Below are 138,322 nucleotides of genomic sequence, written 5' to 3' on the forward strand. Positions count from 1 at the left end.
ACTCCTGGGCGCAGAATCCACGATGTCGCCGCTGGCTCTCTGGGGGTTTAGGGAAACACAGGCATGATCTGGTCCTCTCTCCTGGCTGGTGGGGGACTGGCCACCCCGCCCCCAAGGGAAACCCCTGGGCTCCTCCAACTTGGAAGGGAAAGGCAGACCAGGGGATTATGAGGTGACCCGAGGGGGCCAGGGACGCCCAGCTGCGGGCAGGTTCGGGGCCTTGGGGGACACTGTCGCTTTAGACCTTTCTGGACTCTGGAAGTGCTTTGTCCTGAGCAGGCGTGGACTTACACTCAGGAAAACAAGTTTCAGGAAACCAAGTGCCGAAGTCCCAGTGCTCTGGGGCACGGCCTGTCCCCACCCCCTGCCCTCGCCTCCCGGTCTGTCTGTCTGTCTGTCTCTGCCCTGACCTCTTGCCTCCTCCCCTCCTGAAGACCCACCTCCAGGAGCTCAGGGTCAAGGGTGACAGTGTGTTTCCCAGAAGCTCCGGGGCACGATTGAGGGGGAGTCTGACCCCAGACCCGAGCGGGACCCCTGTGGAGTTACAGAGAACAGTGGCCAGAAGGGATGGCCCCTGAGCCACCACTGGGCTGGAGGACTGGGGCACAAGGGGGGCCCCCCATCAACCCGAAACTCAGCAGGCGGCTCCCTCTCTGGCCAGCAAGAGCGAGGGTTTGGGGCGCTCCTTCTGGCAGAGGATGGGGCTGACACCTTGCTGTGCCTCCATCATGGGCTCGGGAGCGTCTGTCCCTGACGCCCCAGCTGCTGGACCCTGTGCCTCTGTGACCATCAGCCCAAGGCAGAGGCCTGAGGCCAGCGCTGGGGACTGTCCCCCGCCGAGGCCCTGGGCCCACGAATGCTCTGTTCCAAAGAGAGGCCCAGGCCACGGCGGTGTGTGTCAGGAGGGCCTGGGCCAGGCAACAGGGCCCATGTTTGTCCATGGGAGGCCGATGGCCGTGCTCTCTCCCGGCTTCCCTCACGTGTTCACCTGTGCCCCTGAGGGTCCTGCCCCTGCCCACCTAGAGGCCAGCCTGGTGAGAGATTCAGAGCAGCAGCACCAAGCCCAGCTCTACAGGCGGAGGGTGGGGGTTCCCGCTGAGGGTCTGCGTGCACGCGTGTGCACACACACAAACACCACCCCTCTCCTAGGCAGGTGCTCCCAGGCCACGGAGGGCACGCAGGGCAGCTCAGCTCCTGCCGTGTGGAAGCCGGTGCCTGGTCAGTGCCCGTCCAAGTTGGGGGACAACAGGGTCCCCATGGGGGAGTGTCCACAACTCTGTTCACAGAACTTTGTGACTGTGGGGAGCAACAGAGGTGGGGGCCAAGTCTGAACCAGGAGGGTCTCCAGGTCCCCACCTGTGTCCTGGGTTCCCTGGGGGTGTGTGGTCTGTCCGGCCCCTGGGCTGTCCCCTGGGCTCCCGTGGTATGTGTGCCACAGGTGTGTGTGTCTCTGTGTGGCGGTCTTCGGTCCCCGCTCAGCTGTCCCCTGGGTGTGTGGGGCCCAGGGAGAGCTGTCCCCTCCCCCATCCTCAGGACTCCTTGGGGGGGTCTCCCCAGGATGGGGGTCTGGGACTCAGTGCTCAGGGGCACCAGCGGGGAAGGGAGGGACCGGGAAGAGATGTGCATTTTCCGGGCCTGACGCAAGCAGAGTAGCATGTTGGAAGATAAGGCTGGCCAGGGCTGGCCTGGTCCCAAGTCCCAGGAGGCAGCCCCCAGGCCCCGTGGCCCCACCACCCGCCTGCTGGGCCCAGGCTCAGCGCTCTGCTCCTAGCAGGTCTTTGTGCCCCAGTCTCACAGGCGCGGGGGTGGACGGGTTCCTTGGCACGGCTCAGCCCGGAACCACATGTGACTGCCGCTGCTCTGTGAGCCCCAAGGTCGCGGCCTCCCATAAATGGGGCAGACCAGCCGGCGGAGGCAGAGCTCCAGCGGCAGCAGACGGGCTCTCCTCCATGCTCCCAGGCTCCGCGTCGGCGCCGACTGCCGGGGACCCGCGGCCTCCCTGCTCCGCGCTGGACCTCCGCGGCCTCTGCTCACAGGGACCCTCGCCGGGACCCGGACCGTGGAAGCCGCTCGCTGTTCCTTTTTCCTATGCATATACTTCTTTGCGGGTCTGGCCTGAAGAGGTGTAGGCATGGGAAAATGGGGCAACGGGGTCCTCCTCACCACGCAGCCGCTCCCAAGCCCGTGCTCCCGGGGCCCCGCGTCCCTCCGCAGGCCCACCGGCGGGAGCACAGGATTTTGTGTGTCTGCGAGGGGCCACCGTGGCTGATCTTTGCCCCCAGGGCCCGGCGTGCCCCCAGAGAGTCCCAGAAGCTGCACGAGCAGGACGGGGGGCGGGAACCCCACGACGGTGGCTTCCGTGGGCTGGAGGCTGGGGCGGGCGGAGGGCTACTCGCAGAGCCTACCGTGGGGTCCGGGTCATGGCGGTTTCTGCTCCTTGTAATGGTGAGTGGGAGTTCATTTTCTGGTCAGAAATGTCAATAAAGCTAATTTCACGTGAACTCAGGTGTGATCGTGTTTGAGCACCAGAGCTCAAATGGCAGCTTCCCAGTCTGGCCTCCTCTCACTGCCAGTGCGTGTGGGGGGTGGTCGCACAGGAACCATCTCGGTCTCGGAGGAACTTAGTAGGAAATGTCTGGACATGGACGTGAGGGGCTGACCTGGCCCTGGGCAGGTGCGGGCAGGAGCGGCAGCAGGGCCCCGGCACCTCGGGGGGCGTCCCCAGGGTGCCTGGGAGCAGAGGGTGGGCTGGGTGGGCCAGGAATCGGCCACAGCCCCTGCGGGTCAGGGTGGGGGCCCCTCGACCCAGGAGCCTGCGGTCTTAACTTCCCAGTGTAGAGAATTGGACCGAAGCCCTCGGGAACCGAGCGCTTCCACAACCATCGTGGGCCTTTGTCGGCTGATCAGCCCAGCAAAGGGAGCACTTACAGGCCCCCTTTATCAGCTGGCCTGTCCCCTAGTCTCATTCGATCGTTCCTCCCTCCAAGCCCACAGCCTCTGGGAGGAGGGGAAGGGATAGGCTGGGTGGGCAGCAGGGTGGGGCAGTCCCCGGAGCCCCTCCTGGTGCTTTGTCCTGTGGGGCTGCGGGGAGGGCTCCCGGCGCCACCCTTCAGAGTGCCACAAGAGAGCAGGTAGCCCAGCAGCGCTCAGTGTGGCTGTGGTGGACAGGGCCTGGCTCCAGGGTACTGGGAGGGCCATCCCCTCAGCACAGCTGTGGCTTTCCCCGGGGTTCTGGGCTGACTGTGGCTCACAGGCCTCACACCAGCACTGCGGGGGCGGGGGGTGGTCCCCGTCGACCGACCACTTGGAACTGGGTGGGCTGCTGCCTTATCACCTGCAGAGAGCTGCCTGGGCTGGCAGTGAGGGCCCTACGGGGCTGGGCCGCTGCCGGGGAGGTCAGCCTCTCACAGCTGTGGCTACTGAGCAATGACGGGGTCCCAGGGACAGCCCTCCTTCTTGCCCTGGGTGCCCACAGAGTAGAACGTGTGCAGAGGATAAGAGGTGTGCGTTTTCACCATTGGGGGAGTGCAGGGTCCCTGCGGACACCCCAGAGCGGGGTGGGGGGCAGCAGACAGCCTCTGCGAGCAGGGTGGTGGGGTGGGGGTCACTGCCTGGGGCCCGCCATGTCCCACCTGGGCATGCCTCTAGTCCAGCCAGCGCCCCAGCGGCCCCGCCGGCCACTTGCCGTGGTTTTAGAGGAGTGCTGGAGAACACAGGCTCCACGTCCATGGGCTGCCACCCGGCCCACGGTGCCACCGGCCCACGGTGAGACCCTGCGGGGAATCCTGCTGCTTTCCTGCAGTTCAGCCAGAGGTCGCCACCGCTGCCTCGGCTCCCTGCCCTCCCCCACAAGTGACTTCCGAGGAGCCCCAGCTGGGGTCCATGGTGAAGTTCCTATTTTCTGTAAACTGGAATTTAGGTTTCTGGTGAGACCATTTTCACATGTGCTTCCCTCTGTGCTGAGCCAGAGGGTGAAGCCAGCTCTCCTGTGCTGGTCACAGCTGAGGGGGACCCGGTGCCCCCCAGTGGTCTGAGCAGCGTGGGGAGGGGCTTAGGAAGCTTGGTCCCACCTGTCAGTCCCACCCCCGAGCTTGAAGGTGACTGCTGGCCGTGAAGGCCACTTGGGTTATAGAGAAGACCAGGCGAAGGGGCGTCCACTGCCCAGAAGCGGTTGATGTTCCAGACATATGATGCCCCAATGCAGGGTGAGTGGGTCCTGGGAGCAGAGGAGACAGCACAGATGCCCCGGTCACACCGGACAGAGGACACGGGAAATGCAAGACACTGTGACTCTCAGCTTCCCTTGGAAACACTGGGCAACGTGGAAGTAGAAGGTAACTAGATGCTTGAATTTTTTTTTTTTTAAAGATTTTATTTATTTATTCGACAGACAGAGATCACAAGCAGGCAGAGAAGCAGGCAGAGAGAGAGGAGGAAGCAGGCTCCCTGCGGAGCAGAGACCCCGATGTGGGGCTCGATCCCAGGACCCTGGGATCATGACCCGAGCTGAAGGCAGAGGCTTTAACCCACTGAGCCACCCAGGCGCCCCGATGCTTGAGTTTTTAGGGGTGTAGAAAGAAAGAATACATTAAGGGGTTTTTGAACCAAAGATGAAAACACACAAAGCTCAACAGTGTGTGTTGAAGCAAACCCTGACTCCCCAAGAAATCCTCAGGAAAGGGCCTGACAGGACGGCACAGGAACCGCCAAGTGATGGAGTAGCGGCCGTCCCCACGAGAGGGCTGAGGCTGTGGCCTCCAACGGGACCGTGGCTTTGCTGCCCCTGGACAGGTCTGTTCGGACGCCCAGACTCCTGCTGCTGGAACTGAGCGGAGAAGCTCTCAGCATCCCGTGGCAGCCTTCTTCCTGGCAGGCACCCAGGAGCCCAGGCCAGCCCGGCCAGAGGGACTGGTGAGAGGCTGAGCCCTCGAGCCAGATCATACACAGGTTTGGATGCCGGCTCCCCCCGTTTTTCTGGCCAACAGGAAAAGCAGAAGGGCCATGAGAGGCACCCAGCGTTGTGGCCAGCTTGCACGGGCTCTGAAGACACAGCAGAGGTCGCCAACCCCACTGGCTTCTGCTGCGGCAGTGGGCAGGCAGGCATTCTGCATTCCTCCCTGGTTCCAGCTTTGGGGTCACTGGTAACATGGAACTCAAACCCTAAGTTGATTAAAAACAAACACTTCACTTCCTCTGATCCCTCACGGTGTCTGCTCAAAGCTTGTAAGTGTACAACACAAGAAAGTCTCCATCTCAATGTTTTTTTAAGATTTTATTTTTAAGCTCTACGCCCAAGGCAGGGCTTGAACTCACAACCCCGAGATCAAGAGTTGCATGTTCCACCCAGCCAGGAACCCCTGAATCTTTATTTTTTCCAACATTTTATAATGAATAAATTACCATTCAATCATGCGCTATAAGCCCAACACTCATCAAGTCCACTTCCGGCTTTTGATTTTGTTCACTGACCATCATGTCATTCTTAAACTAAGCCTGGAGTAGTTTTCAGTGGATGTCTTCAACTGTAACCCTCCGGAACCCTCCAGGTCCCGCCTGTGGATGGGCACACAGCTCACACCCGGTGTCGCTGTGATGGAAACAAACGGTGAATGGCTCTCCAGGGAGATGCCGGGCGTCGCTTTGCACGCACCTGCTCCGGGTGGGACAGCTCCCGCTCCAGCCCAGGCCTCTGGCTTATCACACTTCCTCAAAAGGCATCCTCGGTCTGGGGCAGGGCACACTGGTCCCAGGGTCCCCTGGAAAGGGCTGGACCCAGCGTGTGCGCCTGGCCCCCAGGGTCCGGGAGGCAGAACATCAGCGGCTGTGTGCTGCCTGCGGCCCACGCCAAGGCCAGGGAGGCTTGTTCCACTTGGCAGGGATCCCAAATGGAGCCAGGGGGCTGCGTCAGAGCCGGAGGCCCCAGCGGGGATGCCCAAGGGCACAGAAGCCGCAAGCCACTGCCTAGGGCAGAGGGGGGTGGGCAGAGCGGCACCGGCGGACAGAGCGCTCCCGGGAGGGGGCCGCTTAACCGGGAGTCCTGCAGCTGGCGCTTGTGTTTCATTCGGCGATTCTGAAACCAGGTTTTTATCTGCGGGAAAAACGCGATCAGAGCAGGGGCGACTGCCCCGCATCTCCCGGACGCCCGCCCAGCCCGGCCGGCCCCTCACCTGGACCTCCGAGAGCCGCATGTCGCGGGCCAGCCTCCGGCGCTCCGCGGGGCCCAGGTACCGGCGGCGCTGGAAGGCGCTCTCCAGGGTGCTGACCTGCTCCGCGGTGAAGGCCGTGCGCACGCGGGGAGCCCGCAGGGCGTCGGCCTCCCTGCCCCACCCTGGGGAGGAACGGAAGGGCATTGAGTCCCCACAGGAGCACAGGGCCTCCCGCTCAGGCGGCTTTCTCTGCTCTGCCGTCCCACCGTGACCGGGCACCGCTGCGGATGAAGGCGGCAGCCCTCCCCTCCCCTGCCCTGCCCGCTTGAGCGTGGGGTGGAGTCTGGGGACACCAACACTCAACAGCGCAGCTCTGGTGCAGCCCGTCAGCCTCCGCCAGTGCACGCGGATCCCCCGTCCTTCCAGGGAGCAGTTTCCTTGGCCTGCACACAAGGAACCCAGGTCCCAGGGGCAGCCCTGAGGGCACAGGGCCTTCATCCCCACGCCCCCAGGCTCCCTGCCGCCAACTGAATCTGTGACTAATTTCTTTTTTCTGATTTTACATTTATTTATTTATTTTAGGGGCGGGGGCAGAGGCAGAATCTCAAGCCGACTCCTCGTGGGGCCTGAGGTCAGGACCCGACACAGACCCTGTCCCCCAGCACCCCATGTCCGATTTCTAAGTCAGGAGGTGGGGGACGGCACCGTGTGTAAGTTGCGCTACCGCTCTTTCTTCAAAGCACGACTAACCAAGATGCCAATAGGCTTTTTGTGGGGGAAGCAGATCTTACAAAACTAATTCTAACACTTAGCTGGAGTGTGCAGGAGGACACGTGGCGCTCTGCCTGGGGGGCGGGGGTAGGGGTAACTCGTCAGCATGAAGGATTTGGACGCAGGGATGACTGGCTGGGTTTTTTTTGAGAGGGGGGCATACTAGTTGCAAAGGATAAACTTAAAATTTTACTTCATGAAAGTATAAAATTCTTCCATAAGATTAAAGCTCTTCAAAAATGAAAACTTAGAGGCACCTGGGTGGGTCAGTCGTTAAGTGTCTGCCTTCGGCTCAGGTCCCGATTGCAGGGTCCTGGGCTCGAGCCCCACATCAGGCTACCTGCTCAGTGGGGAGCCTACGTTTCCCTCTCTCACTCCTCCTGCTTGTGTTCCCTCTTTTGTTATGTGTGTCTATCTCAAATAAATGAATAAATAATCTTAAAAAAAAAGATAGTATCAACCCCACTTTAACTACATAGGACTTTAAAGCTAAAACCAATGATTACACCACAAAGACAGACAGACTGAGAAATCCTCATCAGCGAAGTACAAGGCTAAGACAGTGCTCAGGACGCCACCAGCAGGGGCGCCTGGGGGGCTCAGTGGGTTGAGCCTCTGCTTTCGGCTCAGGTCATGATGCCAGGGTCCTGGGATCCAGCCCCGCATCGAGCCCCGCATCGAGCTCTCTGCTCGGCCGGGAGCCTGCTTCCTCCTCTCTCTCTCTGCCTACATCTCTGTCAAATAAATAAACTCTAAAAAAAAAGAAGTCACCAGGAAGGACCTCGGAGCCAAGGCACAGAAGGTATTGGGAATTCACGAACACAGGCATGCAGGGCGGCCCCAGACCCGTAGGGGTCCAGGTCCACTGTGAATAGGCAGAAATCTGGATGCCGTGCCAAGGTGCCCAGCTCTGAGGGAAGAGCCACAACGACCCCTCTGAACAGGACGGGTTTCACAAGCTTTAAGACACGCGTGTCCCAGGCCCTGTGGCTCCTGCAGAAATGGGCCCCAAGGACGTACTGCAGAACGGGAGCCAGCCGCAAGGGTGAATGTCAGGGCCCCAGCTCCCGGTGGGGAGCTGCCGCAAGGATGCGGTGCCCCCCCCACCCCCCCCCCCCCCGCCAGAGCCGGGAGAGGTGGGCGGGGAAGAGGAGCCCCCAAGGGACTTGAGGAGGGAAAGAGTCCACTGTGGCTTGTGCTTCCCAGAGCAAGTTGTCTGCCTGCCAGAGCGGTCAGCTGGAACCTCCCACCCCAGCCGTTGTAAGAATGTCCCCCCTCCAAAGGCCTCCCCCTGAACCCTCCCTGGCTCCCGCCCCAGTCTGGGAAGGCAGCAAGCTCCCCGCCCACCCCCCACCTACCAGCCGTGGGCGTCCCCAGCGAAGACACTTCTGAGGGCTTCTCCTCCGTGCCCCCAGTCTGAGGGAGCTCCCTGCCGCTGGATACCCTGACTGGAGCAGAGAGGCTCCTCCAAGAGACCTCAGCAGGCCCGGAGGTGTGTGACGGCCCCACACGGCTGCTCTGGGAAAGCCAGTCCACGGAGCCAAACCTGGATGGCTGGGGGCCCCTGGGCAGGGCAGCGGAGGGCGACATGGCGGTGGGCCGGCCGCAGCGTCCCCAGGACAGGCGACGGGGGTTGGGCCCAGGGTCCTCAGCAGGCTCAGCAGAGCCGAGCGGCGTCTGTAAGCTCAGGAGGAGGGAGCCCGCGAGGCCGGCAGCCGTAGATGGCTTAAGTCCTCCCCCCACTCCCAGATAAGTCGCACCTAATTGCCTTCAATTCAGAGGCACAAAGGAGGCCATTCACACCTCCCCCGGCTCCAAGATGTCTGGAGAGGGGCGGGGCTGTGGCCACCGGGTAGGCAAGCTGTGGACGTTGAGGACTGGTCACATCCTTCCAACTCCCCCCAGCCCCCACCTGGGCCGGCCCCCTCCCAGCTGAGCACCCACACTGCACGCTTGTCCTCTACGGGATGCGGAGCCACCTCGTCTCCCACCCCGTGGGGGTCTGCAGTGCCAAAGACGACAGGTGTGCACACCTGCTTCAAGTCGGGGGAATCTGCATTAATGTTTCTAGGACCGGGCGGGCAGGGGTCCCAGGACAGACGTCGGGCAGGGTCGGAGGGCAGGCATTTCTGGATGAGGACTCCAACCAGACAGGGAGTCCCTGCTGGCTCCAACTGGCCACTCCCTCCCAGATTATACCTCGTGGCCCCCCACAACCCTAGTCCCCGCCCTCGACTTCACTCTGGTGCCCAGAGCTGGATTCCAGGGACCGGAAGAGGGGTGTCTGCCCGCTGGGAGTACGGACTCTTCCGTGCTGCTCCAGGACCCCAGCAGAAGGACTGAGGAACCACTGTCCTCCCCCTCCCAAAGGCTGCCCCCACTGCGGTCAGCACAGGCCCAGAGCCGCCAGGCGACGCTGGAGCCCCAAGCCCAAGGGGTACAGCGTCCTCACTCACGAGTCGGGCTCCAGGGAAGGGTGCCGAGTCCCTTTGGGGTCAGGCGCCCCTCCCACGTCCTCAGGGGGCCACCACCTCTTTCTTCAGGACGCGACCCCAAGGATCAGCAAGAGCGGCTTCCGGGGCGAGTGCCACCCCCCACCCCAGCGGGTGTGGTCGCCCCAGCCCACCCCCGACTCCTGGGGGCGCCGGCGCCAGCCTGGGCGGGACCGCCGGCCTCTGCGCCCGCCCTGCCCTGCGGGATCAAAGGCCCCTCGGGCCCGGCCGGGATTAACACCCCCAACCCCGCCTTCCGAGCCTCTCAGGCCGGGCAGGGGGTGAAGTCGGAGTCCGGCGGGCGCGGCGGGATGGAGCGGGCGCTGACCCCGGCCCGCGAAAGGTCAGAGGAGGGACCGCGACGCGTCTGCGCCAGCCCGTGGGTCGTCCCCGCGGGTGCCCGCAGCGTGTGCCGGCGTGACCCGCGCAGGGGGCGTGGGGGCCGCGCCAGCCGGGCGACGGTCAGTCACCCTCCCAGGCCGCCCGGGCCGCCCGAGAACCTCCGCGGGCACGAGTGCGTCGCGCGCTCACAGTCGCGGGGGAGACGCCGGGGGCCAGCGCAGCCGCCCTGGCGCGCGCGGTTTCCTCCCTTCCCATCCCGCAGCCTGCGGGGGTCCTCCGCCGGGGCGCCCTCCCGCCCACACCCCCCAGCCGACCCCCACCGCGGCCGCCAGCACCGCCCTGGGCTCAGGGCCCCCTCCCCTCGCCCGGGGGGTGGGGCTCGTGTCCGCCGGGGTCTCCCCTCCCCGCTGCCGTCTGGGTCGCCCCCGCCGCGCCCCGCCGGCCGCTTCCGCATTCGAGCCCCGCGTCCGCCGCCTTCCGCGGTGTCGGGATCTCCCGCGGGGTGGCCTCGGCTCCGGCCGCTGACCTCCCCCGATTCCCGCACCTGCTTGCCGCGGAGAGGGGGCGCCCCCGGCGGAGTCTCTCCCAGGCCCTGGCAGCCCCGCCCCCGACTCACGCCTAAGCCCCCGTTTCCGCGACGGGACCGCGACGGGACCTTCCCGGGCCCCACCCGTCCGCCCGCGCTCCAGGGCGGGTGTCCGGCCGCCCGGACGCCTCCGCCCCGCCCCGCCCCGCGCGCCTCCAGGGCCCACCCGGACGCTCGCCCGAGGGCCGTACGCCCCGCCCAGGACCCCTTCTCCGCGCCCACCCCGGTCCACGGCCGCCCCGCCGCTGCCCTTCTGGCCCCGTGCGGCCGCCCCAAACTCCGGGAGGAATGGAAGCCGCAGCCCCGCGGCCCGCCCCCACCGCCCCCACCGCCCCCACCGCCCGCCGCACGGCGACCTCCGATCGCCCACCGGGAGGCTCCTCCCCTTCCTTCTCCGCCCCTCCCCCTCTCTTTGCCCCGTAGCCTTCGCCCCGGAGCCCCCAGCTCTTCAGACTCCCCCTCGGCCCTCCCACGCCCCTCCCCGGGCTCCCCCCCCGCCACCCCCGCTGCCCCCGCCGGAGCCCCCCACGTCCTGTTTGGGCTCCTGGTGGAGAGAACCTCGGTGTGCGTTTGGAACGGGGTGGACAGGACCCCGCCCCGGCTGGGTGGGGGTCAGATTTCCGGGCTGCCGGTGTGACGAGGCAGAAGCACCCCCACCCCCTCCCTCGCGCCGCAGCGGCAGGGCCAAGGGACACAGGACCCTCCGGCAGGCCTGGGGAGAGAACCCAAACCAGGCGGGGTGAATCAGGTCTCCTCGGAACGGCGGGGAGTGCGACGTGCCGCTGATCCTTCTGGGACCTGACAGTTTTGGGGAGGCCAGAAGGGCCTTTGAAAGAGTGGCTCAGAACCAAGGGCTTGGGAAGTAAGGGAAGGAACGCGGGGCCACTGGCTGTCGCTGGAGGTGAGAGTCACACTCGCTCTCTGGGCAGAACCGCTTCCCTCCGGCCAACAGCTTCCCAGCTCCTGGTGATGGAGAGGGGGGCTGCCTCCGTGAACGAGGCCGGGCAGGCCCACCAGGACAGAGCCAGGGACTCCGTGGGGCCGGCGTCTGCCCCAGGCCAGGAGGAGGAAGAACAAACAATGTTAGGATTTCTCAGAATGATCACAAGTGACTGTTCTGGGAGAGAGCAGCTGTGAAAGCGCCCTGCTGGGCACCACGGAAAACAAAGCGAGGGGCTGGGAAGACCTCGGGAGGGTTAGAGCCCACTCGGCCCTGAATCCCAAACCTCGGGAGGGTTAGAGCCCACTCGGCCCTGAATCCCAAACCGCCTGCGTGGGAGATCTGACCAGTGCCCGGGAGCTTGGCTCTAACAGAGCACCAGAGGCTGGAGATTAAACAGACACTTCTTTCTCCCAAGTCTGGAGGCTGGAGGTCCCAGAACAGGGTTCCAGTGGGGGCCACCTCCTGGCCAGCAGCTGGTCACTTCTTTGCTGTCTTGTCTCTCTTTAGAAAGCACTAATCCCAGTGAGGAAGCTCCACCCTCAAGGCCCAAGCCGGTCCCAAAGGCCCCACCTCCTAACACCCTCAAAAGGGGGGTTAGGATCTCAGCATAGGAGTTTGGGAGACACAAACCTCCAGTCCTCATACGGAGCAGTATGGGTCCTCAGGGGCAGAGCTGGGGTGGGAGGTCAAGTGGGAACCAATCATGTGGTCAGAGGGGCCGGCCTCCAGGGGACACCACAGGAGGGAGAAATCAGGACACCTTGAAATTGGAAAAGAGGGGGTAATCAGGCCGACCACCGGCCTCTGGCAAAACTGAAGGAATATAGAGGAGGCAGTCCTACCTCCTTATAAATCATATGAAAGATAAATTTACCAAAATTTTAGGGATGTGTTCTTTGCAAAAACGATAGGTCAAGAACAAGAGGGGCACCTGGGAGGCTCGGTGGGTTAAGCCGCTGCCTTTGGCTCAGGTCATGATCTGGGGCTCCTGGGATCGATTACCGCATCAGGGTCTCTACTCAGCGGGGAGCCTGCTTCCCGCCCCCCCACCTGTCAAATAAATAATGATCTCTGTCAAATAAATAAATAAAATCTTTTAAAAAAACTATTAAAAAAAAAAGAACACGAAGCCGTTGGCTTTGACTAGAAATGCAGATTTCAGAGCCTGCCCTGCCTCAGGGCGGAGTCGGAAAGCGGCCGTGGTTTGAGTGTTGCAAACACTGAAATGTTTATCCGTAGAGCAGTACGCAGATGATGTAATTAGAGGAAGAAACATGGAAGAGGCGGTAATTTGGACAGATAAACAACGACGACTGAGAAGACGGCAGTTTCAAACGCGAAATCACAAAAGAAGTTTACTTTTGTTAGGGTTTTAGGCTCAGCTGGGCACCGGAGAGAGCACAGGGGCCAGAGCTCACTCCAGACAGCAGGTGCGGACACATGGGGGAGTAAAACAGTGGCCCCCAAATCGATAGGGTTCTTTGCCTATTTGGAGAAAATACATTTAACATTGAGGTCTTCTCGTATAACTGCACTGATCACCATAAAAAGGTTGCCTCACAAGGGCCTGGACAGTACTGGTCCTTGATGGATCGGCACGACGTGAAAACACGCACACTTCACTCCCGAAGGGAAAGGTGCCGGGCTGGGTGGCCAGGCCCCACAGCAGGGAGGAGAAGACCCTTGGCCACAGAGCTTCCTAGGCTGAGCTGGGGAGGGACGCAGGTGACGTGGACACTTCCTGGCCCTCATTGCAGCAGTGAACAGAGCGTGCCCGAGGGTGAGCTCCACGCGAGCTGGGCAGGGGGACAGCAGGGCACGGGGTTGCACCCCACCTGCAGCGCACAGTCAGGCAAATGGGTTTTTCTTGGTGACCCCAAGCATCTTAAACTCAGTGACTTCCAGATTTCCTAGTTACGAAACAGCCTTTCTCCAAGGCAGAGGGTCCCTGGCGACTGGAGTGAGGCCCCCACTTCCTGGCATTGTCCCTAGCCCCGGGGGTGGGGGGCATATTTGCTCCAGCCTGTGGCTCTGACCTTTTAGGAGTGGGGGCTGTGTGTGTGTGTAGGTCTGCAAGTGGCAATCACGCCACAGCAGCTTGGAGACTCAGGGACCACAGTGTGGACTTCATCATGAAGTAGAGGCAAGTGTGTCTCAAGTGAAGTGACATCGAGTCACTTCTGTGGTTTTGGTATCAGAGCCCCCCAGGACCTGTCATCAGTGCACAGCTTCTGGGGTTGGGGAGACCACTCCTGCTCCCATTTGTGGATCCTCGTAGGCCAAGGGTCGAATTGGGGTCTCTCCCTCTCCATCTCCAGAAAAGGCCTTGGAGGAGATGCCCCACCACCCACCCCAGAGGCCCAGAGACTGCGGGAAGCTTAGAACACAGGGCCAGCAAGAACATCCAGGCCTCATTTAGCTTTGGGGCCCGAGTCTCTGAATGCGCCCCTACTGTATTGTGATGCCGGCTGGGTGCCCCGGGCTACTTCCTTATCTCCCTGGGGGTGGGAGCACCTCCGGGCCCACCCAGTTGTCCTTTCCGACTGGTAGAGGGTGGGGCCACAATTACTATTTGGAAAATGCTCCTGGGGCGGTTTGGGTCAAGTCCTCTCTGACGCCCTGGGACCTGGTCCTTGACCAAAGTCGAAAGTTTCAGAGCCCCCATCCGGGCTGTCCCCGGCCCACCCACAGCAATCACTGCCCTGGGGACAAAAGGTGCCTTCTGGTGTGCTTCATTAGCTCTCCTGTTTGTCACTTCTGAGGAGTCATTTCCCAGACCAAGCTCAGCAGCGAGGCTCAGGCCTGCCTGGGGCAGAGGTGGGACTCTGGGTACACCCCAAATGCAGCCCAGATCAGGCTGGGGCAGCACAGTGCAGGGGACCCCTGACCGCCCCCCCCCCCGCACCCGACCTCCCCCTCCTCCTGCTCGGCAGGACTCCCAGGGAAGGCCGAGAATGCTCGCCCACCAAGAGGGGTTCTACGAAGTCCTGGGAGACTGGGAAAGCCAGTGTGTTACAAGGACCCCAACGTTGGGTTCTAGTGACCCTTGTAAACTAGCCTCCTAGGGGAGATCCCAGCCAGCACCCCAGTACACCCCAGCACCTGGGCAGCCCTGGCCGCCCAGGCTGTACCAGCAGGGCCCATTCCCACCCAGCACAAGGCCTGCACATGCTCGCAGAATTAAATTAGAAATAAACAATCTTTTTATTGAACATACCTAGATTTGGAGTAGGGGAGGGTCACAGGATGGGGTCAGGGCAGCGGGGACGCGGTGCTACAGAAGGGATGGGTGCAGGCCAGGCCTCACTCTCGGGGGTCGGCCAGGACCCCTCGCTCGGCCGCGGCGCTGCCTAAGATGAAGCCCACGGCCAGGGACACGGTCTGGTCGAAGGAGCCGCGCAGCTGCTCCACGTGCTGGTTCAGGGTCAGCAGCTGGTCGCGCAGGGGGCCCAGGATGGCCACGATGTCGCCCAGGTGCCCCAGGGTCTGCAGAAGGGCGGCGTTCAGCGACGGGGGCGCGGACTGCGGGGGCGCGTGGTCCTCCGGGCGGCTGGGCGGCGAGTCTGGGTCCTCCCGGGCGGGGTCCAGGACCGGCGGCGGCGGGGATCCCGGAACGCGGAAAGGCGCGCGGTCCTCGCGCCGGCCCGGCGCGGGGCCGGCCGCGGAGAGCGCCGTCGGGGAGCCGGGAGCTCGAGGGGCGTCCGCAGACTTGGGCGGGGTCGGGCTGAACCTGAGCGTCCAGGCCCGGTCCGCGTCGGGGCCGCGGGTGGCCGGCGGCGGCGGGACGTCTGGAACGCGGCGGGACCGTCGGGCCGGGGTCTGGAGGCGCGCCCGCCGCCGCCCTCACGCCCCGGGGCCCCCGACCCCCACTCCTCCCCTCCCCCCCTCCCCCCACCGGCCGGCTCGCCAGGCAACCCCCCCCCCCCGCCCCCGGCCCTCTCCGCTCCCGGGGCCCCGCCCCGCTTACCTGGCTCGGCGGGCGAGAGGGGCACGGCGGGGGCCGGGCGGCGTCCGCGCGGGGGGCGCCCGGGCCCCGGGGAGCGGCGGCGGCCGCCGCGTCGGTGTCCGTTGTCGCCCAGCAGCCCCATGAGCTCGCGGATCTGCGCGTCGAAGGGCCCGGGCGGCTGGCCCTGCGCGTCGCGGAGCTTGTCCTTGAGGAACTTGTAGCGGCGGCGGCACTGCGCGGGCGTGCGCCGCACCTGCTGGCGGGCCAGCGCGGCCGACACGCGGCGGTAGGTGGGCAGCGCCTGGCGGCGGTCCAGCAGCAGCGCGCGCCACACGGCCGGCTGCAGCAGCGTGCCCAGCAGCAGCTCCGTCTCGCGGGCGCTCCAGGGCGTGCGCTGCGCCGAGCCCGGGGACACGGGCGACCCGGGGAGGCCGGGGGACCCGGGGGACGCGGACGCCGCCAGCGCGCCGGGTGAGGCGGGCCGCCCCGGCGGGGTTCCCGGCGCGTCCCCGGCCGGCCGCGGCTCGGGGTCCGGGCTGGCTGGCGATGCCGGCGCGGGGGGCGCGGGCGGGGGCGGTCGCCGCGGCCGGAGCAACATCCCGGGGCCGGCGGAGCTCGCGGGGTCGCGGCGGCGGCCGGAGAGAAGCCGCCCACACGCGCTCCGAGGGGGCGAGCTCGCTGGAGAGGGAGCGGGAGCCGGAGCCGGCGCGGGTCTACGCCGCCCGCCCCCGCGCGCCCCGCCCCGCCCCGCCCCGCCCCCCCTGCCCGCCGACTTCAACTTGGGCCGGCCGGGGCCCGGACGGGGGACAACCTGCTAAACCTCGGGGCGGCCCTTTTCAACCTCTGGCACCGAGGTGCAAAGGGATACGGCCGCTGGCCTCAGGCGCGCAAGGGTCGATTCGTTTTTACGCATGTGCCGTGCCCTTTCACCGCCCCGAGAGCGAGCCGGGGAACATTCTAGCTCCAGGAGGCGCCCCCGCGCCCCTCCCTTTTGCCTTAGGTGCGTCCGGGCCTGTGGTTCGCGGGGGCGGTGGTGTGCGGGCCCCGCCCCCACGTGCGGTGGTGCCCAAGTGTGCGCGGGAGGTGTGGTCGCCGCTGCGTGCCGCCCGCTGAGGGTCGTCCCGGCGGACTTAGGACCAGTGTTCAGGCCGGGGGTCCTCGCTCCCACACGCGCTTCAGAGGAAACTCGGCTTTATTCTGAAAGAACAGTTACGGCTCACGTCGTGACTCGCAGAAAGTTGAGCCTTGCCCCCTGCGATTAGGGTTAGGGTGGTGCCCAGCATCCTGGTTCTGTTCAACGTCGTTCTAGAAGTCTTGCCAGAACAATAAAACAAGAAAAAGGAGTAAGGGTTATAAAGGTCGGAAAGGAAGACGTGAAAGCATCATTATTTGCAGGTGATATGATTGTAAACACGGAAAATACAAAATAATCTGCAAGCACGTTATTAGAATTAATGAATGAATTTAGCAAGGTCATTGAATACAGCAATAAACAAAACTCAGTTGCATTTTGTATACTAGGTCTAGCAGTCTTAGTCTGGGACAATTTTGGATTGACAGGTGGCAGAGGAGACGCTGGCGACCCTGTGCGTCCCTTCCCATGAGCGTCCCCTGGGACCATGGCACCTTTGTCAAGCTGAGAAGCTTGTGGGCACGGCACCATCGGCTGAGCCGCGGACTGCATTTGGGTTTTTCCAGGGTTCCCCAGGTTTTGCACAGACATGTCCTTCCTGCCCCGGACCCCGTCTTGGGTACTGCTCTGCGTTTGGTCGTCCTGCCTCCTTTGTCCCCTCCGGACCCTGGCAGCAGCTCACGCTTCTTCCGCGTTCTTGGCACTTCCAGGACACTGTTAGGTGCTTTGCGGGTGTCCCTCTGGTTGGGCTTGTCCGGTGCCCTCTCATGGTTAGCCTGCGGTCATGGGCTTTCGGGAAGAAGACCTAGGAGTCCAAGCAGTGCCCGTCTCTCCACGTCCCCCTCCTGCCCTGCGGCTGGGGCCAGTCACCAGGGGCGCCCCCCCCAGGGTCACCAGGCTGCACTTCGGGGGGACACGTACATGGGTTGTTCGGGAATCTCCGTAATTCTTCCTGTTCAGGGGACTCGTGGGTGTTGCGTTCCCGGGGGCGGTCCCGTGCCGTCGAGTGTGCGGCTCTGGCGGTGGCCCAGCTCTTTTCCCCTTTCCCTCTTGTTTTGTGCCATTTTTTTTTTAAGATTTAATTTATCTTAAAAATTTTAAATTTTAAAAATTTAAAAATTTAAATTGAATTAAATTAAAATTTAAATTTAAATTAAAAAATTATTAAAAATTTTAAAATTTTAAAGATTTATTTATTTTTAATTTAATTTATTTATTTGACAGAGAGAGAGAGACAGCGAGAGAGGGAGAAGCAGGCTTCCCACCGCTGAGCAGGGAGCCCGATGCAGGGCTCGAGCCCAAGACAGATGCTTAATGACTGAGCCACCCAGGCGCCCCTGTCCTTGTCCTTTTGACATGCCCTACCCCCCGCCCCTGGCACATCTTTGCTTTGTGGCACTACCAGATTCTTCCATTCATCGTGGACTTTTTCCACTCCAGCCCCAGAATCAGCCGTTCCGTCATTTCTCCAAAAATCTCTGGTTCCTTTTTTTTGGAAAATGGGATCTGCAACCCAAGATCCGGATACAGGGTGTGCCTGATGCTTCTGGGGTGTCACTGCTTCCAGGCCACTGGTTCTCGGGGGGAATAGTTTCCCCCCAGGGTCTATTTGGGCAGGTGCGGAGACGTTAGTTGACACGACTTGGGGGTGCTGCTGGCATCTGGGGGTACAGACCAGAGGTGCTCCTTCTCTGACAGCAGGAGGCCGGCAGCCTCATCTATGATGTACTTATTTATTGATGAGCCCTTGTGTGTAGGCAAGGGAGCTTTGGGATTGCTCATCCGGACTCTAGCGAGAAGTCAGTCCACCGGCTGGAGCGTGGTCCTGTGTGGTCTTTGGCCGCACCCTTTCCCTTCAAACTGCTGTTTCCCACGGTGACATAGGTCAGCCCCCCAAAGGGTTGGCAGGTGGGTAAAGAGAGGGGGCAGCCCCTGGCACCGTGTGCCCCCGAGAACCCCCACTCCTGTAGAGCGGGCTTCAAACAGCAGTAGCCGCCGTAGGAAGCGACCCCAAACCGCCCGCCTGCAGGGGCACCCTGGTGGGCGGGCCCGCGGACGGGGTACCCTTACACAGACCAGAATCCCGTCCGGGAGCAGAGAGCCCATGCACCCCACAGCACACAGCGGACAACTGAGGGTTAGCACAGAGTAAGCCGGGCGCTGGGCGGTCCTGCAGCTGGTTCTGTGGCGGGAGCTGGGAGCCCAGTGCAGGCGCGCTGCCGGGCCGTCCCTCCTGACCGAGTGCCATTTCCCCGGGCCAGGGCCTGGGGCTCCACAGGCTTTCTCTAGAAGGCGGCTCTTGGGCCGGCTGGCCACGCATCTCTCTCCACCTCCACTCGGCCCACTAGGGCTACCTCGGGCTCGCACAGCGTGGCCGTCTTGGGGGTGGTCAGAAGTCGCGCATAGTGGCGGCTGCCCCCAGAGCATCGGTGCACTGAGCCGGCCTCCATCTGGAGTAGGAGGGACGACATGGTGGTGGGACCTGGGACGCATGCCTCGTTGGGGTCCTAAGGGGCCACGAGCTGTCAGTTCACCTAAAGGAAAACCCATTGATTTGATTAGACCAGTGAAGTGGAGGGAGACCCTGGCCTTCCTCACGTCTCAGGAAGGAAGAGACACCAGGGTTCAGTGACCTGAAAGTGGGTGAGGACTGAAACCACCCCCCTGCCCACAACGGGGACACCAGAACCACCTAACGGAGGCCGCTACTGTGCAAGTGATTTTACTCTTCTGGGACTGCCCTGCCACACGGAGGACTTCACCACTCATTACAGGGACATCCCCAGATGATTCTGCCACAGAACACATCGACAATTTAAGTCCCCAAATTCTTTGAACCCCTGGCCTCCCAGCCCTCCTTTTGCCCCCCAGTCCCAAGCTTGTCTATCCGGACGCTTCACAGTGCAAGCCTCGAGCGAACAGCCCTGCCTTGCCCTGGGGAGGGAGGGGGCAGGCTGTCCTGCCCTTAGGCTCTGGGTGAGGTTGGTGGTCTGCTGCAGCGTGGGGCCTGCCACGTGGGAACTGGCTGGGGCTGGGCAGAGTCTGTGGCGGAGTAGCTCTGGGACCGTGTGCCGTGAGGCCTTAGTGGCTCAGCTGTTCTGGGTGGTTTGCAGGTAGCAATTCCCGCAGCCGTAGAACGAGCCCGTTTGCTCACAGGCCTGGGGGCTCCGGGGTTTGGTTGTGGTGGGCCCTGAATCCAGTGAATAAGCAGATCTGGCCCTTGTCCGTGCCACCCAAGGACACGGCTGTGGCTGGGACTTCTCGTCCCCTTGCGCCTTTGTGAGCACCCCTGGAGTTGTCTTTGGCCACGAAGGAGCCCACCCTGACCCCAAAAGCAAGGCTCACTTTGGAGACAGACAACATAAGGCCCACGGAAGCCATCGGTAGAAATGATTTTATTTAGAAATCTGTGCCGGTGACATTCGGGCGACATGCAGACGGTCGTGCTTAAGCTGAAAGCCCAGTCACTTCCCCGTGAAGCAATCGTTAGGATTGGAATGTTTGTTTGCGCCAGACGCTGACTCAGTTTCAGGCTCGGTGACACTACCTGTGTTCAGGTCTGCGTCTGAGAACGTAGGTGTTGTTCAGTAAGACCCCAAACGTCGCACGCAGGCCAAACCCCGCGTCTGCCCGGCTGGAGCATGGGGTCCCTCCTCTGTTCTGGACGATCTCCGGGAGATCCGGACGATCTCCGGGAGACGGCTGGAGGTGCCAGACTCGGTGTCCGAGCACAAGGAGCAGAAACACCACCAGCTGCTTGTTCCGGAGAATCCCTGACTCCGAAACGAGAGAACCACCTGGGGTCTCCCAGCGGTTTGCAAAGTGAGAGCATTGGTGCCCGGGGGGCTGCCCAGGGGCTGAGCCTCCGGGCACGATGGATGCGACCGCACCGTCCTCCGCACCGTCCGCCACACCGTCCTGGCCCTGGTGCCTCCAGCCAAGGGCGCCTTTCACCTGCTGAGCAGACAGACGCCCAGCGCCGGCTGCTGGGGAACGGAGCCCTGGGGGAAGAGCCTGGTACCGTCCAAGCGGCAAACGTCCTTGCTGCCGCCGAGCCAACAAAGCGGGGTGAAGGTGAGCAGAGCCTGGGCGCGGGGCATGCGTGGCTGCTGCGGCAGATGGCGTGGGCCCCAGGCCTGAGCCCCCAGGCCACCGCATGGGACTAGGGGGTGCTCACTGGGCCCCTGAGGCCCGAGTCTGTGTCCTGTGTGCTTGGCTAGGAAGCAGAGCCTGGCAGGCCTTACCTGGAGCTGTTCTAAGTGGCGGGGGTTGGCAAGGCTGGAGGGTGCGCGGGGCCACGGGCACTGGGGGGCTGCCGGTGTGGAGCTGGGACAGGCTCGCCAGCAGCCAGAGGCTGGGTCAGGACGAGACCCCATCAGGCCTGCTGGGACAGGGCCTGCAAAACTCAGGTACCGCCATGCAGGCTGGAATGGGGACGAGCTGAGCTGGGCGCCTAGAGGGGTCTGGAAGGAGGGGTCAGGGGAAGTGGGGTGTGTGGAGGGGAAGTCTGGGGTATGCAGAAAGGTATGAGAGAGGGTGGGAGGAGTTTGGGAGGGTCGAGTGGAAGGGAGGGGGAGGTTGGAGTGTTGGGGGTAGGTCTGGGCATGGGAATAGCAATGTGGACCCAGGTTGGCACTTGGGTCACTGAGAAGCCTCAGGGCCCACCGGAAGGTTTTGGAAACCCCTGGGACCCGTGGTTGGCATGGGGGTCAGAGGTCATTTTGGTCCTTGGTTGCTGAGCAGACGTAAGCCAGACTCGTGAAAACAGTGCTCTGAGTCAGGGTGGGTGGGTGGCTGTGGAGTTTTGGGGGGCAGGATCCCTGGAGGGTCGGGTGAGAGCGGGTTTATAGTTCAGAAGTGTGAATGGGTATGTGGCTCCTGGGGAGTTCACTTATTCTATTTCTGTTTAATTTTTAAATAGAGTTTTACACTAGCAGAAACACCCGACCTGCACCGGAGCCCGTCCTCTCCGGCTCAGCCGGGCCCTTGAGCCTCCGCCTCCCGGCGCCCCCCGGGCACGCACCCTGCCACCCAGGCTCCTGTGCCGCGCTGTCAGGCCCCCTCGTCTGCGGCGGCAGGAGCTGCGCTGCCGGGGCCTTCTGGGCCTGGGACAGCAAGCAGGTGCCTCTTTTCTACCCAGGTCGGTCCTCGCTTTGGAATCCACACCAGACCCGCGGTCCCCGTTATTGAAACGTGGCCTTCATTCTCCGTAACTTGTCCTGGATTTTCCGGGAGTGCTTTTCGTTCGTGCTCTGGTGGGAGGAGGCCCTGTTGTCCGCGGCTAAAATGGAAATGTCAGCCCCACTGAAGCGTGCGATTCTTTGCTTGAGGTAGGACTGCAGCTTGGGGTCGGGCGCGAACGTGTAGGGGTGCTCCTGGAGCGCGTGCACCTGGCTCACCACCTTGGCTATGTTTCTGTGTAGGGAGAAGAAGTGAGCCGTCAGCCTGCACGAGCCTGTGCCGGCCATTCCCAGCGTGTCCCAGGAGTATCCGACCCCTGCCTCTTCCAGTACAAACTCTGGGCTGAGTTTTCTGTATTTACTCCCAAGGCCCAACCTCATTTCAGTACTCAGGCCTGTCCGCCCACCTGCACCCCCGGCCACCCTCTGCTCACCCTTGTGCCCGTCGCTCCAGGCGGCTGCTCTTCAGTCCATAAACATGCACTGAAAAGCTGTGCCGGGCCTGGTTGGTGCTAAGGGTTCTGACGTGAGCACACCCCAGTGTCAGGCCCTGGGCTCCGACGGAGGAGAGGAGCCAGACAGACGCAGGTCAGTTAGGATGTGCTTAGGGGTCCCTGGGGATGTGTTTCTCCCCAGCTCCGTCTCAGGGACATCAAGAGCCACCATCACCCAAGTATTTACACCCTGGGCATCGGCCAAGGCTGTGAGCTGGGGCTCGCTTGCCCGGAGAGCTGGAAGGGGAACTGTGACCAGCACACCCTTGGGCGTCATCCAAGAAAACGGGGATCACGAAGCAGAAGTCGGTGATTCTGCCCGGGGGAGGCCGTGGACTGTGCAGACAGATATTCTCATCCTGACTGTGGATAAAGAGACAGCACCTCCCGTATGAAGGACGGCACTTTGGTCATTGAAAGGCAACCATGCGGGGCGCCTGGGTGGCTCAGTCAGCGATGCGTCCGACTCTCCGTTTCAGCTCAGGTCATGATCTCCATCCAGGTCCTGAGGTCGAGCCCGCATGGGGCCCTGCGCTGGGCACGGAGCCCGCGTGGGATTCTCTCTCTCTTTCTGCCCCTCCCCGCCAGCCATCTCTCTCTCCCTCAGATAGACAAAGACAGACATGAATACACATCCAGACCTGAAACAGAGTGAGGAGCCGGCAGCAGGCCTTTGCCTTTGCTCCTTCTGGGTCACGGCTTTCCCTCCGATTGTTAGTTTCCATTTCGCTAACATGGACTAGTGTGCGCCGTGTTGTCCCCCAGAAGACTGAGTTGGTGGCCAGAAGGAGGTTGGAACCTCTGGGCTCCAGGTCCCCTGGGATGTGCCTCCTGAGGTCTGCCCTGACCCTAAGGGGTGTGCAGCTGGACCGTGGCCTGGCCGGCCTCACCTGTCTGCACGCGTGGGTGGCGCAGCGGAAGAACAGGGGTGTCCAAGGCTGGGGGGGTGCGGGCCTCTGGAGAGAGGCTGGCCCAGGCCCGTGAGCTATGGGGGGGCATCTCCACGGAGGCCCGGGACCCCCAGGAGAGGAGGGCTGGAGGCAGCTTGTGGTTTCTGAGGCAGAGATGAGCATGACCCTCGGCCTGGGTCGCCATGGCGGTGTTCACAAGCAGCCCCCAGTCTGCACCTCCCAGGTGTCCTGGGCACCACCGGGCCAGGCAGAGGACCGGCCGTGGGTACTGTGCAGAGGCGCGAAGGCCCTGTGGGGCTGCTGGGAGCCCCTCACCTGAGTTTGCTCCACCGGTGGGCGCCGTTGGTCATGGTGAAGCCCCCCGTCTCCAGCTGCTGGACGTGCATGGCCAGGAGGCGGGCCGAGGGCAGCGTGGGCTGTGCCCGGAAGCGCCGCCCTTCCATCAGACACAGGCTGTCGCTCTTCAGGAAGACCTGGGGGCCCAGCCAGGGGCGTGGGCAGGGGGAGACGGGGGAGAGGTCAGTCTGGGGCGCTCAGCTCAGGCAACCCTGGTTGGCACTGGGGTTGCCCCTGCAGGGAGGCTCCACAGCCCTGATGTCCATCCTATCCACACTGTACCTCGGACGATGGCGTCCGGGTCGGAAGTCGATGTCTGACGCTGGCAGATACCAAGGGAACGTGGACGCCCACGAGAGAGCCACACACTTCCCGCCATCAGAAATGGCAAACTTGTTTCCTAACTTACTCTCTCTGGGCTCCAGAAAATAGCCGGGTGACCCAGCTGCCCCAAGGAGGCCGTGACCCAGGCTGCCCGACTTTAGGGACCTGTTTCTGGTGTCAACTGAGGACACACACGGCCCTCCCGCCCTGCAGAGAGCCGTGTTTGGGGCGGTGGTCGGCTCCCAGGGCCTCCTCTGGGGAAAGGCCAAGCCTTCCAGCGTCTCCTTGCTCGTGATCTCGGGAGGCGGCCTCTGCACTTTGAGAGAAGCAAGGAGGCCAGCGGGTCAGCTAAGCTCGGTCTGGTCCTCTGGGCATCTGTACCTGGCGCCCTGGCCCTGCGGTCTCTGCCCCTCGGGGAGACGGGCAAGACCAGGCCAACTCGGGAGGGGGGTGGCGTGGGGCCACGAAGCAGGCTCTGCCTGGTGACCCCCCAGAGATGTGCAGAGAACGTCCGTAGGGGAGCCCCCCGGGGACGCAGGCCGCCAGAAGCACGCACGCGGTGCCCGTACCTCCACGGCTTTCAGCTCTTCCATGACCTCCGCTATCTTCGCGGGTAGAATTCTCCAGGCCTGAAATAAAAGCGCGGGTGAGCCCCCCACGGCCACCCCAGTGCCCACGTGCCTGCCTGCAGCCCGTGGCTCTGCGGGGTGACTTACAGGGGACTGCCTCACGGCCAGGTGCTCCAGGCCTCCCAGGATCTGCATGGCCGTCGCAAAGTTCCTCTGCTCGTAGCAAGACTTCGCGATCAGCAAAAACTTGGACAGCAAATTCACCTGCAGCTGGAACCAGAGGACACACTCAGGGTCCTCCCGCAGGACACAAGCGGGTAGACAGCCCGGGGACCCCGCAGAGTGACCCGGCACCCGGGGCAGCGAGGGGCGCCCCGTGGGGGAGGCAGGCCAGTGAGAGGGGTTGCCGGGAGGCGCAGGAGGACAGGCATGACTCGAAAACACAAAACAGGAAAGCATAAAGACGTGAAAAGAAGTCACCCTCACTGCTCGAGGGCACAGTCACTCCCAAGACAACCCTCTGCTCTAGCAGACGGATGGATGCGGGGGAGGGGCACAGCTTCGGCATCAGGAGGGCGCATCTAGTGCGGGTGCATCTAGGGGCCCATGGGAGGCGAGCCGGCAGCTCCTTCTCACTTTCTGCCTGGGGGGATCCACCCCTCGTGGGGTTCCAGAGCCGGACGGGGGTGGGCGTGGGGTGGCTTCGTTTCTGCCGGTCCCCCCGCTGCCCGCTCCTCTGTGCTTAGCCAGTCAGCAGATCTGGCGGGAACACCCCATGGGGTTCTCATTCCTAATGGGGCGCACCCTTTCAGAGCTGCCTCGCGAACTGCCACCAGGGCCGGGACCACCCTTCAGGTGGGGACATTGTCTGTGGGTCCCAACCACACGCCTCTTCCCCTTCCCCGGGCCCGACCTTGCCTGTGTGGTCGCACAGATGGCCCCTCGCTCCCCATGGTGGCCTCCCAGCTGACCGGCTTACCAGGCTCTTAAAGGATCTTGAACGACATTTACTGGCTTATACTTTTTAAGTTGACATCCCAATTTTTTCTTCATACATTTAAATAGAGGCAAAATGTACTTTCTAGCACTTTCAGAGAAAACTGTTCCATCACATCTTTTTTTTTAAAATGTGGTAAAAATGCACAATATAAAATCTACTCTTGAACCATTTTTCATACAGCTCCGTAGTGTTAGCTACACGCCCTGCTCGTGCCACAGCTTACACCTCTCGCCTTTGTAAATCTGCGATGGCGACCGTGGGAGCCCTGCTCCCCTTCCCTCGCCCCCCAGCCCCGGCCCCAGCCTTCCACTTTCCGGGGTGTGATTTCGGCGACCCCAGGGGCCTCCTAGGCTGGAGCCACGCGGCGTGTGTCTTTCCGTGACTGGCCGCCCCGCGTCCCGCCCCCAGGCTCATGCACGCTCTAGCCTGTGCCAGGACGTCACTCCTCGTGGAGGCGCGGCACGAGTCCACAGGACAGACAGACGCGTCTTGTTCACCCATTTGCCCGTGGACGGACATCTTTGGCCGCCGTGTTCCAGCACGTGTAAGACTGTCTGGTGAGACTGAAACCCACCGTTCTTCATCCACAGAAAGAGCCCGCGGACGCTTCTTTAGGGCGACAGGCTTCAGGGCTCTCCGTCTTCACCTCGTCGCTCCGCACCGCGCCGCCTGCACGGACCGCACGGTGGCCACCAGGGACGTCTGAGGACGGCCCCGTCGCAGTCTCTGGCTCAAAATTTGAATTTTAGCTCTTTTCTTGACCATAGTTCACAAATACAAAAGTCCGTCTTCTGGATTGTTCCGACGTCACAGGAAGCAGCGCACAGCACGGGAGACGGCGGGCCGGGAGACAGCGGGTGGGGAGGCTGCGGGCCGGGGGACGGCGGGCCGGGGCGCCGGTGGGCCGGGGGGCGGTGGGCGGGGGGACGGCGGGCCGGGGGGCGGCGGGCCGGTCTGTGGAAGGGCCGCCGGGACGCCCTCCTGTCGGCGCGCGCCGCTTGTCTGTCGTTCTGTCCTTGCTTACAGGGATGCGGGAAGCCTTTCACGACAGCGGACGGAGTTCTGCCCCCACGACCCCTCGAGTCCTTCCTGCCCTTCTAAGCTGGGCGCGCACAACCAGGTGTGCATCCGTCGACGGCCGCGTGTGTCCGCGCTCTGTGCTGCCCCGCTGGGCAGGGCGCCTGCAGGCTCGGGACACAGAGCCCAGCTTCTCCCTTGGGCTGGGAGGGGACCCGTCCTCCCTCTTTCCGGGGGCTCCGGCAGAGGAGGACCCCTGGGAAGCGGAGGTCCGGAAGGGACCGTAGACGGCCCCGTCTGCAGACCCGATTTCGGGAAACCACGTCCTGACGCTGCTCGGGACACTGCTAAGTCGTTAAGCTGTCCCCGCATCCTGGCACAAACGAGGATGGGTCAGTCTGCGGCCGACGAACCCCTAAAGCTTGGAAACTCCCCCGGAGGGAAGGCAGAAGCGCTGCGTGTACTAATGGGCCGCGCGTCTGGGGTGAGCGGACACACGGGGGACGTTAGAAAAAGCAAAACCAGCCGCAGAGGCCGGTGACGCCGGAACAGACTCACCTGCGCTTTGCTGTCCGATGAGGAGGTGGCGGCCTCCGAGGGCGGGGGGGCAGCCGGGGCGGAACAGCGGCACCCCCACCCCTCAGTGTCCCCCGGACGCTCTGCCCAGGGCCAGCGCTGGTGGGGATCGTGCTTGAGGGGACCCGGTACTGGGGCCGGGGTCCACCGTGTGGCAGCTGCTGCCCTCGGAGTGGTGGGGCCCCCCGTGGGAAGGGGCCTCTGTTTCACAGGAGGAGCCCCAGCGGTCCCGGCCGTCCCTCCCCGTGTGCCACTTCACTGGGCAGGACTCCAGGGACTCGCCGTCCGCCGCCGGCCTCAGGTGGCAGGAAGCTGGAGGCCTTGGCGACAGGGTGTCGGCGGGCGGGAGGCGCACGCACACTGGGGACCGGGGCCCTCTGTCCTCTCGGCCCTCCTGAGCGGCGGGAGCCTGGAGGGAGGTGCCGGCTCCGAGGCAGGGGACTGTCCCCCTTGGCCTGCGCAGGACCCGGCCTGAAGCGGGTGAGTGGCCGAGGCGGAGACACCCTCCGTCCGGGCCAAGGCCCCAAGGCCCTAGAAGAGGCCCCGGAGCAGCAAACGCTCGCCCCGACTGGCTGACCTGAGTCTCACAGGCCGAGAACACACCCCGTGCCGCCTGCAGGGGACTCCGCAGTGACCGAGCCGGTCCCCACCCTCGGAGAGTCCGGGTTCGTGGGACGCCTGGGAGTCACGATTCCCAGCCCTGGGACCTGGCTCGGGCGGGAGCGTGGACGGAGCCCCCGAGGGCCACGCTCTGACTGAAGCCCGAGTGTGAGCGTGAGCGTGGGAGGGTCTGTGTGAGCAGGAGGGTATGAGTGTGTCAGGGAGTGTGTGACGGAGCGTGTGTCAGGGAACCTGTAAGGAGATCTACGTGGTAACAGGGACTATTTAGGAGGATCTCTGTGCAGAGATGATGAACATGAAAGCAACAGTGTGTGTGTGCGAGAGGGAGCCTGTGTGTGAGTGTGAGTGTGTGTGTGAGGGAGTGTGAGGGAGTGTGTGTGAGGGGGTTGACAGTATGTATGTGTGAACGTGAGAGGGTATGTGTGAGGGGGAATGTGTGTGTGCGAGAGGGGGTCCTTGTGAGAGGGAGTATGTGTGAGTGTGAGCGAGGGAATGTGTGAGGAGGGTGTAGGTGTGGGTGTGTGAGGGAGTAGGTGTGTGAGGAGGAGTGTGAGGGTGTGTGTGGGGGATGGAACGTGTGTGAGCGTGAGGGGTATGTGTGTGAGGGAGTGTGTGAGTGTCAGAAGGAGTGTGAAGGAGTGTGTGTGAGGAGGAACGTGTGTGAGCGTGAGGGGTATGTGTGTGAGGGAGTGTGTGAGTGTCAGAAGGAGTGTGAAGGAGTGTGTGTGAGGAGGAACGTGTGTGAGAAGAGGGCATGTGTGTCAGCTGTACTCGGTCAGGAAGTGTGTGTGAGGGAGTGTGAGTGTGAGGGGTGCGTGTGTGAAGGGTGTATCTGTGGAAGACCGTGGGTGCATCAGAGAGTACACACGTGTGAGACTCTGCGTGTGCACACACATATGTGTGCAAGTCCCACGGAGGAGAGGCTGGTCACGGCGACCAGAGCCAGTGTGCATTTGCGAGAGTGAAGAGTCACGTGAGACCGGGGTGTGGCCGGCGGTGGTGTCACCGTCCCCGTGCGGACGGCGTCTGGTGTCACCACGGACGGAAGCTGAGACACCACGGTCCCCCTCGGCGGGGTCGGGTCTGTGGACTCCCTGCGCTTGGAGAACGTGCGACTGGGTTCCACGGGGGGCACCGTGTGCCCGTGAGCTCTGCCCCAACGCTCCTCTGAGGGGGCAGCTGCCGAGGCACCCACCTTGGAGGTGTGGCTGGTCACGATCTCCGCCGCCACCCAGGTGCTGACGTCATCCGCGCTCCGCAGGAGCTGCAGCAGGTACTTGTCCTGGACGTAACTGGGCACAAACAAGCTGCCCGCTTTGGCCGACGGAGACTCGGAGCAGCCGGCTCTGGAAGAGACCCGGGTGCCCGTCACGGCGAGCAGGACACGTGGGGGTGGCCCTGCCCGGCCCTGGGGCTGCAGGGGGTCTCGGGATCCACGCGGGGCCAGCAGGACGGGCGCTGGGAAGAGGGGAGGGCCCGGCTCCGAGGCCGTTCACGACGCCGGTGTCTCCCTTCGGTCACGAGTGTCCACGAGACACTCAGATGAAGCCCCCGAGACCCTACCACCAGCCAGCTGTCCCAGGACTCTGGGGTGACGCCCCACAGGGGCACACTCACTTGGGGATGGCCACACTTTTGTCCATGACGCCCAGGGCCCGTGAGTTCAGGAAGTGGACGGGATGGCACTTTTGAAACAATTCCTGTCGGAGACAAGGACACAGACGCTCAGTCCTTTCCCAGGCCTCGCGGGCCAGGCGGCGTCTCCGGGGGATTCTCTCTCTGCCCGGCTGTGGTGACCCCAGTTAGGATCACGGGGGTCACCATCACTACTGTCTCCTGCCAAGTGACACAGGGCCCAGGATGGCGGGGGGTTGGAGGGGGTGTCACAGGGTGGGGGGCCTGGGGGCGGGGCTCAGGGTGGAGGGAGCTGAGGAGCCAGGACGGAGGAGGCCCGCAGGGCGCCCTCTAGTGCCCGCAAGATGGGAGTGTAGGGACGGCGGGGCAGGTGGCAGGGGAGTGGTCTGTCTGCCGCCACAGCCCTTCCCCGGCGCCCTCCCCACAGCCCCTGCCTGTGCATCTGGCCCCATTCCCTGCCCTCCACACGTCCCTCCTGCAGACACCTCTCTAGCACCAGAGCATCCCTCCCCGCGACGCCCCCGCAGGTGAGCTGCGCACAGGCCCTCACCCTCCGCCCGGGGGCACCGTCCCCCTCCCCTGGGGCCGGCCGGTGGCCCCCATCACCTGTTGCAGCAATGTGAGCTGGCTAAAGAGCTGGTGGGTGCTGTACTCGGTCAGGAAGTAGGGCCCCTTCTCGTTGGCCTTGGCATAGGGGCCGTAGAAGTCCTCGAAGAAGCAGGGCTTGGGCAGGGCGGACGCGATGGTGTACGGGCGCTCCTTGTGCGGCAGGGCCAGCCCGTTGCCCCGGGACAGCCTCCAGGGGAAGCTCTGCAGGGCAAGGGCAGGCTGTGCTGAAGGGCCGCTGGCACAGCCAGTCCTGCCTGTGGGGACCCTCTGGGGGTGGGGCGCTGGAGGGGAGCAGGCTGGCTCCGGGTCCGGGTCCGGGTCCGGGTCCGGGTCCCGGTCCGGGTCCGGGACCCTTCAGGCCGCCTCGGGTAGAGCCACAGAGCAAACCCCTCCCTCTGGGGCCATGCGGGCTTAAGGACACCTGTCCCGGCCACTTCAGCAGGTCCCCCAGGGACAGAGGCACTGAGATTTGGGGCCGTCCCCCCACATCACGGACAGATCCCCACAGACCCGGCCCCCACCCCAGGCTGTTTCCTGACAATGGTTTCTTCCACCCAGACCTCTGGCCCGAGGGTCAGGAACGTTAGGTCATCTGAGCACCCGGCCTTGCGCGGAGCGAGGAGGGGAGGGCAGTGCCAACCTCGTGGGGCCAGTGCCCAGGACTGGCAACTTGGGGAGCATGTGAGTATGTGTAGACGGGGGAGCCTGTGCGTGTTCACACGAGTGCGTGGGCGTGTGCGTGCGCTCTCCGTGTTCTCTGAGCACAGGCTGAGCACGGGGAGCTGCCCTGCCTGGGAAAGGCCCCCACCTTCCGGGAGACGCCGTCTTCTGAGAGCCTCTTACAGAGGGCATTGAGAGGTCTGGCGTTGTCCTCGGCCTCCTTGGGGTCCTCCAGGTCGGTGCCACGTGAGGAGTCCTCGGCCCGCCGGTCGGTGCCCACCTCCAGGAGGCCCAGCAGGTGCTCGGCGGAGCCGTCCAGGGGCAGGATCTGGGTAGGAGCACAAGGCGGTCACTTGCCCCCCAGACGGGGCGGTGGCTCTCTGCACCCGAGTGTGGCCCGTGGCGGTGCAGGGGCTGCTCGGGTGCTCTGCCCCTGGTCACCTTGGAGGAGATGAAGTCCTCCAGCCTGCCCAGGAGCCCGGAGTTCCGCGTGAAGTCCACCGCGTAGCAGTCCTCCAGCCAGGCCTGCAGGAGGCAGAAGCTCCGCTTGTAGATCTTGGTGAAGGTCGAGGCGGGGTCCTGGTGGGCCCTGCAGGCAGAGGGGAGGGGGCCTGAGCCACGCGGGGGCCGCCGGCTGGCCGTGGCAGGTCTGTCTGCTGCACTGGGCAGATGGCTGGCTGCCGTCACCCCGCCGAGCACAGGGGCGTGAGTGGGGTCTGAGCGGGGTCTGGGCGTGGCTCTGTCTTCCAGGGCTAGTTCTGCACAACCCTCCCGTCTCAGAGGACAGGAGAGGCAGGAGCTGCACAGCTGGGCCACAGGCTCGGTCACTGGGCAGGAACCTGCTGCTTTCCTCCGCCCTTGCCTGGTGCCCAGTCCTGGAGCACCCGTCACCTCCTGCAGCCAGGGCCTGAGACGCCCGGGGTCTGGGAGGCAGCGTGCGGACACTCGAGCAAGAGGTGGGGGGGGAGCTGGGCTCCACAGGCTGAGGTCTCTCCTGTGAGTCCCTGCCCCCAGGGAGGGAGTGCACGGGGAGTCTGGCACTGCCAAGTCCCTCTAGCCTCTCCTCTGATCCCAGGATCCCAGCCCCCGGCTGAGGGCTGGCAGGGCCCTCCTCCCCCTTGGCTGCCCCCCTCCAGCGGACCGGCGTGGCACTCCCCCCCCCCCCCACCGGCCATCTTGCTGCCTGCCCCGCCCCCACCCTCAGCCCTCCCCAGTCCTCACGGCCTCCACGAGAGCGAGGCCTCTCTCCGGCCACGTTCCCCTCCTGCCGCTGCTGCCTCCCTTCCCTCAGGGCCCCGTGTCCCCAATCCGCGTTCTTCCTTCTGCCCCCATCCTCGTCAGGGTCACTGGGGACCCCGTCGCCCTTCATGGTCACTAACGGGGCGCCACGGGGTCCGCCCTGGGGCTGCGTTGCCCCTTGCGGGGGCCCGGGGCCCGCGGCCGTACCCGGACAGGGTGCTGTTGATGCGGTCCAGAAGGAAGTGCAGGAAGTCCTGGGGTGTGCAGAAGTAGCGGAAAGTGTAGAGGAACTGCTGCACGTAGCCCTCCAGGAAGGCGTCGCTGCGGTGGAGAGGAGGCCGTCAGGTCACAGGCCCGGCCGCGGCGCGTCCTCCAGCCCTGCCGGCCCGGGACCAGGACCCCGGCTCGCGGGTTCTCCCCGCGCACGCGAGCGGCCAGTCCTCCCACCAGACCTTCCCTGTGCCGCAGGAAAGTGGGGGAGGCCCGGCTCCCTGCAGCCTTTGTTAGCGGTTCTGGGGCGAATGTGTGAGAGAGCGCGCGCGTGTGAATGTGCGTGAGCGTGAAGGCGTGTGCGTTGTGTGTGTGAGCGTGTGTACACATGTGCCCATGCTGGGAGGGTGGTGGGCAACAGAACCCTCCGGGGAAGTAAAAGGCGCACGTGGGGTGCCGGTAACAGCGGGGACCCCCAACCACTTCCGGCCGGAGGACCTCCTTCACCCTTGATTGTGGAGGCTCCCTCACTACCTGCTTCTAGAACCTACTCAGAAATCTCCGGTGCGCGTGCGGCGACCCCAGCCCCACACTGGAACGCACTGCATTGGACATGAGAGCAGCAATCCGTGCCCCGAAGTTCGCAGCTTCTTCAGGGCAAAACCAGGTCGTTGAGGGGATGAGGGTCCTTACCCTTCACCGAGTGTCCCCCACCCACAGGGGTGCCCCAGAGAGCCCGAGGTCAGGGGACACCATGCAGGTCAGTGACTGAGTTCCAGAAACAAGGAAGGTGTGTGGGTGCTGGCAAGGCTACCTCCCCAGCCGCTGGAAGTTGTGCTGCAGAGTGGAGACCTGGTGTCCAAAGAATGAGGGGGGCCAGCCACCTGGTCACCCTGGGGCTTCTGTGGGCTGGGGGTGCTGTGGCCGGGGTCAGGCCCAGCCCGTGACGATAAACCACAGCCTTCGCGAGTGAAGACCCTCCCGTCGTTGGAGGTCCTGTGCACACACACACACAGCACACCACACAAGAGGCCTCAACACACACTCCCGTGCATGTACGCACACACCCGTGCACACACACACACCTCACTCACACCCCCTACACCCATGCAATACACACACATCCTACTCACACCCCCACATGCGCACAACACCCATGCACATATACATACATCCCACACCCTACTCACAACCCCCTACATGCACACAAATACTTCACTCACACCCCCCACTCACACACCTAACACACATGCATACAGCCCACTGACACCCGCACATGCATACACACCCATGTACACACGTACACATGCATATACCCCCCACATACATAGCACACACATGTGCACCCCCCACATCACACATGCACACAACACACCCATGCACATATGCGCCCCATGTGCACACACACACACCCCCACGCACATACACACCCCCACTCACACTCACATACACACACACACACTGCTCATACACACGCAGACACATGCACACCCGTCTCCTGTAATCACACAGCCAGCCCTCAGTGTGCAGGTGTGTCGTATACCCATCTTGCAAAGGGTCTACCTGGGCCATCGGCCGGTGGAAGGCTCCCAGCACAGCCAGGTGCAGCCCACCTCGGGAGTTCCGGCTGCATGGGAAGAGACTGCTGTCCTGAGAGGATTGGAAGGCCCCTGCTTTCAGGGACTTCCCTTGTTCCCTGATAGCCCCCAGTGTCCCCTGCTGACACCTGACCATCAGTTCTGGGTCTCCAGAGCCTCCAGCACAAAGAAGGCCTTGGGGGCTCCCAAGTGTGTCATGGGTCTCCCAAAGGCAAGACTGGGTGAGGCCTCCCACCACCGCCTGGGAAGGTAGTCTGTACCCGCCCCTGAGCCGCCAGGCCCCAGGCCTGGGAGTGGGCCAGGCCGTTGGGTCAAGGGAATCTGCCAGGAGGTCCTGTGCTTGTGTACCAGGTGGATAGGAGGGGCCAAGGGTGGAGGGGTCTGGGGTGTCCTGGGGGTGCCTGTGACCCTGGGTATGAGGGGGCTGGTCCTCCCTGCTGCAGGGTGAGTACGTACACCTTGCACATCAGTTCAGGTGTCTGATGACCACACGTGCTCATGCCTAGAGACAGTGGCTGCAAAAATAATTCAACACGCGTGCTGAGACCAAGCTCCCTAGTGGGCCCTGGGGAGCCGGACGGTTAATTGTGGGGTGTTTTGACCTAGCACGGTGGCTGCGACCCAGGCATGTCTCTGAGGCTCCTGTGTGGGTTTCATTTTAGAAGCCTCCTGGGAGGTTAATTGTGCGTGGCTGCGTTCCCCAGCACTCCTCCTAGCACCTGCTTGGGCGCACCTGCAACTCCAGGTGCGGGTCTGGCCAAGAGCCTGGTGAGGGAGGCAAAGGGCCGCTGACACGAGCAGCTGAAGTCGTGACGCAAATACTTGTTAAATCAAAGAAAGTACGAACCCCACTCAGATGAGGGACTTTCCTCACCTCGTTCACCTGTTGGGGGCCTGTTTCTTTTTTCCTGCCTCCCTTTTGCTTTCAAAAGGCATGAAGGGGTCCAGGGGATCTCAGAGGCCCACCCCCCTGCTTGGGGCACAGGCAGCCGCACCTGGAGTAGAGGTACGCCATGAGCCCCAGGGGCGTGCCGGCCTGTAGGACGCGGGCCTTCCTCTGCCTGCCGCCTCTCGGGTGCTTGCTGACGTTGTAGAAGATGAGGGACGAGGACTCGTCTAGGGGGCTGAAGTCCAGCGTGTCGCAGTGGGCCGCCGAGATGTTCACGATCACGGGCAGGGCGCAGGGCTCCAGGCCCCACCGCTCGGCATACATGACCTGCGTGTCGTGGGGGGAAGCGAGCTGCCTTCATCCGGTTGGCCTGTGCCACCAGGTGCTGGCAGGACCGGGTGCCGGGTGCCTGCTACTGACCCGGGGTGGGGGGCAGGGATTCGGGCAGACTTGCCTGCAGATACTTCTTGACCAGTCCCAGGAACTGCACTTTGCACTTCATTTCTTCCAGCTGCCCTCTCAGTTTGGACAACATGGTCTTCACCTCGGAGCCTGGAGGTGGGCAGAGTTGCCACAAAGCAGGCCCCAGGCCCTTGCCCCCAGCGCCCGCCCCCGGGAGCGCCTCTGCCCAGCCGCGGCTACCTTTACTGCGCTTCTCCTTCTGCAGCAGCTTCTGGTAGAACTTCAGGGTCTTCCGGTAGTTCCTCTTCTCTATCAGCAGCTGCTGCTCCAGCTCCTGGCCGGGAGAGAGCCCGTGATGCCCCGGCGCACCGCGCTTTCCCGGCGCGCTCGCAGAAGCCGGCCTCCCCTCGGGGCCCGCACAGAGCCAGAGCCTGGGACACGTCCCACGCGGGGACACCAGGGTTCCTAGGGACCTCACAGGGACACGGTCATCCAGCCACAGAAGGCGCATCTGTGTGCGCCCCGGGAGACGTGAATTCTGATGAGGGGACCAGCCAACGTGAAGGGAAACCGCGCCGAAGTGCGGGGGGAGCGCTCAGCCGCGCCGCTGGGGAGGAGCACAGACCCAGCAGGGACCCTGCAGGTGGACCTGCGGCTCTACCGCGGCGCCACCAGGAAGGTTTCCTCCTGCCCCGGCAACGGCCCAGCCAATGAGAGACGCTCACGGGCCAGCCAATGAGACACGCCCATGGCCAGCCAATGAGAAGCTACTACTCTCGCAGCCCCTAGTTTACTCCAATGGACTTTTAGTTTACAACAGGCGCCCCCACGTCCTCCTATAAAAGCGCCTCCTCGCCGCCCGTCCCGGCAGTGGGTTGGCGCCGGTTGGCCTGCGGGGGCGCGAGCCGTGCGCTGCGCCGAGTCAGCGGTTTTCTGGCGCAGTGACCGTTTTGTTAGGAAAGGTCAGCAGACCCGGGGCGCGAAGATAATACCCAAGCAGATCCCGTTGGGCTACGTGAAACCGTGCGGGCGGAGGCCCGTCGGGCAGCTGGTGGCCTGTCGCGGCTTCCCGGCTGTCCGCCGCGGCAGGAAAGCCGGGGCCCCCGCACGAGGAGGGGGCTGGGGTGCCCGGGGCGGAGGGGCCGCGGCTCAGGCCCCGCCCCGCCGAGGGGCTGCCCTTCGGCGGGGTGTCCAGGACCGCTTCTGGCTGGTTGGGGGGCGGAGGCTGGTCCCCCCGACCGGCCGAGGGCCCCAGCTGCCCCGCGAGGCCCCTGCAGGACCCCCAAGGGGCCGCCGCATCCCTGCACCCGGGCCCCCGCGGGTGGGGACCTCATCTGAGGCCCGGCTGTCCAGCGCGCGTGGTCGAGCCCGAGGGACGCCTGCACGGAGCCCCTGCCCCAGACTCTGGCTGCCTACCACCCCTGTTCTCTCCGGGCCCCTCGGCTGTGCTGCACGGGGACAGCGGCCAGGACGCGTGGCCACTGCTGCCCGCGGGCAGTTCAGAGAGCTGGTGCGAGCGGGGCGTCGTCGTGTCACGGTGTGCCGGGGCGCCCAGAAGCAGGGGTCCCAGCCCCTCCTGGAGAATGTGCATCTCCCAGGAGGGTCCACGAGTTTGCCTGGCGGGAGCAGTTTCTGTCTTCCCGTGAGGACGGTCTGGATTCTTCTGTCACCCAGAGGGACACAAGAAGCCTTGCTGGCAGGGCAGGCTCAGGGCAGCAGCTGTTAGAAATGACCAGAATCCAGACACGGTTCCTCCCTTCAAGGAAGGAGGGGACAGATGTAGCCTGACTCACTGCCCCCACCCTGCGGGGCCCAGGGCTGAGGATGGGTGTGATTCTGGAGCGGAGAGGGTGCTGGAAGCCTGGCACGTCCCTGGGAGGGGGCCTTGAGCTGCCTCGGGTCTCCAGCTGTGGGTGTGAGGTTGCCTTTACCTGCGGGAGGAGGGCAGGGGTGTAGGGTGGACACAGTGAGGGGGACCTGACCAGGGCCAGGAACCAGAGGAAGGGGCAGAGGCCCAGGGATCTCTCAGACTCCCACCAAAATATCTTCCTGTTAACCGGGTTCACAGTGGCCCCAGGGCCCTGAAACGGCCACACTGACAGGAGCCTTAATCTGAAAGCCAAATACGCAGCGGTCTTCGTTTGGACACGTCTAAGCAGCTCAAACCCAAACGAGCTTCCCCATTCTCCTCTGACGACAACAAGGGACTTGGCTTTGTCAGGAGCATTTATTTCTGTACAATGTTGTGAAATTAAAAATGCAGGTGGTGTTTTTATCTAAATATTTGAATCCCCTCTATCTGGTGGTTTTACTGAAAAGGTGGTTCACGTGGCTGTCTTCTTCCCGGTGCTGCTATTCTGACAGCGAGGTAGCCAACGGCCACACCAGGTGGTAGGAAGCGCCAGGCCCCGGGCAGCTGTGGGGCAGGGGCTGTGTCTGCTGCCGGGGGACGTGGTGCAGACTGAATACAGATTCACCTCCTCTTCCACGTCTCAGTGGTTAACTCAGGTCCCCCAAGGCCTCCGGGTCCTTCTCCAGCTGGGCCACGTGCAAGCTGCAGGGGGCGGGTCACACCCTGGCTCCAGGGAAACAGAAGGCTGACTCGGACCACAGCGAGATCCCCGCATGAGGCGCTTGCCTGGGGAGGAAGCCGGCCGAGCGGCGCTCACGCTGCCCCAGAGCTGCTGAGGCGTCTTTCGGCTGGACTCGGCGCGAAGAGCCTGTGGGTCTGACGTCACACAGCCTGGCTCCAAACCTGCCTCCCCCAATTGTCGGCCCAAGGGCCCAGTCGCTGGTCGCCAGCGTGGGGGATAGAATGAGCGCCCGTGGTGCGTGGGGCAGAATTGTGTGCGCAGGACCCGCGTGCACCTCTGATGTGGGGGCCGTGGGCACGTGTGGCGGCTCTAGTATTAAAAGAACATGGAAGTGTCAACTCCTGTCTCGTGGGCCACACCTGTGTGCTCAGCACACACGGCTGCTGGCTACCTGGTGGGTGGCACAGATCTAGAACGTGTCATCCCTGAGGACAGTCCTGTGAGACGGCACAAACCCTGGCAGCAGCACCCGCATGTGGCCCCCACAGCTGTGCTCTAGACGGACTCCTCTCTGTCCCCGGAGGTCTGGTTCGAGCAAGGCCCAGGGTCTCTGCCGTCCCACCCTTGCCTGACTCTCTGTGATCCTGGCTGGCTTGCTTGCTTTTTTTTAATTTTTAATTTTTTTTTAAAGATTTTATCCATTTATTTCACAGAGAGAGAGAGAGAGAGATCACAAGCAGGCAGAGAGAGAGGGGGAAGCAGGCCCCCCGCTGAGCAGAGAGCCCGATGCGGGGCTCGATCCCAGGACCCTGAGACCATGACCTGAGCGGAGGGCAGAGGCTTAACCCACTGAGCCACCCAGGCGCCCCCTTTCTTTTTTTTTAAATAAAGTTCTCGTTTATTTATTTGAGAGAGCACAGAGAGAGAGAGGGAGAAGCAGACTCTCCACTGAACAGAGAGTTGGACACGGGGTTCCATCCCAGGACGTTGAGGTCATGACCAAAGGCAGCCGCTTAACTGACGGAGCCACTGGGTGTCTCTGCCCCAGGCTTTTCTGAAGACACCATGACCCTGGCTGACCTCCCCCAGAGTCTGAAGAGGCGAAGGGCGGCCCTGAGCCCTCTGTCCCCAGGCTCTCCCTCTGTGCAGCTCAGGACCGCCACAGCGAGGGCCCTCCTGCAGCGACCCTGCATAAGGCTCTGACCGGCCCCCTCGCCCCCTCGCACGAGGTCCGGGTGCCAGAGCGGGCCAATGGGAGGCACCTGCTTCCCGCTGGAACAGGGCTCACAGACTCCAGGACCGTTCTGACTGATTTTAAAACTAAATCTATGTGAACTGAACTCCACACAAGAGGGGATGATGGAGAAGACACACTCGAGTGGGCCATCACCACGGCCATTCCTCGCAGGAGCCCAGCAAACCCGACCCCAGTGGACACGGACTGGCGAGGTCTAAGGAAAATGCTCAGGGTCATTTGCGTTGAGGTGTTTCCCCAGGGCCTCACCCAACAAAGGACTTTCCCCGTAGAATTATGAGGAGTCAGTGTCAGTGCTCTGAGGACAGCCACACACAGCAGCTCTCAACCGTCCCAGGCCTGAGAGCTGCCAGCCCTGGGGACAAAGAGAACCAGGGATGGAGGAAGCTGGAGAGCCGGAACTTGTAGACAGAGAGAAAAGAGGGATGAACCGAGATCAGCACCATTCACCTAACTCCTGAGAGCACAGGGGCGGCGCCTATGGTGTGGGCGCGGGGAGACGCGGGCACCCAGCGGGCCGCGCGGCCGGGGCTCGTCGGCGCACGTCCCCGGGGACATTCACTACGCCCTCCAGCGGCCCTGCCCTCCCCAGCACCTGGGCCTGCTTCGCACTCGCTCGGTTTGGGGAGTGAAGGTGAGAGTGGGTCCGAGGGTGGTTTGCACCTTTCGAGTTACCCGAGGCTCATGATTTGAAGCAGATGCAGTGGGTTCTCAAAGCGAAACGCGAAACTGGCCGGCCCCACCCAGCCCACCCACAACGCAGACGAGGACGCGGGGCACTCACCTGTCTGCATTCTGGTTCCAGGAGAGACGCCTTCCCCAGGTGGGCAGGAACAAACAGGAAAACGAGGTCACCCCAGGTCACTCCATAGTGTCCCTCGGACTGCCTCCCTCCTCCCGACCGTGCCCCGCCGGTGCCACCTGCAGAGGGACTGTGGACTGTGGGACCAAGCCAGTTTCCGAGGTGGGAGGCCCAGGGCGCCTCGTCCCAACCACAAGGCCACGGTCCGGATCAGAGCAGGTGCCGGCCACCAGCACACTCCTGGCCGGAGCTGGTCTCTGAGCCCACCGTCAAGAACAATCTGAGTGTGGTGCAGGGGTGACTGGTGTCACTAGTCGTGCGACTCCCTGCAAAGGGCCGCCACCCTGAGGAGAGCACGGGACGGCACAGAGGGCCCCGTTAGCCTACGCTGGGCTCTCGCACGCACGAGAACCACCCTCTGTGGCACTGAACACGAGGGGCTGGAGACAGGGCTGTCTGTCCATGGCCGCCCACCCTAAAGATGTGGCTGTAGTCAGCAGGCGTGACCTGTGATGTCGGAGGATGACCTATGACATTGGGGGACACACCTGGACCCTTAGCACCCCCCCCCAACAACTGTTGGGTTTAAGCTGCTGGGGAAAGCGGTGTGGACACAGTGAGCTGCCCTGGGAAGGGCACCCCCTGGCCTCCCTGTCCCCAGGTCAGTGGGGCTCTGGGTCCAGCTGAGGTCAGAGTGGCAAGCTGGTGGCAGGCCGTGTGCAGGGATTGAGGGCAAAGGACACTGCGCGGGGACCCTGCCTCGGCTGTTCTCCGTTCGCTCACATTCAACTAGGACGACATCCGCCAGCATCGGGTCAGGCTCCCGTGGCCTCTGATCATCTCTCCCCCTTTTTTTGTTCTTAACTACTTTTAAAAAAAGAGTTATTTATTTATTTGAGAGAGAGAGAACACGTGCGCATGGTGGGGAGAAGCGGAGGGAGAGAGAGTCCCAAGCAGACTCGCTGCTGAGTGCGGAGCCCGTCGCGGGGCTCGACCTCACGACCCTGAGACGTGATCCCCGCTGGGACCAAGAGTCAGACGCTGCACCGACGGCGCCGCCTACATGCCCCGCTCTCAACTGGTTCTTAAGTTTTTATTTGGAAAAATTCTTTCGTGACAAGATATATACAACATAAAATTTCTGATCGTCACATTTCTCATCGTGCCGCTGAGCGGCATGAAGTCCGTTCACCCTGTTGGACACCGGCCCGCCCTCCACGTCCGTCTTACACAGCGGAGGCTCTGTCCCACGAAGGCCCCATCCCCGCCCCCGCGCGGTCTCTGTGAACGTGGCCACCCCGGGGACCTCACGAGGTTGGCAGCACACAGTGCTGGTCCCTCCGTGTCTGGCTGTCACTCAGCAGGCCTCGGGGCTCCTCCTCGCAGTGGCGGGTGCCAGCCTGTCCCGCGGCGTGCGCGCTCCCCACCTCCGTCTCCAGCCGGCTGTCTGCGGAGGGGCGTCGGGCTGCTCCCACCTCGGGGCGGCCGTGGGCACGGCGCAGGCAGCTCCCGGAGGCTCTCCTCCGGCTCTTCGGGGCGGACGCGCAGAGCCGGACTTGCCGGCTTACGTGGTGCGTCCACGCTTAATTTTGGGAGGAAACTCCAGAGTGGCTGCACCGTTTCCCATCCCCACCAGCCGTGCACAGGGCTCCAGTGTCTCCGCGACTCGCCAACACGGTCTTTTCTTTCTTTTTCAAATTTTGGTGGGAGCGTCCTACTGGGTGCGACGTGGTGTCTCGCTGTGGTTTAATTTTCCACAGTGACCAGTGACGTGGGACTACTTTCGGCTCCTTGTGTAAGTCCTCTGGGGAGACGTCTATGCGGGTCCCTCAGCCCTTGCTCAGCGGAGGCCCCACGTTGCTGCCGCCGTGTTCCCTAAACATTCTGGACATCCCGCCTTTCTCAGAGGCGTTGGTGGGCGTTTCCTGCCGCTCTGCGGCGCGCCCTGCCCCTCTGCGGGCGGCATTCTTTGATGCACCGCGTTTTGATCGAGCGCAGTTTCTCTATGTTCACTTCTGTTGCCTGTGCTTTTGGTATCGTATCCGAGAAATCATTTCCACGTCCAGTGCTGTGAAGCTTCTCCCCTGCTTTCTTCTATGAACTTCATGATTTAGCTCTAACGTTCGGGTCTCTGACGGCGCGGTTAACTTCTGCAAGTGGCGTGCGTACGGGCCCGACGTTACCCTTTCGCAGGTCACACCGTTTTCCCAGCGCCGTGTGTCGCGAAGGCTGTCCTCTGCCCGCTGGCTGGTCTGGCGGGTGGTCAAAACCCATCTCACGCGGGCTTGTTTCTGGCCTCTCCAATCTGTCCTGCTGGTCCGTCCGTCCGTCCTCGTGCCGGACCACACTGCCACCCTCCGTTGACGACAGCAGCTCTGCGCAAGTTCGGAATCAGAAGAGTGAGTCGTCACTTCTGTTCTTCTCCATGATCGTTTGGCTCTTTGAGCTCCCTCGAGATTCTGTGTGAATTGTAGGTGGGATTTTCTATTTCCTGAACAACCGTCATCGAGCCGTTGCTCCTTTCAGCTCAGCGATCTGTATCGGTGTGGACGTGTGGGTGAGGCACACTCTGAGGTAGAAGCCGGTTCGGTGTTGCTTCTCCAACTGCTCCAGCTTGGGCTGCTGGGGGCCCCTCCGCGGGTTCCTCTGACCTCCAACATGCCCCGTCATGGGTTCCTGATCATTTCCTCACTCGCAGGCACGGGATGGGCCCGGCTCCTCGTCCCAGGTCTTGCCCCAGTCCCGGGGCCCGTGATCTCTCCCAGGAGCCCTGGTCCCTTTGACTGGAGGACGGGCCTGGAGCCAGAGGCCGTCAGCATCTGCAGGCCCTCAGCCAGCACAGCCAGGAAACGCACGGTGCGTACTCAGTGACTCTCCTCCTCGGAAGCCACGGCACGGCACTCACTGTCCACGGGCCCCTCTCACAGTGACGGCTGGTCCCACGAGGGGCGGTTGATGCGGCTTTCTGCCTCTGGCGGTCCGTTCGTTTCCCGCCGTCGCAGGTGGAAAGCCTGTGCTGCTGGGACAGGAACCTCCAGCAGCCCCGGGCAAGCGTCACTGGGTGCAAATCCGTGTCACAGGGAAGGAGGTGGGGGTGAGGTCCGCAGGCCCCTGAGGGCAGGCGAGGTGATGGCCGGGGGCCGGGAGCCCCGGACTCTGTCGCACGGAACTGCCGTGTGGTCGGACTCTGTGCTCCCTGCCCTGATGCCCTACATGGGGGCCACGCTCCGTGCCAGGTCCCCCAGGGAGGCCCCCACCAGGCCCCAAAGTCCGGCACCCGCGATGGCTCCTGCGGGGGACCACAGCACAAGGCCTGGAGAAGCAGGATGAGGCCATAGGGCTTGGCCCCACCGTCATGTGTGCAGGCCGGGGACGGGGCCCTGCTCTCTGTCCTGTGTGCAACTGAGATGAAGCGCGACGTTTAGGCAGTAGCGGGAGGTGAGCAAGGGGGAGCCCCGGGGAAGGTCCAGATGGGGCAGGTCAGGGCCAGGGAGACGTGGTGTTCCTGCGTCTTCTCTTGGAGGCTTGGAGGCCGGAAGAAGTGCATTGCACAGGCCAAGCAGAGGCCCCGGGAGCAGAACGCGTGAGCCGAGGGGGTCCTTCCCGCCTGTTATCCTGGAAGGTCAGGCCTTGTGCGACAAGGCCCAGGTGGGAGCTCCTGGTCACAGGGGAAGGCTGCAGCCCAGGTCCCGGGTCCACGGGCTCTAGGTCACTTGGGAGTGGGGCCTGCAGCCCTGGTCGGAGCCACTGGGTATGGGGGGCAGGTGCCCAGTGGCAGGCGCGGTGACCAGAGGCCCAGAGCTCTGTGGGCGACCCTCACCTGCCTGGCCTGGCCAACCTCAAATTTGTGGGCTCCTCTCACCCTGCTGACCAGGGAGCCATGCAGACTGCCCTGGCTGGGATGGTACAGGAGGGATGCTGCCCCCCCAGAGAAGCCCAGTCCAGACGGACTCCGGGTCCAGCCTGAACGGACAGCCATGGGCAAGGCTCCGACGGTGTCTTCTTGTCTCAGTGCTGCCGCCTGGGACGAGGGGCTCGGCCTGCCTGCCCCCTCCAGAGACATGGCCCGCGGCCAGCTGTGACGGCCAGCACAAGGTGACCTCCTCCAACTGTCACGGCCGCCCATGTGCCCAGCTAAGAGAGAGAAAGGCCACGTCCCACCCCTGATGTGGAGGACATACACAGATGAGCACAACTTTGCCCCGGGAAGACGCACAGGGAGAGCACCCAGACGAGCGGCGGGGTCACGGGGCAGGGCGGCCACAGCAACCCCTTCCCTGGCAGCACCAGTAGCGGGCAGCAGCCCGGGACTCACCAGGCTCTGGGCGTCCGCGTCGGGGGCCCCGCCTGCTTTCTGCCTCGCCAGCTCCTTCACGTAGCCGTAGACGTCGGCGCCGAAGCAGTCTTCCTCGTAGAAGGCGCTGCACCAGCCGGGCCTGCAGCTCTGGAGCTCGGCCGGGCCCGGGTGCGCAGCCAGGCCCCCCTCCTTGGGCCTGGCCAGCCGGGCCACTGCCTCGGGGCTCGGGCCGCCACCCTGCTGCCCGTGCTCTCCGGCCTCCGGCTGCTGTTCCCGCTCGCCTTTGACTGACTTCTGAGGCCGGAATCCCACCTCAAAGTTACCCCGTGAGAGCTCGTCCGCGTCCACATCGGACAGCGACGGGGACGGGCAGGGAGCTCGGCTGACACGCGCCGTGGCCAGTTTCTCCTTCCCTGCGCAGGAGAGGAGGGCTCCACTCGAAACTGGCTCGTGTGGCAGAGTCTGTCCCTCATCGTTTACAGAGAGGCCGCTCGTGCTGGGTCGGGGACAGGAGGCCCCTCGAGGCGGCCGGGTGCCCCTCCATTGCTCTAGGGGCCCACAGGGTCCTGCGGATTCAGGGCGGTGGTCCTGCTTCCCAGGAGGGTCCCTCAGATCCCCTCCCGAACACAGGTCATCCCGTGGGGCCAGAGTCTGGAGAGGACACCCCAGGGCTGGTGCACTGCTTGTGCGGAGGTGAACACGGACAAGGCTGGACCAAGGGGCAGAGGGGCCGAGGGGCTCACTGGGCGCAGTCCCTTTGCTCTCAAACTTCCTGGGTGCGCACGCAGTAGAAAGGGTGGGGCAAGGGGACCTGACCTCCCCACCCGCTCCAAGGGCTGGCATATGTGTGATCGTAGTCATGCAACCTGATTCCTAAAGCCTTGTCCCATTCGGACTGGATTTCGTGACATTATAAAGACCTTTGTTACCTTGGAGCCCTGCGCTAACATTCCAGGAAATAAACCTCAGGGCCTTCCAATGGGCCATGTTTCTAGGAAAGATGTGAAGCTCTCCCTATCGCAAGCTGTCGGCCAGTGATTCCGGGGAGAAGTGCCCTCCCAGCCCCCAGTCCACTGGGCTCCCGCTTGCCGCCCACCTGCTGGCCTGGGAGAACCCGCTTCCTAGCACAGAGCCTCCAGGGAGGACAAGCTCTGCTCTGGGGCCTCGGAAGGGGCACTGGGGGCCCCAGGGCCAGAGGGGAGCCTCTCCTGAAAGAGGGGAGTTCTTGCCCCCAAGCCCATGTCTCTTACCCACTCCGTGCAGCGATGGCCTCTTGCTGGACAGCGAGCAGCCACTCGGAGTGCCGGCTGCGCTGCCCTCAGGCTCTGCCCCAGCTTCCTCTGAAGCGCTGTCATCAGAAGGAAGGACGCTGCAGACACCCCGTGGCCCCCGCCCCCTCCCCACAGCACAGCGGCCTCCCTGCTCAGCCTTCCGGCAGGAAGCTTTAGGCAGATGAGGAGAACCCTGCGGAGGCTGAGGTGGGGCCCCGCCCATGGCCCCGTGCCAGCACCCCGGACGCGCACCGTCGGACAGAGGCGTCCCCCGCCCCATGCAAACTTCCTGAGGACGACGCGACCCCAGGCCATAGGGCGGCACAGGGCCCCTCTTCCCGCAGCGGTTAAGGGGGCCTAATAATGGGCACAGGGCTTTCTGGACATTCGTTTCGGGGGTCCTCGGATGGCCCTTCTCCCCGCCCCAAGAGCAAAGTGCGGGGGGGCACTCATCTGTTGACCTGTTCGCCCAGGCGGGGAGTGCGGCAAGGTGCCCCTCCATCAACCACGGCAAATGCTAAGGGACCCCTGTCCTACCTGCCTGGTGGGGCCCCCGGAGGCAGACGGGGCTGAGGGTATGCCTGGAGCTCAGGGACGGGGTGTCACGGCACTGGGGTCCAGGCATGGTCCCAGCCCTCGGGGCCACCTCCACCCACATGGCTGTCCACAGTCCACGGCAGAGGAGCATGGGGCACAGTCTGTGAAGGGGCTGGTCCTCCAGCGGCCATCACCCCCTTTCTACCATTAGGAGGGGAGCTGTCACGCAGCGCCCACCTGGATGAGGGGGTGGGGGCAGATGCTGTTTCCTGTGGGGCCTCCTGCCCTCTGGGCTCCCGGTCACTTGACCTCCTCAAGCTGGTACCTGAGCAGGGATGTGCTTCCCGCCCCGTGAGCCCACAGTCCTCTCCTCCTGCCCGAAGGAGCCCGGTTCCCAGAGGGAAAGCTGGGGGTTAGGATGGGCTTCAGGACAAGCGAGAGGGACCCGCGTGGCCAGCCAGCCAGGGGAGCTGGACTTTAGGGGACAGGAGGACGTGGGGAACGCAGCGGTGGGCCAGAGGGGGCAGAACCAGGGCCGTCCCGCCTGGCAGGGGACCGCAGGGTGGGGGAAGCCTGGGGCCTGAGGAGGGGGACTCACTTCTCGGAGGGGGACGTCCTCCCGTTCACCACTCTGAAAAGACTCTGCAGCAACTTCTCCCCCCAGTAGAGGTCACAGAACTTCTCCGATATGGCCCCGCAGAAGGTGGCGTAGGTGAGGTCTTTCAAGGCGTAAATGTACTCACCTGGTTTGCAAAACGGCAGCGGTGTGGGGAGCATCCCCTCTGGGTTCCCTGCTCGCCACAGCCGCGGGTGGGGGAGACGCCCGGGCGCGGGGACCGGGCTCTGAGACCCTCTTCCTGCCCGAGGCTCTGCTGCTAGACCCACTCCCGGGCGCGGCCAAGACCCCGACCTCTTCATGCAGACGGACGAGTGGGGCCCAGTTCCCCTGCACACTGGCCCTCCCCCAGGGCACTGTGTCCCCCCACGGCCGCTCCCTGGTCCTGGGGCTTGTCTGGGGAACCCCGTGGGGCCTCTGCCATGATACCCATGATCAGTGCTTCCAGTCCGTTGTCCAAGTAGCCGTCGAAGGCAAACTCCTCCTGGATGAGGCGTGTGGCCTCCTGCAGCGACGGGCAGGCTGTCCTCTTCGGGAGGGGCGAGGCGTCCACACTGCACACACCGAGCTTGCGGTCTGCTGGCAGGGGCCGCTCGGGGTGACTGTCTGTGGCCTGGTCATCCTGCTCTGGGACAGAGGTGCCTTTGGGGCTGTCTGGACTTGCCTGGGCCAGGGAGGAGTCCCATGGAGATGATGACGGACCCTCAGGCTCCTGGCCTGGGCCCTTAGCGGCCTTGCTCCTGGGTGGCTTGGCTGGGTGACTCGGGTCACGGCGGGTCACGCTGGACCCTGGGCATCCGGGTGGGACTGGTCGGTCTGGCCCTTCCTCCGTGGGGAGCGCCTGTGCCTTCAGGAGTGGGACAGCAGCAGAAGACTCAGGCATCACTGGCGACGCCGCCTCCGGGCCAGGGGCTGGGATGCAGGGGATCCCCTGGGCCTTGTCTCTTGGCACGGACTCTCTGAGAGGTTCTGCGGCTGCTCCCTGCCGTCCGGCACCAGGTGCCCGCTGGTCAGGCACCTTGCAGCTGGCAGCTCCAGGGGCCTCGGGAGCCTGCCGGCCTTCGCCCTCCCTGTCCCTGAGAGGACAGAGAGAAGGAGAGGGCACTCAGGGGAGGCCCGGGGACCCCACCAGCCCCAGGGTCGGGGTGCTCACCTGGCGTCCGGTGCATCTGGGGCCGGCACGATGGGCCTGAAGTGTGTGGCCGCGGCGGTGAAGGCGGCCGGCAGCGGTGTGGCCCCTTCAGTGCCGGGGGGCTGCGTGGGCACGGGGCCCGGCACGGCCACCAGCCCGGGGTCACGGCTGACCCCAACAAAGCCTGGGGATAAACCCTGCGTGAGGGCGGGCCGTGCAGATGCCCTAAAGCTGTGGTGGCTCCTCCCCACCCCCTGGGGACCTCCAGGGTCAAGGGTAGAAGGAGCCGGGGGAGGGGCCGGGTGGTGGAGGGTGGGAGCAACAAGACCACCACAGATGGGACACGGGGGCCTCCTGCTGCCGCAGGCTGGGGTCAGCACGCAGGCAGGACAGGAAGGGGTCAGCAGGGTGTGTGCGTGGACATGGGGAAGAGCGGAGGGGTGCTCGGCCACACGGCCTGCTCTGGGGGCTGGCGGCACGGGAGCGTGACCGGGCCGTGGACACAAGATGTGAGCGAATAGCGTGACTGCCGTGATGTCCTGGGCGCCTTGCCCTGGGGCCCGGTGGTGCCTGCCTGTGGGTGTCCCCTCAGGGCTGGGGGTCAGCTGCAGGGGCGGCCGTGGCATCGGGGGCAGGAGAGGTTGGGCCCTGGTGACCCACCTGAGCTGGGCCCAGAGGCGGGTGCTGTGCTGGGGCTCAGTCCGACCACCGAGAGAGCATTCTGGAGGCCGATGGCCTCTTCCTCCTGGCCAACCTGAGGCAGAAGGCCACGGATGGTCCCCGTCAAGGTGACACCAGGGGCCCGCAGGTGCAGACTAGACGCTGGGTGCTCTCTCTGTCCCTTCAGTGGGGCCCACAGCCCACACCGACTGCCTCTGCTGGGCTCTGGGGATACCGTTTCCCAGTTCAACAAGGTTTCGGTAGGTGTCTAGGGCCCGGGAGGACTTCGGCACCGACGGGGACCCCTGGGCTTCTCGGGATAGCCTGTCTGCCCTCCAAGGGCCCCGCCCGGTCAGCGCTCAGGAGGCTGCAGGCACATCGGCCAAGCGTGCCGGCCACCCGAGGGTCGTCCTGCAGGACACGCCCCCCGCCCCCCACGGCCGCAGAGAGGGCAGGGCGTGGGGCTGCCCCAGGAGCTGCTCTGAGAGCGAAGGAGAAGCTACCTCCTCGACTCACCCCACAGGGACAGCAAACAGCAAAGGCAAGGACCCTCATCTCCCCGGGGCCCCGGCGCAGGCTGAGGGGTCTTCACCTGCTCTGGAAGTCCCCGTCCGGCCTGGCAGGCGGACGCCCTCAGGTGGGCTAAAATCCTTCTGCTGTCCATGCCTCGCTGACGGAGGTGGGCGCCGCATATCTGTAGGAGCGACGAGCCCGTGAACGGGCGCTCGGAGACGCCGCAGGCCTGGCCCCACGTCCCTCCAAGCGCGGAGGGGCCGTCAGAGAGCACACGGTGGCCTGTGGGCTTCCTGGAGGGGGACCCCACGGGGGCCCCCTCGGGGAGAGCCGAGCAGGCCCAGCCTCGGGCAGCCTGGGGTGAAATCCAGCAGCCCCGTGTGGAAGGAATAAAGCCCCGACAGAAATGGCCACAGCCCGTCCTGCACCGCTGCCCTGCTGACAGCCATCCGCAGAGAGGGTGGGGGTGAGGGGCAGGCTCCGGGGAGGGGCTACCCCAGTGCTGGACACGAGGGGCACGAGGGCACGTGACCTTTTGCAGCCGGCCCCTCTAAGAGCTCTGAGGAAGGGAGACGTTAAGACCCACAGCAGAATGAGGGTCGAACGAGTCAGCTCCCACATGCGCAGACAAGACGGCAACCCCCGCCCCTTGCAACCCCAAAAACAGGCAAGAGAAAAAATCTATAGACGATTATGGTTAGCTGCATTTGGACCCAGACAAGCCCAAGTCCTCTGTGACCTTGACGACAGGGCAGTGGGGTCGCCCGCAGGGCGACTGTGGGTGTGGCCCCAGAGCCTGTGCTGGGGCGGAAGAGGGTTTGAGGCCCACCCTCAGTGGCCCTGGGCCCTGGACGGCTCTGGGGTGAGGGCTGGACACTCCTGGCGGGAGAGCTGACCCCTGCGAACTGAGCCTCTGCCAGCTCAGACTTTCTGTTATTTGGGGACAGAATGTCACTGATGAGAAATCTGTCTTTTTCATTTGGGTTATGGATGGTCCTGAACGTGAAGGTAAAGATTCTTTCCTTAAGCCACCATTTAAGCACCCCCGCCCCACACCTATATCACTTCCTAACCGCTGGCGAGAGCCACAGAAAACTCTCGGCAGAGGACGACCCCATCCAGGCTCTGCACGGAGGCCTAGCACGGCTTGGGGGGCCCAGAGCCCCCGGGGTTCCTGTCTGGAAGAGCTGTTTGCTCCGGCCAATGCTGGGCAGAGGCTGCAACCTGCCCCTAAAGGTCCCGACCGACTCTTCCCCAGTCCTAGGGGCGTCTGTGTCCCTCACAACCCAGGACCTGAACCCGATGCTCAGAACCTCGATCCTCAGGAGGGCTGGGCCCGGCTCCCAGTGTCTGGGGACGGCGGACACGGCTGCTTCCGCCCCCAGCCCCTCGTCCTCCCTGAACACGCCCGGCCGCCTCCGTGCAGATCGGGAGTGGAGTGAAGCTCCTTCCCCTGCCGTCCGTCCAGCTGACTGTCCATCCATCCGCCCGTCCATCTGAGTGAACTGTCTCAGCACTGTAGCTGACGGCTGCTGTGTTTCTCCATGACACGAGACCTCCTCCTCCCTTGGCCGGGCAGGCCAGAGAGGCCCAGAGTGTCGGGGCAGGGAAGGCCGCAAGGGGCTTCTCCCTCCAGGGGGTGGCCTTTCCGAGGCCTCTTGGTCACGGAAACACTCACGGGACCCCCTGTACTTGTCCAGCTTTTGGCAGATGGGGGCCGTCTTGGGAGGGTCAGGGAAGGGGAGGCTGAGAGGACCCTCAGGGGAGATGAGGGAAGTTGGATTGCTGGGGGGACTCTGCTCCCTGCTGGCAGGGCAGAGGGACACGGCTCCGGCTGGTCCCAGGACACCCCCTGCCCACTCCGGCCGGGCGAGCACACTGGAGGCAACCGGCTGGTCTGGGAGGGGCATGCCAGGGTCACGAGCAGCAGACACTGTCTACCACCTGTCCACAAATGAAACCCGTGGCCCGCCCTGTCCAATGCCCACTTTTCCTGGAAACAGGATCCTGGCTGCTCGGTCATTGCCCGGGCCCTGGACGGTGAGTGGGGGTCCCAGCTACAGTGTGCTTACCTTGATGGCCTCAGCCATGTGTGGCCGCTCCTGGGCACTGCGCTTGGCCATGTCCAAGAGGAAGGTCTTCAGCCTGCGTGGCAGGGCCAGCTTGTGGTTTCGGGGGACGCTGAACTTGGCCGCCGTCCACAGGACCGCAGCCACACCATACACGGAGGCCTGGGTGGAGAAAAGCCCAGCCCTGCTCAGCAGCACCTCCTTATCCTGGGCGCCCCCAGGGGTGCCCCGGGCATGAGCGGGACAGCCGCCCCTGGGAGATCCCCCCTGTGCACCTCCTTGGAGCTTGGAGGCCCTGGCAAGACCCGGAGTCAGATCCCGCAGGGGCCTGGCCTGGGGACCTGCATGTTTACCAGACACCCGCAGGTCTTCACACTGACACGTGAGGCCTCGATGGGGACCTGCCCACTCTCACGATCCTCAGGCAGGTGGAGGTCGCAGCTCGCGGGTCTGAGGCCAGGGGTCCCCCGAACCTGTGGGGTGCTGCTCAGCGGTAGACCGCAGGCCCTGAACAAGACCAGCCGCCTCTACGCCTCCCGGTCGTCCTCCACGTCCCCGGGGAAGGACGGGCACACGGCTCCAGAGTAAGGAAAGGTGTCTCCCTCCGGGGAGGGCCCAGCGATCGTCCCTGACGTGCTCCCGGATTGTTTGCAGCTCTTGGATCCGAAATCTGCCTGCGACAGACAAGGGGCCGCCACACGCCGCTGGTCGGTGTTCTCACTTAACCGCACGGCCAGATGAAGGCGCAACGTGGACGGCCCGGTGCGCGGGGAGGCGGGAGGCTCGGCTCCGCGGACACAACACACCTGCGCGCTCCGTCACACCGTGAACACTTCCTCTGTCACTTCGTCGGGTCGGCACAGTGGACAAAACTGCAAGCCGGTGCTGGTGGCCTCGCACACCCGTCTCTGCGGCCGGACGCTCCGCAGGACGACGCCGAGCCGCCGCGGTGGTGCGGGGGCCCCGGGTGGGGAGCCTCCCACGGCCAGGAGGTCCCCGCGCAGGAAAGTCACACACGAGGAAATTATTAGCTGTAGATGTTTACTGACCTTCTAAGAACACTTAACCCTTTATTTTGAGGTCATTATAGATTCACGTACAGTTGTAAGAAATGAGACAGAGACCCCGTGTGTCCTGGACCCAGTTCCCCACAAAGGTAACGTCCTGCCAAACTGCAGGGCAGCAGCCCCGCCCGGATGACGGGCTGACACCACCACGGTCCAGAGCATTCCATCGTCAGGAGGGGTCCGGTGCCCCAACACGTGTTCTCAGTCTCTGGCAACCACGGACCTGTTTTCCGTTTCTAGGGTTGTGCCATTTCACGTGAATGGAATTATACAGTCTGTGACCTTTGGGGTTGGCGTTTTGCTGTCAGCATGACCCTATGGAGACGCACCCAGGTCACTGCCCGGTCAACGCTCCCTTCCTTTACTGCTCAGCGGCGCTCCACGGTGCGAACGGACCCTCGCATGCTCAACCACTCACGCATCTGGGCTGTGTCCCATTTGGGGCTGTTCTGAACACGGTTCCCCTGGGACGGGCGACTGGGGCACGGTTTCCCCGGGACGGATGCCTGGGGATGTGGCTCCCGGGCTTTAAGGCAGGTTCGCGTTGACTTTCTGACGGTACCGCCAGAAGAGCCGCGTCCTTTCCCGCGCTCGGCAGCGGTGCCCGGGGCTCCTGTTCCGCATCCTCGCTGGCCTCCGGCGTGGGCCGCTTTCGTGGGCGCGGAGTGCTGTCTCCTTGTTTTCGTGGGCGATTCCCGAGTGCCCTGTGCTGTCGGGCAGCTTTCATATGCTCGTTGGCCATATGACGGCGTTGGCGAGGGGCTCTACAGGCCTTTTGCCCACTTTTTAACTGGATTGGTTTTAAATTAATTCGGTGGGACGCCTGGGTGCCTCAGTGGGTTGAGCCTCTGACTTCGGCTCAGGTCATGATCTCAGGGTCCTGGGATCGAGCCCCGCATCGGGCTCTCTGCTCGGCGGGGAGCCTGCCTCCCCCCCTCTCTCTGCCTGCTGCTCTGCCTGCTTGTGATCTCTGTCAAATAAATAAAATCTTAAAAAAAATTAATTTGTTTTTTTTATTGCTGACTTTTAAGAGATCTTTGTATGTTTGGGATATAGATGCTTTATCAGATGTGTGTTTTCCTAATATTTCCTGCCAGTCCGCAGCCAGTCTTTTCACTCTTAAAGTTTGAGGCTGTCATGGAGGCGTACATCAACTTTCTCTTTCACAGAACGTGTTTTTGTGTTGTGCCCAGAAGTTACTGCCAGATCCCTCCCAGGGGCTCCTCTATTGACATAAACACAATTTGTCTTCTCCAGCCTACTGACACGTCGTTCTAGACTAATGCCTTCCCGCTGCTGGGTCAGTCCTCCACACGTGGGATAAGCCCCACGTGGTCAGTTTTTGATTTTGATGATGTTCATCTTGCCACTTTTCCTTTTGTGGAAAAATTTATGGGCACTGCTTGTAGTGTCACATCCAAGATCTCTTTGCCTGGCCTTTTATCTCTGAGATTTTGTTTGATTTCTTTGATCAGGATTTTGTCGTTCTCAGCACGTTCAGTCCGGTGCGTGCTTGGTTAGATCTGAATGTAAGTACTTCCTTTTTTTTTTTTTTTAAATATTTTATTAATTTATTTGACAGAGAGAGAGATCACAAGCAGGCAGAAAGGCAGGCAGAGAGAGGGGGAGGAAGCAGGCTCCCTGCTGAGCAGAGAGCCCGATGCGGGGCTCGATCCCAGGACCCTGGGATCATGACCTGAGCCGAAGGCAGACGCCCAACCCACTGAACCAACCAGGCGCCCCAGTACTTCCTTTTTTTGAGTCATGGTACACTTACATTAAGTTTACTTTTTAAAAAAATTTTTAAAAAGATTTTATTTATTTATCTGACAGACAGAGATCACAAGTAAGCAGAGAGGCAGGCAGAGAGAGAGGAGGAAGCAGGCTCCCTGCTGAGCAGAGAGCCCAACTCGGGGCTCGATCCCAGGACCCTGAGATCAAGACCTGAGCCGAAGGCAGAGCCTTTAACCCACTGAGCCACCCAGGCGCCCCTTAAGTTTACATTTTATATTTTAATTAAGTTCAAATTAATATTTATTAAAATTTTTTCTTCTTCTGCTAAGACAACAGAAGAGACGATCTATCGTACACGTCACACTCGGCCACAGCTGAGAACAGACTTAGTCCCGAAAGTCACAGGTCCAGGGCAAAGGACCAAAAGGGACTGTTATGGTATGAACGAGGCTTGTCTCTCAAAAGTGGTCGTTGAGATCGGACGGCGAGAGAGGTTTTAGAGATCCTGAAACGGATTCTAGAAGGTAGGTGTGCTGTCCAAAAGTCTGCACCAGCGTCCCCGGCCTCCGGCTTTCCTAGTGTCTGCTCCTGCGGCTTCGCCGGAGCGTAAGCGGGTGCTTTACGTGGACCTCTGCCTCGTCGTCTTCCTTTTCTGCTCAGCCTGTGCCTTTGCTCCTTCCAAGACGGTGCCAATGCTGAGAGCGAGCGCACTGTATTTTTTTTTGGGGGGGGGACTGTATTTTAAATTTGGTGTCTGTATGTTCATTGCTAACATGCAGAAATATAATGGATTTTTGAATGTTTATTGTTTACCCTGTGACCTTCAGAGCTCACTTCTTAACCCCATGGGCTTCCTTGGAATTTTCTACAAAGACAGTCATGTCATGTGCAAATGGTGTTATTTCTTCTTGGTCTTTATGCTGTGTTTGCATCACCTTAGTGGCTAGAACTTCAGCACTATGCTGAGTAGAAGTAGGATAGTGCACGTCCCTGCACTGTTCCTAGTCTTGGGGGAAAGCATTTAGTCTTTGCCCATTTGGTATGAGGTTAGCTATAGGGTGTGTGCGTGTGTGTGTGTAGGTACTCTTTATCAAGGTGAGCAAGTTTCTTCTGTTTGTATTTTTCTGAAAAAGTTTTTTTATTATGAATGGGTGTTGAATTGTGCCAAAGGGTTTTTCTGTATCAATTAGTGTGATTATGGGTTTTTTTTTATCTGGTTAATATGTTGGACTGATTGATTTTCAAATACTAAACCAGCCTCATATCCCTAGAATAACTTCCACTGTGTCATGGTGCATAGTTTTTACATATTGTTGAATTCTATTTGCATATTTTGGTAAGGACTTTTGTGTTGATATTCGTGAGGGATGTTGGTGTATATCAGCCTCTATCTATCCGTATACACTGACAGGAAATATACTGGCTTAATAAAGCAGACAGGGAAGGGTCTCTGTCTTCTGGAAAAGATGGTGTCCAAGTGATCTTAATTTTTCTTTAAACGTTGAGTGGAATTCTCCAGTGAAAATCTGGACCAAGAGATTTACTTGTGTGGAGTTTTAAAATGACAAACTCCGTTTCCTCAACCGTTGAGGGCTGTTCAAAGATCTGTTTCGTACTGGGTGAGTTGTGGTAGTTTATGTTTCCTGAGGACTTGGTCCGTGCTCCCCGGTTGTCAGGTGTGCGCGTGCGGCTGCCCGTGGCCTCCGCGGTGCTTCTGGTGTCTGAGCGGATTGCAGGGCCCCGGTCACTCCTGATCACGGTCGTTTCTGTCTTTTTCTCCCTCTTCCTCTTCTTTTCCTTCTTTTTTTTTTGCTTTGTCCGTTTTGCTGGAAGTTTTAGACTTTTATTGGTCTTTTCTCTGTCGTTCCCCGTTTTTGCTGACTCCCGCTCTCGACTTCATTACTTCCGTCCGTCTGCCTTGGGTCCGTCGCTCTTCTCGTAGGTCCCCGAGGTGGCGGCTTAGATTACGGACTTGAACGTTTACCTCTTTTCTCCCGCACATGCATTTAGCGCTACGAGCTTCCCTCTCAGCCCCGCTGGGGCTGTGTCCCACAGTGTCGATGCATCTGTTGATTGTCCTTTTTTCATCCGGTTTGAGGTCTCCCTGGTTCTCGGTATGGCAAGTGGCTTTTTTGAAACCTGGACATTTCCAAGCCGTGACCTTTACCTGGCTCTCTCCGACAGCACTGTCGGAAAGCGGGCACCATCTCATTACTGCCAGGTGCTGGCAGAGTTCAGGGTCCGCACACCCGGGGCGAGGGCTCCTCCTCGCGGCCGTACGGGGGTGGGAGACCAGATCTCATTGGGCCTCCGGTGATGCGCCTCTGGCTGGTAGGGGGAGGAGGGCGTCCTTTCTGCTCCTTCCCTCCCTCCTTTCCCAGCATGGGGCAGGGCTGGCCTTGTCCCCGCTGGCTGATGGTCAGAGTCCCAGCTCTCCACAAGGCCTCCTCCGACAACACCTGGCTGGGAGGGGCGTTGGCTTCTGCCAGGGGTGGGGGGCGTGACCCCATGGTGACCACATGGTCTCCACTGGCTCCGCGGGCAGGGGGCCCATTATAGGCTGGTGGGGACCCTCAGCCTTCTCCGGCACCACCGGGTTGGGATCTTTGCTGGCGTGCATGGGACCGCCCCTTCCCTTGCCATGGCCTCCGGCTTGAGAGTGTGGCTTCTGTCCCCACGCATGAGGCAGAGAGAGGGAGCAGGGCCCTCACCACTGTGCCTCCCTCGGGCCCGAGGCCCCGGCCGGGCTGCCTTTTGCTCTCTACGCTTCAGACTTCTCATTCTCGTGTCAGGGATGTGGGGTTTCTAGACGCACATCGGGCGAGGAGGGAAGTGGGGTTCCACCTCCGTTTCAGATATAATTTACCTAATTTTTAGTTTGTACAATTTGATTTTTTATTTTATTACTATTTTTTAAAGTAAGCTCTATGCCCAATGTGGGGCTTGAACTCATGACCCTGAGATCAAGAGTGGCACGCTGTACTGACTGAGGTAGCTGGGTGCCCCCAAGTTTGCACCGTTTAATTTTGGATAATGGCTCTATGTAGCAAGTGCCTCGTAAACACGGCTGACCGTTCAGCCCTCGGCTCTCTCAAGCCGGCACACCCGGCCCCGAACTGTCCATGCCCAAGTCCCGCCCATCTGGGGGTGACACCCCCAGAGCCATGCCCCTGTCACCGCTGGGGAGGCACTGGCTAGGTGGAGGCCACCCCGGCCAGGAGAGCCAGGCTCCGGATGTGACTGGTGCACCGCGGGAGGGCCCTGTCTCTCCCGTGCCCCGTGCTGGGCCCGCGCCCCACCCCCGGCTCTGGGCAGAAGGGGGTACCGCGGGGGGTCGGGGAGCAGGGAGGGACGGGGGGCGCCCGCTTGCCTTCTCAGTCACCAGTTCTTGTTCTGCAACTTCGGGAGCCAGAAAGAACGTGTCGTAAGCGCCTAAGAGAGAAAAGCCCCGGTTCTGAGTTCTCTTTCCAGCCTTGGGTGTCCGCGGTGGAGCACAGCTCCCGAGGGCGGCCCCGTGTACGCACCGTTGGCGGGGGGTGGGCTGAAGAGCACGGCCCCGTCCTCGGCCACCAGCACGGAGTCCAGGCACAGGTAGGCTGCAAGAGAAGGTGAGGGTCAGGGTGGCTGGGCTCACGTGGGAACGTTGCTCTCCCAGGAACCCCGCAGAGGCAGGCTGGTCGTGGGGCAGCCCTCCCCTCCGCGCCACCCCCCACCCCAGGGAGCACTGCCCGGGGGCCGCGGCTGGTCGTGGGGCAGCCCTCCCCTCCGCGCCACCCCCCCACCCCAGGGAGCACTGCCCGGGGGCCGCGGCTGGTCGTGGGGCAGCCCTCCCCTCCACGCCACCCCCCCACCCCAGGGAGCACTGCCCGGGGGCCCCGGCTGGTCCACTCCTGCTTCTCAGAGGCCCCAGCACACTGCCAGGTGGACGGGGCACTGGGGTCCTCTGCAGCACCCCTCCTGCCCACCAGAGCTGCCTCAGGGCCGCTCCTTGCACATCAAGCCAGACATGGAAAGGAGAGGAAGGAAGAGGAAGGAGCATGGAGGGTCACAGCCCAGCCCCGAGTGCTGCCCCTCTGAGGGGTCCCAGAGGAGGCTGCGCCCCAAAGGGCCTGTGGGTCATGGGACTGGGGGGCGGCCAGACGGCAGCATCTCTCCTCATTGTCCCTCCCCACGATGTGTTCCTATCAAGGGCCGTGGGCCTGTCACACTGTCCAGCAAGCTGCAGACCAGGGTAGTGTCTGAAATCCCCTCCTCCCCGGGCCACTTCTGCCTCCTTGGGGACGATGTCGCCCTGTTGAGGGGATGTGGGCCATCCATACAGCTCCCACTCTACCGCAGGGTCGTTGGCCTCAAGGCCCACCTTCCATGCACCTGCCCCCTGCGGCCCCCAGACTCTTTTGGTTCTAAGACCAGAGCCAACACCTCCAGGACCCTGTGGGCTCACAGCCACCTGGCCCCAGGCTGTCCCTGGGGCCCACATGTGCCTGACAGAGGCCATGGGATGCCCTGGGATGCACGGGTGGGAGGGCAGGCTGAGCATGGGCCCGCAGGACAAACCAGCACCTGGGTGCTCACGGTGAGCACGCAGAGCAGTGAGACACGCATGCGACAGAGCCCAGAGCTCGCACTCCTTGAAGGGCCGGCCCAGCTGGCACAGGAGCTGCTGCAGGGAGACGACCTGGGGAGGGAGAAGTCGCATCCTAGCAAGAATGGTCCTGGTCCGTTGGCAAAGTGGCAGGGCGGGGACCACTTTGAATAAGGGTGGGGTGTGCCTCCCACATGGCCCACTCCCGGCCCTCTGGGGAGCGACGTCCCCACGTGGACATGACAGGGGCTGGGAACCCAGTGTGCCTGGCCGGAAGGTGTGGACCCTCAGGAATTGAACAGAGAATCACCAGATGATCACGTGATCCCACCTGTGGGTGCGCACCCCCAAGGGCCAGGAGCAGGGACTCCAACAGGTGTCTGCACCCCTGTGTTCACAGCAGCGTGGTTCAAGGCAGCCACAGGGGGCAGGGACCCGAGCGCCCAGCACAGATGAGGGGATGAAGGAGGAGTATCCCGCAGCCTTGAGAGGAGGGACGGGCTGGCCCCTGCTCCTGCGTGCAGGGGCCCCCGAGGCCTGATGCCGAGTGAGAGAGCCAGCACCGAAGGACCAGGAGCGAGTGCCGCCACCGTCGTGAGGTGCTAGGAGCCGTCGCGGTCTCGGAGACAGAGGGTGGATGGGGGGACGGGGACAGAGCTTCGTCCGGGAGGGTGAGAGAGGGCTGGGGGTGGAGGCTGGGGCTGGCTGCGGGACTCCGGGACTGGTCGCCACTGAGCCGTGCGCTTGGTGGTGGAGACGGGCCGTCCTCCATGACGCGTACTCTCCCCCACCCTCCCCACCACACACAGATTTCCCGGGAGTCCGAGGAGCGCACTCGGCTGGCAAGAGGTCCTCCCCTCGGAGGCTGCGGGAAGAGCGAGGCCCCAGCCACCACCCCTGGGACACACAAGCCTGGTGGTTTAGGGAGGGTCCCCGAGGCAGCATCTGCACCCTTGACCCCCTCATGCCCGGGGTGCGGCTGCCTTGCTTTTTCTAGCTTGTTGCCACATATTTGCAAGTGTGGCTGGCGGCCCACGTTCCGGCCCTCCCCACGCCACATGTGGAGGCTGTGGCCGCTGGCTTCGAGACCAGGTCGAGCTCCGCCGTGGAGACCTGGGGCCTGACGCCCAGCAGGCTGTGCCTGGGGTGGGGGCGAGGTCTGGGTGGGCCCTGGGCCCATCAGGCCTCTGGGGCAGGGGAACCTGGTGGCTAAGTAGTTGGGCTCCCGGTCAGCTCTGCCCCTCAGCGGCTGCCCACCCTCCAACAGCGTTTGCGGCCGCTCCGTGCCTCGGTTCAGCCGTCTGAAAAGTGGGCTGCTGTTGTCCCAGGCCACGAAGCTGTTGGTCACGGGAAGGCGAGCCCAGTCCGGGATGTGGTGGGGGTTTCCCTGCCTCAGCGGCTGGGGCTGTCTACACACAACCAGGGTGGGTCCAGAAGGCCAGTGGAGACCACGTGGGCTACAGTGTGGACACGTGTGTGCAGGGGGATCTCCAGGATAGACATTTGTTTCAAACCAACTCGAGCGTTGGGGTGCCCGGGTGGCACAGTCGGTCAGGCGTCCGGCGGCTGATTTTGGCTCGGGTCGTGATGTCCGGGTCCTGGGGTGGAGCCCCGCATCGGGCTCAGCAGGGAGCAGGTATCCCGCCCGGCGTGGGGCCCAGTGCAGAGACTGAACCCATGACCCTGAGATCAAGACCTGAGCTCAGATCAAGAGTAGGGTGCTCAACCAACCGGGCCATTCAGGAGCCCGCTCCTGACTTTGAGATACTTAGGAGAAAAAGGCGCTGCCGCTGCTGGCTACTGGGCTGGGGAACAGAGCAGCAGAGGTAAGCTTGCCGACTTGGGGTTGCCGGGCCTCCTCCTGGGAAGGCAGCTCCCTGCACACTCCTTTGGCAAGAACATTAACCCCGAAGCAGGGGTGTATCTCCTTTGGTGAATGCGTGGGGTGTGGGGCTGCTCTCACGGACGCCCCACCTCCAGGAAGGCCGCAGGAGAGGCCTGGCCTGGGACAACAGCAGGCTGTACCCAGGGCTTCCCTCAGAAACAGACAGCTTGCTTGAAACTGGTAAATCATGGAGCAGGAGTGTCGGCTGAGACTCCCCCGCCGCCCCGTGCAGAAGACACCAGCACCGCATGTGAGCCCACGGACCGAGCGCGTGCACGCGTGCGGGCCCCCTCCCGGCACGTGGCGGGAACCGCTATCACCCACCTGCTCTGCCGTGGCGCTAGCCAGTTCCCCAGCTCGGCCCGGGGACCCCTCCTCAGCCCTGCACATCCTGGGCTCTCGGCCTGCATCTCCAGGGTCCTCGGAACGGGGTGGGACGCGTTGCTCCATGGGGCTCCAGCCCAGCACCCCAGACGCCCCATCCCCACTTCGGCTGGCGTCTCCGGGTCCCCCCTGCTGGAGCTCGGACTCCTGCCCCGGCCACAGTCTGGAATTGGGCTCTGACTTGTGGCTGGAAAGGCCATTTTTCCCATCTAGAGAGGCCTTGCTGAGGTCTGGAGGGAAGACTTGGGATGTGGGTGGCTGGTTCTTGGCGGGGGTCAGCGTCAGGCAGAGGGTGCTGGGCTCGGGGCCATCGGGCGGGAGCTTGGGGAACGTCTGCACCTTCCGCAGGCAGCTCCTCTCCGTGTCGCCCGGGGGGGCCTGGGAGTCCAGGAGGAGACTGGCCAGCTGCTCTCCGTTTCTCACGGGGGCTGACAGCAGGGGCTTGGAGGGCTGGGCAGCAGGCTGCTTTGGGCTGCCCTGGGCTTCTTGGGCAGGGCGCTGGGGCGCGCTCCCCGGGCCCGCGGCTTGGCCGCCCGACTGCCTCCTGGGCCCCACGCTTCCCGCGGCCGGCTTCCCGCTCCAGGCGCTCTCGGTCACATCTGGGCAAAAGCAAGGTGATTGCCGCAGGGGAGGTGGCCGGGGACCCGAGCCCAGGGTGGGCATCCCCGGTGACCCCACCTGGTACCAGAGGGACGTAGGCGCCTCCCCTGCTCTCCTGGGCCCCCCACTGCTCCCCGCAGCACTGGCCCAGAACCGCCTTCATCTGCCTCCTTCATCACATGACCCGGCTGATTCCAACTATGGAGGCTCCAGGGGCCCCTGGGCCCCCTGTGCAGCCTGCACGCCCCCCCCCCCAGGGTCTTCCTAAGGTCGTCCAAGCAGCTTGTCCAAAGAGCCTTTGCTTTCTAGCACGATCACAAGAATGATGTCCCCGAAGGAGGACACGGGGCCGGGATGCAGCTGCTACCGTCCGTGGGTGCAGCTCGGGACACACGGCCCCTCCTTGGGGCCTGCAGCCTCTCCCGGGGGACTGCTCTCTGCTGCCCGGAGGGGAGGTGAGCCTCAGGCCACGGGGGCCTGCGGCCACCAGAGGCTCCGTGTGGCCGCCCCGAGGGCCCTCCAGGCTCCTTGCTGCAGGCATGGCACAGACGCTGACATTTGTTCAAAACGTGACCCGAGACCATGCCCGAGCCCCGTGGGGGGCGGGAACCCCCAGAGGCCTCAGCAGCAGCTTCTCCCACGGACAAGTAACGGGTCCGTCGGACACCGTGTGGCGCTGGCCAGTGGGAAGGAACGGCACGGTGTCGCCGGGCCCTCATCCCGACCTGCTCTCAGACCCTCACGGAGAGGTGTAGGGCCGCTCACTTCTCAGCACGACCTGCGCCCCACCCCCAGGGGCCCAGGTGTCTGCAAAGTGTGTGCAAAGTGACTGAGAGTGAGGGTGAAGGCGTCCGTCTGTGAGCATGGCTACAACATGGGTATGCATGGGAGAGTGTTGTGCTTGTGCACGTGTGCGTGTGGACAAGTGTGCACGTGCACCAGTAGGTGTGAATGACTTTGCACTTTCATGTATGCTTCTGGGATGTGAGCAAGTTAAGTGTGAACACGTGTGCCCGTGGGGCACGTGCGCATGAGTGTGGGTGTTTACATGGTGAGCGTGATAACATGCACATGTGTGCATGTGCTAAGGTTTGTGCATGTGCATGTGTGTGTGTGTGTGTGACTGTGTGTGCAAGCACACGTGTGTGCACGTGCTTACCTTGAAATGCTCCGAAGGACTCGATGGAGAGCACTCTCCTTCCAATGGCCGAGAGGCTCCGGCACAGGCGGCAGGAGGACGTGAAGAGCATCTTCTCCTCGCACAGCGCGATGATGCCCTGCACACATGTGCAGGAAGCTCAGCGCGGGGAGCCCTGTCCTCTGGGAGCCCACCCCCTCCATGTCTGTTTTCTGGCACAGAAAAGCTATGTGTCCTGCGATTATGGAAAACCAGGCCATTCTTCTAAGCCACGCTCTTCACAGTAACAACGTATAATAAAAGGTCAGGTTATCTTTAAGCAAAATGCAATGCCACCAGGTCCCAGGTGAAGAAGAGCCCGTGGACCAAGGGGAGAGGTGTGGGGGCAGGAGGGGCCCGTGCGTGTGTGTCCCCGGGGCCCCGGGGCCAGAGGGAGGGTCTCGAGTCTTCGCCTTGAGGGTGATTTTGTACCTCGAGGTCGGGCCGGTCCCTGGGGTCTTCTGCCTGCATCCGGCTCAGCAACGCCTCCAGATCTTGGCTCAGCCTGGGCTCCAGCTCGGGCTCAGTCACGTACTCCAGGGCCGCCTTCAGCGTGGCCCCCAGAGAGTAGATGTGAGCCTGCGGCCCCAGAAAGCTGGTCAGTGCTCCGGAGCATGGCTCGTCCCCACACGGTCTCTGCTCCACTGGCCAGGAACATGTGTTTTGGGGGACTCCTGCTCCTGACAGCCCATGTAGCACAGCCAAGGCAGTGCCTCCCCCATCATGGTGACTGTGCCGACACGAAGGCAGGGGCCCTGTGCCCGTGGGTGTGGGGTCTGTGCAGGCCTTGCGGCACTGACAGTGGACACCCCCCCGGGCTCCCGGCTCACCCCAGCCTCAACCCAGGGTGCGCAGATACAGGACCCCCACCTGTGACGGCGGCTGCGTCTCCAAAGGGCAGTCTTCTCTTTCTAAATCTGTGTTTCTCTGGTTATGAATGAGACTGAGCATCTGTTCTTTGCTATTCACGGTTCTAACTTTTCCTCCTTATGCCCACTCATGGGCCTCGCACTCCACCAGGCTGTTTCCTGTTTGGGGCGCACCCCTGGCACACCAGGATCTGCCTGCCGGTCTGGGTGCCACACATATGTTCCTTCCATTTGTCACTTAGCTTTTGACGTAGTTCATCCATCTTTTGACATTCAAAAATTCTCACGTTTAATTTGTGAAATCAGACCTTTTTTTCTTTAGCTGTTCTTAGGAGGAACTTCCCTACCCCAGGTTGATAAAAACAGCTTTCTTTTGTTTCCTCCCATAGTTTTTATAATTTTTATACATCCAGCTCTAATCCATTTGAAATCTGTCAGTGCTGGCATGTGGTCAGGATCTGGGTTTGTCTCCCTTGTAGTGGAGAGCAGCCCCGGCAGTATTTAGAGGACATTCTGCCCTCCGCCACTGCTGGTCCTGGTGGCTCCCCCGGGACCCCAGGGCCCAGCGGGCCTCCCCTCCTCTGATGCTGGTCCAGGTGTCTGTCCTGTCCAGACTGTGCTGTTTTAATTATAGTAGCGTCACAGTGTATTTTCATATCCTGAGGACAAGCTGTCCCTCTTTTTCCCTTAGAAAGTTGGATTATTTTCACATTTGTCAGGTTTTAAAGCACAAATATAAATTCTCCCATTCCCATTCACAAAATAAACCAAAAATGGTTGTGATTTTATCGTAATTGCATCGATAATGCAGAATTTGGGAAGGATCAACTTCTTACGGAATAAAACACTTAGGATGTCACCAAGATTGTCAACAGGATGTCTTCAGAGCTTAACCTTCAACAGCAGTTCAACCTCTAATCACAGCCAAGAGCCCCTGTGTGGGGTCTGTGTGAGCCAGTGCCTCATGCTGAGGGACCCGGCGGGAATGTTGCCCACCTATGTGTCAGATAATAGGAAAACAGATAGACTTTGGTCCTGGCCGTGGACCCTACTGCTGGACCAGCCAGGAAAAAAGAAAGGACTCAAATTAATAGGATCAGAAGTGAAAGAGGAGACATTACAGGTAATACCACAGAAATACACAGAATCTTAAGACTAATGGGGACAACTGCATACCAACAAATTGGATAACCTAGGAAAAAATGGATAAATCCCTAGAAACATACAACCTATCAAGACTGAATCATTAAGAAATAGAAAATCTGAACAGACCATGAATACTAAGGAATGGAATCAGTAATCAAAGACCTCTCAACAAAGAAAAGCCGGGACTGGATGGTTTCTCTAGTGAATTCTACCAAACATTTAAAGAATTAATACCAATCCTTCTTGAGTCCTTCCAGAAAATTGAAGAGGAGGGAACACTCACAAACTCATTTTATGAGGCCAGCATTATCCTGATGCCAAAGTCAGGTAAGGAACCAAAGGAAAACTATAGAGCAATATCCCTGATGAACAGAGATGTAAAAGTGCTCAAGAAGACATTAGCAAACGGAATTGAACACCACATCAGAAGGGTCGTACACCGTGGTCACGTGGGTTTTATCCCTGGGTTGCAAGGGTGATCCAATTGACCTGCAAATCAGTTGGCATGATGACTGCATTAGTAGAATGAAGGACAAAAATCGTATGATCATCTCAATAGATGCAAAAAAAACATTTGACAAAACTCAGCATCTTTCATGATAAAAACTCTCAAGAGATTACGTATAGAAGAAACAGAACAAAATCTCAACACAACAAAGGCCACATGGGACAAGCCTCCAGCCAACATCACAGTGAGTGGTGACTGGGTGAGAGCTTTTCTCTAAGATCAGAACGAGACAAGGGTGCCTGTTGTTCCCTCTCCTATCAGCACAGCACTGGAAGTCCCAGCCAGCGCAATCAAGCAAGAAAAAGAAATAAAAGACGCCCACATCAGAAGGGAAGAAGTAGAATTGTCTCTATTTGCAGACCACGTGGTCTTACATACGGAGAACCCTAGAGACTCGGCCACAGCTTTCCTGGAACAGAACCACAAATTCAGTAAAGTTGCAGGACATAAGGACAACATGAAGAAGTCAGCTCTCTTTCCGTACACTAACAATGAAATACAGGAAAAATAAGTAAAGAAAACAATCCCATTTATAATAGTATCAAAAACAAAAAAAAATTAGGAATAAATTTAACCAAGGAAGTGAAAGTTTTGTACACGGACAAGTTTTAGACTCTGGTGAAAGAAATGAAAGAAGACACAGACACATGAGAAGATACGCCGTGCTCACGGGCTGGGAGGTTTAGTGTCATTACAACGTCCGTACCTCCCGAAGTCATCTCTGGATTGAATGCAATCCCTATCAAAGTCTTTTTTTCACAGAAAAAAGCATTTTTCACAGAAATAGAACAATCCTAAAATTCATATGGAACCACAAAAGACCCCTAAACAGCCAAAGCAGTCCTGAGAAAGAAGAACAAAGCCGGAGGCACCACATGTCCTGATGTCAAACTACTCCAAAGCTACTGCAACGCAAGCAGACCATACTGGAATAAAAACAGACACGTAGATCAAAGGCACAGAATGGAGAGCCCGGAAATAAACTCCTGTCTATACAACCAACCAGTATTTGACAAGGGAGCCAATAATAGTCAATGAGGAAAGGACAGTCTCTTCAACAAATGGTGTTGGGAAAACAGGACAATCACCTGCAGGAGAACGGACCTGGACTGTCTCATGCCACTTACAAAATTAACTCAGAATGGATGAAGGATGTTACGTAAGACCCCAAGCCATAACACTCTGGAACAAAACACAGGGAAAAGCCCTAAGACATTGGTCTTGGCAATGACTTTTTGGACGTGACACCAAGAGCAGAAGCAACAAAAGAAAAACAAGTAAGTGGGAACGACATCGCACGGCAGAGGAGACAGTCAGTGCGATGAAAGGGCAGCCTATAGAACGGGAGAACGTGTTTGCAAACCATCTGTCTCATAGGGAGTTAATACCCAAAATTTAGAAGGGACTCCTACAACTCAAGAGCGGAGAAATAATCTGATTAAAAAATGGGCAGAGGAACTGAAGAGACACTTTTCGAAAGAAGACGTCCAGATGGCCAAGCAGACACAAGAAAAGATGCTCGGCGTCACTCATCATCAGGGAAATACAGACCCAAAGCACAAGGGGACGTCCCCTCACATCTGTGTCTATGGCTGTTACCAAAAAGACAAGCGATAATATGGGAGGATGAGATAATGGCGAGGATGTGGAGAAAGGGGAGCCCCTGTGCACGGCTGGAAGGGATGCGACCTGGTGCCGCCACCGTGGAAAACAGCACAGAGGCTCTCAGACATTCCGGACGGAACCACCATACTCTCTGGTAATTCCACTGCTGGGTACGTATCCAAAGGAAGTAAAATCAGGGTCTCAGAGACGTGTGTGCTCCCATGTTCGCTGCGGCTTATGTACAAAAGCCGAGACATGGAAACAGCCCGTGTCTGTCTTTGGATGTAGCGGTAAAGCAGTGCCGTCCAAGGGCGTCTGGGGGCTCCGTCGTTAAGCCTCTGCCTTCGGCTCAGGTCATGCTCCTGGGTCCCGGGATCGAGCCCCGCATCGGGCTCCCTGCTCCGCGGGGAGCCTGCTTCTCCCCCTGCCTGCTGCGTCCCCTGCTTGTGCGCTCTCTCTAATAAATAAAATCTTTAAAGGAAAAAAAATGAAATGCGGTCGGGAGATGCCAGGGAATCCGATTCGGCCGTGAGAAAGGAACCCTTTGAGGGCATTACGCTGCATGAAACGAGTCTGACGGAGAAAGACAAACACCGTCTGATCCTACTTCTGTGCGGAATCTAAAAACGCCGAACGCACAGACACAGGGGAGGGCCTGTTGCCAAGGGCTGGGGCTGGCGGAGACGGGGAGGTGCTGGAGAAAGGACCCGGAGCTGCGGCTGTGAGGCGAGTGAGCTCCTGGCATCGGACGCGTGGCTCAGCGACGGCGCAACAAGTACTTTGAGGCTGTTCAGAGAGGAGACCCCAAGTGTTCTCACAACCAAAAGAAATGGTGACTGCACGACGGAGGTGCTAACTAACCCGCTAGAAGGGGGAAGTTTGCAAACCGCGAGCATATCCCATCATTAGTCTGTGCACAAACTCACACCACGTTAGAGGTCAGTTACGTCTCCGGAGAGCTAGGGTGACGCTCAGGGGCAGGGACGGGTCTGTCCCCTCGTCTTGCATCTTGGTTTCTCGTCTTTGGAAAAGTGGTGCCCTTCACATTCCCAGCCCACCTGCTGTACTCACTCCAGACTTTCTACAGCTGTTGCTAATATAAACGAAACACTTTCCGTTTCATCTCCAACCGGTAATTACCAACACAGAGAGAAGCTACTTGTTTTTCGGGATGTGTGTTGTTCTCAGCTGGCCTCTCAAGTCTCTTATTCTGTGATTTTCCTGCGGAATCTCTTAGATTTCAGGCCCACAGACTTGTCATCCACAGACAGGGCAATCCTGCCCCATGACATCCCACGCCTGTCCCTGTGATGTCCCACTGCTTGCCCACGGTCCCTGGGCCACTACCCCACCTCTCACAGGAGACACTGAACTCCCAGCCCCGGTCCCCATGTGGAGGGCAGCCTGCCCGCCCTTCTCACACACTGACCTTGCCGATCACACCCCAGGTCCCCTGCCTGGGCCCCCACACAGCCAGTGTTCCGGGGCCTCCCGAGGGCGCCGAACTGAAGTCAAGCCGCGGCACGGACTTGGGGCGGATGCCCTGTCTTAGGGACCCTGCTGGTGGCTGATGCGTGGGGTGGAAGGAAAGGTGAACCCTATGAGCCACCACCAGTAGGGCTCCAGCCAGGGCTGAGCGCCGCGAGCCCGCACTGAGCACCACCCCCACCCCATCTCAGCCTTGAGAATAAAACCCGGCTCTGCTCCCGCAAGGTCAGGGTATCTGCGTCTGCACTCTACCACTTCTATTCCCCTCCAGGAACAACGGGACCCATCTGTCCAATCCCCGGACTCTCTAGTCCATCTGTCCATCTGTCCACTCATACATGCATCCACCCACCCAGCCACACATCCATGCACCCGCCCCCCCCACCCATCTACACATCCATCCACCCACCCACCCATCATTCCATATCTTTTGAGTTTGACAACAAGCCAACAAATGTACTTCCCACTCTTTGTTGGATGATACTGTTCTTGATGTGCTGCCAATATAGGCAACTTTGCCACTCAAGGCCTTTGCACATTCCCTCCTGTCTGTCTTGGGAAGTCCTTCCTGGTCTGGATCTGGTGAACCCTAGGTTCCAACCTGAACATCACTTTCTCAGAACGGCCTCCAGGGACTTTTGAGCCGGACGAGGACCCTGCCACTTGAAAGACCCCATTCTCCTCTCTCAGGACCCAGCCCACTGCCCACATCGAGTTCGTCCCCTGTGAAGACCATGACCCCCACGGGGCAGGAGCCCACCTGCTATGTTCCCTGTGAGGCCCGACACACACGTCTGTGGACAAGGGACAGTCATGGTGGGTGGGGGGTGTCGATGTTGTCCTGGAGCCCAAGCATGCTCATGGTGACAAGGTGCAGAGAAGAGTCTGTGAGGGTCAGGGGCTTGCCTGGGGCAGGCTTGAATGCTGGCCACGGCCATAGTTTCAGCTTTCGGGAACGAGCCCATCTCTGAGGCATCCTGGGCAAGGGTTGGGATGTGCAGGGACGGTCCCAGGAGGGCCGGGTTCCACGCATCTGGGGATCTGGGGAGCCTGAGACGTCGTCCCAGCAGTGGGTGGGGCTGTGGGGCGGGGCCACGAGGGGGAATTCTGTGTGAGGAATTCAGGAAAATTGCTCTCTATCTTTGCCTCTCGGTGGGAAGGACAGTGGGCAAGGGTGTGGGCTCCGTCTTGACACGGCCAGCAGGCACGGCCCGGCAGGCCGCACTCCTGCCACGGTCCAGAGGCCCAGAGGCCAGGGTCAGAGGTCTCCTAGTCAAGCAGCAGGGGCTGACGCTGTTAGGGTGCCTCCAAGAAGACACATCTGCCACCGTGGTCCTCGTGGGCAGGGCGTCGTGGCCCCAGGCTGCAGGCAGGATGGGCACCCGAGCAGACAGGATAAGTCCATGGGACACGTCCTGGGTCTCCAGGAGGCAGCGCTTGGGGGGGCCTCACGGCCCCAGGAACAGACACTAGAATGAAGCTAATCCAAGAGCAGAACAGAGACCCTGGGATCATGGGCCCAAGGGGGGACACATGCAGACACTGGGCCCAAGGCGTCAGTGCACACCAGCAGGCCCTCTGCACATGTCAGGTAAGGAGAACTTGCTGGCTCCGTGGGTGGAAACCAGAGGAAATCACCCACTGGGAAATAAGGCAACTCACAGTGGGACAACTGCAGAGACGTGATGCATTTAAGGCTTGGGAGCCGCCTCTGGGGGCTGCGGACAGACAGGCATGTGGACCCCGTGGCCCGCCTGCCCGGCCCCGCGCCCCGCAGGGAGCCCGCGTGCTCTCTTTCTCCGTCGATGCCGGGTCGGGGCTGCTCAGACTGGGAGAGCTCGTCGAGCTGCGCGCTTGGGACGTGTGTGTCTCTGTGTGCACAGTATATCTCCACGGCAAGTCAGGAAAAACTCAGCCCCTTCTTCAAGAAATCCCAGGGGAGTAAAATAAACACTGGGAAGTGGAGGCTGGTACCAGTGCTGCCCGGCACAGCGGGCAGGACCCAGCAAGACCCGTGTTCCGAGGGAGACTCACGGTCTTGGAGAGAAACATTCGCGCGGAAAGGAAGCCGGGCCGGAGGCGGCGGAGCCGAGTGTCTGACTCGTGTCAGAGGGGGGAGACTTGCCGAACTCAAAACAAGGAAAAGAGAGTGAAACATGACAGCAGAAGCCAGTGGAAAAAGAGAACAAAGACGTCCGGAGAGATCGTGGGGCACGAGGTGGGGTCTTTGAAAAACTAAGCAAGGGAACGCCCCCCGGCGAGCCTGACAAGGGCAAGGAGGGAGAATTTAGGTCCCACAGACAGCGCGGCGACAAGGGACACGGCAACCAGGCGGCAACAACTGAAAACACAAGGAGAAATGGGCCAACTTCAGAAACACACAGTTTAGCAGGAAGCTCTCAATGAGAAATAGAAAACGTCAATCCCGTCACTCCAAGTTGAGCTCTCACAAAAGCCTTCCCTCCGAGGACCCAGGTGTCCTGATGAGTAAGGGTGACGGGACCTCGGGGACGGGGCGCCCCGCAGTCGCACGAGCTCGCGTGGGCAGAGGAGGGGACGCTCGGGGCGCTCGCACGGCCTGGGACGGTCCTGCCCCGACGTGGCCAGACGCGGCCCGAGACGCCGCAGTGAGCGCCTGCGGATGGGATGTGCCCATGCGCCGAGGATGAGACTCCCGCCACTTCAGGCTTTTCTAAGCAGGAAGGAGGGAATTAAAGTTAGAAAACAAGTATGCGGGGAAGCTGGGGGGGCTCAGGTCATGACCTCAGGGTCCTGGGATCGAGGCCCTCCCTGCTCAGTGGGGAGCCTGCTTCTCCCTCTCTCTGTGTTGCCCCCCCCCCGCCTGTGCTCTCTCTCTCTCTCTCTGACAAATAAATAAATTAAAAAAAAGAAAATAAGTATGTAAATATTAATGGTCATTTAGGGTCATCTTAATGGTCATTTCAAAGGACGCAGAAGCACTTTCATAACGCCGGAAGAAAACTGGCACAGAAGGGCCTCGCGCCGCCAACACCACCCTGGCTGGGGGTGGGGTGCGGGGAGACGCTGCTTTCAGAGCCCCGGGCCCCCCAACGGGAGGCGCGCCCCCCACACCGCACTGCTGGCCGCGGCGCGGCTCCCGGGGCAGACAGCGGGACGGGGAGTGGAAACGGGGCGCAAACCCTTCGCGCGGGCTGGTGAGCTGATCCGCGAGAGAGAAAGACTGAAGAATCTGTAAGTTACGGGAAACAGTGAACGGATGCAGCGCGACGGCCAGACCGAGGGTTCAGCTATCAGGACTGTGCTCCGTAGACCCGCAGCAAACCAGAGATGACCACCGGTTAGCATGTAAGCAGAAATTACCAAGTTCCTGAGACTCAACGCATGAAAGGCATCCCAGACTCCTACTCGGGGCCACTGGGGCGCTGAAGAGCGAGGAGGTGAAGGGGTTTATGCAGAGACCCCTCCTCCCCAAAGGGACGGGGAGTGCGCGTCCTTCCGGCAAATGCCAATAGAGCTTTTCGCGGAATTGGATAACTCATTCTAACATTTCTGTGCAAGAATAAAGACCAAGAGGGGCGCCTGGGGGGCTCTGTGGGTTGAGCCTCTGCCTTCGGCTCAGGTCATGATCTCAGGGTCCTGGGATCGAGCCCCGCATCGGGCTCTCTGCTCAGCGGGGAGCCTGCTTCCTCCTCTCTCTCTGCCTGCCTCTCTGCCTGCTTGTGATCTCTGTCTGTCAGATAAATAAATAAAATCTTTTTTAAAAAAAGAATAAAGACCAAGGATAGTGAGAATATTTCTGAGGAAGGGCAGGGGCGGGTGTCCCCCCAGGGAGGTGCTCGGTCTGGGCCTGGGCTGGACGGGCCCTTGCTGCTGCCGGGCGCATCGCGCGTGTGCCCACGGCCAGCACCTGTGGGAATGGGCACCCGCACAGGAAGGGAGGACCCGGGTCCATTACCTCACACTTCTGAGAAAATCATAGTCAAGCAGTTCAGCTGTGAAGAGCCAAATTTTAAAATTCCTAGTAGAAAATATCAGTAAACCTCCATTAGACCTCAGGTTTCAGAAAGTCTCTTAACGTACAAAAGTACTAACAAGGAAAACATGAATAAATTTGACTCCATTGAACTGGAGAGCCCTCGTCCCTCATAGAAGGCCTTCGAGCAGCCCTCCTGGCCGTGTGGTCCCCGCGGCGGATGACCCTCACCACGCCAGAGAGACGCTCCGTCTCCTTCCAGCCCAGCGCGCACCGGACCTCCCAGAGGCCGCCCCAGGGACACCGCCTTGGGGACCTCGCCGCGGGTGGAGGGACCGTGAAAACCCAGCTGGATTCCACGGAGCCCAGCATTAAAGGATGGGCAGATGTCTGAAACAGCCCTACTCTTCTCACTGTGTTTTGGGGAAAAATACTGGTATTGTTCATAGAAACCGGTCCCGTAGGCCAACATGCAACGGCCGAAACCGGTCCCGTAGGCCAACATGCAACGGCCGACTATTGTTTTTAAGTGAGCTCCCACGTCTGTGTTTCGCAGGGTCTGTCTCGGTTCTAACCTCCGACACAGGCAGGCGTAACGTGCACCAAGAGAAGCTCTCGGCCACCCGGTCATTTCCGGGAGGCGAAGGGTCACGCTGGCTGCGTCCCGGACAGCGTGAAGGCACGCTGCGGACGGGACATTCACCCTCCGCGGGCACAGACACAGGAGGAGAACACCACGACAGGGAAGACGGGGAGCAGGGGGTCCGCGGCACCTGCCGGCGGGAGAGCACGCGGGGGCAGCCTGCGTCCGAGACCGTGGAACAGCGCCTGCCCCGCTGCGAGGCCGTCCCGTGGCCGTCCCGTGGCGGGTCCACACCCGGGAGGGGCTCTTGCCCAGATCTACCAAGGGTGTGCAGAGCGGCACTAATGCCCCACAAGCCGTGGGCTGCACGTGACCCTCTGCTGGGTTCAGACGTGTCGTCCAGAAGCACGGGAGGGAAAGTTCCAGAAGATAACACGTAGCGACACTCTTCTTAGAAGGTGGGAACCAGCACACACCCAGCAACGCTGCTGTTAGGACCAGCCCCGCGGCACGGAGGTGGGCGGCTCGGGGGCGGGCGGCTCGGGGGTGGGCGGCTCGGGGGGCCCTTCCTTATTCCCGGAGTTCGCTTCTGTGCTGGCTCTGGGCTTGGACACGCGGGTGGACTAAGGGAGTCTGTGCACGGACCAGGGCTGGGAACCGCCACAAGCCACGGCCCCAGGCTCTGGTTCTGGCCCCGGAAGCCAGGACATCTGAGAGGCCCCACCAGGGACCCAGGGCCCTGGGGTCCTGCCCGCCCCCCGAGCACGGACCAGGGCCTTTCAGGGCCGGGGCTGTGCCTGCTTATTACAAAGTAACACTGAGCCCAGGAGGAGCCAACCCTAAAATTTAACCTGATGTCACCAAGCTAATGGGTCTTCTGAGTTTGTGACGACGCGTTCGCAACCTCCGTCCCTCTCAGACTGCAGGCTCCGTGGCGAGGTCCGCTCTGGGCGCCCCCTGCCACGCTCCCCGGCCTGCACACAGGGTGCCCGGGGGTGGCGACCTCGGCCCAGAGCCAGGCGGACGGTCGGGAATGATCCCCCACGGGCCGCGTGTCCCGCCGGGCGCCGCCACCCACCCCCCGGCTCGTTCCTCGGGGAAGCCGCGATGCCCCGGCGGCCGCCACTGGTAACGCCAGGCCCTTTCAACACGTTACACGTAGTCAAGTCCGCACTCGGGAAACACACTCAACCACGGTAACGACGAGCACGCGCCCAAACGCCAAGCTGCCGCCGGGGACCCTGACTCTGACGAAGGGGGGTGCTCCGAAGGCGGCCCCCCCCGCCCCCAGCCCGCGCCCTGCACAGAGGTGTCCCCGCCACAGCGGCCTTCCCCGTGCTCGCCGCGCACCGGCAGCCCGCCTGGGGGCCCAGCCGCTGCCACCCACCTCAAAGGTGTTCCCGGTCACATCGAACTCCGGGGGAACAAAGGCACCCTCGGGGTCATCTGGGGAAGGAAAAGAGAAGGCTCGGGTCGCACACGGACGGGGCCCACGCGAAGAGGAAGCCCGCCCGCCCCGGGTCAGGAGCCGTGGCCTCCTGCTCACCAGGGGCCCCGTCCTGCCCCCCACCTCCTTCTGTCCCAGCGTCCGGGGGGCTGCATCGAGCGTCAGAGGAAACAGTGCAACGGGGAGACCGCACGCGTCACCGGAAGCCCAGGGAAGCCGTCCAAAGGGGAAGGAGCTGGGTTTTTCCCGGCTCCCAGAAAGGGGGCTGAAGGCACAGTTTGGGGAAAGTCGGGCCGTCTGCTCCGGCCCTCTCTGGAGCAGGGCAGGGGCTGTGGGAGTCCTGGCGGCTGGGCAGCCGGTGGGAGCCTCCTGCAGGGGCCCCCGTGCCCTCTGCTTCATGCCCCACATCCATTCACTGCGGGCCAGCGGGCCAGGGTCTCCAGGGCATGTGGGCCCCTTGCAGGTCCCCTGCAGGAGCCGGGTGACACAGCCTGTGGGGACCTCCCACCTCCTTCTCCCTCAGCGAGTTCTTGGGGCTGGAGACACGACCAGGGTGGCCGCTGCAATCAGGGACCCGGGTCGGGACCCTGTGTCCACGGTCTCCCTGCAGGCACCTTCTGGCACCCCTGCACCGCCCCAGGCTCACCACTGAGCTGCTCCATGAAGCACACGTTCCCGCTCGTGTTGAACGCCAGAGTGTCAGGTGTGATGCACAGGGTCTGGAAGATGGCCGTGTGGGCGACGCTCCTCATGGACAGGCTGCACTCCAGGCACATGGCCCACGCCTCCTGCTCGCTGAGGCCGCGGTCCCGCAGCGAGAGGATGTCGGCCAGGGACACGTTCTCCTGCCAAGACAGGCTGCGGCTGAGGCGGGTCTGGGGACAGGCCCGGGCGCAGCAGGCCCTCCTCCCCGGAAGGGCCTGGCACCACGGCGTCCGCACTGATTCTCAGGAAGCAACGACGCGTGGCGGAATTTCACTTCACATCAGAAACAGGACTGCGGGCAAAGGCTTTAGAAAGAAACCACCCAGGGAGTCACCCTCCGCACTGTCCCCTGGATGCCAGAAGCCACAGAGCATTTGGCAGAATGACTGGTGTGCTCCTGGGAAAGATGTTTACTCCGGGGGCCGGGACCTAGCTCCTGGTCCCAGAAATCACGGCCTCCCCTCAGCCCCCGTATCCAGCTGGGCCCTGCACCCTGACCCCACCGGCTCCCACATGGGGCTCAGTGGGCATGTGGGGGCCTTCGCTTCTTTGGGTTGTATGCTGATGGGCAGGGCAGTCACCGGGGGAGACACGGAAGCACATTCGTGCAGGGAAAGCTCACAGCACAGCCAACGTGGGGTGAGTGTTCGACAGAACCCGGGACACACAGTAACACGCGGACGGGATGGCGGAGCAGCGGCCCCAACATTAGCTCGGGCAGGGCACACAGGGGACCCAACGTCACTGTGGCCCCTCCCCCAGGGCCAGACCCCAGGCCTCCCTGTGACCAAGGGGAGCAGTGACTGCGTCACCAACACGCGCAAGTGCACCTGAAACCCACACACTGGTCACGCGTGCACACACCTCCCCTGGCAGGCACGCGCATCGGCACTCACCATGCAGACACACACACACACACACACAGCTCTCCCACGGTCACAGAAGCATAAACTCACACATGTGCACACACGTGCAAGTTCCTGCAGCCTCTGTGGTCGTGCCACACAGCCTCATGCACACGCAGACACAAGCACACGCTCACAGCCGTATGTACATAAATGCAGAGCTGTGCACGCCCAGATGCCCACACACTGACTCACACACACTCCCACGTATGCTCACACATGTGCACCCACACCCTCACACATACATGTGCCCCGAGTATGTGCACACACATTCTCACATGAGACACCTCGGATCTCCAGGCCCTGAGCCGGCCGGCGGTTGATGCCCCAGTCGCCTCGCTGTGCCCACGTGTCTCTGCTCCACGGGCCCTGGGGGGGGGGCCAGAGCCTGGAGGGCGCATGCAGGTGGGGTCAGGAGAGGTAGGGGGAGCAGGGGCGATGGTGCCGAAGACCGAGCTCCCTCCTGTCTGCAGCCTCCGCCGCCCCACCCCTCCCAGCACACAGGACTGTTCTCCGAGGGCGGCCTAGCTACCTGGTCGGGAAAAGTCTAGCTCAAGCCATCGACTCTCTCCCCCCTGCATTGCGAGCAGGGATCCCCCCAGCCACGGGCAAGGGGACAGGGAGCGGCAGCAAGGAAGGAACCAAATCAGAGGGCGACTCTCGCGGCATCTCGGCTGAGCCTCTGGCTTCAGCGGGGTGGGGGGATGGGAGGGGGCCCATGTGACTTGGCACGGGCCACCGCCTGCTTCCTCCTCAGAGCTCACCACGGCCCCCACGTCAGTCCCCAGGCCCGTCCAGCTCTTTCTGCGGGGTACACGGAGGAGGGAAGGACAGCCCGTTGGGAGCTGCTTCAGAAGGGGCCACAGGGTTCACGCGGGTCCGAGAGCAGAGAGCCGCTAGCCGGCTTCCAGGGCGCGCGCCCCGGTGAGGAAGGTCGTCCGAGTTTGAAAAGAAGAATGGGAGCGTCAAGCAGGCTGGGGGGTGGAGGCGGCTAGCAAACCCGAAAATCTCGATTTCCCCATTTCCTTGCTGTGTTCCCGAGGATCACGGATGAAAGGCCTTCCCTTCCCTTTCCTTTTTTTTTTTTTTAAAGATGTTGTTTATATTGACATATTGATATGTCAATTATATTGACATATAATTGATATATCAATTATATTAATATATTGTTTATATTTGACAAAGAGAGAGAGAGACAGCGAGAGAGGGAGCACAAACAGGGGAGAGGTAGGGGGGAAGCAGGCTCCCCGACGGGCAGGGAGCCCGATGCGGGGCTCGATCCCAGGACCCCGGGATCACGACCTGAGCCGAAGGCAGACGCCTACCGACGGAGCCACCCAGGCGCCCCAAAAGGTCTTTCTGATTTGGCTCAATCTAGGGGTCACTGTGCACCACCTGGGGACTCCCCAGGATACAGGAGAGCCCCCTGGTGCCTGTGGGGCCTCATTAAGGAGGTGTCTGGGGAGTGTGTACATATGCACACACTTGTGCATGCAACACACCCATGTGCACACCCATGACCACGCACAGGCACACAGAGCACACCTGCACACAAATGCGGCCCCACACGCACACACATGCACACGTGCTCACGTACGCGGCCCCACACGCACAGGCATGCACTAACAAAAAACCCAAAGGCCCCGTGGTTTGTGCTATTTAGGAAAAGCGAGCGAGCCCACACCGTGCGCCCGAGCCCATCCCCACGGCAGGGCCTTGTTCACACCCGCTGGTCTGCCTGCACCGGCTGCACGCGCCAGCCCCCACAGCTGTTGAGGCACTGCCCAGAGAAGGGAGCCCAGGTCAGGGGTGCCCACGGGGCATCTCATGGTCTGTGGCATGACCTCCTGTTCAAGGTCCCCCCCCCCAATCCAGCTGAAGGATGCCCCTGTGAGGGGGCGCCTCTTCCTTCCCAAAAGATCTGTAGCCCCCAGCGCCTGCTCATGGTTGGGGCATCTGGACAGGTGGATGGTCTGATGGGTCCCGAGTCACTGCTTCCGGTTCATGGCCGAAGCCCCCACTCATGGACAAGATGCTCTCGGCCCCTCCAGAACCCAGCTGTGACGGGAAGGCACAATTCAGCTGACATATGGTTCCGGGACAGAGCTGAGATCTGCCACTGGCTTTCCTGGCACACCAAGGTTGGGGGGGTCTCACCACGTGCTGGGGGACCCTGAGACACGGACTCCCTGGTCACCCGTCCTCTGGGACCTGACACCCCTCCGTCAGCTCACCCAGAATTACCCTTCCTTGCCTGAGTCCATGGCTCTAGGAGGATGGGCGGGATGAAACTCGGCCAGCGGGCTGGCAGGAGCAAGGACGAGGGACCGGGAAGCCTGTGTGGTCTTCTCAGGGTCCCCGGCTCATCTCCACCAGAACCCCAGGGAAGGCCCCTCACCCCTGGCCACCCTGACAGACGAGAGCCATGGGGGCATCCTGCACACCTGTGCCCATCTCCGGACCCAGAGGCTCTGAGCCATGCTGCCAGGTGGGCCCCTCATGCCCCGGGACACAGACCCTAGTGACACTCCAGGGTCTGGGGCAGGATGGACAAGAGCGTCACTGCTTGTGGTAGACATTTCAGAAGCAGGCGACGTGCTGTGAGCAGTAAAGCTGGTCGCAGCGCCCACTGATGCCTGTCCGCAGCCTCACCTGTGGGGCACCCACACGCCCAGCGCCCATGAAGGCCCGTGGCAGGCCTCAGGCACCACTTCCCACACTGCAGCTGTCCCCTGCCACTGCCAGCACAGCCTGACCTTGTCCCTGCTGGGCAGCCTCTGGTGGCTGTACATCCTGGGTGCAGACCAAGCCTTCTGGGCGGGCCCCTGGGTCCTGGAACCCCACCCCTCCCTGTTCCCCAGGAACGCACCACCTGGGTGGGATGTGGGGTAGGCCTGAGGGTGGGGGTCGCCCAAGCCGCAGTCCTTGTGGGACAGGAAGACAGTTGTCCTTCCCTAGAGGTCCTGCAGGCACAAGCTCCACCCCGCCCAGGCCGGGAGGAGAGGCGCCCCTCATCAGCCGGTCCCTGGGTCTCAGAGGCGAGGGCCAGCTTCCCGCCTGAGGACCCTTGTCTGCTCATGGCAGAGTGTGCCCCCCCCCCAAGAGAGTCTGGGCCTCGAAGACACCCCACTGCCCCTTGTCAGAGAGGGCATGTGAGCCAGGGTGCCCCACAGGGACCCGCGGGGACCCACAGGGACCCCTGGACAGCTCTTGCGGATCCCACGTGTACTCTTAGACGTTCACGTTTTTAACCTCGCAGCCCCCTAACAGGGACTGCCCCACGAGACACGGATCACTGCCGAGGGCCGCTGCTGACACTCTCCAGTGTCCTGCCGGGATGCCGGCCGCTTCCTCCAAGGGGCGGCCCCCCAGGCCCGGGGAGCTCCGCAGAGTGTCCTGCTGGGGGCCTTCCACTGGCCCCAAAGTGCCCCTTCCACCCCCCAAACTTCGCCCACCACGACGCCCTCCTTGGCCTCCCAGTCGTCTGCTGCCCTGTGCTGTCTGGGCAGGGGCCTCACGCGGACCGAGCGGGGCTCCGCGGGAGTATCTGTTTCCTCACGGGGCACCCCTGAGCCGTGGGTCCACCCACCTCCAAATCCCTGGGCCCAGCCCGGCGTCCAGCCCATAGATGCCGGGGAGGTGCTCACCGAACTTCCGAGGGACGAGAATACTCCTTAGACCTCCGGGCAGTCTAGGGAGCAGGAGACACGCTCCTTTCCGGGCCCAAACTGGTGCGCCGTCTTCATTCCCAAGCCCGCTCCTGTCCCTGTCCCCTGCAGGCCCCTGGAAGGGGCACCACCGGCCTCCAGGTGGCCTGGCACCCCACCCCCCACTCTTCCTGATCCCCGTCCCTGTCCCTCGCTGGTGCCAGTGCAGCCACACGGCCCGCAGGAAGCCAGAGAGTGGGCTGGGCGACACCCTCCAGGACCTCGGGCCCATTCGCCACGTGCTCCGGGGGTGTCCAGCGCAGAGAATTCTCCAGGGCTCGCACCGAGTGAAGCTGCCGGGACGCAGGGAGCGGCCACCCTCCACGTCACCACCAGACGCCAAGTGGCTTCCCAGAGAGGCTGCTTCACGCACACTCACTCTGGCAAGGGGGCGTCCGCAGCGCGCCAGTCCCTGCCGACGCGGCCACTGCCCGGTGTTTGTCCTCGCCGACCGGCCTTGTGCAGAGACGCCCTCCGCCAGCGGCTTCTGCATTCCTTGATGATAATGGAGTTGAACATTTTTCATATATTTACTGGCCACTCGGCTTTTCTCCAGGGTTACAACCAGCGAAACATTCCAAGGGGCTCCTGGGCAGGGGTGGGGGTGGGCATAGGGTCCCGTGTCTTGGCCTTGCTGTGCGGTCTGCCGTGATCAGCTGTGGAACTGTGAATTCCTCTGTGTCCTGGGTCTGACACCGGCCGTCCCTCCGTGGGGAGCTGCCCCGCGTCTTCTCCGGCCTGGCTCTCTCAGGGCTTGCACCAGCGTGGCCCCCCAGGTGCCGATGCAGCCGGGCTCCCCCTCCCCTTACACAGGAGCTTTCCAGAGGCAGCCCGGCTCTACAGGGCTGAGGCAGCACGGTCTTGCGTCTCTGGTGGAGATGTAAAACCTCCAGCACCAGCTGAGCTCAGTGTGTGCAAAGTCCGAACCAGGTGTGTTCGCAGGTACAGGACATCGGTCAGGCTCCAAGGCTCGAGCCTCGACGGGCTTCCTGGTTTATGGGATCACGCCCAAAGACAGTGCCTCTGTCTCCCAGAAAAGGTGCGAGGCGTTCGAAGGGCCCCGCTGAGCTTTCCCGGTGGACGCAACTAACGAAGTGGCTTCCCACTTCACCCGGAGGCCCCGGTCACAGGACGGGGGAACCCTCAGCCCTATACACTGTGCACAGCTAGGGGGCTGCTGCGACCCAGAGGGGCACGAGGGAACCCCAGCCCAGAGAAGGCACCAGGGCACACAGGAGCGCCGACCATGGGCGGGGATCCGGCTTTGGGTCTGGGTCCTGGCTCTGCTGTTCTGTTCACTGGGCACGGGCCGCTGACTCTGCACGGGGCACACAGGTGGCCCTCAGAGGGGGTTGGCTGACCCAGCACGGGTCCGCAGGAAGAACTGCGTTCTACACCTGCTTCGGATGGTGACTTCGGAGGTGAGTCTTCTAACAGATACGCTGAGATGTGTTCTCTGGGGGAGACTCCGACGGCCGTGGGCTGGGTGCGCCCTTTCATTTTCCATCAAAGCCATAGAGATGCCCAAAGCTCTATTCACGCTCTTGCTTCCCCCCTCTGCAGACTGTCACCAAATCCAGGCCACCATGGCGGGTGTGGGGGGGAGCAGGCAGCAGCAGCCCTCAGGTTCAGCCGCAGAGGCCCTCGGCTGGCCGGCCACCGGCGCCCTGGGGCACACTCTGCTACCCAGGACAGCGCTACCCACGGTGTGAACTCCGTCCTTACAGCCGGCGGTCCTCCGGGGGGGGGGCAGAGGTGGAAGACCGTGGAGGCTGCAGCTGTGGCCCCTCTGAGCCCCTCACGCACGCCAGGAGGCTGGAGGCCGTGTCTAAGCCTTGGCACCAGCCTTGCCCGGCCCTGGAGGGTCTTCACCAGCACCACCTGGCTACAGCCCCTCGCACGAGGGCTGCATGATGCCGGCATCCCTCAGCCGTGAGCGCAGAAGCCTGGAGACCAGGCCACTCGCCTGCTGGAAGCTTGCAAGGCTCTCCACCCAGACCTCACAGCCTTGGGTCTTCCCGGGGGCGGGGGCGTCCTCTGGGGGCCCGCGATCCCATGGAGGGACCCGAGCCACAGCCTGTGGGGAGCGCTAGGGAAGCCAGAGTCGCAGGCAAATGGGTTCTGTGGGCACCTGTCCAGTGAATGACCAGAGGCTCCATGTGAGGGAGGCGGCTGGTCTCTCTGAGCTTGAGGAGGGGGACGCCTCAGGACTCGGGATCCGGAGTGGAGGCCCCTGCTGTCCACTGTGTGCAAGAAGCAGCCCTCTGTGCTGGGGGGCTTCCTGGACCCCCACCCCAGCTCCCGAACCTGAGGGCGGGGGTGGGCTCTGCTGGCTGGTGCCTCCCACTGACCTCCCAGGGCGCTGGCAAGGAGGAAGACAGCACCCACGTCCCCGCTTCACGATGCCCAAAACCACACTCATCCGGCGGACGTTCACAGTCAGGAGCCCCCCAGCCCCCCAGCCCCCAAGGCACCAACTTCAGTGACCGCCCACCCGCCGCTGTCCCAGGGGGCGCTCCGGGGGGCCTGTCCTCTCGGAGCGAGAATGTTCAAGGCGGGTGGGGGGCTGCTGAGAGGGGCGGCCAAGACGGGGGGGCCGGGGTAGGGGCCTGCGGGGGGGGCGCCCTCCCCCGGACTCTGCCTCGAAGGCGGGGGAAGCGGGTCCCTCCGCGGGCGCCGGGGCTCACCTCGTCCTCGGGCAGAGTGGGGAGCGGCTCGAAGTCGTAGCCCGCCAGGTCCTTGCCATCCTCCTCGTACAGCTCGGCCGCGTCCATGGCCTGCAGCCCGCGGGCGCGCCGGCGGCGCCTCGGACACACCCGCGCGGGGGGCCTCGGCCTGCGGCGGGGCCCAGGCTGCGGCTGCGGCTCGGGCTCGGGCTCGGCTCCGGCTGCGGCCGCGGCTCGGGCTCGGGCTCGGGCTCGGCCCGGCTGCGGCTCCGCTGGGCTCGGGCTCGGGCCCGGTCCGGCTACGCGCGCCCCGCCGCCATGGCAACGCGCCCGCCCCCCGCGGCCCCGCCCCCGGAGAGCCGCCCGCGCGCCTGCCGCAGTGTCACCCGAGCGGGGCGCCCGGCGCCCGGGAGGCCGGGGGTCCCCGCGCTCGCCAGGCCGGGCTCACTTCGGCGGGCGCCGCGGCGCGACTGGGGCCGCGCGCTGCCGGGGACGCGGTCGCTTCTGCGGGCGGCGCGGGGGCGGCGGCCTGTGCGCGGCGGGAGCGGCTCGGGGCGGGGCCCCTCGGGTGTCCTGAGCGACGCCCCCGCCCCCTGCCGCTGGGTGAGCGCCCAGCTGGGCCCCCGGAGGCCGAGGGCCGCGGCGCACGGCGGGGGGCACTGCCGGGGCGGGGGGGGGGCGCTCTGGGTGGGCCGTGGACGCTCCGCGGGGGCGCTCCCGTCCCTCCCCCGCCGCCCCGGGGCGGGGCTGCCGCAGTCCTCGCGGGGGGGGGGCGGCGGTTGGCGGCTGCAGAGGCGCGCGGGGGGGGGCGGCGGGGGGGGCGGCGGAGCGGGGAGCCTGCGGGCGGGCGGAGACCCGGCCGGGCCGTCTGAGCCGCGGGGGTCTGGCCCGCCTCCCCCCTGGAGCGAGGGTTCATGGGACGTAGGGAGCAACAGTTAGGGTTTCGTTCTGACCTTGCCAGGCAGCCTTGGGGCAAAGGAGACCCAAACACCAGAGGACACCTGCCCGCAATGCGGTGGGCCTGCTGCGGCCTGATGAACCCCTTCGTTGCCCCGTTCATGGTCCAGTGGCTGGACTTGGTTCAGCACCGGTGTGAGCCTTGCCCCAGGCTGGGCCCATGGTTGTCTGAACATCCAGGGTCTCTCCCAACCCTGGCAAAGGCAGCACCCCCTACCCGCCCTTCCACAGGAAGTGGACATGGTCCTTTTCCCCCTCCCGGCAGAGCTCTGGGTCAGCGGAGGCTACTGGCCAGGCTATCAGTTTCCACACGTGGCCGGCCCTACCCTTGCTTCGCCAGGTACACAGCAGGTGATCCGTAAATGCTCCTTGTGTGAACGAGCCAGGGCTTGTGGCGAGGCGTGCAAAGTCCAAGCGCTCACTGGGACATTAATTCCCAATATTCTGTGCTTGGGTCCGGTCACTGGGACCCTGGGCCCTGGCATGTGACGCCCAAGCGTGTGGGGACACTCAAGTCACTGGAGAAACGGGCCTCGAGCTGGTGGCCGGGCAGTCAGCCTCATCCTGTGCGAAATGCCGGTCGGCGAGCCCGCCCAAGCCAACTAGGCAGAAGCTGGGTGCGGCTTCCCCCCTCTGGGCGTGCGGGGACGCTCAGAGCAGCAGCAGCTTGGGTGGGTGGAGGCAGCAGGAGCTGCAGAAAAGCCCCCACAGCTGTGATGGGGGCCAGCTGCCCGGGCTGCCTGTCTCTCGGTCTCTGTGGGCACACACAGGGCCTCAGAAGGAGGCAGAGGGAGGCAGGAGGGCCCTGGGGTGCACCCCCGCCCTCAGACCCCGTCCACAGGGCTGGGGGAGCAGGCTGGTGGGGCCCGGGTGTGGCCGGTGTTCTCTCACCGCCCAGCCCACGTGCTCCTTGTTGGGCGCAAAAACTGACCTGCAGGGACCTCATGGAGGTGATGTGGGCTTTGTCCCCTGGCTCTCCGGTCACTGTGCACCTGGTTGCAGGCTCAGGGTCTAGGGGTGGGGCTTAGGCACTGCAGGGGAGGGGCAAAGATAACCCATTTCTGAGGAGGGGTCGCATTGCCGGTGTTCTGGGTCTAACGACACATCGTCTACTTGAGGAAAAGATGCATCCAATTTGGGCAAAACGCAGAACAAACAGGCGGTTGGTGTGGGCGTTTCCCATCTCCTGGGTCGGGCAGACCGTCGCTCCACAGAGAGGGACCAGGAGTATGGGTGTGGGCCGGGGGGGAGGGCAAGGGGGAGCCCACGGGGCCCGCACCGCACGCAGGTCCTTACCCTCTGTTTTCCCCAGAAAGTTTGTGCTCCTTGGTCTGCCTGGTTCTGTGGCGTGACGGCGTCTCCCCCTGCAGCTTGGCGGGTCCGAGGGCTTGAGCGCTCACTTGTTTTCGTGGCAAGCTCTGGTCCAGGAGAGGATCTGGTGTTCGCCCTGTGTTCTGGGGCCTCCGACAGAGTAGGGGCTTCGTTACCGTGGCTGGGTGAGGCAGGACTCTGAGCACCAGCGCAGGTCTCGATTAGGCAGTCCCGGTCTTCCCAGAGCCGATGAGCCGCGCACGAGAGAGGACAGCCAAGCGGCCCCTTGGTGTCCATTCAAAGTTCACTCCCAACCCAGTTTCCAGCAGCGCCAAGGATCCTCACGAGCAGACCCCGGAGTGGCCTCTGAGCGCTGGCCTCCGTGCCTGCCCGTCCCAGCACGCCAGTGTGTCTGGCGCAGGCCGTGCCTGCTCCCTGTCTTCCCGAGGACCGTCCCGTGATGTCGAGTCCCGCCCCGCAGTCTGAGGCCGTGACGTGGTGGTGCCGCAGTCTGCTCGGTGGTCCTCCCTGACCCATCCGAGCGCGTGCTGCCCACCCGTCTGCCCTGCCTCACTTCCCTGCGAGAGCCGTCCTTCTGCAGACCCTGGCCTGAGCCGCCCTCCCCGCCTCTGCCCCTGCCCTCCACGGGCCTCGCTCCTGGTCAGCGCCAGGACAGGATGGCCGTGACGGGCGCCGTCTCCTGCAAAGTCCTGTGCTCGTCTCCGGACCCTTGTCTTTCTCAGACACTGGCGGGACTTTGCTTCACTCTTCTGAGCCTCGGGTCTCTTGCAGGGGGGCGTCGCTCCCGCGCTAACGCGAGCAGGGGCTCTCGGCCCGACCAGTCCGCGGCCGACGTGAATGGGGTGGGGGTCTTCAGAGTCTTGGCTCTCATTTCCCTGGATGAATTTTGAAAAGCTGTCAAACGGCTCGCACATTTTGAAGTCAACATTTTAGTTTTGTAAGAAATCGCAAATGTAAATAATTGCCAGGCACGGAATTTCTGGTGTGGTAAATATGGATGTTTTGAAGTAAAGCTGTTACTCTTGTCAACCTATCCAAGGAACTAAATATCAGCATGGTTTTTAGATTCCCATTTTATGTCTAAGTAAGCTCTACGCCCGCCGTGGGGCTCAGACTCACCGCCCCAGGGTGAGGAGGCCCCCACCCCATGGACCTGAGCCGGCCCGGCTCCCCATGGGGACATGGCTGTGACGCCCGCTGTTCGTCATTAAAAAAAAAATCATGTACTTGTTCTTTACCAGTCCACAAGCTTCATCAGAGTGTTTTCCCTTAAACTTATGGTAGACATCAGATTTTGGCCAGAATTTTATCCTGCAAGTAATATCTGCTCAGCTTGAAAGAGTCTGTGGATCCCCCATCACACTTCTTTGCAACCAATACACATGCAGGTTTTAATAAAAAATTCAATAAATAAAAAAACAAACTTTTTTCCCCCCAGTGACCGTAAAACTTATTTTACAATCTTGAAGTCTTTTGGTGAAGTAAATGACCGTGTTTGTCCTGGGGATGGGAATACACACCCAAGGGCTGTGGACCACTGGCTTCTGTTGGGGGAGTCTGAGCCCTGTGCTGTCACTCTAGCTGTCACTCTGTGGCTGTCACTCTGTGGTTCTCACTCTGTGGCGGTCACCCTGTGGTGGTCACCCTGAGGCTCTCAGTCTGTGGCGGTCACTCTGTGGTGGTCACTCTGTGACTCTCTCTGTATGGCTGTCACCCTGTGGCTGTCCCTTTTCCCATAAAGCAGACGTCATATTGTGCTATATATACAAAGCACTTATTTCCAAAAAAGGTCACATTCACAGGTGCCTGGGGTTAGGACTTCAACAGCTCATTTTGGGGACACTGTTTGACCCACCACAGTGTCCTTAGAGCTGGCCCTGGGACCATGAAGACCTTGTTGGGACCCCTGCGAGCCTGTTTGCTGGCCTGGGAGCTCTGCAAGGGCCAAGGGCGGCACAGCCCAGGGCTGGAGTGGGCTGAGGGCATAGCCTCGGGCTCGTGGCCGGCCCCTCTGGCGCTCGGGGCAAGCGCTCAGGCTCGCCGCGCACGCGTGTTCCTCCACTGTGGCTGTGAAGGCTTCGGAGAGCAGCCTTCGCGGGCGGGCAGGGCCCTCCCCGGGGGGAGTAAGTGCAGCCCACGCCCGGGGGGCCTTTCTTCCTCGGACGGGAGGACCCTGACCCGTGAGTGTCCGGCTTTGTGCGGTTAGGAGCAGCTCGGAGGGCCGCCCTGTGTGGTGCGGGCTGGCTTCCGTGGCGGCCCAGGCGTGGCGTGGAGCTCCCGGCCCCGCGGCTCCCCTGCCGGCCCCGTTCCCCGGCGGGGCTGCCGGCTGTGCCGCGATTGCAGGGTTCATGGCCGGAAGCCACGGCAGCGTGTTGTCTTGTGTTTTTGCTGCGTGCCGCTCATGAGGGTTTCTGCCAAGGACAAATGCAGGCGTGGGTGGCTCAGGGCCTGACTCTGACATTCCGATGCCAGACGGAGGCAGGTGGGGTGGGGACTGCCCGCCTGGCATGGGGGGATGGCGCCAGGTGCCCCCTCCAGTTACTGTTGGCACGTCTCCCCCTCCTTCGTTTCTCTGGATTCTCAGTAACTCAGAAGCCCTCAGTTACTCCGTGTGGGTGATGGGGTGCGTGGGGCGGGTCCCCGCGAGGGAGAGCCCTTCTCTGTCGCTGGGAGGCGGCTGGAGCGTCTGCCCTGGGTCTGCGAGTAGAGCGAGCCCCTCGCCCGGGAACCAGCGCTTTCTGTCTGTGGGACTGGATTTCCATCAGGGCTTTCCTGGGTTGTCGGGGCCCCTGCTCCCAGAGCGGGGGCAAAGCTCGCTCTGGGGCACAGAGGTAGCTCCTTCCTGCGCGAGGCAGGGCCACGCGGGATTCCGGCCGGTTGACGAATACGAACCCGTGAGCAACAAACACCGCTCTTCAAACACAGAATTCCAGAATAAATTCAACTAAGCCCCGCTTCCATGGGGAGTTGCCAGGAGTTTATTGGCTGTGTTCCCTAACGCACGAAGAGCGAGGCCGAGTTTACGCTGTGGCTTCCCATGAACAAAATGCTGAAACGCCGTCCCCTGTCCCGGACCGATGCTCCTGTTCCTGGGAAACTAGCCCAGGACAGGACTTCAGTCACGTCAGTGGGAAACGTGTCTCAGAAAAGGATGAAAAGACGTGGGACTCAGGCACTGACGCGCGCGGGCGGCCGCCGGGAAGCCGGCCCTGGGCCCCCGGCCCTACCACGGCGGCGGGAGCAGCGGGCACGTCTGTCCCCTCCGTCCTGGTGTCCCCCTCCTCTCGCTGAGCTGAACCACGCGGGTGTCTTCCTTTCGTGGATGTCCTGCGATGTGTCCCCTCAGAGTTCCGCAGGCCACGGCTCTGATGACGTTTCCACGGAGCCCCAGGACCCAGGCCGAGCTCCGTGGCCTTCCCAGAGGTCTACGTGGCCACCGGCAGTCAGCGGCTTTCACTGCCGCTTGGCAACGGGCTTCTCCTTTTTTACCGGGAATTCGTCTTCTCATTTACCCCCAAGTACCTGGTGGGCTTCTGCCTTGGCTTCCTCTGAGGACAGTGGGCCGGGCCGTGCGGTCTTCACTGGCCGGTTCCCCTCTGCTGGGAGGTGCTCTTGGCTTCCTCCTGGGTCTGCGGCTCGAAGAATTCCACACTCTGGTGCGTCTGTGGGCAGTGAGAGAAGCCGTCTTGCCTCATCCCGGCGTCTTTAGCTCGGTCTGGAGAACTTGGAAGAGATTTACTTTGGGAACGTGACTGATACCACCTGCCCCGCGCAGGAGGGCTCTCCCTCCGCACCGCTCTGCGCACAGCTGCGTGCCCGCCCGCGCGGGTGATCACGGGGCCCCCCGCCGCTCCAGCCGTGAGGGTGTGCATCCGTGGGGAGCAGACACGGACGGGGCGGAGAGGCCCGTGCGGCGGGAGGTAGGTGGAGAAGGCCGCACGTGCGTCGTGGGGAAGTCCGTCCCTCCTCTGCGTGGGAGCACTGGGCGGTGGCTAGGCCCGGCGCGGGTGCCGGTCTCAGTGCTGCTCCCTTGGAGCGGCCGGGGTTAGGGTTAGACGCCAGGGCGTGTGGTTCGTGGATGCTCCGGCCCTGTCTCGTCCTGACTGTGTGATCCCGGACAGGTCACTTGACCTCTCTGAGTCTGCTCACGGGGTGTGACATCAGCATTTGACAAGTGACGTGTGCAAGGCACCTGGCCTGGCCCTCTTCAGTGTATGCTTGGCACATGGCATGGGGACATCAAGGAAGCCGCCCGCCCCAGATGGGAACGGTAAGACTGGTTCCTCAGAGCGCCCTGAATTGGGGGTCCCATGACACGCGTGTGTGGCAGAGACCCGGGGCAGGCTGGGGAGAGGGAGACGTCGTGGAGGAAAGGGGGCAGAGGTGCCCCGATGAAGGCTGGGGCAGAGTCCTCTGATGGGCTGGGAGCTCGGCTTTCCCCCGTCATTGGTCCCGAGCTGCCTGAGAGTGGGAGGGGGACTGAATCAGGGACGCTGTCTGTTGCTGAGCTGGTTGCCAGACACTGTGGGTGGGAGTGTTGCCCTGTGTGGTCCCACGGAGACCTGTGTGGTCTCCTGCATGCCCAGCCGGTCCCAGCGCCCCAGGCTCTCCATGGGTCCCCCTCCCCCAGGGCCTCACTCCCCGGAGCCCCAGCTCAGGCTGCCAGATGCGGGGAGAGGCAGGGACAGCCACGGGGCACTTGGTAAACTGCGAAGTGTGGCCTGCAGGCCCCAGGGCCAGGACGGGGATGACGGACTTCCGACGGCCCCTTCCTCAACTGAGAACCCCTCCTGTTTCCTCTTTCCGACTGGGGCTCTGGGGCTTGTCTGCGGCGAGGAGACTGAGGAGACTGCGGGCTGCCCTTTGTGTCCAGGTGGTTCCAGCGCATTCTGCCTGGAGGGCTCGCTTCTCTGCGACCCGGCCTCTGGCCCACGTGGCTCCCGCGCTGGGGGGGCCCGGTGTTGCCGTGGGGTGCGCTGCCCTCCCTTGGGCCAGCACCCCCTGCAGCACCTGAAGCCGGGGCGGGGGGTGGGGGGGAAGAGCCTGTCTTTCCCGAAGATTTGGGTGCTGTTCGTAAAGGGTGTTTTGCATCCCTTTAGGTTTTTGAATCTAGTGCATGGGTCTTGATGATGGGATTTTTGGTGTCCCGACATTTCGTGCCGAGCTGGATCCCACAGAGCCTCCCCGCCGGCCCTCCCTGGTCACGTGCCTCCCCACGACATCTGTGGCCTGGGCCACAGCTGTGAGGCGGTGGGGGGTTCTCCCAGGGGGCCTCGGGCGATGTCGCTCCCTTCCCGCGCTCCCAGGCATCGGGCATCGCAGGGGAAGGGCCCTTTCCCACCGCGGCATCCCCTCCCTCGGGGTTCTGGGTAAGGAGCAGGTTTGCCGGGCTGGTTCTGTCTTGGTGAGTGTGGGTGAGGGGAGGGGAGACCCTGCTTGCCCCTCCAGATGTGGTGTCATGGGGAGGGGTGACGCTGTCTCGGACCCGAGTTGTCTGTGAGTCCTGGGGTTGGGGAGGGGACACCTGGGACAGCCGAGAACAGGAAGCCGTAGGCCCTCAACTTCCACAGAGGGTGTGTGTCTGCACGGGTGTGTGACAGGCAGGTGGCCCCTTGGTCCTTGTCACGGCCCCGAGGACTGAGGGGTTCAAGGTGACAGATTCTCTCTCTTTGCTTCCTGAGCCACGCAGCCGGGCCTGACCCCTGGCACCCGAGCTTCCCTCCAAGCCCTCTGATTCCAGTGCGCGCCCGGCTAGCCAGTTTGGGCAGAACCCCGGCCTCGGCATCTGAGGGGGCTCCTCCGCCCCTCCTGGGACGGCGTATCACCCCAACGCCTCTAGCAGGAATCCTGCCGGCGACTCGAGCCAGAAACCCTTCCTCCTGACTCTTCCTCCCAGTGGCACCGTCAGGACCTCACGACCGTCTCAGAGAAAACAAAGCGGGAGGGAGGTCATCGCCGTGCCGGCGGCTGTATTCGGAGCAACCGTGTGGGGACGGGCTGGGCCCCGTTCTGAATGCAGCATGGACACGGGGGACATCACGGCAAGGGGACCTTAGGGCTGGGCGGTTCTGGCTGCACTCACCTCCTAGAACTCCTGGGGACGGCCGCCCAGGGTGAGGAGGCATCGAGGGCGGGGCTCTTGCTGACACGGGGTGGGCCCGGGAGAAGGTCTGGGAGCAGGCCTGCGGCTGGCCAAGCAGAGCGCCTTGGTCGGACCCCCTGCTCCCTGGCCGTGGAGTCCCCTTTGCCCGTGAGTCTCACGTCCTGTCCCGGCTACAAGACCCTGCCGTTGCCCTCTTGATTCAAGTCTGGCTTTCCTCCTGTAACAGACGTCATGACTCTTTTCTCCTTACCAGGGGCCCCCAGTGCTCCCAGGGAGGGGGCGTGTGCTCAGGCCTCCAGAGGCCCCAAAGATGGGGCCTGGGCTCCAAGCCTGTCTGGGGGGCAGCCCCTGCCCCAAGGGGCCCCAGCTTTCCTCGTATCTTCTGCAGCCCTCAGCCTAAGCCCCATGTCTGGTGTCCAGGACAGGGCCCACAGGAGAGAGCAGGAGCCAGAGGTCTGGGGGGGCTGTGGTCGACATGAGGGGCTGGAGGCTGATATCAGCCTGGGCAGAGTGGGCCCTACTGCAATGCCATAAGCATTTATTGAGCTCCTACTGTGTACCACAGGTGCATTCTGCAGGACAGAGAAGGACAAGCAGCTGGGCCCTCCCGAGGAGGTCAGGCAGGATCTGCAGGGCCCAGCGGGGTCTCTGGCTGGGACCCCTCACGCAGGACGGGCCCTTGGGGCTAGATGGTGCCCCCGGGCCCATAGCCCCACACCCTGTGACCTGCAGACTGTCCTGCTACGCGTCTACAGAGCCCTCCCACCGTGCAGCTTTGGGGACCCGGCTGGACCCCTGCCCCCAGGAGAGTGGTAGAGTGCAGCCAGGGGCTTCTGGCTTGGTAACTGGCCCAGGGAGTGTCCAGACCCTAGCCTGAGCCAGTTGTCTGTGGAGCTGGACCTTTCTGGGAGTGGACCAGGCCTAGCAGTGGCCACTGTCCAGCCTGGGCTGGCAGCTGGGGGCCTGGGGTGTGCGGGGCCTGTAATGCGCCTCACCGACCCCCAGGCCACGCTTTAGCCCTGCATTTCCTCCAAAAACCAGCTCCGAAGGCCATGTCCTTACTGATGCGTGAGTCATCCTGGAGCAGAGGGTCGGTCTGGGGTCCCACCGACCGAGGCTCCAGGAGGCCATGGAGTTCGCTCTGGCAGGTTCCGGCTCCAGGGACCCGGCTCTGTCCCTGACCGGCAGTGGGACCCCAACCGACCTGTTTACGGACCCAGCAGGGAGGCGGGGAGAGTGAAGGCGACCCATAGGGCCCAGCCCAGGGCCCCGCCCACCGCCCTCCCACCCCACCCCCTCCACCCCACACCCCCACCCCGAGGTCTGGACCTTCTCGTGTTTTGTCCTTCCTCCCGGGGGGCCACCGTTTGGCTCCAGGACCCCCGTCTTCCCATGAGGGCCCCCGCGGTGGCCTGTTTGAGCTGGGCCCCCCCACCTCTGGCGCCCCCCTCCCTCTGGCCGCCCCCCTCCCTCTGGCCGCTCCCCTCCCTCTCGCCCCGCCCCTCCCTCTCACCTCTCCCCTTCCCCTCCCCTCCCCCTCCCCCTCCCTTCCCCCTCCCCCCTCCCCTCCCTCTCTTCGGCTCCTTCCTTAGAGCTTGAGCCAAGTGGCTCAGGTCCAGTGGCCTCAGGCAGGAGGCCCAGGGAGCTGGCTGACCCCCAGGGTCTCTGTTTCTCTGGGGTCTGCCTGCCTCCTCTCTCCTGACCCTAGAGTGACTGTTCTGTCCTGTGCCCCAGCTCAGAAGGGCAGGGGACCCGCGTCTGAGGTCGCGCAAGGTGGGTAGGTGAAGCCAGGGGGGGCTGGGAGACCCAGGCGCCCCAGCATTCAGAAGGCGGAAAGGCCGATGTGCACCCCCGCTCCAGAAGCAGGACGGCAGCACATGAGGCCCGGAGACAGGGCACAGTCCCCGGCTAATCTCGATTCACTTCCCACTGCTGACCCGTTCTCAGGGCGGCCCTGGGCACCTCTGCCTCCAGCCCACAAGGACCCTCACTTGTCCGTGCTTGGTCCTTGGTCCTGGCATCGGCAGCTGCGGCCGTAACCCAGCGGGGCCCTGGCGCGGTCCCCTTCCCCCTGCTTTTTCCCTTGTTTCCTGCCGAATGCCTATTAAAGCATTTCTACGGCTTTACTGAGGTAAAACTGACGTTTCCGGAGCCTCACATATTTACGATGTGCGTGGATGCCCCAGGAGGCCAGCATGGGGGTGGGCACGGCCATCTCGTTTGCCCCGGTGGGTTGGAGGGTCCCTTGGGAGTGGCCAGTGGGCTCAAGGGAGACACAGTGTGGGGAGGGCCGGGAAGGACGCCCGCACACTTGGAGCAGGAAGCCGGAGCAGAGGATGAGGCCTCCGTACAGTGCACGCGGCTGGAGGCCAGGGCCCTGTCCCCGCCAGCAGCCCGGGCCCGGGGGCGTGCAGAACCAGCACACCGGCCGTTCGGGCTTGGCAGCCTCCTGTCCCCTCCAAGCACGAGAGACTCCTGAGTGCATTCAGGGGTCTATGGCAAGTAACCAAGGTCACCAAGTTACTCATTGCGCAGAAGCTGTTTTTTTCTCCATCTTATTAGAGTAATTTTCAATCTGGTTAAATCTGGACTAAATTGCACTTGGCCTCAGGAAGACCCAGCCACTTAGTCTCTGCATTTGCTTCTAAAGCCTGGGTTTCGAGCGTGCAGAGAGGACATTCAGGCTCACAGAGGGGAAGACGTACGGCTTCATGGAGTTTTGTTCTGAACATACTGCTTGAGGCCAAATGCAGACGCCGGCGCAGGTGGTGCTGGTGGACCGGACGGGCTGGGGTAGGGGCAGCCAAACTGTCCTGGAGCCCTGCCCGGCCCCCATCGCCACGGGCAGCCGGGGCGGGACGCGGGCAGGCTCTCCAGTGCCGCGTGGAGGGCACGCCTTCTCTCCATGCAGACCCCCGGGACATACCTGTTTGGGCACAGACCAACAGTCCTCCTGCGGCTCCAGACCCCTGATGCAGGGCTCAGGCCTGCCCTGGCAGCCCACCCACGTCAGACCGGGGACTCTGACTCTGGGAGCAGCATCGTGCCCGAGCCCCCGTCCCCTGTACTCACGGGACACGAGCGCCTGTTTGCAGGAGTGCAACCCCACGATGCAGACCACATCGACATCCGGCCACTGACCACTCAGGCGCCTACTCAACACACCGTGCCCCAGTCCTGAGTCCCCACCGCTGCCCATGGCGCCGGATGCTCCCTCCAGAGCACTGGCCCCCACCCCACAGGAGACATGAATGTCACCCAAGTCATCGCACCGAGGCCACGAGCCTCACAGAGGCCATGGGCACTTGCCCCTCTGCCACCAACACTAGGCACTCCTCTAGCAGGAGGCCCCGGCCACCAGGACACTGTCCCCTCCCGACGTGGACCACGAGTCCTGTCCCAGGCTGTCCCATGGCAGGACACCATCCCTTTAGGATGAGGACCCTGAGCGTGCTCCCCACCAGGACACAGATGTGCAGGACCTTCCGTGGGAGGCCGAGGCTCAGCAGCGGCCCTCACTGTGTGCTCCCCGGCGTGAGGACAGTGACGTCTGGAGAAGCTGTGTTTTGCTGTTTTAAACGTCTCGCACTTACAGACTCTGGGTACCTGGTGGAGGTGATATTTTGGATGAACCAGAAACCCTTGCAAATGAATTTCCGAGCCAGCCTGCAGCTGGCGTGGCCCTCAGTGACACCGTGAGGTCCCCGAGTCGCCGCCACGGTGCTTGTGTGACGGGGTGTGCCTTGAGACCCTGCCCGCACCCGGACAAGCTGGGGGGCAAGGCTACGTCCCGTGCTCACGTGGGCGAGGAGCACCCCTAGTGGGACACTGTTGGTCTGGCTTCTGAACCAGCTGTTGGTGGCGGTCCCTGCATTCGCAGGCTCCACACGCCGTTCCCTAAAATCATCATGCCCGGGGGCCGTGCCAGCTTGGCGTCCATGTGCGGCTGCCGTGGCCCCGGGAGGCGGCCCGGGTCTGCAGGGGGCTCCCTGGGCTCATGCTCCTTCCAGGCGGCTCCCCAGACCTGGGGATCTTGGGGGGACTTGTTTGGCAGGGCCCTGACATATGCACACAAATTGTGTAGGGTCAGTGTCCTTGGGACCCATTGTCCCCCGGGCACCCTTGGGGCCTTCCACACACAGGGCCGCTGTAGGTTGTCTCCCGGTCACCCACTCCCAGTGGATGCTCTCTGCTCCCAATGACCTACCTCGCAGCCCACGGCTGGGGTCCGCACAGCCTGGGCGGGGGGCGATGTGGGCGTACCCTGCCTGCGTGTGCCATCTGCGGGGGCTCCTGGGGGTGTAAGCCTCTGTCCTCTCTGCTTGTGTCCAGCCCCGTGACATGGGTCTACTGGGACTCACGTCTGACCTCCAGCTACCAGGGCTTCACGGACAGAAGTTCTTCCTGGGGTCCAACCACATCCCTCTGGCGGCACGAGGCGTGGCTGCACACTCTCCATCCCGCCTCTGTAGCCCTCGGTTGGCAGGAGCCTGACTGTGCCCGGGGGCTCCTGGAGGGACCTGGTTCCCTTCTCCGGGGTGCCAGAGTGGGGAGGTCTATAGTAGGCGAGGGCCTCCTGGCCTGTGGGGTGGGAGGTGGGGCCTCAGTGGGGCCAGCTTCTGGGGGAAGGTGGGCTGGGATGAAGCCTTCGGGGTCTGAGTGCCTGTGGTATGTGCCCCGTGTCCTCGTAGGGCTCTCACCCTGTCCCCGTCCCCACCTTCTGGGCACAAGCAGAGCTGGCCTCCGTCCGAGCCGGGGTCCCTCCTCCCTGACGGGTGGGCAGCAGAACGGTCTTTGATCTTGGATCCAACAGGCAGTTATAACCCAAAGGTGCCCGTTTGATAATGAATCATGGGATAATGCTTCTGCTTTCACCAGGTGAGAAGGACGCCCTGGCACGAGCAAGTGGCAGAGTCAGTGGTCCCCAGAGGACCCGCCGTCCTCAGAGCCAGGACCCGCATGCACGGCCTCTGGCTGCCGGCGACACCCAGGCCTGGGGCCCAGCAGCAACGCCCTCCCCACCCTTAGAGTGAGGGTCCCGTGGGGGAGGGGGTGGGGGGACGGCAGTTCCGCATGGGCAGCAAGTGGGGATGGATGTGGCCGGGCTGCAGCCCCTTGTGTCCCTAACCCTAACCCCCTCCCTGCCGGCTCCGTACCTGTCTAGGGCCCTGAGCGCTGTGGGCAGAGCTGGGCACCATGTGGGGGCCTCCAGGACAGCTGCCTTTGCAGACGGGATCTGTGCCACGCGCCCGCCCCCAGCAGCTGCTCCTGGGCGCTAGCCCCAGACAGCTGGCACTCACACCCTCTGAGCTGACCGTTGTCCCAAGGCAGGGCTCCTGGGGGCTCAGGGCTACCCCTGACCGCCGTGTAGAGCCCCAGGCAGGCAGGACAAGGTGTGAGGGGCAAGGCTGCTCACCCTGAGCCCCGATCCAGTGCGTTCCCCACAGACCCGGCCGTGCCCGTGTCGGCAGGGCCCACAGGGGCTCCCCTGTAGTCCCTCATTCAGAGGGGGCCCTGGGGGACTTTGGAGGGGCCCGGGGGCAGTGGGGTGCCCTTCAGCCGCGAGTGCCAGCGCTCTCCAGCGGTTGGAGGAGGGCAGAGCCCCAAGGTGAATTCTGGGGCGGGGCGGGGGCCCGACAGGGCAGGCGTGAGTGGCTGCAGCCGACTGCGCCATGAGCAGCGGTGGCCGCTGTGGCAGCTTTGTGCTCGGACCGCTTGAGGGATGCTGTTCAGACCTGCCGGGCGTCTGGAGCCCTCGGGCTGCCCAGAGATGCTGGGGCGGCTCCGACCTCCAGCCACATCCTTCCGGAAATCTGTCCGTTTGGCCCTGCGCTGCTGCTGAACCGGGGACCCCACGCTATACAAACATGACACGCAGCGGCAATGGGGTCACCACGCTGTCCTGAGTGGACTCCGGAGGCCGAGTCAATATCGAAACACGCGAGGTTCAACACTGACCACTGACCTTCTTTGGTTTGGTCACGAGGCGGCTCTGCCGGGCCTGCCGGGGGCGAAGGGCCACGGGGGGCACCTGCCTGGGGGCCAGAGTGTCCGGGGCAGCGGCCTCTCTGGGCTCCTTGGCCCCAGCCTGGGCTGTGTGGGCAGAAGCAGGAGCCACGTGCCGAGGTAGGCCCACCCCGTCAAGGACGAGAGACGCCATTAACCAGCCTCGCAAGCGGCCAACAGTGCAAAATACTGTATTTTGTCTGACGGCTCTGCAGGTGCACACGGCACGGCGTCGGGTCTCTGGCTCCTACTGGCTACGGAAGCAGGCGGACGGGCTGCACAGAGACAGCAACTGCCTGCCGTCGTCCGGTTGACCTGTGAGGACGCGCGGGGCTGGTGGGGGCTCGGGACATCGTCAGGTTTACAAGAATCCCGGGAAGCGAGGCTCCTTGTGCTCAGATACTGAGCGTTGGCCCTGGGACACCCGACACCCGACGCCCCTGAGGCGTGCGCTCAGGTGGCTCTGCTCCTGGTGAGACCCTCCCCCGGACAGCAGAGTGCACTGAGGTCCCACAGCGACGGCATCGGTGCAGGGCAGTGAGACGGGCACTCGAGTGTCTGGAAAACACCGACTGTGTGTGCACGGTGCGTCGGGTGGGCGCACGTGTGGCGCACGTGCGGTGGGCACGGAGTGTGTACGACGCGTGCGCACATGTACAAGCGTGGAGACGTATGCACACGTACATACGTGTGGCACACACGTGTTGTGTGTGCGTGCGTGTGCGCGTGCGTGTGTGCCACGGGTCTGGGAGGAGGGAGGGAGGAATGACTGGCAGTCCTGCACACGTGTTCTCAGGTGTCCGGGCTCTGCCTCCGTGGGGACCCCGGACCCCTGCCCCTGCAAAGGGCCCCTCGCTCCACACACAGCTCACTCTGACGCACAACGGTCATCTGAGTCGGGGCTTCAAGCCCAGATGCTCCTGGAAATGCCAGCCCCCCTCTTCTCGGGGCTGGGAATGTTAGAGCCCCAGATGACCTTGTCGGGGCAGGGTACGGTCCCAACAGTGGCTGGCTTTGACATTCGAGTCTGCTGATGGACATTTGGGCACTTCTGAAGGCTCAGAGCCCCTCAAAGACCCCGGCTGGTCCCCTGCAGGACTGTCACAGGCTGCCCCTTCTTCTCACGTGCACCTGGGTTGGGTCACAAGCCCGAGCGTCCATGAGGCTCTCGGGCCTGGGGGGCCGCACCCAGGGCGGCCGCTGAAGGTGGCGGTAGTGACCTGGACCGGCAGAGGGGCCTGGGGTGACAGCCCGGGTCCGGACAGGCAGCTTGCCTGTGCCTTGGAGTAAAACTGAATGAGACACACACTAGACACTAGAAAAAGTGGGGGTACGTCCTGCTGTGGCCAGGCTGGTGTGGCAGATGGGACTCACCCCAGGGCTCCCTATGGCCCATGCCGGGCACAGAGGGTATTTTCCTGGTGGAACACCTGCTCCGTTCCTGGGCTGCCCCCGGGGACGGGGTACTGTGGGGTCCGAAAGCCGGAGACTGGGACGTGGACGGCCCACCTGACCTTCGGATTAGCAGACGCAGACGTGGCCCAAAGCGTCTTCCCTCTCGGGTCCTCCGCAACGAAGCGTCCGTGGGGGTGCCGGCCACTCCCGAGAAGCGAGCCCCCGTTGGCCTCCCGTGCACGACCCTGCTCTGCGCCGCGTTCGTCCGCCAGGGCTCGGTGGCGTCCGGCCGGCTACACGGTGGTCTCGTTCTTCCACGGCCCTGTCCTGATGTTGCCGATGCCGTTGGCGCTGAAGGACAGGACTTCACACAGGTCTCCCTTGAGCAGCCCGTTCTGCCCGGGGCCACCGAAGGGCAGGGACTGTGTCCTCCGGAGCATCTCGAAGTGCACGGGGCCGGAGGGCGGCTCCCTGCCTGGCCTCAGGGGGCAGCCGTAGAGCACCGGGCTGCTGTCGCTGCCCTCGGGCCGGCTGACCAGGGGAAAGGGGTCGCCCTGGGTGCAGCAGGCCAGCGTGTGTGCCCCCAGCGGGCCCTCGAGCGAGCTGGGGGGGCTGTCTGTGCGTGAGCTGCGGGGGCTGCCGTCCAGGCTGGACGGGATGTGGTAGGCGTACTCCTCCGCCACGGCCGTCCGGTGCCGGCTGAAGTAGGGGGGCTTAGTTCTGGCCTGGAGGCCCCTGTGCAGGTGTGGCTCGTGTCCAAAGGCGTCCTCCTCGTGCACGTGGACGTGGGCCTCGTCCTCCACCAGCTGCTCGCAGTGTGTCTTGGCACAGCACGGCGCGGCCGGCGACAGGCAGTTGACGTGGCTCGGGGCGGCCTGCAGGTTGGTCATCTTGGAGTGGCCGGTGGGCGGGTGGCCGAAGCCCCGTGGCTGGCCTGGACACGGCGATTCCTGCAGGCAGGCCACGTGGCCCACCGCGTCCCCGTTGGTGTCGAGCGCAGGGTGGGCGGCGAGCTGCGTGGCGTGTGCGTCCCCGCGGGAGGCGCAGCAGGACCACCAGCAGCGCCACACGTCGTCCCGCTTGGCACAGTGATGGATGAGCACGAAGAGCCCCAGGGTCACACAGAAGGCGCCGTACAGGCAGCTGAAGACCATGTCCAGGACGTGGCCCTGAGACACGGCCAGCGCCCCGAAGGCCCAGGTGGCCGTGAACAGGAGGAGCGTGAAGGCCGCGGCCCGCAGCTGGGCCTTGAGCGAGTGCTCGTTCTGCAGCAGGGAGGCGGCCGGGCCGTCGCGGGCGGGCAGCGGGCCCGGCCGGGCCCCGGGGTGGTGGCCGGCCTCGGGCCCCGCCAGCCGCTGCTGCTCCTCCGCCCGCGGCCTCAGCTCGTACCTGCGCTCCGGGTGCCGCCGCAGCTGGACGTAGGTGCCCAGGAAGTAGACGCAGGTGACCAGGGCGACGAAGGCCGCCGGCCCGTAGAACGCACCCAGGCTGGGCTCCCAGGCCATCCAGCAGCTGCGGGAAGAGAGGCGTCGGTGAGGGGTCGCCCCGGGGGGGCGCGTGCCTGGCCGTCCCAGGGCCGTGGGAGGACTTTCTCTGTGGTGCGTGAGCTTAACCGTGGTGAGGAGACACGGACCGTCCCGCCCGGCCGGCCTCCGCGGGGACAGTGTGGCTGGGAGTCTGGGCTGGGGGGCCGGCCGCCCGCCTCTCGGCCTTTCGTCCCCGCCTCCGTGTCCCCAGTGCTGGAGCCCCCGAGGGAGCAGAGCCAGCGAGTCCTGCAGGCTTAGCCTTTTGGGGGCCCCCGAGGAGGAGGAGCGTGGGGTGGGGGGTGCGGAGCGCGGGGGGGCCGTGTGCACTCTGACCTGGTCCCAGGTGCAGCCCACAGCGCCCAGGGAGGGGGGCTCGGTGAGAAGGGGGACTGCTGGGGGGGAAGACGCGGGGGGGGACGCAGTCCCAGGGGCGCCCCCCAGGTGGTCCGGGCACAGGGAGATGCAGGGGGCCGGGAAGGGGCCTCCGTCCGCCCGGCGCCCGGGACTCACTAGGGCTGGTCCTCGGCCTCCACGCCGTAATTCCTGATGTTCGTGGTGGCTGTGACCCCGCAGACGATGAAGGGAACCCCTCCGCCGATGAGGTAGGACCTACGAGGAGAGAAGGCTCGGTCCCCCAAGGGCAGCCTCCAGCGCTGGGGCAGAGGTGGAGCCCCACGTCCTGACAGCACCAGCCCCCAGCGGGGCTCCTGCCAGAGCCAGGCCTCCCCCGCCCCCGCCCCGCCACCCACCACCCTCCGCTCCCCTCCTGCCCCCTCCCATCTCCTCCCCCACCCTCCCCTCCTTTCCCGTCCTGACCCCATTGCCCTCCTCTCCTCATCTATCCCGGCCCTTATCCCTTCCCACCTCCCCCATCTCCTTTCTGTCTCCCGCCCCTCCTTCCCCTCCCCTCCCCATCCAGCCCCGCCCCATCCCCTCCCCCACCCTCCTCTCCTCTCCTGTCCTCCAACCCATCCCCCTCCCTCCCTCACCCCCTCACACCTTTGTGCGGGCCAGCAGCCCGGCCTCTCAGCTGCTTGGGACGCATCCGGCCTCTGACACTACCCCCAGGACAGGCCAGTCCGGACGGAGTCGGTCCCCACCCCGGGCCTGGCCTGACCTTCTCGCCAGCAGGGGCTCGGCCGGCCGCTCCATCTGAGGACCCTCTGCCGCCTACCGTCCTCTGCTGTCTACCGTCCGACCCGCTGAGGCTGGGTCTCGAGCATGGTAGGAGCTCGCCAGTCCGACCGCGTGAGGGTCACGGTGACCAAGGGGCCGTCTTGCAGATGACGACCGGGAGGGGGTGCCCCCTTCTGGATGCCACAAACACCCCAATGGGCCGATGGCTCTTTGTCCCTGACAAGGGGAATGCCACCGGCCCCAGGTCCGTGGGTGGGAGCAGGGTGACCCTGGAGCTCTGTGCCTCCCAGAATTCCGTATACAGAGAACACGTCCTTCAGAACAGGACAAATACAGACATTTTTCTGACAGAAATAAAACTGAGCGAATTTGTCACCAGCTGACCTTCCAGAAACGCTCAGTTTTGTCCTTCAGGCTGAAGGGTTACCGCACCAGATAGAAACCCCGAAGAACGGAGGACGCCGGAAATGCTAACTGTTAGGGCAAACATAGAACATTTTGTTTTCTCTTGATCAAAAAAGATACATGATTGTTTGAAGGAAGAGTTGTAACACTGCCTAGGGAGTTGCTGACCCACGCGGACTGACGGACGCCGCAACTTCGGCACCGAGACGGTGGGGGGAGGGCCCCACAGGGGAGGCCGCTGCGCACACTTTCCATGAACTAGCGTGACTGTCACGCCAAAGATACGGGACGAGTCCGTGGGCTTCGATCCCTAAGGCAACATAAGAAGTTAATAGGCGAAGGGCTAATGGATAAGTAAAGTGAAATGTGGAAAAATGCTAACATAACCTCAAAGGACAAAACAGGACAGGAAAGGAGGAGCGGGAGAAGAAGTGAAACCGGAAACCAGATGGGCGGGCGGTTAAAACCTAGACCTCCTAGACCGCCCGCCGCCCTGGGCCGGCAGAGCAGGGGGGGCAGGGGCACCACCCGTGTCCGCGGGGGAGATGCAGGGAGGCTACGGCGGCCGCACCGACGCCAGAGGACGGACTTCAGGAGGAGGAAATACGTCAGTGTCAGCACCGCCCGCGGCAGGGCAGGGCGGCCAGGCCGTGGGCACGCGGGGCCAGAGACTCAAACTACGCGAAGCCCACGAGGACAGAACCACCGGGGGGCGCAGACGAGGCCAGAGTCACGGCCTGCGATCCAGACGCCCGCGCTCGGCGTTTGTTAGGACAACCAGGCAAGAGGTTAGTGAAGAAACCGAAGATCTGGGGGCGCCTGGGGGCTCAGTCGGTCAAGTGTCTGCCTTCGGCTCAGGTCATGGTCCCGGGGTCCTGGGATCGAGCCCCGCATGGGGCTCCCTGCTCAGCGGGGGGCCTGCTTCCCCCTCTCCCCCTCCCCCGCGGGTGTTCCCTCTCGCTGTGTCTCTCTCTGTCAGATACACAAATAAAATTTAAAAAAAAAAAAAGAAAAGGAAGAAACCAAAGACCCGAGCAGCGACCTGACTCACTTTGCCCCGTGCTCTTCCTGGAGCGTCAGGCTCAGTGACAGACGCACTCACTCCGCCCCCGCTCAGGCTCCGCTCGCCGCGCCGGACACGTGTGAGCCGCGGAGCGAGCCCGGCTCGCCTCCCCAGAGCTGCGACACCGAGTGTCCGGTCTGACCGCCACGGCGTCCGGCCGATGAGCAACGACACGGTGACTAGGAGAACCACATACACTCGGAGGCGAGACGCCCACTTCTGAATCACTCGTGGGTCGAAGACGTCGTAAGGGGGTCTAGAGAACACTTCAAACAAGATGAGAGGAAAACAGCACGTTTCTGGGAGGCGGCGGAAGCGGGCCTGGGAGGGACATTCATGGCCCTGATGTCCGTGGGAAGAGGGGGAGGCTGGACGTTCACGGCCGGGGCTCCACGCGCCGAGGCAGAGAGAGCCAAGTAAACGCGGAATCCCCAGACGGAAGGAGCCCGAGAGCCAACGAGCAAGGCTGAGGATGACCAGCCCAGAGTGATGTCCACGGCAGACGGACGGCCCTGCCCTCACGCCCCGCGGGGCCGGCGAGAGGAGGGGGAGGCAGACGACCCGGGGCGAGCCCGTGCAAACAACCGTGGCCGGCACTCGAGCGGCTCAGAAGACATGGGCGAATTCCCCGAGAAAATACAAGTTAGCAACAGCGAGACGAGCATCAGAAAGCTGAAAACGCTCTAAGATGTTGGTTCCAAGAGCCACAAACATCCAACAGAGAAACTCCCAGGCCCCCCGAGTGCCACCGGGGAAACCGGTCCCCGTCTGAGGGAGAGACGACGCGAATCCCTGCCCAGCGCGCTCTTCCAGACAGAGAAGGAGGCGCCCTGGTCGGACAACCCGCGGCAGAAAACCCATGGAGGAGACACCCCGGCCGGTGAGACTGACCGCAGACACGCAACGTCTCTCATGAACTCGAAGGAGCTCATCCTGGAAGCACAAGGAGACTCCATGAGATCGTTTCACAGCCGCGGTAAGAGCGCTCGGCGGAATGAACACACGTTTGTCATGAGAGACCGCGGCAAACCGGGACAGACAGGCTCTCCTCCGTCAGCCGGGCGGCATCGAGGGCAAAGGCTCGAGGGTCCAGCCCGGGGCGCCGGCTCCGAGCCGCGCTCGTGTCCACGCGGCGGGCCCACAGCGGTGTAAGAGGGACGGGGTCTGCTGGGGTGGGGGAGGGGGCGAGCCTGGCCCCGCAGCCTGAACCAGGGGGCTTGTTCCCGCGGATGCGCGCGGGGAGAGGGGAGGAGCCCTTTGGGGTCCAGCCTTGCACGCAAAGCGGGGCGGTGAGCCAAGCCAGAAAAGACTGTAGGAAAACCCCCGATTGCTTGTAACGGCTGGAGGAGAAGGTCGCAGGTGAGCGTGTGCCGGCGGACCCGGCCCGGTGTGGGCCCGGTCCACGGCCATCTGTGGCCCTGTTCCCAGCGCTGACCAGGCTCGAAAGCCCCTCAGAACCTGCAGAAAGCCACTTTCCCCGAGCCATGCCTCCACCCTCCAGGGAGACGAGGACCCTGGGGTTCCCGTCACTCCTCCGGTAATGCAGGGGAGGCCCAGAAGCGGGGAGCGCTGGAGCCTGTGGCAGGACAGCGTGAGGCTTGCTCTGCCCCAGCAAGCGTGCTGCCGGAGCTGGTCCCTCTGGTGTCCCCAGGAGGACAAAGAGGCCACATTGCTAAGCTGTCAACACCTGGGGGCAGCTGGCCCTGGAGACCCCCTGTTGGTGCCCCCAGGCAACATAGCCCCCTCGACCCCTGGCCAGTCCAGGAGCAGGACACCATTCCCAGCGGACTGACCGGCAGCCAGGGCCCTAGCACCCCTGGCTCCTGGGGACCGCGCCCTGCAAACCCTCGCAGCCGTGCATCCTGGAGGATGCCCCACTGCTTCCGACCAGGCCTCTCAAGCCAGGGGTGCCTCTTCCTTGGCTGGGGCTCCCCCTGCCTCTGCCTGAGCTGTGTCAGCCCCAAGTAGCCAAGCCCCCTGGACGGCGGCCGAGCTCGGCTCCCGGTGCCACCCGGGCTCTGTCGGCAGAGGGCGCTGCAGGCCGCGGCAGGGCCCCAACCCGGACGCTGTTCTTGTGGCTGCTGGGCATTCGGCACGGTGGACAGGCAGGACATCTGCGGGCCTGTCCCGGCCCCGATACAGACCGCTCTGCACTGGCCTCCGCGTGCGCAGTGCCCGGGGTCACCGGTTGACGCCAGCCACACCCTCTCCCTTGGGGGCTCCTGTCCTTCCCTCCTGGGCACCCTGCCCTGCTGTGCTCACTGACCCGCCATCTCTCGTGACACTGAAGTCCTGTCCGCTGGATCGGCAGGCCTGCACGGCCCCAGAGGACACTGGCCCATTTAGGACCACGCACATGTCTGCATTCCCGGGTCCCCACACAGACCGCCCAGGGCAGGTCTGCCGGATGTCTGGGAGCTCACCTGGCTCCTGCCGGCAGACCAGCCTCTTCCTTTAGGGCAGGGTTCCTAGAAAGAGGATGAACCAGGACCCCGAAGAAACCCCAGCTGCTGCCCTGTGATGCCACGGAGGACCCCAAGATGTGCACAGGGCAGGACCACAGGCCCCTGGGGAGAAGAGTGGGGTGGGGGACAGGCCTAGGCTCCTGAGAGCCTGGGGACAGTGGCAGGGGGCGGTGGGACCGCCAGTGACGGGCGGAGCGCGGAGCAGAGCCATATCCTGGTTTGGGTGGTCTGATGAGTCAGTGCGGCGTGTGCGGGATATGCCCGTTCGGGAACATGAGGTCCGTCCCTGGCGCGGGCTGGTGACGGCCCCAGAGCTGGGGTGTGCTGACCCCGTGCTGCGGAGGGACGCTGCAGATGTGGCTGAGCCGTGGAGGCAGGGACGGGGGTGGTCCAGGCGACCTCATGTCGTCGCGGGTCCTTACAAGGGGACGCGGAGGTCAGACGGGAGGGAGGTCCTGCATGGCTGTCTGGGAACCAGAGGGGGACCGTGAGGAGCGTAGACGCCTCCAGAAGAGGCAAGAAACCGCCTCTCCCGGGAGCCTCCTGGGAGCCAGCCTGGCCACACCTGGATGCAGCCCAAGAGACCGACTCTGGGTTTCTGCCTGCCGGGCTGTAAGAAAGCGAATGTGCTGTTTTAAGTCAGTAAGTTTGTGTTTGTCTGTTACATCGGGAGCAGAAAAGGAACACGGTCCCGAGCCACGCACTCTCCTAACGTCCCCCACGGCGGCACGCGGCCGGAGCTGGATGTGGGTGTGGCTTGGAGAGGGGCCCCCTCAAGGCGGTGCAGACGCGCCTCTAGTGGCCGCGAGTAGGAAACCTGTCTGTAACCCACGTGACCCCACGCTCCTGTGAGGCGCTCACGAGGGGCTTTAACAAATCGGCAAGACAGACAGAAGGGCGGTGGGGAAGAGGCTCGAACGGCTGCGCCACCGAGCGAAAGCCCGACGCCCTCAGAAGCGTGCCCCAGCCGGGGAGCACGGCGGGCGTGGGGCGCTGCCGGCAGCCGGGGAGCCTGTGGGGGTGAGCACTCCGGGGGAGCTGGGCGTCCGGACCGCAGCGTCCCGTCCGCGGGAGCAGGCGAACTGGGCCCCGGCCCTGCGTCAGCCCAGCGGGCCAGATGCAACCCACGCGTGTGTCTGAGAAAAGCCACGGGCCGCGAAGGAGCCAGATGTAAACAGTAAGGCCCGTGGGCCCGTGTGTACTCAGAGCTTGTGACCGGTGCTGGCAGAGCCAGTGTCTGGGGACGCACACTTGGGTGGAAGAACCGTGGAAAGTGGCAGAGAAAGTCCCGAGAGAGAGGGCTGTCGGCTGGGCGCGAGCATGACCCCAAGGGCTGTCGGCTGGGCGCGAGCACGACCCCGAGGTTCCTGGCAGGGGAGGCTTCCGTTTCTCCCCGTGAAGGCACAAGACAAGTTCTGTAAGCATGCAGGGAGGTTTAGGCTTTTTTTTTTTTTTTTTTTTTTTTTTGGTGCAAGTGTTCTATTTAAAAAACAAAAAAACAAAACCCCAAACAACCCAGAAGGAGAACGGAGCAGACCCCCTGAGCCCCTGGTGCAGGTTGGTCAAGGCCACACCTGACCGGCGGCAGCGCCGGCCTTGGGGCAGTGTTAGGCCCGGGCCCAGCCTGGCACACGTGCCCGTGACCGACTGGAACCGGGGGTGTGGCGGGAACAGACCAGCTCCTGGGACCCGGCGGGACTCCAGGCAGTGGGCACAGGGCCCTCCGGCAGCTCCTGACACCAGGAGCCCGGGCCACACTTCAGCCACCACACACCTGCCAAATCCCCGCACACGGGACACGGCTCCGTCTTAGCCCCCCCGGAAGGTCGGCGCCGTCCACACCACATGCCCTGTTCCCGTGCGCTCAGCTTGGGGGGCATGCGGTGTGGGCCTGTGCACGCGCACACCCCCCCAGAGGGCCCGCCCAGGCCGGGAGCTGAATGTGACAGGTCAGGGTGCCGGCCGCTGCACCGGGGATGGGCGAGGGTGGGCCCTGTGTCCAAGCAGGAGGCCCCCTGGGAGCCTGCCCCTTAGTTCCGGAGGTGGAGACCAGAGAACCATCTGGAAGCCTGTGTCAGGGCTGGCCTGGTCAGCAGCGCACGGCTGCGGCGCCCTCCAAGCCCTGTCGAGATCTCTGCCTGGTTAGTCCCACGCGGCCACTGGCTTCCTCTCCGCCACCAGACGAGCAGGTGTCAGCCACGGGGGAGCCGGGGGTCGGCACCGGTGCTGGCTGCTGTGGGCCCGCAGGACCCTCACCTTGGCATCTGCGTCTCAGAGGACGGGCCGTCATGGATGCTGCCCATCAGAAAGAGGGACGGGCCCAGGACACGGCCGTTCACGCCCCAGAACTGCGTGGCAGCGACGGTTTCCCTGACGTGAACTTTCCAGCCACTGGGCTCTTCTGAGCCGGCTTTGACGGCACGAACGGGCCATCCAAGCAAGCCTACTCTGCCCGCGGGCAGCTGGCAACTGGCCAGGCCTCCAGGGCCACTGGAAACCCCGAACTTAAAGTCCCACTACCGGCTTCCCACCATGTGTCGGCCGCGCCTCTCCTCGCGTGTGGTCACTGGGAGCCATGCTGGGCGTGCGTCTGAGGAGCCTCAGTGTTAGGGGTTTGCTGGACATGTAGGAGGTCAGGGCGAGGGCCCTGGCAGGAGAATGGGGACCCGGGACAGCTGAGACGACGCTGCACGGGCAACCCGTTCTCCTGCCCAGACAAGACCATGGCAGCGTCCTGTCTACCCGCCTCTGCAGGGGTGACTGCTGCAACGCGAGCCAAAAGAAAGCCACTAACCATGAGACGTCGGTCCCTGTCACGAGCTGAGGCGGTCAGTCTCCAGATGCCTGCCCATAAGCCCCACGGACACGGTGGACGGGGCCAGATCACAGCCCCGACTGACAACCCTGAGCAGCGCGAACCCACAGCGGGCCACGCTCGAGGTCCTGGAAAGAGCTTGTAGAACCCCCTACGCTGCGAACGCGGCAGCCCTCCGGGGAGCCCTGTGCTCTGCTGCCTGGCACTCTGTCTGGTCTGCCTCTTCCTTCCTCGGAGCGACCAAGAACCCGGGCGCTAAGGGAGCAAAACTCCTGCGACAGAGAGAAGGGAGACGGGCACAGCAGACTGTCCCCCCTGCAGCTGGCCCCGGGTTTCAGAGCCAGCAGGGGACCCGGGATGGGGTCCGGCCACCAGCTGGGGCAGTGAGCCCACCTCACCTTCCTGGAGGGCTCCGTCCACTGGCCGGCCGCACCTGAGATGCGCCTCGTTCCCCCCAACACAGACGCAGGAGCTGCGGTCAGGTGAGACCGTCACAGAGCGCGTGTCCGCAGGAGAGACGCAGGGACGGGGGCAAGCCAAGGTGTGGGGTTCTCAGCAGGGTCCCGCCCCATGTGCCTAGGGAGGAGATGGGCGGTGGCGCTCCGGGCGGGGCGGCCAGTGGTGGGGAGATGGGCTGGGGGTGGTCTGCAGCCCTTGGGGGCGGCCCTGGCGGCGCAGCCCCAGAGGCCCTGAGACAGCTCTCTCCACCCCGTCCATCTGCCGGCACCGCCCCCGTTCACGCACGAGTTGCCTCTTGTGCTCGGCGTGGCAGCTGTTGTGCCTCCGTGGCCTGTCTGCGGGGCGTCCTCAGAGCGCACGCCCTGTGCCTCTCCTCAGCGGCTTGTAGTGCTTCCCCCCCGGACTTGCAACAGGTGTCCATGGAGGAGGTCGCCCGCCACGTGCAGCCACAGGCTGGTGGGCCACCACGGCCGGGCTCGGATTGTCCCCCAGGGGCCAGGTACCCGGCTGAGTCCGGCTTTGGGCCCGGTTTCCGCAGACTTCTTCTCTCTCCTCTGGAGCCTGTGCCCTCGCCTGCTGCTGACCATCCAGGTGGACCCCGGCCCGGGAGGCAGGGGGGTGGGAGGGGCACTCGGGAACTCAGGCTGGTGATAGGGAGCGGCGGAGGAGCCCTTCCAGAGACTGACCTCTTGGGCCTTCCGGACCCCAACTGGCCACCCCGGCAGAAGACACTTCCCTCGCGTCCCCTAGGACTGCCCTGCTCGGGGCTGTCTTGCTGGCGCCCCCACTCACAGAGTCAGCGCCCGCGACGTGCTGGCACCGTCGGTCGCCGGGGAGCCGTCCAGGCTGGGTGCGCATGAGGCGACGCAGCCCAGGTGAACTCGAGCAGCACGAATGTCCCGGGGGCCGCTGTGGGGCCGCGGGAACCTACCCCAGGCACTGCCCCCACACGGGATCCGTCTCCAGGCCCAGTTAGCACCCTCTGTGCCCGTCGCGACTTTGGAGCTCCAAGCGATCAGACTGACGGTTTTCGCTGAGACCAAGAGGCCCTTCCGCACTGTCTGAGTGTCCGGGCTGCCCACCCGCAGTTGCCACATGGGTTTGGAGAAGCTGCTTTTGGAGAAGGGGCCCTGGGGGTCATGGAGACAACGTGAGCCACACCCGTGCTGAGCCCCGGGCACGAGACGGCGGCCCAGACGACGAGGATGCGCCGAGACACGGCGGTAGCGGGATTCACTCCAGCAGGTGACAGCCTGTGGTGCAGCACGAGCCCTTCTGCCTGAAAAGAGCTCGGATGTTCCCAAACCAAGGCCAGGACTTCTGCCCCCAGGGGTGGGCTCACGGGGTCACAGGAGGTCATGGACATCGGCCTGGGTGGCTCGTGCTCTGCTCAGCGATGGCCCTGGAACCCCCACCCCTGTGCGGGGCAGCCTCCCGCTGGGTGCTGCACAGGCTCCTGGGGGCTCCTGCGGCCGCGTTGGCGGGGGGCACTGTATGAAGAAGCCGAGGGTGGGGGCCAACCCGTGCTTCCCAGCACATGCCCTGCCGTCCCAGAGGGGCTCCTACAGCTGGAGCCCGGGGCACTGTCCCTCCGCGTCGGGGCCCAGCCTGGCTGCGCACTGGGGAGTGGGTGAGCGAGTGTCCTCCACCACGGAGCTCACAGTGTCCAGACGAGAGCACCTGGATCTTGGGGCAGCCGCGTGTTTCAAGAGGGAGCACCAGACCTTGACAAATCCGGAAGGACTTAGGAGCCCGTTATCCGAAAGGCCGGCGGAGGAGGTGACGTTGAGGTCAGGACGTGATCGCGGGCGGCTGACTTGGGGACTGGCCCTGAGCATCTGGAGAGCCACAGCAGGGAGGCCCGTGTGGTTGTGAGGCGGCGTCCCTCGGCCCGCGGCTCCAGTCGGAGTGCGTGTGTCCCCAGACTCACCGGCAACCCCACCCCAAGGGGAGTGTGCGGGAGGCGGGGGGCCGTGCGCATTTGTGAACTGGGGCTGTGCTCTTGTGAAAGGGACCCCGGAGACCCCCGCCCTTCCACCCACAAGGACATGGCAAGAAGTTTGCTCCCGCCAGAACCGAGCCCGCTGGCCTCTCCGCAGGCGTCTGGCCTCCAGACTCCGTGGTTCCGCTGTTCGTAAGCCCCAGCCGGCGGCAGTCCCGGCACGGACGGAGACCCTCACGGAGAGACGCGAAGCCTGGGGAAGGTGCGTCTACCGAAGGGGGCTGGGCAGTGCCGCTGCGGGTGCCAGCACGGGGCTGTTCTCCCTGGCGCTCAGGGCTGGAGCCGGGCCGCGGAGCTGCTGTGCCGGAAGTCTCTGCGGCGTGCTGGGGGCCGTGGTCCTTAAATCGCCCAAAGCGTGGCCCACGGAGGTGAGAGGGGAGACGTGTGAGTAGGCGTTCGAGCGATCCAAGGAAACACCCGATCAGGTGCCCGCAGCAGAACGTGACCTCTCGGAGACGGGGGCCGGCGATGCCCCTTGTTCTGTGGACGCGGCGGGTGCAGAGTCTGCAGGAGCAGCCTGGTTCTTCCTCCTCCCGCGTTTCTGAGCCGACCGACCCCTCAACTCGCCTTTCTTCTCCAGCCACGTGGTTGGAACGAGCCGGGAGGCGGCAGGCGTGCGGAGGCGGGGGTGGGGGGGCTGCCCCAGGCGGCCTGGCCGGCTCTCCGTGGGTTTCCTCCGCCCCTGCTGCGTAGGCCGCCCTTTGTGCTGGGCCGGGGCCTAGGAGCGTCCGCCTCCTCCGGGACCTGCAGGGTCGGCGGCGGGGGCGGCTGAGCGGCCCGTCCCGAGGAGACCCGGGCGGAGCGGCAAGCCGGCTTCCGGGGCAGAAACCCCGTGTGTGTTCTGCTGCTGGCGGAGGATCTGTGCGGACCCCCCACCCGGAGCTCACCTCTGCGGCTTCATCGACGTCCTCACCGTCCTGAGGAAATATCACACCCGAAGGGGCTGAGACCCTGGGCGGCAAAGCCAGACGTCGGACTCGAGGGCTCGCCCGTGCCTGCCTGGCCGGCCTGCTTTCTGGCCACGCCGTGAAAGTGCCAGGGCTGATGCTGGACCCCAGCTGGGCCCTCAAGAGGGCATCTGTCCCCGCCTCGCCCCGCTGGGGCAAGCCTCCTGGTTGTGCCTTGGTGGGCCTGCGGGGCACACAGCCGCTGCCTCTCTGTGAGTAAAGTGAACTCGCCCCTTGGAAGCCTCGCTCTTGGCTCTTCCCGCGGAGCGCAGCTTCTGACCGACCCCACGGCTGTGCTCCCGGGACCTGCCCTCCCGCCGGAAGGGAGTGCTTACCCGCCCGAGGCTGGGTTCTTCCAGACTCAGTCCTGTGACTAAAATGGAGTATTTAAGGCCAATTTAAAAAATATTGATTGAATCCCTAGCATTTCCTCATCGAACCTGCAGGCGCTGTGGGCCGGGATCTGAGGACACAGCCCTTCCTTTGGGCCCGGGGAGGAGGGCAGGGGGGTCTGGGCATCTGGCCGTGGGCCCTCCAGCCGGCATGCTGGGGAAACCAGCTGAAGGCCGGGGCCAGGCTGGGCAGCAGTGGGCAGCCCTGCGTGCTTTGGGAAGGGGAACGCACAGCCGGGCTTCCCCTCTGGAGGAAGGGAAATTCTGCAGGGTGGTGGCACCACCAAGAACGAGGCCTGTGGGGGATGGGGAGGTGCAGGGTTGGGGGCAGAGTCAGGGCCTGTGGGCTCCCTGATTCAGGCTAGGGGACGAGAATAATCTGGAGCCATGCTGGCTTTCCGACACGGGTGATGGGATGCTGAGATGAGGACGTGGGTTTGGGGTTTGTTCCTGGTGGACACATGGGGAATGCGGGGTTGGGATCCCTTCCACGTAGATGCACTGGTGGGCACTGTCAGGACCCCCAGGGGAGGCATCGGCCACCATGGGATATGAAAGTCTGGATCCGGGAGCACATGGACACTGTGGGATGGGGTGGCTTCTGGCAGCAGAGACCCCCGGGGTGTCTTGAGAGAGAGCCCGCGTGATGGGCAAGGTGCAGTGTCCTCGCATCAGAGAGGCCCTGGTGGCGGGGGGGGGGGGCTGGGGCCGGCAGTCTTCCTGTGTCTGTCACCTGGTCCTGCCCCCACAGAGCAGCCCCTCTCTTGGGCTGACCCCTCTCATGCCCTCCACCCAAGGTCATCACCTTCCAAAATGCGTCCTGCACTTCCCAGCACTGGCCTTGCCTAAGGACCACGCCCCCTGCTTGAGAAAGGCAGAGCACCCCGGCCGAGATCCGCACCCCAGCAGAGTCTGTCCCCGAGCCCCACCCCCCAAGGCTGTGGACCTGTGTGCTACACGTCCCTATAACAGGGACGTCCCCTCCAAGCCACGGGCCACTTTGGTGGAGCTGGAGTTTCCTCCCCTCAGCTTGACACTGAAGCTGGCACAGGTCTCGAGAGCCCCCGCCCCGCCCTGAAACCCAACTGTCCGGGGAAATTGAGCAGCGAGCTACACAGCCAGTGAGCCAAAGACAACAATCACAGGAGAATCAGAAAATATTAAAATGAATGATAAAACGTGCCCGCATCACGCCCCGAGAGAAATGGCAGCTGGGACTGCGTACGATGAAGATGGAAAGACCTCGAACTAGTCTAGCCTTGCGCCGTGGGGAACTAGTGAGAAGACGCGCAAACGGAGTCCAGCTACAGGCGGACGGGAGCGGCGGGGACCGCGGCAGGAGTCGTAAGACGCGGAAGAGCAAAACCACACAGGGAATGGACGGACCCCACGCGGGCTCTTTAAAACTGTCCACAAAACTGGTCGTAACTGCCAGCCAGACTGACTTAGAGAGAGGAGGTGAGAGAGGGAGAGACAGGGAGAGAGCGGGTCCTGTTGTGCTGGAGGTCCCAGCCAGAGGGATTAGGCAGGAAGAGTTAAAATAAAAGCTGTCTGGACAGGACATGTGTCCCTGTGTGCCGATGACGGGACCACGCGCGCGCACACACGGTCCTAAGGCATCCACAGGAAAGCTCCCAGCTCTGGGAACAAACCCAACCGGTCTTCGGGACACAAGACCAACACACAAAGTTCATTCGTGCCTCTGCACGTAAGTGATGACCGACCTGAAGACGGAGAAACATGCCAGTAGCATAAAAGCGATCCTGAGGAAAGAGGTCTAACCCAGGCGGTGTGGGAGGCGCGTGCTGACAGCCGTCAGTGTCCCCAGCAGAGGCCTCGTGGATCCTAGGACACGGACAGCCGTGCCGTGTTTACGGATCGGAAGCTGTAAAGTCCTCGTGTCGACCTCTCGGCTCCCGGGGCTCTGTCGGGTCCGGGCTCCACCAAAACCGCAGTGACCAGTTTTACAGAAATGGAGAAACGGATCCTAATGTCCATACGGAATCGCGAGGGACCCTGAATAGAGGAAACAGTCCTGAAGCCGAGAGCCTCTGCCCCTCTGCTCCCTGAGCCAGCCTGACTCGAAGGCAGCACGTGTGACCCCAGACCAGGGGTCTCAGCCTGGCAGAGCCCCCCTCCCCCGCCTCCGCCGCTGAGCAAGGATCGCCCCCAGGGCTCAGGCCGGGGGTGAGGGCCAGTGAGGCCCGAAATGCTCTTCCAATCCAGAATCCTGCAGTGTTACGTGAATGGGAATGGGAATCTCTGAACGGGCTTGGTTTCCCCCAAAGCAGCGCAGAGGGGGCCTGGGTAGCGAGCTGACCCCGGTGCGGGAGCGGGGAACGCAGGGCCCCACAGGCCCCCTCCCCCGCAGCAGACCCCTTCCCGCATCCCTGCGGCCACCTGGCAGCGAGGTCAACGTGAGACGTGAGACCGCTGGCCTGTTTCTCAGAGAGCCGCGCTCTGAGTTCACGCGGGAGGTCCTAACGCAAACGACTTCCTTTTCACTTGTCATCGGAAGACGGCAGAGCGGGAGGACACAGGGGTGCCTGCTGCCTGCAGACGGTACACGCACCCCGGGCCCGCCACGGGTCAGCGGGACCTGCTGTGCAGCTCTGCCCGGCATAGCGAGAGGCCGGGACAGCACGAGTCCTGGGGTCACTTCCCTCCCCGGGGGACTCAGGAGCTACAGGCCTGCAGAGGCTGCGCTCAGGCTACCTGCCGCCGTGGGAATGGGATCGGGGACACAGACTAAAGGATGGTCCCTGGGGGCCAGTCGGAAGAGCCATCGCGGGTAAGGGTGCCTCTGGCTAGGGAGGTGTCTGGGAAGACAGACTCTGGCCCCCAACCTTTGGGGTCCCCGTGACCACCCCCGGGCCAGGCCTGGCCGCAGAAGGCAGTGGAGGAGTACAGGCCCTCTGCAGAGCCCAGAGCCAGCGTCCAAGCCTTCCGAGTCTCATCCCGCAAGAGGGGTCATCACCTAGGGAGCTGCCGGAATCACATCACATGCCCCCCGCACCCCTGCCCCCACTGTCGAGCATTCGTACCAAAGAAGGGGACATGGAGGGAGAGGTGACAGTGGTTTCCAGATAGCACGGCAGGAACAGCGAGTGTCCCTGCGTGACCTGCAGGTGCGACATGCCAGCGTAGAGCACAGCCACCGAGCCCATGCCCCTCTTGTCTAGGTCCCCTGAGCCCACAGCTCATGGGGCACATGCCCACAGAACCTACAGCCCATGGGGCACATGCCCACGGAGCCCACAGCCCACGGAGCCCACAGCCCACGGAGCCCACAGCCCACGGGACACATGCCCACGGAGCCCACAGCCCACGGAGCCCACAGCCCACGGGACACATGCCCACGGAGCCCACAGCCCATAGGACACATGCCCACGGAGCCCACAGCCCATAGGACACATGCCCACGGAGCCCACAGCCCATGGGGCACATGCCCACAGAACCTACAGCCCATGGGGCACATGCCCACAGAACCTACAGCCCATGGGGCACATGCCCACGGAGCCCACAGCCCACGGAGCCCACAGCCCATAGGACATATGCCCACGGAGCCCACAGCCCACGGAGCCCACAGCCCATGGGACACATGCCCACGGAGCCCACAGCCCACGGGGCACATGCCCACAGAACACATGCCCACGGATGTCCCGGGCCCACTGCTCCCAGAAGGACCTGGGAGTCTGGTTCATTATGTGCATGTGGCACCATCGGAGAGAAAGGCTGCAGAATTTTCTGAGGCTGCCGTGTTTTTCTTCAAAAAGCCAGGCAGCTTTTCAATCGATGACAGACCAGGACGTTCATTCTGAGAGTGATTCTTAAACCCCAAGGAGCAGGGGCCTCCCTGGATGGAGGAACAAGGTAGGGAAACCCTGCGCCCCCCCCCCCCACCCCAGCCGGCGTCGGCAGCAGAGTGCCACGGGCCCTGCTAGCTGTGTGGCGACGGGCGTGCGAGCTCCGGAGACTCCGTGTCAGAAAACCGAGCGAGGTCACCGCATTTATTAAACAGCACGGGGCGTTGTTTTCTCTGCCTCAAGATGAGTCCCTCGGACGAGTTTAGGTCACTGAGGTATTTCCCGAAGGCCCTCCCGGTTTAGACCTGGGCGGAGTTCAGTCCAAGGGGCTGAGTGTCCATGCCCCTGGGCCCAGGCCACAGCCCAGCAGCAGAGGCGTCGGCTGTCCCTCACGGGGACCACCTCCCAGCCCGGCCGAGTCCTGGGCTTCACAGCAGCCTGCCACCCAGCCTTGAAAGGCCCAGGCCACGTGGCCACCTCGGGATTGGTAACCAAGCCTCAGTTTCGTCCAGCTAAGGAGCTGATGCCTCGGCCCACGGAAGCCCATGGACGGGCTGGAGGCAAGACCGGAGCACTGACCCACCCCCCAGAGCTCTCTCCACCACAGCCCCTTGTGGTGTGCAGCTCAGTAGCACAGAGACACGCCCGCAGGCCCCTGGACCCACTGACTCTGGCTCCAGCCCCCAGCACCCCGACATCCCATCTCTGACACCCCACCCTGCACCCAGTGCCCCGGCCCGCCCCTGGCCACCTGTGCAGACTGGCTCGTCCTTGGAACCCAAGTTTCCCTGTGAGCCCATTTGCTGAGACCCCCGGAAGGGAGCCCAGAGCTGGGGCCCTTGGCAGCCGGTGGTGGAGGCGGCAGGGCACGCGTGCGCTCGGGTACCTGAGCAGGGGCTGCTTGGGGTACGGCGGCTGGTCTGCGGCCGGGCACGGGGGCGCTTTCTTGGTCACCTGCTCGTAGATGTTCCTGGCGGCCACCCCGATCCACAGCATGCTGGCGAGCGTGGAGTAGTGCAGCAGGATGCCCACCTGCCGGGAGGGGCTGCTCAGCCGCGCCGCCTGGGCCGCGTGCCCAGCATGTTGCCCTAGGAGACCGTGTGCTCCCCAAGTTCTGGGTCTGGGCCCTCCCACTGCCTGTGCTTTCTTAAGGGCCAACTCAGTAGTGACAGGGAGTGACCAGCAGGAGGGCACGTGGGGTCCCCAGTGAAGGCAGATGTCCCCCTTCACAGGGAGGTACGTGGGCTGCTGAGGCTCTGGCATGGGGTGGCTCTGCTGTCCTGAGGAGGGACAGGGCTGGGAGCACACGGGCCTATGTACACGTGCCCAGGGTCAGCGTGGCCAGGACGTGGGACCCTGAGGGCTCCAGGAGGGCAGGTGCCCCCAAGTGGAGGGCGGGGCGGTCCTGCAGCAGGGGTCTCCCCAGCAGGATGGCCTTGCGGGGTGAGTATGACAATTCAGGGTCAGATGCCGAAGTCCACTCCCCACAAGGCCACGTTGCTCGTGGCTCCCAGCAGCTGCCCCGGAGGGTCCCCTGGCCGCACGTACTTCCCTAGTGGATTATGCGTTCCCGGGCTCGGTCTCTGCCTGCTTACCTGTGAAGCATAAGCTGACATTTCACAATGACAAGTAAATTATGGCTGTCGTTGGAAAGGGCACAGATGTGTAAGGAATACGGAGACTCTGACTAAAGCTAACGCTGTCTCGCAATGATTTATCAAATCCAGATTCCGTTTTCACTTCGTGGAAAGCTCTAGAAGGATCGATGAGAATGGGACGGGCGGAGTGGGACCCCAGAGTTGTCTGTGGTTTTGGATGGGCTCCCTGCACGCATGTGGCAAGTCCAACCTTCTCCTCGGCCTGGCCGGGGACCTGGGGGGTGAGTGCTTTCTGCACCCGAACCAGAGGGAGAAAGGGGCCACGTCTGCTTGGCCCTTGACTGAAGTACAGTGAGTCTCTCTGTTCAGGGGACAACAGCCTGGCTGTTGTCACAGATGAACAGCAACGGCCATGAGTCCCCGGAGGAGGCTGGGGGTCAGGAGGAGAGCGGGAGGGGCTGGCTTCCAGCCTCGCCGGGACCAAGACCGCGCGTGCCCACGCGGGGGCTGCGGGAAGAGTAAGCCGCAGGACCCGGCTTCCCAGCGCCCGCTTCAGGCTGGACACAAGGGGAGGTCCTAGGGACCCCACCCTGGCTTCCGGACAAGGCTGCAGCCACTCTGGGAAGGAGGCAGCCACGGGCCATCACACCGCCGAGCCCAGGCCCGTGTGGACGCTGACGCATGTTGTCGCGTGGGACCACCGGAGGCCAGCTGTCTGTGCTCGTGATGTCACTTAGGACTGCAATCAGACTCCCGGTCATCTTGTTGCTATAGCAACCGCCTGTCCTCCAGCCGACCAGCGCTTCAGGCCGCGTGCCGGGCGTCATCTTAGCCTGGGTCCGAGCCACACCGGGACGGGGGAGGTGGTCCAGGGCGCCCCGTGTTCAGGCGCAAAGGCGGAGGCGAGCTGTCCCTTGTCAGGGTGGGGCAGGTCTGGCTGCGCCCGGGGGGGAAAAGCACGTTTGCTCAGGTGAATTGGTTCACGGACACGTGGAGGCTGAGACGTCCCATATCCGAGGAGGGCAAGTCGGAGCCTGGAGAGCTGAGTCCGGGGGCTGGGCACCGATGTCGCAGCCTGGATAGGCACACAGAGAATCCCTCCCTCCTCTGCCCTTGTCCCTAGGCCCCCAGGGGAGTGGATGAGCCCCAGAATGGGGAGGGTACCTGCACACATGCCCCAGAGTGATGTCTGACCCAATGTGGGCCCCGCAGAGAGTCCCATCGACACATTGAAGCGAACTCTCCCATCTTCTGACACCCCGTGTTTCAGCTGTGTCTCCTTGGGCCTGCCCCAGTCCAGCACGTAGCGGGCATATCCGGGCATGCTGGGTGAGCCAGGCGTGGCTTCCGTAATAGTGACTGACACTCCACTGGCGTCTGCTGATCCCACGCCTGTGTTCCAGAACCGTCAGGGGAGAGCAGGGAGCAGGGAGGCCGGCCCCCCATTCCCTCACCTGGGCCCCAGCTCTGTTCTCTGGAATGCACACAAGGCCCTCTGACCCTCCTCGCCTGCCGCAGAGCTGGGCAGCCCAGCCAGGGCTCGCGTGGCTTCATTCCCAAACGTGGGCCAGGTCCCGATGCATGTTTGCAAATGAATGAGCAAATGACTCATGGTCCTGCTCGCTTGTGGGAACGTGGGCAGGAGGTCGGGGGGTTTCCGCTGCAGAGCTCGTCGGCTGGCTCCTCCGACGGGGGGCCTGAGGCCTGTCACCACAAGGCAATCAACAGTTTCTCACACACGTCCTCTCTGCAGACCGCCGTTCCCTGGACCCGACCAGGCCTGCGCCGTCCCGAGGCTGTCCACCCGGCTAACCCGCCGGGGCTCAGATGCCGCGAGGACACCAGTATCTGGGAGTCCCCATCGGGGCTGGTGCATAGACACAGTTCCCAGGTTTTTGGGAGGGAATGGGCTCCCCAGTGGGGCCGAGGAGCCTGGGGGGCCGGCTGCAGGGCCCGGGAGCGGCAGGCTGCTCCTTGCCAGGGTCCTGGCCTGGGGCGTGCTTGAGTGGCCGAGTGAGGCACGAAGATGGCTCGCCGCGGGCATCGCTCCTCCACAGGCGCTCATAGGTGGAACGTGGTTCGGTTTTCCTGAGCCCCCACTGTCTCCATGCCTCTCCACAGGCTGAAGGAAGCCGGTCTGTCCCTTGGCGTGTGTCCACGTGTGTGTCGGCAGCTTTTCTGCAGGGGCCCATGCGCGGGTGTCCGAATCCGACCTCTGATGGGGCGGACAGCCCGGGTGGGGGTTCCCAGGCAAGCGTGCTGACCCGCAGGTGCCAGGGCTCCAGAGCGGGAGCTCAGCGCCCCGTCTTTCCCCAGGGCCCCCCTGCGGGAGCAGACTCTCCCCGCCTCTGTGCGGGGTACAGGCCACCTCGTGTGCACAGATCACCATCAAGGTTGGCACTGTGGCCCCTGGGTGTCAGGTAGTCAGGCCCCAGCGGCTCCCACAGCCATCAGGAAGTGCTGAATTCACAGAAAACGGCTGTACGGGCAGCAGCATGACAGCCCGCGGATGCCAGGCCGAAAGCTTCCCTCCATGTGGCCTAGGCGGATGACAGAAACCCAAGAGGGGAGTCCTCGGTAAGACTCTCTTCAGTCCGTGGGTCAGCCCCCCTCTGACTCCTGCCTGGGTACTGGAGGGGACCATCCATCTGGAGGTCACTGTCCATCTGGAGGGGACTGTCCACTTGGAGGTCACTGTCCATCTGGAGGGGACTGTCCACCTGGAGGTCACTGTCCACCTGGAAGTCACTGTCTACCTGGAGGGGACTGTCCACCTGGAGGGGACTGTCCACCTGGAAGTCACTGTCCACCTGGAGGGGACTATTTACCTAGAGGTCACTGTCCATCTGCAGGAGATGGTCCACCATGGAGGCCACTGTCTGCATCGGAGGAAACCCTACCTGGAGTTCACTGTGCACACAGAGGTCACTGTTCAGCTGGGCTGAGCTGGAGCTATGAGCAGGGGGACTGGGCAAGGAGCTGGAGAGAGGAGCACACGGAGAAACTTGGCTTTGGGGCCACCTCTCTTGGGCCTGGATCACACTCGGCAGCACAGGGAACCAGGCTGACTGCTGGGGGAAGGGTCTCTTCTGAGCTCTGACCAAGGGTATTTCCCCCCTTTTTAAAGAAAAGCCCGGTGAGGCCACAGGGAGGGAAGAAGACCATTTGGTGACTTGTTCTCAAGGCTGCGACGCTCTGAAGCCCTTTTACCTGAGGGGGAGCGGAACTTTCCAGAGCGAGGTTGGGGGGGTCTGCCGCAGATCCACGTGGGGGCTGTGCCTCTGTGGCCCGCACTCCCTGGCCAGTGGCTGGTGCCAGAGCTCCTCCTCCCTGACCAGAGCCGTGGCATCAGCATCTGTGGGTTCTCATCTGGCCGGGGGCAGGGGAGCGGGGGGCCCCTTCCCCGTGCTGCTACCCCACCAGGCTGTGGGAGGGCAGCTCCCGTCTCTAACTCTGCGACCAGCATCCAGGGCTGGACCGTGAACGTCCAGTTCGCTGGTCAAGTGGAAAACAAATTCTCTGATGTGACCTGATGCTGAGCGAAACAACGGGCCTCCCTGCGGGAGAAGCCGTGATACGGGCGCCCGGGGCGCCCGACGGTTCCCTCCGGGAGACGCATCTGGGCAAACCCTCGAGCGTTAGTTCATAAACCGGACCACGATCACAGCTTTCCCCGTTGGTAGCAGGGTGGACACCCACTTTACATCCTGTCACACACGAGGACGAGGAAACACTCACCGCCTGGCACAGGACTGGGTACTTGCTGCGGTTGACGCCGCCGGCAAACACCGTGAAGGTCAGAGCCGCGTGGAAGCAGAAATTCAGGAGCGCGTGCCGGCCCTTCCTGCTGATCCGGATGGCGCTACGGGCGACGGAGAGGTCCCGTCAGGGCCCAGCACGAGGGCGAAGCGTGCGGGCCAGCCCCCGGCCGACACACAGCTGACCCTCCCCCACCAGACTGACGGGCACAAGGCCAAGCTGTGCGAGGGTCCTGGCGGCCGCTGTAACCTCCCCAGGATGCGGGCTCTTGGAGCACGTGACCCGACCCCGGGCCATTGGAGGAAGAACCTATTTATCTGATTGATAAGAACACGGAGGCCCCCGAGGGAAGACCTAGACGGAGGCCTAGAGTGGGAGGGCGTGGCGGTCCCCGAGCCCTCGGCCACCCTCGGCTGCTGTCAGGGCCACCCCGGTGCTAGGCCGGTGATCTAGGAGGTGCCTTCCGGGGACTCCTCGCTGCGCGAGGGTGGGCTCACTGCAGGGTGTCCACGCGCTGGTGAAAGCATGCTACCGGGAGGCAGGGCGGGCCTTACTTCTGGTGCACGACGTAGGTGATGACGCAGGCCAGGAGGCAGAGCAGCATGACGGCGGTGCAGGCGTACACCACGGGGTGCAGGAACTCCCCTGGGTACTGGGGCAGGGAGAGGACAGTCTTCAGATCCTGGGAAGAACACAGAGCAGACCGTGTGAGCAGGAACCAGGCACCCAGTGCAGCTGCCTGGATCGCCCCCCCATCCGGCCTGTCCCCTGCAAACCATCAAGGATGTCTGCGTTGGGGACAGGGGCCCTGCTTCCTGGGAGTGTGCTTGTCTGAGGGCCCCAGACCCGCAGGCCCCGAGTGTCCGGACGGAGCCCTCCAGAGTGGCAGCGACTCAGGGCAGGTGGCGGAGCCCGACTTCCCAGCCTCAGGCACCCGGACATCCTGCTCTATAGAGTCTCCCAGGAGAATTCCGGGTCATGTCCCGGGAGCTGACTCCAGTCCCAAAGAAAGAGCATTTGCTGGGATGGGATGGTGTGACGGGATGGGGTGGCCCCGGTGGGGTGGCATCCCGGTGGCATTGCAGCCCCGGGTCGAAGGCTGCAGGGCAGGCCGAGGGGCGAGGGCCCTGGCCGGACGTGGGAGCTGAGGGGCTCTGCCTTTTCGTCCGTCAGACTGGTGAGGTGAGCTCTCGCGATGTCGGCAGAGGCAGCCCTGAGATTTACCGGCTCCGGGACCAGGTTCCCAAGCCACCAAGAGAAAACGTGGCAGCCAAGCAGAGCGTCACATGGGCGGGCCTCGCACATCCCGCCGGGCACGCAGCAACCAAGCCCTATGATCGTGCGAGGGAGGAGAGGGCCCTGGGGCACAGACCCTCCTCTGCGGCGCAGGCCCTAGAGGTGCCGGCGGGAACCCTGGCCTCGTGCGCCTCTGACTCTGACCTCTGACATGCACTGAGCAATGTTCCAGACCCTTCATGTGCTGTAACTCACCGAGTCACGAGGACACCCAGCTGTGGACCGAAACCCGTCCCTACAATTCAGGGGTTGGAGTCCTCGTGCCCCACGTGCCTGCAGAGGAGGTGGTGAGACTTTATGGGGGTGACCAAGGTCACGAGAGGTCACAGGATGAGGCCTGTTCAATAGGACCCGCGTCCTTTTGAGACAGAGACGAAGACACAACCTGCCCAGAAGGAAGGCCGTTGGAGGCCATGGTGAGAAGGTGGCGGACTACATGTCTAGGGGGGCGGCCTCTGGAGAAACCGCCCCGTGACACCTTGACCGTGGGCCTCCAGGCTCCAGGACTGAGGGACAGCGTATACGTTAACTGGCTCTGCCTGGGGTGCTGGTTAGGCCTGCCCCCCACCCCGGGCTGCTGGTCGCAGCCCCCAGAGCAGACGGACGCAGCCCACCGCGTGCTGGCTCCTGTGCCCACTGTCGGGGCCAGAGGGTGGGACACTTTCTTCACCTCTCAGCGTGTGCTCTGAGCCCCACACTTCCACAGCCCCGGGACTGGACCGGCCGCTGAGGGCTGGAGCCCACGGGGTGCTGCCTGGGCGTCCTCTGTGAGACCACGCGGAGCTGCCCGGGCGTGACAGCGGGCTGGTGGTCGGGGGGGGGGGTTGTATGCAGCCCTGCAGGCAGTGCCCATGGCTGACGCACCCCCCAGGCCGACACAGGTTCTGGGTGGGCGCTGGGCCCCTCCCTGCTCCGTCAGGGCGGCGGGAAGCCGCTGGAGCTCCTCCGGGACGGCGCCCGGCCCGAGTCACGCAGGAAAGGATGGAAATGCCCTTGAAGGACCCTTGGCCTCACCTGGTCTGGGAAGGCAGCATGTCCAAGAGCTAAGACAAGGCCCTGGCCCATCAGGGAAGGTCAGACTCCTCGGACAGATTTCCAGGGACAGCCAAGGACCACCCCGGAATCCGGCTGTGGCCTCTGCATCCCAATCGTGCTCTGCCCAGGGACCTTTCCGAGACCTCTCTGCTGTCATGGCAACAGCAGACGGAACCCTGTCACCATGGAAAAGGTGTCGCGCGACCTGGACACCAAGGGGACTCCTCCCAGTCTGACAGCGAAGGACCTAGCTGACGACCGAAGCCTGAATTACGGCCCCCGACCCAGTAGCTGGTGTAACCGAAGGCGGAGCGCGCGTGTCATGTGGCAGACCGTAGGCTGGATGCGATGGTGGCCCTCCCACTGTCCTGACTGTCCACGGGCCGGAAAGCCTGAAGGGCACATGCGGACACGCACAGAACACTCACGACTCCCCTCCAGATGACTGGGGTTTCAGCAGGACCCACACTGCGGCCGTGGCCCCAATTCCCATGAAGTCATGGGCTCAAGACCAAGGACAGTAGAAGGATGCCAGCTGCAAGGTGACAGGGATGCCACGGCTGGGGGCCTCCTGGGGACAGGGGCTGCGGCCGACTGTGGCCTAGAGCCCCGCCGGCACGGCCCGTCCTGCTCCCCACGCCCACGGCCAACGGAGGTTTCTCCGGAAGGCACCCAGGTGGCCGGAGGCCTTGATGGCCCCCGCCGGGCGCTGCGTCCTGCATCGTGGAACTTGCGTCTGTGGGGACAGGTTTCTGAGATCGTCGCCGAGGTGCTGGGAAGTCGCGGCCCAGCTCGTCTGTCTCCCCGGGGCTGGCTCGGCTCCCCAGGACGTGCCGGCTGCCGGAAGGGATCACGTCTCCTCACCCGCCGCCCTGGCTTCGGGCGTGCTCCCCGTGGCGCTGCAGAGGTCCGAGGTTTTTGACACCTGCTACCGTCAGCCAGCGCCAGCCTCCTGACGATTGTAAACCACCGCGAGAGTCGAGGAGAGTGAGTTTTCCTGGTCGTGTCCTGGCTCTTGGTTATCTTCTCACCGCCGTTTCCTCTGAGACTGTCCGCTGCTGACGGGCGGACAGCGGCCCAGCCGGCAGTCAGAAGTCAGCGCCCCGGAGGTCACACAGGCCCCCGTGCGTGTCATTAGCTCTTTCAGAGAGGAGGGCTTTTAACCCGGGGTCTAAGCACCCTGACCCTCGTGACCTGAAGGCCCTGGCTGCAGGGACGGCGTTCCTGTGCGCAGAGCCCCAGCCGAGCTGAGGCCTGGGGTGGGGCCTACCCCTCTGGGGACTCCCAGTCGCTTCTTGGCCTTTCTTGGGGTGCTGTCACCTTCTTGCTGGGGGCGGGGGCAGGGGTGGCGGGTGGAGAGGGGCTGAGGAGTGACAGACGCCCATTCTGGAACAGAGCGCGCTGTGATGCCCGGAGCCCGTGTCCAGGCGTAGCTCCCAGGGCCGGCGCCCAGGACCTGCATCAGAGAACTCCCGCTCAAGGGCGTCCTACCTGCCGAGTTTTATCCCCGCACCCCAACCCCCTTCTGCTAAGCCAGTGGGAAATCCAACCTCCTTTCCGTCACAGGCAAAGGCTTGAGTGTGTCAGCTCAAGACTCAGCGTGTCCCGAGCACACGTCCCAGCCAGCGCACACGGCCGAGGTCACCCTGCTGCGGGGGCGCTTTCTCGTCCGAGGGCCTGGTTTTGAGGCTGCAAGGGTGTGGGGGGGGCTCCTGAGCCCAGAGCAGCTGCACCGACGATGTGTGTTTTCTTCAATTCCATTCGGGTTCCTATTTTTTTCCTCCAAGTTAGCTATCAACTGTGCCTTTCTACATTTTTAGAGGTGACATTTAAAATTCAAAGTAGGTAATACAGAAAGAAGATATTATTCTATATTTTAAAGTTCATACGTATATGAGTTCCTCCTGGAGGAATTACTTTGCAAGTGTCCCACAGAGAAGATCCTTGAGACGTGTGGGGCTGAAGCCCCGGGACGGGTCCCTTGAGCGCCCTTGGGACCGGCATGGACTTCCCATCGGAGAGTCTGGGCTCAGTCAAGAACCCGTCCTGCTGCTGTGGCCCCCAGCCCGCGATCTCCGCTCACTGCTCTGACTTTAGAAGCCTCTCGAAGATGCCTCTCCTCCCGGGAAATCCAGCTTCCGTCTCCCCAGGGGCCGCCCGTGTTCTCTGCGGAGCCTGGAGGCTGAGAGCTCTTGCCTGTGGTTTGTGTGTGTTTTCCCCTTTCTTGAGGCTCACCTTCCGTTTCTGTTTAGTATTATTTTAGTTGGATGTGTCCTTTTTGCTACGTTCTGCAAATAAATCAACTTGGATGTTAAGAGACAAGAAGAAAGAGGAAGGAGGTATCATGGGGGTGTCAGTCGTCTGATCAAGACGGGGCCATTTTGCCAGAAGGGGGAGGGTGCGTAGCAAAGAGGCCTCTTCTACCCAGGAGATGCAGACCGTCCTCGGCGTCCCCCTGCCCTGTTCTGGACTGAGTGCGACGGATCTCATTGTTAGTGCCCGATGTCCCTTAGTCTGTGTTTTTAATGATCATTGCATCTCATCGATCTGTCAGCCTTCCGTGAGAGTGTCCCAGGGGAAAGGCAGAGGCAAAAGGTAAGTAATTTATTCATTCAGAGCACAAATTACCCTAATTGGACATCACGTTTGTACCATTTGTTACATTTTTGCCTTGGCGGGGTGTGTGGGAAATAGCACAGGGACTCCCACCGGCCTGGGGTCACCGGCGCAGGGGTTGCATTCAGGGCAACGTGGGGGGTGACACAGTCTCCATTTCTGGGATGAGGGTAAGCTCGCAAGTTTTTAGAAATTTTTAGAAATGTGAAGCTGAATGAAGAGCAGCACAGGGGAGAAATAGTGGGATTCTGGGTGCCTGCAGGTGCGTGCAGGTGCGTGCAGGTGCATGCAGGTGCGTGCAGGTGCGTGCAGGTGCCTACAGAAGTGTAAAGGTACGTGCAGGTGCCTACAGGTGCATGCAGGTGCCTACAGAAGTGTACAGGTGCGTGCAGGTGCCTATGGATGCATGCAGGTGCGTGCAGGTGCATGCAGGTGCCACAGAAGCCTGTGGGGCTGGCTGGAGGTTGTCAGGCGCAGCCTAGCTGAGCGGCGGCGTGTACACAGGTGTCAGGCTGGGTCCTGCCCAGCGCAGGTGCGGCCTCCCTGACCCCCGCCCGCTCAGCAGTGTGGCAGGCACCAACCAGACTTCCACGTCTCCATCCTGCATCCGCCCCTGGTCTTTTCAGGGATTTAATTCCACTGTTGCCTTTTCAAATGTGGGGTCCTTATGTGCAGAAAAGGGTGTCCTAAGCATGCTGTGTCTTTGGGATTCTGTGCTCCAAGCACAGCCAGGGCAGACCTTGCTGTTTTCCCGGTCCCAGCCTCCAGCCCCTGCTGGACATGCCAGAGGATAGTCCGGTGACGCAGGTTAGCCCCGAGTTCAGAGCGAGTCGGGGCTCTGCGGGGTTCTCGACGGCTGCTGGCACCTGCTGGGCCTGGGCCACATCACAGAGAAGCCGCCAAAGTGGGGTCTCTTCCTCCCGGTTCAACATCAGTCAGCGGGCCGTCCGGTCCTCTCAGACCTGCTTGATGTCCCGGTGATCAGAGGAGCCCTGCCACGCCTCGCCCGCCACAGGAGGTGTGGCTGGGAAGACGGGCTTGTGCAGAATGAACGTGGCCTCCCTTACAGTGGCCACACTGCTCCTCAGGGGATCTACCAGACCTACACTCTGAAAGGAAATGGGGACGAATGTGCACAACTTTGGACAACTTCTGACTCCCTTCCAATGCCTGTCGCTGCGTTCCCTTGGGGAGGTAAGGGTGAAAATCACAGAAGATCACGGAGTGCAAAGGGCGCACGTTTTGGTCGCTGCTTGAATTTGAACAGGAACAGGGCCACTGCACACACGTCCTCTTTTGTTTGCTAACAGCTATGATGGCGGCCTGGGTCCCGCGGGCCCTGCAGGGGAGGGTTCTGCCCGAGCATGGAGGGCAGGTGGGCGCACATCCTGAAGGGAGGACAGGGGCCTCCGTGCAACACGGGCTCCAGCATGGCCCCAAGGTGCCTCCAGGAGACCGTGTGTCATCACGCTCAGGAGCCACAAGGCTGACCGCCAACCTCAGGTGTCAGGGAAACTGGTGGCCAGCCCAGGGCTGGTGCCTTGCAGGTGGCGTGAGTGTGGCAGTGTGGGGTGGCCAGGGTCGGGCCACCCTGCTGGCCACAGCCTCTGGTCTTTGTCCTTGTATCGCCTGGGCCCCTGGGGTGAAGTCTCCCAGCGTCCACACCACAGACTCTGGGACGCGTGCAGAGACATGCTGGCTGCTGCCCCGCAGGGCTGGGTCTGCATTTCTTTAGGGAGTCTCCAGGGAACATGTTACTTGTTAGGAATAAAAAATGAACAAACTGCTGAGGCTCTAAACCCCCCCGGCAAGTGTGACCCATCGGCTTCACGGTCCTGGACTGGGCCAGTGTCCAGGGCCGGGCCGGGGGCAGCGTTGCACGTGGGTGCAGGGCAGACCTGCTTGGAAGGGCCAGGGTCAGACCGGAGGAGGCACCAGGGCTGCTGGCTTAGGCCGAGGCGTCCCGCCCTGCCCCCAGGCTTCTGCCGGGGCTCCTGGCTCGCTCTCTGTCTGCTGACAACAGGTTCCATTTTGCAAGTAAGGCTCTAACCTGAGGACGAAAACCTGAGAACAGGCTGACCTAGAGGCCCCAGCCACGCTGGCAAGGCGCCGCGCGGCCACAGGCGGTCCCTTAAGGAGCCGGGCGTCTGGCCAGGCCGGCGTCCCGAGGAGCAGGGGAGTCTGGACGCCCTCCCGGCCGGCGGGGCTCGGAGCAGCCCTGCGGACCATGCGGAGTCTTGGCAACGAGCACCGACCTTGCTTGGGCGTCTCGAACCAACAGGAAGGAAATGGACAAGTGACTCAGACAGACGCCGCTCGGGAAGCGGACACTCGGGGGTGCGTTTGACTCAGTGCTGGCGCCCGAGCCGCGGCCGCTGCCGGCCACGTGTCCTCGGGCCATCGGCATTCCCCGCACGCGCCTGGGGCCTCCGCTGCCCCCGACCCTCACAGACACACACAGTGTGTTATTGACTCCCCGCCAGCCTCCCCGGAAGCCGAGCCGGCAGGGACCGCACGGAAGCCGCGCGAGCCGGCACGCCAGGTCCCCGGACGCTCGCGCGGGCGGCCGCCGTGCCCCCTGCTCCGGGGAGAGGAACGGTGTCCTCCCCGCGACTGCTGTACGTGCTGCCGAAGCCCACCCACATCTCCCCACCGTCCGGCCAACTTTCTGAGGGGAGGGTAAGGGCCTGCGATGGCCTCGCCTCGGGCAGGAGGGGCGGGGACCCCCGCCGGGGCCAGAGGCGGTCTCACGGGTCCTGGGCCGGAGCCCTGGGGAGGGATGCAGGACCGCATCTCCTCTCCTCGTTACACGGCTTCACACTGCGGCACCCCTGCCACTAATTAGTATGATCGACAGCAGAGCGGCCGGCTGGCAGCCCTGGAGATCGGGGGCTGGGAGGCCCAAGGCCGCTAACGGGCCACGCGGTAACCCCATGGACAGGGGTGGCCGCCCTCGGCATGGCTGGGCCCTGCTGCCCTGTGGGGGCTCGTACTCACCATGAGCCCTGCCAAGCTCCTGCAGCGTGCGTGCCGGACGGAGTGGGGCTGCCGCCGAGCCGATTATGTGGCACCTTCTTCCCCACCGGCCTCCATGGCCATCCTAAAGGTCAAGGTCCCACACAGTGGCTGTGGGGTCAAGCCCCGGGCCAGTGTCTCAGGGCGATGGCAGGGCAGGTGAGAGTCAAGAGGCTGTCCCCATCTGTGAAGACAGGCCATGGTCAGGGCAGGGCAGAGGGTCCCCCGGGCTCAGTGCAGGGCTGGCCCTGCACGGCCATCCCACCCGGCCAGTCTGATGGAGCATCTGGCTTGGGGCTTGGTGGCCCGGGGCACACAGAGTCTGCGTGCCGGCCTGGGACCTCGGGCGGGACGTGCAGAGCCAGACACTGCCCCTGGGAGTGTTGCCATGTCCCCCCTGGAACCAGTGTCTGCTGGCCACCCTGCCTGCCAAGCTGCTCCACCTGCAACACGTCTGTCGGGTTCCGGGGGGGGCCCTGAGCCCACCCTGGGTCCCCCTCCTGGGGAGCAGCCCGCCCCGGGGTCCGGCGTGGCCCCCCAGACGCTCCCCTCGGCCGTGGAACCCTAAGTTATCCAGCGTTTGCCTGGGGAACGGCACAGGGGGCGGCAGGGACCGCCCCAGCGGGGTCGGCCTTGGGGCGAGCAGCGGCCGGGGCGTGGGGGGCTCCCGTCTCCCTCCCCCACCCGCCACGTCCTGCAGGCCCCCGGCTCCCCCCACCCCCGCTCCCATCACCACCTTGCGGGCCCCCCCCAACCCCCGCCCAGAGCCGCAGCTCAACTTCTCACCTATTTTGGCAAAAGCCGCCGCGGTGGCCCCGCTGCGCTCCTCCGAGCCGACCCGCTGCGGCGCGAGCTCTGTGCCCGGAGACGGGTGTCCATGCCGAGGGGCCGCGGGCCGGAGCCGGCGAGTGGACTTATCAACAGATTGCAGGACCGCGGCCGGACGCGGCGCCGCGGGCTCCGCACCGGGGGATGAGTCAGAGCCGGGACCGCAGACGTGCCGCGATTCGCAGCAGGCGGCTTCCAGAACTCAGCTCGGGGACTGCCAGCCGCCTCTGCGCCTGCTTGGAGGGCGGGCGACAGCCGGGGGACGAGGACCGGCCAGGAAGCGGGAGCCGTAACCATGGGGATGGGGGAGCGCTGATGGCGGCGGCGCCGGGGCCGGCTCCCCGCGGCAGGCGGGAATGGTTCTTCCCAGCCGGCCGGCCGCCTGGCACACTGCAGAGCCGATTTAAAGAGACAACCGGCCGGGTTTTGCCTTCGCTTCCAACAGAATCAGACAACTCACATTAAACATCTCCCTGAAAGGAGGCGGAAGGAGGACCGGACGGTGTTAGTTTATTTATTTTTAAAGGGAATCCGTGTCTGTTGAGGGCTCCAGGCACAGAAGTGGGAACGAGAGAATCGATCTCTGAGGAATTTTCATGGGCCTTATATTAAAATACTCTCAAACCCTAATTGCCCACCCCAAGCTGAGCTCTCACGCATCTGTCCCGTGAGCCCGCAGGGTGCTCCTGGGGGTGGGGGTGGGCTGCAGCCCTGCAAAGAGAGCCCCTGCCCCAACCAGGGTCCTGGCCCCAGCAGGTGACGCGGGCCAGGTGCTGAGAGGAGAGGTGAGGGGTGGAGGACAGGCAGCGAGACCCAGGCACAGGGGTGGGCTGCCCGGCCCAGCACGCCCCCTACCAGGCAGGACTTCCAGCTCTGTGCTCCCGGGCAGGTGTGGCTGGAGGCCTGGGGACCACGCTCGGCACACGCGAGCCCCGGGGAGCCCGGCGCTCTTCCCTCCAGGCTGAAAGGTCACGATACTGGTGCCTGCTTGGGAGAGTCGCCAGGTTCTGCAGCGCCTGGGCCCGGACTCTGGGGGGCCATCGTTAAGAATGAAGCACTAACGGGTCCGGCAGGCCTGGCTTTCCCAGCAGCCGGTGGCACCTCGCCTCTGGGGGGTGTTCCCGGCTCTCTTCTGGGGGCCGCCGTGAGGAGCCCTGGGCTTTAGACAGCAGCTGTGTGACTCTCCCGCGGCCCTGAGAGTGGGTGTTCGTGTGCGTCCTCCCGTGGGCCCCGACCCACCCCAGCTTCCTGGGGTCACTCCCCGGGGAGAGGGCCCCGGCTGCCGGTTCTGGGTGAGCACGGCAAGGAGGAAGGGGGAAGGGCTCGCGGTGAACTCGGGGTTCTGCCCAGACTCCTCCAAGCCGGGGCTCGTCCGCCTGCGGCTCCCTCCACAAACTCCGTCCGCGTGAACACAGGCCTCCGCGCTGCGGGCTCACGCTGCAGGCGTGGGTCTGCCCTCTGTCCACGGCGGAGGCCACGCTGGCCCGTGGACGTTCAGCCCTGACCACCTGTCAGACGCCTGAGCTGTGCTTCCGGCAGAGGGTGGTTCCTTCCGTCTGGGGAGAGTTGCTTCTGACGCAGAGGTGGGCGGCTGGCGCTCTCTGCGCGGGGCGGCTGGACGGCCTGCCAGGCTCCGCGTGGGGCAGGCAGGGTGGGCTCTGCCTCGTCAGGGAGGGAGTCAGGGAGGCCTGCGGGGGCCGAGCCCACCCTGCTGCTGCCGCCGTGCTGAGCGGCCAGGGTCCTGGGACCCCTCCCCAAGGGCTCCGTTTGGGGGCCGTACCTGCTGGGAACCCACAGGCCTTCGTGGGAGAAGAGGAAACGTTCTAGGGGAGGATGGTGGGATGGCCTCCAGATCGGCCTCAGAGTGGCTGGAATCAGAGGCCTGACTGGTGGTCTGGGGAGGTCAGGGAGGACAGAGCCGGCACGGTGGGACGTAGGGAACACGGGGGCCGGCTTCCCTCTCTCCGAAGTGAGCGTCTAGCCCCCACCCTGACACTTACTAAAAATACGAGGTCGCTGGGATGAGAAAGGTTCCGGGGGCTGACGTCTCAGGCCAGACGCGCCTCTCCTCAGAGCAGGCGCCTGTTTCCAGCCCCCGCCAGGGCCCCGGGAACGCACAGGCGGAGGCCCTGGGACGCTGGGGATGGCGTCTCTGGGCACGAGCACAGCCTGGCCCTGGAGGCTGTGGGACATGCCGGCGGCCCCGCGTCTCAGTGCACTCGGCGTCCGAGGCTCGCGGAGCAGAATGGAACCGGGCTCTCCTGTCGCCGTGGTAACCAGCCCCCACCCCCGGCGTCCGCGGAATTTGTGCAGACCATTTCTAACCGAGACTGGCCTCAACAGATTCATTCTGCCCTGAAGTGGAGCCTCATCTCAGACCAAACAATGAAATGAGCAAACTTGTTGGGCCCCAGGAGGACCCAGGCCGCCATCCAAGGCCACGGGGGAGGCCACGGGGAGGCCGGAGCCCTTGGTGTCCAAGTGCCGGTGGGAGGAGGGCCCTCCCCTGGATGCGTCCTGATGGCCCCTCTGCAGACACAGGGGGTGGCGGGGGGTGGGTGTGTGGTGCTGGTGCCCCGGTTGCTCTTGCACAATTAGTCTTTTCTCCCTCAAATCACATTCTCCTCTTCCTTCTTAGACTTCAGACCCCCAGGAGTGTCCTTCGGGTGCATCCCGGAACCGACACACCAGGGCAGGGCGTCTATGGGGCACAGGGCTCCTGGAGGGCCGGGCTCAGGAGGGGGTGCTCCGGCCCTGCTGGGGGCACGCGGGCCTGAGGAGGTTCGCATCAGGAGGAAGAACGGCTGGGATGCTATTTGGAGCCAGGTGGGGAGGGCAGGTGCTCGAGGAATCCTTGCTGGCTCTGTAGGCCTGGGGAGCCATGGTGGGTGTTGCGGGGAGAGCAGCCCTCAGCCGCATGGGAATGTTGGCTGTGCCGGGACTTCGCTTCAACTCCTGGGGCAGGGATGCTGCCTCTCAGCTCCCCACCCGTTCTCTTCTGAGGCCCTCCTGTCTGTCTCTGCTGACCTGTGTGCGCTGCGATGGCCGTCCCCGTCCCTGCAGCCTGCCCACACGGTCCACGGACGAGCCCATCGGAGAAGGACCAAGCTTCCCTAGGGAACCGCGAGCAGTCTCAAGGCATAGACCAGCCTGCAGTGTGCTCACCATAAGCTCTCTGTGACCGGTGACCCCAGCCACCCGCTCTCACCCCGAGGACCTGCACCACACAGGCAGGTGTGCGGTCAGTCCTGGGCCAGCACAGCGAGGTCGGGCGCTCCACACGGAGCAGGGTTCAACAAACCGCAGGGACCCGTTGGTGCCCGGAGCAGAGCACGTGACACGGGCCGCTGGCAGCACAGTGCCATGCTGGGCAGCACGCAGGTCCTGTTAGTGACGGGGCCATGAGGAAGTCAGGGTGACTCCAAAGCACGTCCCATCCACACATCCTGGGGCTGGAAGGGAGCCTGGAGCCCCACAGGCCCGGGGTGAGGCGGCATCTCCCACGCTCTGCCGGAGGACGTCTTCGTGGTGGGAATGTGGCTCCTCTCGCGGCCGGTGTCCACCGGCAGAGCACGCAGCCCTGGTGCCGGCTCTGTGGAGAGGAGAGGGGCGTGTCTCCTGCAGACCCAGAAGCTAACGCGAGTCTGGGGCGGAGGGGCAGCACGCAGCCCTCGTAACCAGGCCTTCTGCCTGACCTTTCCTTGGCTGATCCCTGCTTCTCGCCAGCCGGCTGCCAGGCTGTGCTCGGGTCGAGACCAAAGTGTAGACGCCGAGCGGTTCGATGGTTTTATGGTAGGTCTAGTCCGGTTTCCAGACCTGAACCACTAACCAGTAGTTGACGTTTCCTGAAGGGTTAGGGCCTGCTGGGACGGGAGCCTGTGTCCTAGGGCCCGGTTCCCAGGTGGGGCCCCTGCAGGTGGGGTGGCTCCGGGGAGTCCCCTTCTATGGGGGCCGTTCTCTGCCCATCCCCGTTGGTAAGGGCCGGACACCTGCCCCGCAGCCCCGTCCAGGGTGGTGGATACAGGCAGAGCTGGTTCCAGCCCACGTCATGTCATGGGGTCCTCTCGGTGGGGGAGACCGGGGGCCGGGAACTCTGCCCTTGCACACACCACCCTCCAGCACCCTCCTCTGGCTCTGGTGACCCTGACCTTTCCCTGATGCTCACTCAGCCCCTGCCCTGACCTCGTCTGCAAGGCTCCAGCCCAGAGCAGTCCGTGATCTCAGGACACCACTGGCTGGGGCCCCTTCGTGGCAGCCGGCCCAGGAGACCCGCCACTCTGGAGCCCTCTGGCCCAGCTCGAGCCTCTTGGTCCCCCATGTGGCCTGCTTGGCCTGTCTGCCTCCTGGAGCACGTGGCCTGGCCAGGGCCACCCGTCCAGCTGGGCTGTGGCCGGGAGGCTTCCTGCCAGGGCTCTGGGTACTTGAGCCAAAGCAATTTCACCAGATTCGATGTGCTCGGAAGCACGTCTCTCCACCTGGCAGTTCTGTTAGGATCATGGTTTGTGTGAAGATTAATATCCCGAGTCACCGGTGTCCCGGTACTGGCCGCGCGGGTGGCCCCGAGGCTGTCTCCCGGGCTTCGCATCCCCAAACAGCTCCTCCTCGCCCTTTAAAACATCCGTAAGCATAAAAATCATCTTTAATTTCAACCGTTTGTCAGCCGTTCCTCCTTGAGCTGCTGGAACCACCGTGGTTCGGAAACGACGCGTGTGCAGGCCCGTGTGTGCGAGCGCCGGGGGCCGGCCTGACGGGAGCCTGGGTGTCAGGGCTGGCGCCCAGAGCCGGGCCGGAGGGCGAGTGTGGGCAACGCATGTCTGCGTCCCTGTTTCAGATGTTACTTTCTTGAGTATATAAGGTTTCTTTTGTTTTGTTTTTGTAACAAAAAAAAAAAAGAGCAATAAAATCAGCCTAAACAGTAAGAACGTGACAGTTTCACGGTGGGGACGGTCGGGTGTTTTCACGAGCTCCTCAGTGGGGCCCGTTTTGTCCGCTCCGCTGCCTGCCTGGGTCACAAAGCGGGACGGGTAAGAACGAACACGAGCTGCGAGGTAAGGAAACGGAGCAGCGCGGGAAGGCGACAGAGGCGGGGAAACCGCTGAGTCCCGAGGAAGAACTCGTGAGCACAGGTGCGCGTGTGCCCAGATACGGTCCCACCGGAAGCCGGCGCGGTGCCCTCGGATCCACCACCGCCCGGGGTCTCCTGTGACGCGAGCACCAGACAGACCGCGTGCAGGACCACGGTGAGGACGGAAACTTGAGGCTTCGTGGGAACCACGTCTGCAGGGAGACGGGGCCGCAGAGCCGACGGCCAGCCCCGGGTCGTACCCCTCGCGGCCAGACGCCCGCCGCTCTGGCCACGCCGCCGCGCAGAGCTGCCTCCCCCGGGGCTTCGACTCCTCTCCCGAGCCGGCCGGCGGATCCGGCCTGCAAGTCGACAAAAGCTAAGATCCTCACTAATTTCAAAACACAGCTCACAGACTCCAAATATTTGACCAGGACGCCCATATGCTCTGCAGCTGGCGTGGCAGGCGGAGGAGAAACTAAGGAGAATGTAGGTGAGGGGGAGGCGGGCGGAAGGGCTGGGGATGTGTCGGGAACCCGCGGCCGCCGGGGGCGGGAGGAAGTGCCGGCGCCTCACACGGGCCGCCAGCACTGCCGCCAGCCGTGCCCAGCCGTGGCCAGGTCCCCGCTGCCCTGAACTCGCCTTTCTGTTTGTGGGACCCAGGTGCCCGGCCCGTGGTCTTCCCTGCCCTCCCTGACCTCCCCAGGCCGAGCTCACAGGCCCGCGCTGGGCTCTCCCCTCCTCGACCCTCACGCTGCCCCTGCCCATCAGCCTGGACCTGCCCAAGCCCCAGCCTCACAGCACCCCAAGGGGCCGGGACCTCCGCCCCGCCCGGACTCCTCAGACCTGCCCCGAGACCCTGAGGACAGCCCAGTGGACATCCTTGCTGGCCAGGCTCTCAGCCTTCCCCTGGGCGGGCAGGACCGGTCTGTGGGGCGGCCTGCGCACGTTGCCTCTGCTCAGGTGGTCCAGCCCCGCCGCAAAGAGCGGGGTGCCTGGGCCTGTGCACGCAGGACGTGGGGGAGCAGGTGTGTGCAGCGTCTCACGGGCATGACACCCGTCGGCCCGGCCTCCAGGTGGGACACCCCTGCTCCCTGGGCTTGTGGGGTGCCTCCCGCAGGGACGGCATGTGAGGGAGGAGGGCCTGGGCCTCCCAGCAGTCCGGGGCCATGTCCCCCCTTGTCCTGACCACGCGGCGCCCGTCTGCAGCGGGTGGTACAGGGAAACGACAGTCAAGAACATGTGTAGACACGTACTGGGCGGGGAAAGGGCTGCACAGGCCCTGAGGCCAGGCCTGACCGTCTCCCTGAGCAGATCGCCCCCCTGGGGATCTGGCTGAGACCCCCGAGCCTCGCGACCCCGGTGCCCCCGGAGCGTGAGGGTGCAGCTTTGCGGAGAGGTCCTGACCCTCTTTGGAATCTCTCTGTGGTGCAGCTTTAATCCTGTCGCTCCGGAAACGCGATAAAACCAGGCTTCTTAATCCTGGGTTTAATCAAAGATTTTCGATCAAGCAATCTTCTCCAAATGCCGTTTGGATGCAGCTGGATCCATCAAGTCGGCCTTTCCAGACGACTTTCAGAGTCCCCGCTCTGCGTCCAGCCCTCCTCCCGGTCCTGGAGTCCGCGGCACGGGCGCCCCTGCGCACACACTTCCCCGCAGCCCGGAGCACCCGGGTGTGGGGGAAGGACAGGCCCGGGAACGTGGCAGCCCCACAGGCGGGTCCTGGACCCAAACCCTGCCCGCCACAGGTCACCTCTGCAAGGACGCGGTGCCTGGTGCCTGGGTGAGGCCAGCCCATGTTGGCTGCTGGTGTTTCCTGACCGGGGGCTCCGGTGGGACCGCAGGGTGTGGTCGTGAACAGTGACCACGTCCTCTGACCGCACCCTGGCGGCCACAGAGCCCCTGCTCCCTGCCGCTCCCACAGACGTGCGTGGCCGCTCCCTGACCTGGATGTTCGTTGTTTTCTGAGCATCTGCACTTCTGTCCTCACGGCTCTGGGCCGCCATCCGGGGGTTCCACACACCACCGCGCTGGGACCCCGTGTGCGGCAGGACGAGTGTCCTTGGCAGACGGGAGAGGAGGACACTCTGCAGAGAGGGTGTTAAATTGGATCTGAAAGGCCTGATGTTCGAATCCTGCGAACAGGAAACGGTGCCTCTTAAGTTCTTGAGGCCTGAGCAGCGTGTGTGAGCCTGACGCTGCGGGGAAGCCCGTGAGGGGCCCTCGAGTGCATGGCGCCCAGGGCCCCGGCACCCCTGGCAGGCGGGGTACAGCCCCCGGGCCTCCCCGTGGGGCCCCAGCTCCACGTCGGGCTGCTCTGCCACGGGAGGGGGTGCTGGCTCCTGGGCCGGCTGCTCACAGCCCCTCGGGCGCTGCTGCCCGGAACTCGGTGGCCGCTCTCGGTGGTGCTCACCGTCCCTGCGGAGACGGCCCAGCTGTCCCCCGGCCGCTGTCCCCCAGACTGAGTCACCGGAACCAGCCGCCCTCAGGGAGGAGGCTCCCGTGTGCTCGCATCTCTGGGTTGCCGGGACCCCCGGTGCCCACCCGTGAGCTCCTCCTCCCCTCACTGAGCGCTCTCGCCACTGGCCTCCTCTGGAAGGGTCTCCTCCGCTGGTCCCAAACCTGTCCTGCCTGACACCCGCCCTGCTGCACCTGGACGTCCCAGCTTGGGAGGCGTCCACAGGGGGAGGCCAGCCTTGATGCCTCTGAGGCCGGCACTGGCCCGGGAGAGGCAGAGGGAGCCTGCTTCCGGGAGCACGTCACTTCTCAGGGGGTGGCCAGGGGCTGTCCCTTCACTGCTCCCACCTGTCCTCGACCAGCTGCTCGGGGTCCTGCCTTTCCTCCCACGTGGCCTTGTCAGGGGCACGAAGCTCCCTGGTCAAACCTGCAGATGCCTGGTCGGGGGGCTGACTTATTGCTCTCACAGGTCACGTTCCCTCCGGCCACCTCTCCTGGCTCTCCTGACCACGGGCTCCGCCCCCCAGCGACCCCGCTTCGCCAGCTGTTCTGCTCCCGACGACGCCCACTCCCTCCTCTTGGGCCTCTGAGAGAAGCTTGGGGGCCGGGACCAGGGCTGTCGTCCTCCCTGCTGGGACTCTTGATGCCAGGCCCAGGCCAGACCCTGCCAGACTCACAGGCAAAGGCCTCACTGGTCATGGGAGAGAGAGGGACAGAGAGATGGGGGACAGAGAGACAGGGGACCCAGGGAGAGAGACAGAGGGACAGAGGGACAGAGGGACAGAAAATGGGGAGAGGGACCCACCCCTGGGTCTCTCTGGGGAGGAAACCTCTTGGGGAGGTTGTGCCCTGGAGAGGCTTGGAGGGCAGCAGGACGGAGGGTCAGAGAAGCCACTGCTGTGCTGGCCCCCTCCTTCCTCCCTTGGTGACTGGCTGGTGTCGGAGCTGCGTTCAGGGGCCTTGGGCTCTGGTCTCTCAGAAGCATTGGCCCCGGATGAGCGGACATCGCTGTGCTTGTCTGGGTAGCTCCCGGGAGGCACCGGCCGTCTGCCCCGGGGGGCCCCACTGTGTGCGCTGGCCTGTGTCCCTGCCGCCCAGGCAACTGTCAGTCACGTGCCCTCAGTGACAGGAACTCACGTGCCGTGTGTCTGCTTCACAGCACAGCAAGCGTCTGGTTCACGGCAAGTGGTTTCCGTGGTGATGCTCCCCTCCTGGCAGGTGGCCCCCCTCGTGGAGAGGGCAGGCTGCCCTGAGAGATGGGGTGGGGGCGTCCTCCACCTGGGTCTGGAGAGCTTGGAGCCAATGGAGGAAATGACCGCCATTTATGGTGTGAGGGACAGCATTGAGCCTGAGGCAAAGGGCTGGCCAATCTGACTATCCAGGAGGAGCAAGCAGGGATGGCTTCCTGGAGGAGGCAGCCTCTGAGCTGCACCTTGAGGGATGAATAGGAGCCCACCAAGTGGGGAGAGACTGCTTCAGCAGGCGGGGAGCAGGCCTGGTTGGCGGAACGTCCTCGGAGGCAAGAGGAAGCAGCCGACGTCTCAGGCAGAGGAGCCCTTCCTCCAGGGTGGGCCCCAGTGGGCCGGGGCCGGGTTGAGAGCTGCACGGCAAGGGTCCAGCAGGAAGGGCCCAGAATGCGTGTTTTCGGCCTCTGCTCCCAGACCGCACCCCACAACAGCTTGTCCTCTCGAGGCTGGATCCCAACACAGGCGCAGGTTTTCGCACTCTGCTCTGGGGTGACTTGAACGCTCTCAGGCAGACACAGGACCATCGAGGGCCGTCCAAGTAAACATCGGATCCTCTTCCTTCACTGGGGTTCAGCAAACGTCTGTGCAGGGCTCAGGCGGCCGGCGGCGGGCTGGACCCCGGGTCAGGGTGGATCTACGGGAGTCGCTGCCTCAGCTGTTCGAGGACAGCCTGCCGGCCGCCTCGCCACCCTGCTTCCCGGCTTTGGGGCCGAAGGAGCCAGGGATGGGGCAAGCAGGGGCGGGGAGCCGGCCAGCCCGGGGCCGGGGCCGCCACACCTTCTCTCCGCAGGAACTTAGCCCTGGCAGGGCGGGGCCTGTGAGGGATGATGCTGCGCCTTCGGGACCGCCTGGAGCCCTGCGGCCGAGCCCTCACGCGTCGCCGGGTCGCCCATTGGTTTCGTCCGAGGAGACGAGACGTCGCTGGAGGGTTCGCCGCAATCAAACACCAGTCACGCCGGCCAGAGCTGCCATTCGAGAGGTCGCTCCCGCGGTGAGAAACTTCCCCGTCTCCCCCTGGAGCCCCGACGTGGGCTTCAGAGAAGAGCTGAGCGTTGCTGGAGACCGACGCGTCTGGAGACACGGAAATGGCCCCGTTGAGGGATCACGTGGGAGGGCCTGCGTGGCCCGCCTGTGTGGAGGGGTCTTTCTGGAGGGGTCTGTGGGGGAGTTTCTGTGGGGAGGGTCTGTGTGGAGGGTCTGTGTCGGGTCTGTGGGGCGGGGTCGGTGCGGGGAGGCATCGGGCACGGGGCCGTGGGCACAGGTGTATGG

General features: G+C 63.4%; 4 protein-coding genes across 4 annotated transcripts; all 4 read right to left on the reverse strand.

Annotated features, from left to right (window-relative positions):
• Positions 1-5,707: 5,707 nt before the first annotated feature.
• VENTX (VENT homeobox) lies at positions 5,708-8,507 on the reverse strand (the record flags this gene model as incomplete). The annotated part of the gene is made up of 3 exons (XM_080823704.1): positions 5,708-6,088; positions 6,168-6,328; positions 8,276-8,507. The coding sequence occupies 3 exons, from the start codon at positions 8,505-8,507 to the stop codon at positions 5,708-5,710; spliced, it is 774 nt and encodes a 257-aa protein (XP_080679830.1).
• Positions 8,508-14,583: 6,076 nt separating this feature from the next.
• UTF1 (undifferentiated embryonic cell transcription factor 1) lies at positions 14,584-15,824 on the reverse strand (the record flags this gene model as incomplete). The annotated part of the gene is made up of 2 exons (XM_080822392.1): positions 14,584-15,068; positions 15,248-15,824. The coding sequence occupies 2 exons, from the start codon at positions 15,822-15,824 to the stop codon at positions 14,584-14,586; spliced, it is 1,062 nt and encodes a 353-aa protein (XP_080678518.1).
• Positions 15,825-21,541: 5,717 nt separating this feature from the next.
• On the reverse strand, positions 21,542-81,438 carry KNDC1 (kinase non-catalytic C-lobe domain containing 1; the record flags this gene model as incomplete). The annotated part of the gene is made up of 31 exons (XM_080822389.1): positions 21,542-21,773; positions 23,259-23,416; positions 24,173-24,232; positions 24,320-24,442; positions 28,582-28,732; positions 29,004-29,086; positions 29,628-29,831; positions 30,439-30,618; positions 30,732-30,879; positions 31,737-31,850; positions 34,333-34,553; positions 34,681-34,778; positions 34,869-34,962; positions 39,202-39,231; positions 43,535-43,929; positions 44,767-44,864; positions 45,923-46,067; positions 46,370-47,016; positions 47,094-47,256; positions 47,733-47,826; positions 48,349-48,426; positions 50,318-50,476; positions 56,486-56,547; positions 56,640-56,711; positions 57,679-57,793; positions 59,910-60,568; positions 61,729-61,846; positions 62,179-62,325; positions 73,288-73,346; positions 73,994-74,192; positions 81,352-81,438. 31 exons carry the CDS (start codon positions 81,436-81,438, stop codon positions 21,542-21,544), a joined length of 5,193 nt encoding a protein of 1,730 aa, XP_080678515.1.
• A 15,978-nt stretch (positions 81,439-97,416) lies between these two features.
• Positions 97,417-120,173, reverse strand: ADGRA1 (adhesion G protein-coupled receptor A1; the record flags this gene model as incomplete). The annotated part of the gene is made up of 5 exons (XM_080822393.1): positions 120,052-120,173; positions 119,477-119,600; positions 115,027-115,172; positions 99,160-99,258; positions 97,417-98,635 (listed from the first exon to the last, which is right to left on the reverse strand). The coding sequence occupies exons 1-5, from the start codon at positions 120,099-120,101 to the stop codon at positions 97,417-97,419; spliced, it is 1,638 nt and encodes a 545-aa protein (XP_080678519.1). The 5' UTR covers positions 120,102-120,173.
• Positions 120,174-138,322: the final 18,149 nt, after the last annotated feature.

Source organism: Martes martes (genome assembly GCF_963455335.1).
Source record: "Martes martes genome assembly, chromosome: 14".
Lineage (NCBI taxonomy): Eukaryota > Metazoa > Chordata > Mammalia > Carnivora > Mustelidae > Martes > Martes martes.